The 139199-nt window shown below is 49.4% G+C and overlaps 8 protein-coding genes across 24 annotated transcripts in view; all 8 read right to left on the bottom strand.

The window, feature by feature from the left end:
• LOC308042171 (hexokinase HKDC1-like) overlaps nt 1-10270 on the bottom strand; it is a gene marked incomplete at both ends in the record, with an annotated part of 19888 nt that extends 9618 nt beyond the window's left edge. Inside the window, 6 exons of the mRNA XM_080347353.1 lie at nt 487-586; nt 1594-1689; nt 2453-2572; nt 2662-2807; nt 6332-6494; nt 10208-10270. Coding sequence (XP_080203479.1) covers nt 487-586; nt 1594-1689; nt 2453-2572; nt 2662-2807; nt 6332-6494; nt 10208-10270 — 688 coding nt within the window. The remainder of the gene's footprint in view (nt 1-486; nt 587-1593; nt 1690-2452; nt 2573-2661; nt 2808-6331; nt 6495-10207) is intronic.
• Nucleotides 10271-11090: 820 nt separating this feature from the next.
• On the bottom strand, nt 11091-32331 carry SUPV3L1 (Suv3 like RNA helicase). 5 transcript variants are annotated; one of them, XR_013922379.1, is made up of 16 exons: nt 32081-32331; nt 27566-27643; nt 27189-27296; nt 25545-25659; nt 24565-24733; nt 23414-23525; nt 23062-23139; nt 21869-21960; nt 21018-21198; nt 20538-20631; nt 19668-19887; nt 19234-19314; nt 17624-17800; nt 16192-16340; nt 14681-15821; nt 11091-11170 (listed from the first exon to the last, which is right to left on the bottom strand). XR_013922379.1 is itself a non-coding variant. In XM_080348106.1 (15 exons), the coding sequence occupies exons 1-15, from the start codon at nt 32319-32321 to the stop codon at nt 15332-15334; spliced, it is 2385 nt and encodes a 794-aa protein (XP_080204232.1). In that variant the 5' UTR covers nt 32322-32331; the 3' UTR covers nt 14663-15331. The 5 variants fall into 5 exon arrangements, 1 of the variants encoding a protein (XP_080204232.1); XR_013922381.1 differs by lacking the exon at nt 32081-32331 and adding an exon at nt 30019-30261 and having other exon boundaries at nt 11092-11170; XR_013922380.1 differs by lacking the exon at nt 32081-32331 and adding an exon at nt 30862-30965 and having other exon boundaries at nt 11094-11170.
• A 192-nt stretch (nt 32332-32523) lies between these two features.
• VPS26A (VPS26 retromer complex component A) lies at nt 32524-45010 on the bottom strand. Of its 10 annotated transcripts, XR_013922374.1 has the most exons (11): nt 42665-42736; nt 42150-42299; nt 40318-40393; nt 37784-37940; nt 37167-37331; nt 36596-36702; nt 35573-35641; nt 34913-35055; nt 33978-34102; nt 33835-33881; nt 32525-33487 (listed from the first exon to the last, which is right to left on the bottom strand). XR_013922374.1 is itself a non-coding variant. In XM_080348037.1 (10 exons), exons 1-9 carry the CDS (start codon nt 42728-42730, stop codon nt 33989-33991), a joined length of 1047 nt encoding a protein of 348 aa, XP_080204163.1. In that variant the 5' UTR covers nt 42731-42736; the 3' UTR covers nt 32524-33881; nt 33978-33988. The 10 variants fall into 10 exon arrangements, 6 of the variants coding, with proteins under 6 accessions (XP_080204163.1, XP_080204161.1, XP_080204166.1 ...); XM_080348037.1 differs by having other exon boundaries at nt 32524-33881; XR_013922372.1 differs by having other exon boundaries at nt 32525-33144; nt 33266-34102.
• A 465-nt stretch (nt 45011-45475) lies between these two features.
• Nucleotides 45476-50590, bottom strand: SRGN (serglycin). The gene is made up of 5 exons (XM_080347759.1): nt 50518-50590; nt 48378-48540; nt 47965-48092; nt 46010-46157; nt 45476-45840 (listed from the first exon to the last, which is right to left on the bottom strand). Exons 3-5 carry the CDS (start codon nt 48053-48055, stop codon nt 45627-45629), a joined length of 453 nt encoding a protein of 150 aa, XP_080203885.1. The 5' UTR covers nt 48056-48092; nt 48378-48540; nt 50518-50590; the 3' UTR covers nt 45476-45626.
• Nucleotides 50591-57550: 6960 nt separating this feature from the next.
• KIFBP (kinesin family binding protein) lies at nt 57551-70433 on the bottom strand. Of its 2 annotated transcripts, none has more exons than XM_080348283.1 (7): nt 70079-70433; nt 67290-67388; nt 63902-63981; nt 63619-63802; nt 62455-62539; nt 59775-59884; nt 57551-59073 (listed from the first exon to the last, which is right to left on the bottom strand). In XM_080348283.1, the coding sequence occupies exons 1-7, from the start codon at nt 70427-70429 to the stop codon at nt 58195-58197; spliced, it is 1788 nt and encodes a 595-aa protein (XP_080204409.1). In that variant the 5' UTR covers nt 70430-70433; the 3' UTR covers nt 57551-58194. The 2 variants fall into 2 exon arrangements, with proteins under 2 accessions (XP_080204409.1, XP_080204410.1); XM_080348284.1 differs by lacking the exon at nt 70079-70433 and adding an exon at nt 67872-68130.
• Nucleotides 70434-70941: 508 nt separating this feature from the next.
• Nucleotides 70942-82518, bottom strand: LOC308042191 (nucleolar RNA helicase 2-like). The gene is made up of 15 exons (XM_080347383.1): nt 82126-82518; nt 81799-82011; nt 80483-80558; nt 79330-79508; nt 78471-78588; nt 77852-78037; nt 76746-76891; nt 76375-76524; nt 75131-75292; nt 74487-74606; nt 73968-74041; nt 72797-72956; nt 71855-71989; nt 71696-71740; nt 70942-71201 (listed from the first exon to the last, which is right to left on the bottom strand). The coding sequence occupies exons 1-15, from the start codon at nt 82501-82503 to the stop codon at nt 71007-71009; spliced, it is 2337 nt and encodes a 778-aa protein (XP_080203509.1). The 5' UTR covers nt 82504-82518; the 3' UTR covers nt 70942-71006.
• A 209-nt stretch (nt 82519-82727) lies between these two features.
• LOC308042192 (nucleolar RNA helicase 2-like) lies at nt 82728-96516 on the bottom strand. Of its 3 annotated transcripts, XR_013922326.1 has the most exons (16): nt 96385-96516; nt 95028-95294; nt 93671-93746; nt 92775-92953; nt 91225-91342; nt 90178-90363; nt 89495-89640; nt 88792-88941; nt 88143-88304; nt 87286-87405; nt 86469-86542; nt 86131-86290; nt 85689-85823; nt 84700-85048; nt 84026-84070; nt 83195-83263 (listed from the first exon to the last, which is right to left on the bottom strand). XR_013922326.1 is itself a non-coding variant. In XM_080347384.1 (15 exons), exons 1-15 carry the CDS (start codon nt 96487-96489, stop codon nt 83054-83056), a joined length of 2133 nt encoding a protein of 710 aa, XP_080203510.1. In that variant the 5' UTR covers nt 96490-96516; the 3' UTR covers nt 82728-83053. The 3 variants fall into 3 exon arrangements, 2 of the variants coding, with proteins under 2 accessions (XP_080203510.1, XP_080203511.1); XM_080347384.1 differs by lacking the exon at nt 84700-85048 and having other exon boundaries at nt 82728-83263; XM_080347385.1 differs by lacking the exons at nt 83195-83263; nt 84026-84070 and having other exon boundaries at nt 84914-85589.
• A 1518-nt stretch (nt 96517-98034) lies between these two features.
• Nucleotides 98035-101370, bottom strand: STOX1 (storkhead box 1; the record flags this gene model as incomplete). The annotated part of the gene is given in 6 exon segments (XM_080347702.1): nt 98035-98074; nt 99175-99358; nt 99806-99933; nt 100393-100603; nt 100606-100681; nt 101176-101370. Coding segments are annotated over 6 exon segments (834 nt in total).
• Between the last annotated feature and the right edge of the window lie 37829 nt (nt 101371-139199).

Raw genomic sequence — 139199 nt, 5'->3', positions numbered from 1 at the left:
CTGGTATCAAGCCACCAGAACTTGTTAAATAATTATTTCACAGCAAGTGAAAGCATTAGGAGTTGATCTAAGGCTCGACTTGTTTAAAAAACATTTTTTCCTTTTTCAAATATGCTTTTACACGCCTTGAAAAAGCCACCACGGTGCACAAAGCAGAGACACTGTGGAAAGTGACCCTAACTACCAGACGTGAGGGGAATTCAGCCTTCTCTGGACAAACACACGGTAATTTGCTATAGAGTCAGCAGAAAAGTTTAGTATGCTGGTCACAACTGAGCGCAGACAAATGGGGACTGTGGCATTTGACGGCAATGTGATCAGCATGAAAACAGCTGCTGCACAGCAGGCAGTCAGGCTTGAAAATCTCACCATTGTTTTTTCCACTTTCTTCTTGCTCTCTCCGGTATCCAACACCCCTTCTAGTCCGGAGTTGTCAGGATCAAACAAATGACGGGGAAAAAATACTTAGCGAACAGAGAAAATTACCAACTATGAGTCCAACTTCGCAGCGCGGGTCGTCATATCCACAGGTCATCATGGTGCCCACGGTGTCGTTGACCAGCGCTAAGACATCCACGTCTATGTCCTGGCAGCATAAAGGGGGGTGATTAAAAGGAGAAGGCTCAGGAGGTCTCCGCGGCAGACGGGCAGGGCTGTGCTCCCAAGGCTGCTTCAGGAAAGCCCTCCGGCTGAAACACGCGCTACTTACTCTGTAGCTCTGTTCCCAAACCCTGTAAAGTAACCAACACCTCTGGATCCTCGAGGGCCCGGATAGCCAGGACCTCTTGGTTTGCCCCAATCCACCCTCATTTGCTAGAAAAGCAGCGCATTATCGGTTTGACTTTTGTGATACGCCAGCACCCAGGTATCTTTTTGATGCCCTGCATCTGGTAGCTCGCTCATGCTGGGACACCATCTTGCCCCTGAGCAGATCCCACCAAACGGGGCAGAAAATACACATATATAACTGCAACTATTGAACACCATGCTGCGCACCAACGTCACGCCCCAGTACAGAGCCCTGCGATCGGAGCGGAGCCGTTTGCCTGTCACGCTGAGGTAACTTGATAAAGGATAATCAAAGTTACCAAAGGATTCTTGTAAGTCAGATGCCAGCACTAGCGGGGGCAGGCTTCACCCAGGATCCTCAGGTCCTTTGCTCCTGTTAACTACAGCGAGACTGACGTAGAGAAACAAGCGAACCAAAAATCAAGGCTGGATTTTTACCATGTGCAAAAGCAGAGGAATTTCCTCTTTACTACAAAGATGTCAGGACATGGAAAGATGCTTCGTACTGCTTAGATGGTGTTACCAATAGCAACGCACAGGAAAAGCGAGGCTTTCCAAAACATTAAAACAATGCTACTCAAAGATACACACTAGTTCAAGGGCAGATTTGATCACGTCTTCCCGCTGACCTTAGTTTCCATCAATGGCTCCATCCCGCAGAGCGAAGCGGAGGGGCAGCCCTGGGAGGGCTCAGTGTGAGGTGACGTTTGACAGCTCCCAAAACAACCCACGCTCCGAGAGCTGATCTCCCACGGGGACAACCTGAGGCCCCTCAGGTCCACCTCTGGCAGGTACAAAACTTGCCTTATGCTTCTGGAGGGCCTCGCGCAGAGAGGTGACCACGTCCGTGTCCTGAACGCCTCGGACCTTGAAGTGTTTCGTCCAGCCAAGAAGGACTCCCTGCAAATAACAGCCCAGTGACCCAAGAGCTCCGGGTTTAGCACACAAACCTGCCGCAGAGTCGGCCCGGACCGAGGCCTGGGGACAAGCCTGCTGTGTTTCTCCATGCACTATCAATACAATGTGGGCCAAAACAAGCCAGAGCAGAACATCTCACCGTGGGGGGGCTGTCAGCGCGAACACGACCGAACGGTGCAGTGGATTAAGTCACAATCCTGCAAATGCGTACCCCTGTGCTTTGTTTAAACCACGCGTGGCTTTACTGATGCTCATCAGAAATAGCGTTAAGCATAAAGCATTTGCAGGGCTGAGACCCAAAGCACAGATCCCTGGAAATAACTAAGAGGCCACAAAACAATTGCAACCAGCCCTTTGCTTCCCATGTGGCCTCTCAGCTCAGCTACAGGTCTTCCCTATTTAGAATCAACTGTAAAAAAGAAATTGAATGAGAGCGATTAAAAAAGAAACATGCTTGAGGTTTACAGTCTGACGGTCTTCGTACAAGGGCACACAGTTACTGTGGAATTAGGCACTGATTAAGTAAAAGAACAGCTTTAGCTTAAATATCATGTTGCCTTGAAATCAGCAACGAGTGTTTGAATGATAGTGAAGCCCAATTAAATGCCAGTGGTCATCCATGCCTTCTTCAGAGAGCTACGTAAACACGACCCCACACAAACCCAGAGTAACACCTCCATGCCATAGCTTCTCCAGGTTCTGCAAGGAGCTATGCTTGCCAATAATACTTCTTTTTGCATCTTACCTCATCTAATTTGGTCTGTTTGCATGGAAAAGAAAATGTAAAACCAAGAGGCAACTTCTTATGCTTCAGGTTGTTGGTCTCCATGAAGTCTAACAGACAGTGAGCGACATAATCAAAGAGCTGCAGGAGAAAGGAGAGGACAGTCAGGCTGCACCCAGCGGGCACAAGCCCCAGCACAGCACCACCACAGGGGGTCCCACAGGCCCTACCTCGGCTCTGCTCCCCTCGATGACCTCCTTGGGCGGCGGGTAAAACTTGCTCTCCAGCTGGCTGCTCTGCTTCCCGTCAAACACCTTCACCTGGTGGGCACGGAACTGCGAGCCACCCAGGTCAGCGGCCAGGAACTCACCCTTCTCTGCAACACAAGAGGGCAGCTGCCACCGGGATGGCCGAGAGGCACGGCCCGGGTGCCACGCTGAACATCACGGCCCGGGTGCCACGCCAAGGTCACGGCCCGGGTGCCACACTGAACATCACGGCCCGGGTGCCACGCCAAGGTCACGGCCCGGGTGCCACGCTGAACATCACGGCCCGGGTGCCACGCTGAACATCACGGCCCGGGTGCCACGCCGAACATCACGGCCCGGATGCCACGCCGAACATCACGGCCCGGGTGCCACGCCGAACATCACGGCCCGGGTGCCACGCCAAGGTCACGGCCCGGGTGCCACGCCGAACATCACGGCCCAGGTGCCACACTGAACATCACGGCCCGGGTGCCACGCCGAACATCACGGCCCGGGTGCCACGCCGAACATCACGGCCCGGGTGCCACGCCAAGGTCATGGCCCGGGTGCCACGCTGAACATCACGGCCCAGGTGCCACGCCAAGGTCATGGCCCGGGTACCACGCTGAACACCACGGCCCGGGTGCCACGCCGAACATCATGGCCCGGGCCCTACTGCAGACGCCAGTTTCCAAGCGAGGCAAGACTAATCTGCCATTCAAAGCCAACCAACACGAGTGCTTCAAATGCCTTTAGGTGCTTCTGTAAAAGTACAGCGTGTTTCAAACAGACAGACCCAATCTGAAATCACTGTATATCTGCAATCACAAACTACCAACCACTGTCTCATTGTCCAGGAGGTGGAGGGAACATAGAGCATTTATTAACAAGTTACTGAAACTTGATAACTCATTAAACGGTTCACAAATTTTTGTGCAATTGTAGCACACGAGGTCCATCTCTCTGAAACACCCCGTACCCTGTGTCTCTGCCAGCACCACTCTCAGCTCGACCACGTTCTCTTCCAGCAGGGGATCTCAGACGGAACCACAGGTCGGTCTCGCTGCTACAACAAAGCAATGACCCATTCATCCCAGGCGCAGGAGAGGGTCCTGCCCTGCGGGAACACACAGCGGCGTGTGTGCAGCCTCGCGTGGTCTTTGTTCCACGGTCCAAACACCCGACCAGGCTTTATCAAATCTGGCCCAGAAAGGGAAGGAAGCAGGAAACTCTACCTGTAATACCACCGTCTGGTATCACAAAGGTGAGGAGGCAAACGGGGTTACTCAGTAAACCGTGACATTAGTCACACCATTAATCTCTAAATGATTAAAAAACTGATGATGCTCCACACAGGTCATTTCAGGCAGCAACGCTGAGGGCACTGAAATGTCTGACAGTTCATTGCTACTGCAGATGGGGAATCCAGCCAAGTTTAAGGTGTTTAAACCAGCTGGAAGTTCTGTCTGGAAACAAAATAAGCAAAAAGGATTTTGCAAGAGAGTAAAAATAGAAAAATCAACGCGGTAGCTAAACAAAGGCAGCGTGTCAGCACGGCCCGCCCGCAGCGCGTCCTTGGCGCGGGGGCCGCAGGGGCCCCGCGGTGTCCGCAGCGCTGAGGACACGCCGTGCAACCCCCGGTCCCCTGACCTCATGAGTCCCCGTCACTCCAGGACAGGCCGGGGTCATGTAAGACCTCAGAACTGGCCAGTGACCGGCACCGAGACAGCAACGGCTAAGCTACCATTTCTGTTTCTTGGATGAATACAGCAGCAGAAGGAAGGGCGCCCGGCTCCAGCCAGGTGGTTTGAGGGGCTTGTATGTGACTTCTGTCAGACACCCCCCATTTCAAGGGATGTCCAAATGTTCCCTTTGTGCCACTAAAGCCATTATGTCTCATTTAATTGCAGGAAAATTACCTTCGGGGAATTAAAGTCCTGTGGAAATGAGGTACAAAAGCAAACACTTCTCTGAAGTTTTCTGCATGAACAGCTGTTATGCACGGAGCTCTGACCTAGGCCAGACACAGTGTCCAGTACAAATTCAGAGACTTGGGTAAACCTGGGAAAAACACCATTTTCTGTCAGCCTGCAGTGCCAGGGCCCAGGAGAGCTGTTTGGATGGGCACCCCTCTCCAAACCAGAGAGGCTCTGAGATCCCGCCTCACCCCACACCCTCCCAGGGGACACCATCGCACCCTCCCCCTCTCTGTTCAAATCCCAGGGGCACCGGTGAAGGAGCGAGGGTCCCACTCGGCAGCAAACGGGCTGTCCCCTGGCAGACCCCTCAAACGGGCTGTCCCCTGGCAGACCCCTCAAACGGGCTGTCCCCCGGCAGACCCCTCAAACGGGCTGTCCCCTGGCAGACCCCTCAAACGGGCTGTCCCCTGGCAGACCCCCTCAAACGGGCTGTCCCCTGGCAGACCCCTCAAACGGGCTGTCCCCTGGCAGACCCCCTCAAACGGGCTGTCCCCGGGCAGACCCCTCAAACGGGCTGTCCCCCGGCAGACCCCTCAAATGGGCTGTCCCCTGGCAGACCCCTCAAATGGGCTGTCCCCTGGCAGACCCCTCAGACGGGCTGTCCCCTGGCAGACCCCTCAGACGGGCTGTCCCCTGGCAGACCCCTCAGACGGGCTGTCCCCCGGCAGACCCCTCAGACGGGCTGTCCCCCGGCAGACCCCTCAGACGGGCTGTCCCCTGGCAGACCCCCTCAAACGGGCTGTCCCCTGGCAGACCCCTCAGACGGGCTGTCCCCTGGCAGACCCCTCAGACGGGCTGTCCCCTGGCAGACCCCTCAGACGGGCTGTCCCCCGGCAGACCCCTCAGACGGGCTGTCCCTCGGCAGATCCCTCAAACGGGCTGTCCCTCGGCAGATCCCTCAAACGGGCTGTCCCCTGGCAGACCCCTCGGAAGCGGATTTTCCCAGCGCAGAGGGCAAGGAAGGGCAGGTAGGGATCACTTTTAGGGGCAACAGAGAGAGCAGCACAGAGTTTGCTGTCAGAAGCCAGGAGAGGATCACGGCTTTGAGAACACGGTGCTGCTGACGCTTCACGGCATCCTGCCTTCCCCGTAGCTCTGTGGGGCGCAGGATTGCGAAGCACAGAAGGTTCCATCTGAACACAAGGAAAAACTTTATTTGAGGGTGACAGAGCACTGGATCGGGCTGCCCAGAGTGTCTCCTTCTCTGGAGACATTCAAAACCTGCCGGGACACCTTGCTGTGCCGCCTGCTCGGGGTGCACTTGCTGCAGCAGGTGGGCTGGACCGGCTGCCCTCCCGCCCCGCGGCGCTGTGACCGCTGCGCTCCCAGCGCGCTGCACCGCGCTGCAGGGGCTGCCCTTGCCGCGTCCAGCCTCGGCTCCTGCCGCAAGGCCGGCACTAAGCACAGGCACGTTTGCTGTCTTCTGAGCATCTTCTAAGTCCTTTCCTCAAGCAAGCGGCATCAGGTCAGAAACCACCCAGTGCAGGGGGAGAAAACGCTCTGCCAGCACCCCCGAAGCTGTGGCCTCAACACACACCTGCCTTCCCAACGTGAGACAGGTAGCGACCCGAAGGCACTGCCTGCCCTGTCTCCTTGCTGTGCTGTCCTCGAGTGCCCACAACAACCGCCACCTTCCCAGAGCAGCACCGCTGCAGCGGAGCAGGGGAACTCACCCGAGCCGTCGGGAAGCGAGCGCACAAACGTCGGCAGCATTTTCACGGTTGCCGTGGGGTTCGTGTCCCTCCCCAGGCCCCTCACCATCTCGGCCTGGAAGCGAGTCATCACATCCAGCAGGACGTCGTCGGAGAGACGCAGGTGATACAGGTACCTGTCAACCTGGGGAGAGGAAACGTGTCACCCGGAGCACACAGGCTGCTCCGCGCTCAGCACGGCTCTGGCGCTGCTCTAGCGCGGCTCTGGTGCTGCAGGACCCTCCTGTGCGCACTGGGCGCTTCCTGCGAGCAGAGAAGACGCGAGAGCTCCCCAGCCACTTGCACTGGTTTTCCAACCACAAGGGTGCAGTTTGGAAATGGAGGAGCTGGAAAACCTTCAGTGTCAGCAGCACCCCTCACTATGCTGGGCGAGAATCACCCTGCTCACTCCCACCCACCCGACAGACATGAGGCCAAACAGATCCCAGGGACACACAAGAATTACTTTCACGCTCGTAACAAGCTGACAGTGAGCACAGCACCACCTGAGCAAACCGCACCCCTCTGACTCTGCCAGTGGGTTTTCGACCTCAGCACCTGAATCGCCACTGCAAGCAAGCTCCAGGACATCACCAGAACACTTACAAAGAACTTTGTTTTGAAAGCGTTTAATGCAGCTTTGGTGAATACTGTCAAAAAGTAAGCCATCTCTCCCGATGGCTCAAGAACTTGCCAATATACATAAGCCTGCGGGACTTGCTTGAGACCCCGACACGCTGTTTCTACACCATCCTGTCCTGAACATGTAATGAACTAGAACTGCAAAGTATCTCGACCTGGTGAGAATTTGACCTCCCGAGCCAGGTCCAGAAAACGCCATCTCAGCACTGAAGCCACCTCAGCACCGCTGCGCCCCGCGGACAGCGAGCCCTGCGCGGCGCCCCTCTGCCCGACCGCCCGCTGCCCTCCTCTGGTTTCAGGACTACATCTGAACACAGTTCTGGGTGCAGCCAACATCCTTTCTTAAGGACCTATAACAACTCGCAGCATACAATCAAAATAAAAGCCAGTTGAATTTAAAGGGAATCAAAACCATCTATGAAGTAGGAGACACATTCAGATAAACTGATAGAGAAGACAACCAGTGTTTCCGTACTGCTTTGCTAGGGGAAAATTTAAGGTTCTCTTCTTCAGGATGAGACTCTGCTTGGACTGACTTTTATTTACCTGCAGGGCTGGATACGCGGCTGCAAGGTGGCCTAGGAACTATGTATCTGCGCACAGTGAAGGATTAACACATCAGCACCCGAACGCTCTTCTGCTGGGGAGCCAGACCTGGGTGCTGTACGAACAAACGTGCTCCGAGCAGCCAGACGTCCCTTGGGAGGCAACCCCGGTTAACATCCCGCTCCCACACGCGGGGCAGGACCGGGCGGTGGGCTGGGGAGAGAGGCGGGACAGCTTCACCAGCGCAAACACTCGGCTCTTGCACCTTGGGCTCCATTATTACGCTGCTTTATCTGTTCAGGGCGTTTCGTCACTCCCATTTACATAGGAAGGTCTGGAGGGCTCAGGAACGCGCACAAAACAAGTCCCACCAGCAGCAAGGCAGGATTTAAAAGGTAGTGTTGTGTAAAAAGAGAAGAACGCAGCTTGTAGATAAACTGGCCTCTTCTGTAATTTGCACTGTTCACCTCTGTCAATGAGGCACAAAGTAATTACCTATCCACAGTCCAATTTTAAACTGATGGTCAGCAATGACCCACCTGAAAAAGTCAGGACCCTGAAGGTAACTCCAGCACTTACGTGACAGCAGAACATACACAGAGGGGAAAGCCGTACACTACGAGACACGGCTGGCAGGGAGCAGCAGCTGCCTCGGGACACAGCTGTGCCTTGAACAGGACGTTATTTAGGCCTGTCTTTGCAGCCCTGGTTTGCACAAGCTCTGGATTTCCTCCAAGGCTCTTCTGAGCCCACATCACTTATCAGGACCCGCCGCCTTGGCCCGGGCACCAGCACTGCTGCATTGGGCACACAAAACATCCAATGGCTGGAGACACGGCACTTGGGCACCGCCACACAGACCCAAACAGCCTTGTGACAGAAGTCCCTGTGGAGAAAAACCCTCAACAGTAATAAAAATGACCGTGCCGGTCTGCAGAGAACGTGCCCTAGAGCTTCCTGCTCCCCTAGAAACTGCATTCCCCACGGTTTTTACCCCTGACCACAGCAGCAGACAGTCCTCTTGGAGGAACTAGCTAAGGCAGAGTCCAGGAAAGGCTGCTGACTCTGATTTACAACCAGATTAAGGACCTGCTCACATTCCATGTGCTTGTAAACACAGGGATGGCCAGGCCAGGCACCAGCAAACTCAGGCTGGCTGCTCCCCCTCCCAAGGACAGCCCTTGTTTCTCACTGTCTTGCCTCAGCCATGGGAACAGCACTGCTTTCGGGCAGGGAGGCTCTTGTTATTGCCACCAGGGAGCAAATAAACCCGGGGAGGTCAAGGTGGGAAGACATTCTTTCTTTCTAATTAGGGAAAAATCACCTCTGCTCCAAACATCCTCCCCCGGGCTTCTTCAAAGACGTCTCTGAAGAGGTTTTCTTGCCGTCAGCAGGGGCTAGTTTGCGTCTAGCAGAAAGACTTCCCTTTTTAAATGGCTTTGCCAGAACCCCTCCGGCACCCCCCACTTCAGGGGAGCCCCCCAGATGTCCCTCTGCAGAGCCCGTTCCACCCGAGCATTGCTCCACAAGGCCACAAGCACGAATAAATAGCGCTGTGGAGATGAAAGAGCTCAGATCAGATCCTCACACAAGGAAAGGGCATTGGGGCCCTCTTCTGATCATGTTAAACCCTGGGGAATAAAGGGACTGTGACTGAGAGACAGAGCTGGAGGCACCTGACTGCTGAGAGCCCGGGACCTCCCCTGGAAAGCTGCTCTCCAGGCAGAACTAGTGGAAGAAGCCCCACTGAGAACACTGTGTTCAAGCAAGGGCACAGGGAGGACAAGCCCGTGTTGCCTGCTGACGGGCGGTACGGGCGGACCGTGGCTCCCCGCACGGCCACGCGTCCGCGGGCAGCCCCGCCGCTGGCGGAAAACAGGACAGAGCCCGGGCAGCGGCCACCGCGCAGCACCAGAGACGCCAGGGGAACAGAGCACCCGCGGGGGACGCGTCCGCAAAGCAGGGGACCTCTGCCCCACGAAGCTTACAGGTCCCACGCGGTCCCATGATGGAGAGCCAAAAACTCACCGCAGCATTGCCATAGCTGAGCATTGGGGAAGAGCAACCACTAGCCAGCTCACTCCCAGAACTGATGGCTTCAGGTCTGGGCCATCTTGAGCTTTTCTGACTGTGATTAAAGGTCACATCTATAAACATCAGTGATCAGCCAGGTTTGGGCAAGCAGAGGAGGCACAGGCACTTCTCCCACACCAGCACTAGTTGCAGCTGTTTCTTGAGTCCCAGGAGAACTGGCCCGCGTTGTCCAGGAGCTCTCCCCGTCCCTGCCACAGGGTGACTCGGATTCCTACTCAGCTTTAGAAATCCCATCCTGCCCACTGCACTCGCAGAGTGATCCAGCAAGAGGTTCCATCCTGCCCTCTGGACTGCACCGCACCCTGCTGGGTAACGTTTAAGCACCACTTTTCCTTACTGAAGATCATTTGCTCCATTACTGAAAGAAAACTTCTAACCGCGCGAGGAAAAGCACTAACTCGACCTATTTTCACACTCATCAGACAATTCAGGGTCCAAGTACTTCTCACCCCATCTGGCGGTAGGGGTCGAGTCGATAGCGCCATTATCTAGTCTGCATTCAGTACTGCAGACCCCACAGTACCAGAGTAACACAGTTCTCAAAACAGGAATCAGCTAACGGCGTATCTCACATACCTTTTTGATTTGATCCTCTTTCAGCTTTGTGAAATGGAAAGCTAGCAAGTGCACGGCAAACATCTTCCTGAAGCGGATGGATGAGCCAGTAGCGACAGAGCTGCTGCGAGTAACTCCAAAGCCACAGGTCTCCTCTGACAAAGCTGGAGCTGGAGGAACTCCTCGCCCTCGGGGAAATGCCTCAGCAGGTAGTGGAGCTCCTGGGAAATTGAGTCCATCCGAGTGATCGGTTCAATGATTAAACTCCTGCTCTTTGTATCAGCCCCATCACCCGGCGTCCCTCCCCTGCCGCACACTTCGCTGTGCCAGGGCGGGCACCTGGAGAGCTGCCAAGTCGGAGGGGAGAAGCGCGGGTTTTATCCTGCCCCTCGGGACCGTCCCCCTCGGCCGTGCAGCGGCTGCGCCCGCGCGGCTCAGCCCCGGGGGCCCGCGGCTCCGCACGGCGCCCAGCGAGGGGCCGCGGGAGGCAGAGGGGTCCAGGTCCCTTCCTGCGCGCCGCGCTCCCACTTGGAGACAAGCCCTTCCGCACGAATTAACGCCGCTCCGGCTCCACACGGCGCGCCCTTATCCGCGGCTTCTTTCCAATTAAGCCTTGGCCGCGCAGAGGAACAGACGCAGACCCCTGCCCCCACTGGAACACCTCGCACGCGGTTTCCAGAGAGGGTTTGTATTGTAGAGATTGTTCTTCGCGCTCCTGAAGACAAAGTTTCAGGCAACGCAGACCCTCGGTGCTGCAAACCGAGGAGGGGACAGACCCACGCGGCCGCCAGCAGTGCTGGTATAGACAGGCTCACCTGGTAACCGACCTGAACCGGCGGCAGAGTGCCCGCAGCAAGAGCAGCTTCCCCAGCCATCGGAGCCGAATGACACCCTGAACCATCGCTGTCAAAAGCGCATTCTGAACGCACAGGTCTCTCCAGGATTTTGTCAGTGTATGAAGCGATAGGGACTATGGAAACACCACTGGAAGAAAACCACATGAAGAGTTTATACAGAAGAGCATTCTCATGGGGTAGTTAGAGGCTTATTGTCAAACTACACCTACACTCGGGTGTGCTTCCCCACTGCACTTCAGCTGGAACTGAGCAAACTGACCGCACTGCCAGAAAACTGCCACCCAAAACTCTGCAGAACAAGATTACAGTTAGAAGTTATTTGGATAAATTAGAAAAACAGGTCCGGGGCAGGGGGAGAAGAGGGAGATGGGAGAAGGGGTGACCAGCAAAGAGAGCAAACACAAAGAAATACTGAGCAGCAGTAGGAAATGATCCACACAGACCCGAGTGCGGCAGAAGCGGACAGTGAGCAGAAACGGATCTCAGGCTGTACCAGCTCAAAGCCTGAAGCGGATCCGATCTCACGCTATCGTAAAAAAGCATGCTCACAGGTTACGTCTTCTTCAGTCTCCGATCACGAGGAGGGATTAAAAGGGCTGAAGGAGGGGAAGGGAACTGCCTCTGCAGAGGAAATCATACAGACCCTCTGCTGGGAACGCTTGAGGACTTCTCCCCCTTGTTTCTTTCCTCCTGCCTGCGCCAGGGCTGAGCTCTGGGCACCGGGGGATCCTGCCAGCGCTGTTCATTCCCACTGTTCTAGAACAAGAGTAGGGCAGACAGAGTGGCGGAACAATCCGTAAATAGGGCTTGTTCTAAAATTAGGCCTTTGATCTTCAAGAGAAAGGGAGGAAAGAAAGAAAGAAGAAAAAAAGCGGTGCTCCCAGCCAGAAAGCACGGTTCACTTCTCCTGCATTCATCTTTTAATAACCGCTGGCTCGCTAAGTCAGACACTGACTCCAGAGGGACTGTCTCTTTCCTCATTGTGCACTCATGCCATCGAGTCACAACCCCTCTGGCCAGCAAAACTGAAAACGTCATCTTTCAAGCTCCATCCCACTTTGATCCAGAGCTCATTGTGTCTGTAATACACTAGATTTACTTTTCATTCTCTCTTTTCTTTCTTTCTCTAACAGATACCACTGGAAAAGGGTCTCAAAGATCTAACCGTCCCTAAGCTGGCAGCAGGCTCTGTTAAATACCTGACATGGCAGAACGCCGGCGTCACTTGTTTGCTCATCCCTGGAGCATCCCTGGCCAGGCGAGCGGTTGTGCAAGACAAGACAAGACATCAGCTCATGTCCGCTCAGACAGCAGCTCAGTGCACTACAGGACCCGATGCCCAAATACGCTGCAGCCATTTTGTACATATTCTGGCCAGTACGGGGGAAAGAATCCAGGACCAAGTGAACAGATCAGCTCCAACTGCCTGCAGCAACGCTGGATTTCCTCCCTGTCAGCGCTGCACCCAAAAAAGTTGGTCCCAAACCCCCCCTCCCGCTCGCCAGGGCAAACAAGGCTGCAGTCACAGCACCGCTCTCTCCGCCCTCCTCTCCCGCAGTTCTCCAAACGCTCTCACGGCACGGCGGGTCCTGCCGCGGCTGCTGCCCACCCGGCCCGTCCGCCCCCGCAGCCAAAGGTCTGCGGGGAAAAGGAGCTCACAGCTGCAATGGGGAAATCCAGATAAACGTCTATGAGTACATCGGCCAAACGTGTACCGTTTATCTCCAGAAAGTAATTAACGACCATTTTATTGCTGGAGAAATGCCTCTGTCTTCCGTGAAGGAGACAGTGGACAAGGCTGCAGCTGAGTCGTCACAAAAAGTCCCCCTTTGTCACAGCTTACGCTTCCAAACCCAACCCTGAGAGCGTGATTCCCCCCACGAGCAGCAGCTTTGCTTCCCACTGTATTCCCACAGGGCCATCAAAGCTCAGAGCAGAAAGGGGCCCCGCGCTCGCACCGTGTGCCCGTCCTGCCGGTGAGGCAGGACAGCCAGGGGTGACCGGACAGCACCCCAGGACAGGCACCACTGCTGAGACGGAGGCGGCACACGCAGGGAACCGCACAGCGGCTTGAGAAGGCTTTGACCAAGCCACGCTGTCATCCTCCATTTAACGCACAATAAACGTTTCAAAAGTAAATCACAAAATCCAAACTTGCAAACTTCCAAAAATCTGTAACTTGAATGGCTGACGTTAATCTGGAAATCTGAACACTCGAAATAAGAGTTCTGCAAATGTGGCTCCCAGCTCAGCTGAACGACGTTGTTGATGCAGCTCAGTAAGTTTCGGCACAGTCCCATGAAGAAGAGCGAGGGGCCACTCGGTCCCCCCCGGGCCTGCTGCATATCCAAACCGTGCAGCGCCCGCGGCTTCGCAGCGCAGCAGCCCCGGCCGCACCACGCGGCACCGGCCGGGCAGCCGCTCTAAGGGCAGCCAGCGACAGCCACACCATCGGCTCGCAGGAAAACTTCCATAAGTCAGCCTGGAAACGCCTGAATAAACTTCAGAGCTCTTTAAACAGTTACTATGGAGTCACCATGGAAACAAGCAAGGAGTTAAGCCAAGCACTAATCCCAGCAAAATACGAAAAAGAATGCTTATGGTCATTTACCTCCCTTGCTGCGAAGCTGCTGCCAGGCACAAGGCTGGCTTACAGCTCGCACTCCAGCCACTCTTCCTTGCTCAAAAATATACACTAGTAAGCGGCTTAGTATACAATTAAAGGAGACATTTATCAAAACAGACCAGAAGCAAAATACAGTAGCAAGATGGGTCCCTGCAGCCCAGCCCCACACGCAGGGGACATCCAAGACGTTCCCATGGCCATTGCCACACACACATGTGACGCCTCTTGGGGGAGGAAGGAAAGATGAGGACCTAAACACCTTCCCTGCCCACCAGTCCGACACTGACATCGGCAGATCATGTGCACTAGAAACACTGACACACCGCTTGCTTTTCAGTAAGTAACGGGGAAATACACTGAGAACAGCTGTTAAAAACTGTGGTCAGACTGCTGGGAACTTGCTTGTGAAGAGCAGCTTAGAGGATTGATAGTAGGAGGAAGCAAAGGGGATACACAGCAAACTTTCAACCTGCAGAGATACGTGATCGATCGTTTTAGAAAGTCAGGTATTCGATACACTGAAATTCAACCTGTTTTTTTACAAGAATGCAGCATTAACACCAGCAGGACCAACACCGCAAACACGGGCTGCTGCAGCACTTCCTCCTCAGGCAGGCCCAGCAACAAAAGTCCTTTTCCTGACCACTTAGTTCCAACAATTAAACCTTCCTCCAGGTGGTAAGTACCCGATTCTTCCCGTTTCTGCCAACCACAGTAAGACAGGTATGTAGAAATGCTGCTGGCACAACTATCAACCTGCAAGCTGTTACCGAAACTGTAAGCTGTTAGGTGAGCTTAAGTAAAACATTTTGTGTGTCCTCTCAAATTCAGATACCACGAACAAACGGGCACGTCAAGCAAAAAGTGTTTAGGCAGTGCAACAAAACATAGTAATTTATTTAAAACTGAATGAGAAAAGTCAAAGAGAAACAGACATCTGAATTTTCCAAAAGCAAATAAATTAAACCTATGCCTCTAACTTCTCCTTCACCCCAAAAATCATAATCCTACTTTATGTTTTCCTCCTGCCCAAACGTTGCCTGAATCGGCGTGAGGAGATCTTTGATGAGGAAGAACACGACGAGAGAGCAAGGGCAGAGTCCTTGTCTCAGTAACCACCCCGCAGACTGAACTGGAACTCTCTCAAACTCCCGTCGCCAGAATTCCATTATTCCCCAGTGCATTAACACAAACGCTTTTCACCTCCTTCCACTTTCACAGCGCACAAGGGTCAGAGGCACATGACTCCCATCACCATTCCGACCCAACTTCCTGCCAGGCTGTTCATTACTGGTTCATTATCTGGTAAACTCTGCCCTTTGGGAAGCGGTGCAATGAGTAGCTAATTCGTTACTAGTGACACATCTGACGTTTATTGACGATGTGAGCATATCTGGCAAGAAGACATCCAGTTCATATTTTCACATTGCAGGAGATCACACGCGCTGAACGCCAGGACCGAAAGTGCACAGCTGGCTGGCAAAAGCAAACCTACGGCCTCCGAGCTCTGAGGAGTCCATTTCTCCCAGCGCTTCACGTAACCGGTCACACGAGAAGGAAAAACATCAGGAGCTGCAGCGGTGTAAACATGAAATGCCAAAGAAGTTATTAAAATAGGATTTTATTTTATGAATAAAAACTAAACAGAACTAGGACATGGTTCTACTTTTTCTTTTTCCGCGTCTCCTTTGAGCTATCATCTCTTTTTGAACCAAGGCCGTATCTACCATTCCTGTGCTGATCCTGCCACTCGCTCTCCAGCTGTCTCAGCATTTCCTGTGTCAGAAGTCCTTCCCGCAGCAACCTGTTGGCAAGAGACCCGCGTCCATGGCTTTTCAGGTCGTCCTGCTTTGCAGCGGACCGATAGGTTCTCAAGCTCCTTCCTCTTCTTTCTGCCGGGCCCTCGGTGGCGACGGAGAGCGCCTCGGCGGGCGCTGCGGCGCGGCGCTCCGGACCCGCCCTGCCGTCCCTCCCAGGCCTCGAAAGAGGAAAGTCTTCCGACATAACCTCGGCTGTGCCAGCAGCAGCTCCGGTTTGGGAGGCTCGGATCAGCTTCGTGATGTTGGACACGCCAACTTGTATAATGTCGTCCAGTTTTTTCTGGATATCCCTCACCTGGGCAGCGTCAGGGAACATATCCATGAAGCGGTAACTGGAGAGAAGCAAAACAACACACAGTTAAACCTTTTCACTGAAGGACTGCTAACTGGGACAGAAACTGAATACCTACTATGTAAAGAACAAAGCAATCGCTCTGCGCTGTGTGGGACGGCCGCTGTGCTCCAGCGGCACCCCGGCTGCTCCAGTGCAGGACCCCTGTCTCCAGCCCTGCCAGTCACAACCTGCTCACTGCACAACCGGCTCCCACAACACAGCCACGCTCGCACTCCAAGATCCTCTGACGCCGGAAGGCGCCCCTGCCGCACCGCACACACACGGGCTCGAGGGCACCGCTCTTCTAGCACAGCTACTCGTAAATATTAGGAAGAAATAGAAATGATTTTCCAGCACAAAGAAAATACCTTAGCCAGAGATAGAGGTCGAAAACGTCATGGACAGCCTCGAGGTGCACGAGCTCTTTGATGTTCTTCGGAGCAGCTAGCGGCCACTTGGTGTGCCGACAGAGCCAGGAGAACGTCAGGGGCTCGTTCCTGCTGAACTGCCTCGCGAACTGGAAAACAAACAGGTGCAGGGAAGCCGCAGGCAGCCAGGAGAGAAAGGGCCCCAGAGTCCAGCCCCCCTGAGTCTGCACACACAGAACACTCCAGAACACGTCCGCTTTGTCTTACACAGCCGAATGCCACACATTCTGCTACTGAATTACCCAGCACAGGGGACTCCTCTCCCGTCCTGGGCCTCATTAAGACAATTTGTCCATGAGCCATGCACACAGTTAAGCAACAGAAGTATGGAGCTACCCAGAAAACACAGAGGAACACGATTTAATCCAGCGGAACAGATGGGCCACGTCTTTTTCAATCCTCCTGCTCCCGTTCTGTTCATTACCTTGTTTCAGACTCCCCAGGGTTGAGAAAATGCTGAAGTGTGTTCCCTGACTCGGGAAACACGCTGTTCACAGCCCAAACAGATCAGTCTGCACTAGAAATCAGCCCCTCTGAAACCCAGACACCTCAGCTATGCTATGAGCCCATAAACGAGCCAAATAAGACTGAAACCTAAAATTCAGGAGCACTGACGCCTTGGAACAACTGCTTCCTAACGGGCTGATGCCAGAAGGCGTTTTTTTTGCCAAGGAACAGGGTTTAAACTCACACGTGCATTCCCCACGCTGGGCCCCCCATATCGTCAGCACTGGGGATCTGAACGCTCAGCATTGCCTTAATCAGGCACTTTTTTCCCCACCTCTTCAAATCAATCGCTCGATTTTTAAAGAACATTGTTAGCCACTTTTGACAAGCACAAGTCTGATACCTGTGACGGGAGGGAGCGCACAACATCAGCTCCACGTTTTACACTGTTTAATTAACAACGTTTGCTGCAGTCTCTGAAAGGGGACAAAGGCGATACTGCCTGACAAAGTCACAGTCCCAAACACAATTATCAATCCTGAAAAACTGAAATCAGCTGACTACAAATTCCTCAAAGCAATCACTCCGGGAGCACAGTGGGAAACAGCTCACCCGGGCCTGCAAAGCGATAGGATGCAGTTCTGAGGGCAATTACAGCACTGTGTGTCGGGGGGTTTAACTCTATGTAACTATATAACATCAGCAACCACAATTAAAGCCACGTTCACTTCTTTTGCTGACAAGTGAACCCCTCGATGCAGCAGCACCTATTTCATACTACAACCTGTGAACGCTTTCAGAATGCTCTCAAACGATGTGATGACAAAGTCCACAATAAATCCAGCAGCTAGAAACAGTCTCGATGCTGAAGAGCTGCTCGCTCCCATACAAATACCACACCTTTCTGTAGGAAATAATAACTGACCTTCAGCAACGTGGTGCACACGAAAGGCTCTTTTCTGTTCAGGGGTGCAGTGCAGAAGACATATCGTGACCGCAAGTTTAGTGGAATGTGCTGAATCATATCTGCTAGAAACTTAAAGTCATCAATATTGCAGACAAAGTAAAGCCCGTCGACTTGCGAGAGACTCACAAAAATATCCTGTGGAAACAAAACCAAAGGAAGCGGGTGTTATTACCAGAAAGGGTTGTTAAACCTCGCATTACCAAACCAAAACATGATTGAGTGTTTCAAAGGCTCGTTATACTGAAAGAACGGTTTAAAATACCAGATTTGACCACAACAATAAACAAGAGGACAGGGGAGTTCCCTCTGCTCTTTTAACTGGATTTTCATTCAATTCTCTAACACAGGATCAGAGGAGAAGACGTAACACACTATGCTTTAATTAAGCATTTTCAATTAGTCTCCCAAGCAACTAATAAAGCGTTCTAGAAATGCATATTTTAGTTACAAAGAACACCACCACACAAATCAGTTACTACTATGTTCAGGACTTGTTCCACGTTTGTCACTAAACATAACCCAAAAAGCTAAGTTTACAGCACAAAATCCAATAAGTGAGGTATTTTTAGCCCACTGTTAGGAACAGGTCTATTTTCGGAAGAAAGAAATCACAAGATAAATACGATATTGCAACAGAGGAGTTCACAGGACACCTGAAACGCATCCAAGGTTTGGTGAAGCGGGAGATGCCGCTGCACATCGCAGGGGGAATCTGTATTGGCCCCCAAATTATTTCTCCAGCACAAACCTTTGAAAGGCTTTTTTAAAAAGCTCTTTAAAAAAACACTGAGCTTCTTAACTAAATACGTGACTGAACACTTCAGAGATCTATAATAAAATGTTTGGCTTGGCTTGTTTCTTTTTTGATCTTAGTACTTCTGTGCCAGCCGGAAACCCTCACCAGTGAGACTGTGTGATGTGCTGCGACCCCCAGGACCCCCTGCCACCTCCAGGGCAGGAATCACAGACTTCAATACATAGCAGCACACCAGCGTAGAACAACAATATGAACTGGAATCCATCAGAGCGTCTAAGAATGTCTCAGTGTACTAAAACTCACTATTCTTCATAGTAAATACAGCATTGGAAGCTTAATTTCTACTTTAAAAGGTTTAGGCACTTCCAAAAATTCTCCTGTCCACCTACCGCTGAGTGACCGTTTTACCAGAGTCCAGAGAACGAGAAACAACCAGGTGGTTCTCGGACGCACAGAAATCGGACACGACCGGCCCAGTCTCCTGGCAATTTTCACATACATTTATCCCAATTCCAATCTAATACTTTCAGCCTCAGACAGAAAAGTCTGCATTTATAACACAGGACAGATTCTTTAACACATGTAAACACATTTACACACTTCAACAGCTTTCAAGTTTATTATAACATAGACAAGTTAAGCATTCCAAATGTATTTGCAGTCGCTGCTGTGGTAGATAGAATAATTTGACTGATAGAAGATACACTCAAGGCTGTCTCTCAGATTCCCAAAATGCACGTGCATACAAGAGCAGTGACTACAAGCAATGCTTAACTTTAGAAGCAGAAGGTAATATTTTGATTGTTCTTACAATGAGATTGGACAGAGTAGCATCGGGGAGATGATACGCAAACATTTCTATCTGCTCGGGAGTAGGATGGAGCCCAGCTGCCTGAAGGAAATAAAGAAAAATCCACTCATTCTCAATACTGTTCTTAAGTTAGTGCATCGGAAACAAACTCTAGAACGACAAAATGGAAGAGATCAAAGCACCCCACAGAGCCCAGCGTATTTAGCACACTTACGTGGAACCTCAGAACATTCGCGGTTGAGCTTTTAATTCTTAAAAGACCATCTTCAACATAAATTGCAAGCCTACACATGGGACATATATTCAAAGTCACTCCAGTATGACCCAACACATTTTTATTACTAACTTGTAAGCAGACAGGAGGAAAAGCGGTTTGGGATGAGAACAGTGACGTCTCCAGAGCAGCGGGCGCAGGCTGGGCCCGCGGCGCTCACCTTCACGGGGGGCACGGGCTCCCCCAGGATCTCCTTCAGCTGCGCGAGGTCCTCGCGGTGCATCGTGGTGACCTCCCCTTGCTTGAAGGACGAGCCGTAGCGCCCGGCCCTGCCTGCGATCTGCAGGGCCTGAGATGTGGTGATGGAGTCGATTTCCTTTTCTCCCTTCTCATTGACAGTCGGCTTCACTATCGAGTTAAAAATTATCCTTTTTATACACCTGAAATATTGAACAAAAACAAAGAGGAATCCTTGTTTTGCAAATTATTTCCAACGTTCAACCTACTGCAGAGGAATTGAAGCCTTGGGTTTTTTTGAGCTTTTTTCCACTCTGTAAATTAGGAGGGCACAGACACCACTTACGGACACACTCAGAGCGGCAGTATGAGACTAGTGCTTAGTTGCAGGAGAATCATCATCCCTACACACATCAACCATGTCCTAAGAGCGGCCCAATCCCTTCACTGCCAGCTGCCTCAGTACTTTACAGCAATGTGACTGCACCACCTTCAGCAGCAAAATAAAATATACCCGAAACCGGACTGAACATGCTCCGCATTTCAGAAAGGCACCGGCAGCCCCGCACATCCGACTGAGCGAACCCGCAGGATCTCAGCGCTGCCCCGCTACCACACACAGTTAGGTCAAGAGAGCTACTTCGTTTCTAGAATCAGTTTTAAAATTAAAGCTTAGTTCTACACAATCAAATTATCCCTACGTCAGAATTAAAATGTATGTACTGCTATCTAGACACAGCAGATATCTGGCCAGATTAGCCAAACTGGGGAGAAAAAAGTGAGGAAATTAATGTAGGTATCACACCTGCAGAAAAAACAGAAATCATATCATAATCTGCTTTGAAGTACTTACAAATTGAGTCCCATTCCAATTGCATCTGTGGCAACTAAAATTTTGCACGGATCATTAGGATCATTGAATTTCTTTGCCTGTTCGAGTTTTGTTCCTGAAACAGAATGACAAAACCACTTCACATGGCAAGATCTTTTTACAGAGCAACGCATTAATATCCATAATAGGCTAAAAAACAAAACCAAAAAAGATGGTATTTGACTGGTGTTCGGCTGCTGTTGGGAGAAGGGGGTAGAGGGATTTAAATCATTCCCAGAGCTGCGGATAGACCTCATTTAATTACATCTGTCTGGAGGTCAATATTAAGTACATAATAAAGGTCTAATCCCAAGATTAAAACACCAGTCAGTGGAAGTTGATTACTTTCTCTAATTATATAGAACACAAAGCCAGGAAAACTTGTACTGCTTCATTCCAGAAGTTTTTCTGAGAATGCAGAAAGCAGCAGAACGTTCCCTTAAAGAGGAGGAGGAGGCTCACCCGGGGGCAGACTGCCGTATATGACAGCGCATTCCAGCCCTCTGGCTTCAATCTGCCGGCTGACGGAATAGATGTCGTTCTTACTGAAACAGACGACGCAGTCCCCGGGACGGAGGTTGTCCAGCGATTCCAGGGCATAATCCAGCACACTGAGGGGAGTGAGTCTCTTGTAGTTCCGGACCTAGAATGAAAGGAATTATCATACAGGCTTTTCAAGAGACAGAAGAACTACACACTTTTACATATAAACTAGATTCGAGAAAAGAGGTGTGCAGGCTATGCAGCAATAGCGTTTCTATCAAGAAATGAGAGTCTGTTTTCACTTGGCCACCTGAATCCTGTCCCACCACACATGGATACATAAAGCTACAGCTAATTCACTGGGGAATCATGCAGGCTGGACTTTAGGACCAAATTTTAGGCTAAATAAGAATTATCACAGTAAGGTCGGGTCATGGAGATCTTTCTTCTGCAGGTGTTGGCTCTTTTAACACCTTTCCCCACCATATGGAGAACAACTACCAACAGCTGCAGCACGCTGAGCAAACCCAAGGGCACTGCGCCCTTCGGGCAGAACAGCACTGTGCAGAGAGAGAGCACAGAACTGAGCAGAGAGCTCCTGAGCAACTGCACCATTCCCCAATGAACCAGCAGAGCAACAGCACTACTGAAACAAACTAAACAACCCACAAACTTCGCAACGTCTCCTCTGGTTGACACAAATTAATTCACCAGGAATTCCTCCCAGAATAACTTTAGTCAGTGATCCCCAAAAGACCCTGAACATTTCCCTGTTTCCACCAAGGAGGACCTGATCTTCTGCCCACAGCTTTTGGAATTAAAAAGCTTACTTCAACTTCCTCCCCCGTAGTGTACATGAGCTCTGTCACCAAGTCAATCGCAGCAGGCTCTCCACAAACGTGGATTTCTTCCGCACAGAGTCCTGAACAAGATGAAATGAAATAAAGTACAACAAGTTGCCTAATGAAAGACAATAGCAGCTTTGGCTGACATTCAGTTACCTAAAAAACATAATCTCATTTTCTTTGCTGAAGACACCAGCGAGGACTGTATTCCACCTCCTTCAGCACCCCAGAGCAGCACCCAAAGCCTCTCCCACAACACAACGCTTCCTCAGCTGCTCTTCATCTCCTATCAGCGAGTGATGCTTGGAAACCCAGGAGAACGACAACCAGAGCAGCCAGTGCCTTGCTGCATCCTCTCAGCTGAAACAAGAGGTGTCCTCAACCACTGACCAAACGGAGCAAAGCTTTGGGTATGGATTCTTTACTGCTTATGTCCCACCAGCTCTCAAACCACAGCACTGAGGAGCTTTGTTTCCTGCATGACCTTCTGAAGGTATTTAATACATCTCTAAGACAATCGGAATAGGAAAGATGAAAAAGCAAGAGGCAAGGGAAGTGTAATAAATCACCCTGTTAAATTCAGTCTCAAAAGCCGTGAAGGAAAGAGCAGGGGGAGTCAGATTCCAAACTGCTGGTTAAAATCCGAGGAAAAATGAATTTGAAAAATTCCCCTTGAAAAATTCGAAAGTTATCAAAAAAAGCATTCTTGTACTAACTTAACAGATCAATGTGGCTCTATAAATGAGCCATCTGAAATTAAAACTACAACATATTCAATGTTCACCAAACATTGAACAGTACTTCTTCATAATGAACTCTCTGAAAAACGATGTTGTTTTAATTGAAAAAACAAAACACTTCTAGAAAATGTAAATGTAAATGTAAAAGGACAGTACGGTGTAATGCACAAAGACTGTACTATCTACAGGAGCAAAACTAAGAGAGGCATCTATGTAACTTAGAGAATAAGTTTTTTAAAAAACATTAATGAAGTAAAACACGAGAGGCAACTCGCTGCCATACAGACAGGTCCTTTGAGGCAGAGTACCTCTCTCCCTTGCTTGTATTTTGCACCACATCTTGTACCCACCTATGAATATGCTGACTGCTAAGCTTTAATTTAATGTGCCATTTACAGTGATATTAAACTAGATCCTTGTCAGCACCAACGAGCTTACCTAGGAGGGCTCTTGTCCAAGCCCACCCTCTGGCAGGATCTCTGATCATCTGAATCTCATCAATCACAGCAACTTCATCTTAAAACAAAGAAGAAGAATGTGATGCACCAAGTAAGAGCGTCTAGAACAGCAACACAACTCACAGGCCTTCCAGAAAAGGCTGTTCAAAGCAAATCAATTATCTACCACCAAAAAGCCATTCTGAGATGATCCAGATTTTATTAACTGCTCTACCATAGTTCAGAAATTTTTCATTTAAGACTGAGAAGGAATAGTTCAGCTACTTCAGAGTCTAAACAATAAAACCTATAAAGATACTACAGATACGACGGAAACAATTGCGTATACGTACAAGGCGTATTAGTGCTGCACATTTCAATGGTACAGGCGATATGGGGAGCAGGTCTGGCATCTTCATTGGCATACACACGCTCTTCTCCTGTCACCAGGTCACACGGCACATTCTAAAGGAATGCACAAAATTTATGTTAAGTTTCTTTAAAGCAAAGAATCCACTTTCCAAGCGGGAAAAAATAAGTTTCTCAAAGTAACTTCTAAGACAATATAATGGAAACTATCCAGAAAATAACAACTCAGCCTTTTGAGACTTGTGCCCTGTATTTAAGCCCCTTCCACACCCGAGCGCTGGGCACGACCTCTGAGCTACAGGCGGGAAAAACGTGCAGCAATTCTTCTAAATAAGAACATCGCTACATGGTGTCCACATTCACTACACAGTAAAAACGTTACGGATATCTCCCAGGACAAGCCGACCTTTCTTATGTGTTGCTTTGATAAACCAATAATAGGAATTACAAATTCTAAATCACAGACTTATCAAACAAAGAGAAGTCATTAGGCAAACACCACTGCACATACACACTATGCTGCATTCACATGTGATGTGTTACTGTAATGCGGTTCTACTCAATCGTGGTTCTCTGCAGCTGGAAACATGCTGGTGAGGAGCCTTCAGAAACGCTGGAAGCATTAAAAAAGTACTAATGAAAGCTTCCTACAGGGGCCTGACGGCAGCAGCACCCTCCAACTCGACACACCTGGAGCTGCGGAACTCTTCAGCAGACAGGTGAGCGAAGTATATTTAGACACTGAAGCAGAAGGTTGAGGAGTTAAGCAAGGGTAATTTCTTGCATACAAGCTAAAATAAAGGTCATGGGCAAAAGAAGCCACAATTTCAACCCTCGTACAACCGGGCTAAACCCAGGGAGGGAAAATGACCGCAGGAAAATCATGGCAGATCACAGGGATGACGGCACAGCATCTGCTTTGGGGAAAATGATGCCCCATTTGGGGAAACGATGTTCCCCTGTGCACGCCTCAAGCAGGAGCACACAGCTGGTGTGCACAGGGGCGCACGCTGGCGGAAAGGCACCCACTGAAGCCCATGGCTTCAGGGACTACCTTAGGCTAGTACATTACAGACATGCACTCATGAGACTGTTCCAGTACTAAGGATGCAGGTAAGTAAAACAACATACTGACAGCATCGTTACTCTTTTGGAAGATCTCATGAGCCAGAAGTTTTAGTGGACCGCAGTATATTCCAGATTTTGCTGACAAAAATCTCTGAATAGCATGGTGAGTTTTTCCACTGTTTGTAGGACCAGCATGGAATATTATTTTTCTCTGAATAGCCCTGGCATCTGGATACCTAAAATACACAAAAAAATAGATCTGTTGAACATTTATCTTGTGTTCTGGACACTGATTCAAGGGAAAGTACAAATTATATTAGACGTTTAGGTATTAGACGACCTTTTAATGTGTGTTGAAAACAGAGAGATTAAGTTCTTAAATAGAGACAGTATAAAGAAGTGAATATGTCTTACACATTCGCCTTGTAAATCATACAATGCTTGAAAAGATTTAGAGTGGAATTCATTGTGTTCAAAATAATTCTCATGCAGTCTCTCTCCTCTGGTATATTAACATTTTAATGTTCTGGCACGCTGCCTCCCAAACAGATACAGCCAGAAGACAGCAGTACCAACTCAGAGACTTCATAGAACCTTATTTCCTTCTAATTGATTGCAATATATCTTGTAACACAGAATCACAGAACGGTTTGGGCTGGAAGGGCCCTCCCCAGCCCCCCAGTGCCCCCCCTGCCATGACAGGGACATCTGCACCAGCTCAGGGTGCTCAGCGCCCCATCCAGCCCGGCCTGGGGTGTCTCAGGATGGTTCATCCCCCGTCTCTCTGGGTACCTGCCCAGGCTCTCACCACCCGCTGGGGAAAAACTTCTTCCTTATATCTAGCCTGAATCTACTCTCTTTTAATTTAAAACCATTAGCACTTGTCCTATTGCTACAGGCCCTACTTAAAAGTCTGTCCTATTCCTGACACAAATTGTTGTAAAGACAGAAATGGAACTGAAAATACAGTGCAATTACACGTCATGACGCTTAAGTCCACAGACAATGAAATACCGTGACACTCAGAAAACACTTAGACACACTGACCAGTTGGGCGGCAACCTCAAGTCACTGATCTTGCGCAGATCATCCATGCAGTCCAGCATCGGAAAGATCTGCTTTGCATGCCTCAGGAAAAACGGAAAGAGGTCATCCACGTGGCCTAGAACACAAACCCATTTAAGAAAGTTTTAACCTTAAAATAAAAGAAAAGCTACTTCCACCACACACTCGCGTAATTTTTCAGCCTCTTGCTCTCAACGAAGTTCAATAATGATCTCACTGGCAGAAAGGCAAACATGAGTACATGGACACACTGAGCAACGCGATGCCAACACAACAGCATGAAAAAAGATCTCATTTCAGTATATTCACTCTGGCTACTCCCCACGTCTAGAGAACTTCTCCATAAAACAAAAAGCTGGATAAGAAATAGCTTCTCTGTCCCGAGAAGATCTCAGCCTTTTCTTCCTAAATACATGTGCTGGTTTGAAATAAAATATAAAACCTTCTAAAATGCTTTTATGAGTAAACAGGAAAAAAGAGAGCAGTTTGTAGCCTCCCTAAGCTACTGAGACTTGGGATGCTGGTTCAACCGTGGCTCTCCGATCCCAGGGTGAGCAGGCGAGAGCAGACAGACCAGCTCAGAAGAGACAGGCTGGCTCACACCCGTGAACGCTTGCAGAGGACACAGGTGGCCTCACAGGTCTCATTTCAGATCACACTCCGACTGTCCAACCTCACAGAATGTCAAAGAACCACGTGGATCTAGAAAACTGTTACTATCACACACATACAACAATAAGAAAAAACCCAAACACACCTAACATGGGTTTTGTTTGTTTGTGGGTTTTTCTGTTGGTTTTTAATTGGGAATTAGTATTGGATGAATCAAATTATTGTGATGAATTGAAAGAACTTAAAACTGTGGTATTTTCAATTATCATCTTTGGACACGCAAAACTCAACTACAAAACTTCAGAACTGCCACAACAAACAACCCTTTACACGCCTAGGTATGTGAGTTAGAAGGCATATGTAAACGATGCTCATATATAAGTAAACAAGGGGTGGATGTGAGGAAATCATGCAGAAGATTTTATGCGTAATTAATATAAAAAGACACTTCAAATTTCCTAAGACGGTAAACATTTAAAATCTACACATTTACATTTTATCGCAAAACTAATGGCCATTGTAACCTTTAAATTACCATCACTAAGAACACACACTGTGGAGAACGCTGTTTCTGCTGCTACCAGCTGGCATCACCTCTTAGTCATTACAACACCCCCCTGTGGGTGGCACAGGGACAGAGGACAGAGGACAGTCCCAGGACACACAGCCACCCGCCAGCAGAAAGCTCCCAAAGTGCCCCCTAGTGACTACTGAATTAAGAGGAATAAATGGAACACGACTGTTTCCATTTCAGCAGTGAACAGTCGCAACAGGTTGTGAACAGAAGCAACAGGTTGCTTCTTGCTAAGACCTCCACCTCTTTTGTTTCCACTTCAGGAGATTCAAGGACAGACACTCCACAGGACGGGCACAAATGTTTCTGATGGGGAACCAGTGATTTTTAACCTCTTTTGCAACAGCACGGGGGTCCACAAGTACGTAGGCAAGCATACAGGTCAAAAAACCACAAGAAAAACATGCACATTTTATTTTACAAGCACTCCAGATACTTGCCTGCACCACAGCATATATCATTGAGAATAATATGCAAATCAGCACTCACAGAACTGGATTCCATGATATACTTCCTAAAGCTTATAAACGCTTGGTGAAACAGGCGAGCTGGGAAGAAAGAAAAAGGACAAAGTGAACGTGAGTGGGATCACAAAACCGTATTTGTAAACAGCCGACAGGACACAGAAGCAGTCCATTAAAAACCTATACCTCAATATGAGCTGCTACAAGCAAATATAAAGCTATTTGGACAGAGTGACAAAGACAACCTAAACAAGCGGTGCTGTGAGACCCACAGAAGATCAGATCTGCCTAATACCACATCTGAATAAAAACAGATTTACCATTTAAAAAAAAATCTTACAACGTACTCTTACCATCTAATCCATTTTCCGCTCCTAGTCTTTGGATTTCTTTTCTTTTGTAGAACTTATTTAAGTTTTTTAGAACTTCACCTGTAGAAAAAGAGGAACAGATTTTTTAGTTGGCTCCAAGTTAAATCTCATTCTGCTGACCCAAAGACCACGGCTTCCAGCCTCCTGACTCCAGACAGGGAATCTCTGCCGTGCTGAACGACTCAAATGATTTATCCCTAATTAAACACAATCAAGACCAAGCCCAGTGCAGAAAAGGAGAGTCCGGAACTGCAGAGTAACCGCCAGGAAGGTGGGGTCAGAATGTGAGACACGCTCGCCCTGGTACTGGGCAGAAAAGCCTCAAGGTGGGAGCCTGCAGCCAACGCCTTACGGAACAAACTACGGCTTACGGGTGTTCCTCTTATGAGAAAGTTATTAACAAACCCTTTCCCTCCCCTAAAAGGCAGGGTCAGAGTTTCAACAAAACTGTATTTATTAGTGTATACTTTGTATGCAGTTCATTGAATTTTAGCTAAAATCACAATGGCAAAATTGTGTTCCCTCTCCATCTCTAGTAGATCAGAAATTCAGAAAAATGTAGCAAATATCATGATCACCTGTTCATAAACTTATGTTACTCTTACTGCAGGCAAAGCCAGCAGCACGCAGCAGTGCCTATATCCACGCCCCATGCACGCTTACAGTAGGCTATTAACAGATTGACTTAGTTTGACATTTTCCCAAAGGTAACTAAGCAAGATTGTCAGCAGGCTTACATTTACTACACAGGCATCCATATTCTCATCAGAAAATGTTTAAGGGTCCAGAAATCAAAGACAGGTTCGAAAACACTGCAGCAAAAGAAAGCGTGGGGCTAAATTATCTTCAGAGCTACCGTAAGAAGTTGTAACAGCTGTAACATCAGCCACGCAGCTCAGCTCACAGCCTACTGGCCTTACTGCAAGAGGAAAAGGTCAACGCCAGAACAGTTGTCACTACGCAAGGCAACGTGACATTGGGACCATCGCAGCCGTCAACGTCCAAGGTCGCGATCCTAAGCACAAGCACTTAACAATAAGGGAAGGCAAGGCAGAACAAAGCTGGGATTGTGGTCCGACTAGGCAGGCCCACGCAAGCTCAGTCTAACTGCATGCAGTACTGTTTCTAGCAAGAGCCAGCCATCAGGGCACATAATCAGACCACCTGTGTCCTGCCTCTATCATTCCCCATTCTACCATTCATTCTGTTTTAATATTTCCTTCTCTTCACCATTTCCTCACCCTACACGAGTATTTCAGCTCTTACACCTCAATTACTCTGACTTCTCCGAGGCATTTTTAAGGTTCTGTGTAAAAACACAGCCTGACTCTGTGGCTAAGTTCAGAAACACGCAGTTAGCCTGCACGTATCAGACCCATTTAGACGTTTCAGCCCTGTTTGCAGGGGGACTTTCAACTCTGCCTCACGTGAGATGACAACAGCCCACTTCAGAACACCCGTGTCTACCCCTGGGGAAGCTGAACCGCTTCACTTTAAAATTCCTCCAGAACCATTAGACTTCTATTGTCCAGTTCAAATGACCTTGTGCATCTAATCCACTTGCTCAGGCACCTCCTGCTTCTGATGCGTTAATGGCTGACAATATCTCATCTCTCTTAGCGTACATTTCTCACCGGTGAGCACAGCCCCATGGTCTGACAACTGAAGCCACAGAACTGACATTCAATATGACAACTGAGCACTACGGCTACAAATCAAGAACCACAGCAAGGACCCCGTGAACACACAGGGCACAAAGTGCTGCTCTGTACAGCAGAACATTGTTCACAGTTATTTAAAAATGGATAATGGATCGTCTCGATACCAGAAGCTCCACACTCAAACCAAACCTCACTTGTGCTGCCCACTGACCTGGCAACCGGCTCAGTACAGAGCATTGCGAAGCCAGGTTTTATTCTGTCGCTCTGTACCAATAGCAAACCACGTGCATTTACAGCATCCCTATATATACAGCATCCCCGCACTGTTCCTTGTACTCCTCTCTCTAGATGCTACATGCACGAGCAGACCTCTTGTTCCCTCTCACCCTCCTATCTATGCTTAACATCATCATTTCATTTTCCCCCTACATAACTGCTCCTTCAGTATTTCACTATTACGTGTTCATGTGTTACCTAGCCACTCAACGAATGGCTTGTTCGACAAGGCAATCACACAAGGGGTTAGCAAACACCTACCTAGATTTTAAACCTTTCCATCAGACAGCAATTTCGTGTTCTAACGTTTCCCATAACACTGCGCATTTGGGCCTTTCACAACGAAGACAATATCAACACACAAATACATCAGAAACATTACTAATGCAAAAGCAATGAAAGGCTACAGAAAGACAGAATCTTCATAAGACAAGCTCAAAAGCTCCGAACTGTAACCTACGTGATACAGCAGAACGGAAAGCATTTGTCACCACTCACAAGGATCCGCTTCCCATGGCGTTACACAAAACCGGTGCAGCCACCATCGAATTCCACTGCGGGCCATCAAGAGGCAGGTTTGATATCAACGCTTTGCAAAATCGGCTTTGCAAAAGTCAGCGTCTGAACAGGCTTCGGCTAAACTGACAGTGTTTGACCAGCACGAAAACCGTGGTCACTGCCTCACCTCGGCAGGCAACGAGCCAAAGAGGTGTTTCACAGCAGAAGGGTACACACTGAAGGTTTCTTCCCAATCTGTAACCAGAAAGCCTATACATTTATCTTTACCCGCTTGAATCAATGGCATATCGACAGCAGAATCTGGCAAAGTATCTTCGTTCAACACACCAAAACACCAGATGCATAATACTCTGCGTGGTCAGAATCTGAGAGGAAAAAGCAGAGGAAGACTATTTATTTAATAAAAAAGAATGGATGATGTTTGCTAAGGAAAGTCTCGTTCGGTTTCCTTTCTAAGATTACTGATGGGTTTCGAAATAGAGAATTGCCGACAGCACCACAGGCCAACAAGCCAGATCAGCACCATGCGGGCCCCGGCTGCTGCTCCTGGGCAGGCTCACATGGGAGAACCTCAGGCGGTTTGTATTTAATTCTCACCTGTGGGGACGTAAACGATTGTAGCCAATCTGTTCTCAATGAGTTAGCAGAGAATAAAGACAATCTATGCTTATTTTCCCCAGAGCATTCTAGTTATACCTCTGAAAAACTCCAACAGAACCGCTTATCTAATACATGAGACAACAAGTAACATTCGATTAAGATGCCACCATTAACATTTATTCGCACCTGATGAATGCGCTACTAACACAAGCCAACACTCACAGACTAGTCCGAAACCACACAGATTCTGTCGCGTTACAGCTGTTCAGGATCTCGGCTCCTCGCTAGGCTTGCAGCTGTGAGAGCCATGTATTCTCTTCCCAAGAGCTCTGAACAAATCAACATCGTTTTCCCATGCTGCCTATACCTGGAGTTAATACAAATAACGTGCCATCAGAACACATTTACAGCCTGAACACTCTGGGGTCACCAAACATCAAAAGCATCAATAACTGGTTTCTAGAATCTCCAGTCTTTAAGGGCAGCGTGCTGGCACAGCTCGATAAAATAAGACCTTTCCTGAGCAGAAGACTGAACATGGATGAAGAATTAACAGGATGGACGGTTTATAATTAAAGGAAACACTGAAAAAGCAGTTACAACTCCGTGGCTGTTACGAGACAATCACAGGTAAAGATATCAAAAAACAGAAGTCTAGTGCATCTAAAAGTCAACAAAAGAATTTCTTCTGTTTCCACTTAGGTGTCAAAAACAATGCATCGTGTAAAGTGACACAATATACACCTAGAAAACAGATAAAAGAGTAACATAAAACATTGAGAAAGATGTTATTTCACTTCAAGAGCGAAGTACAAGCTCCTGTTCCGCTTCTGACGCACCCAGCGGCTCTGGGGACGCCCAGGGCGCTGAGGCGGGTGGCTCTGGACACAGCCTTCCCAGCTGATACACAGAAACTACACTCAACATTCACGTGCTCACACTTTAAGATGTGCAAGCCCAGGAATACACAAGCAGACCTGCGCTGTTCTAACTGCAAGTTAAGCTGAAGCTTCTAACAGCGATGGCAACGGCTGCTTTGCCTGTGTGACCCGGCACCGCCAGGCGCAGGCGACGGCCGCTCTCCGCCTGCAGCGCTCACACGGCGGAGCGGCGCGGCCGCCCAGCTCGGACACCGCTCCGCCTTCGGAACAGCACAGCGGTCCAGCCCAGCGGGGCCCGGCGCCTCCATCCGGGCCGCGCCGAGACGGGGGGAGGAGGAGCGGAGCCAACAGGTTTGCGCTCCGCACCGGGCCCGGCTGGCGGGCTCCGGGGAAGCCCCCGCCGCGGGCCGCGCCACCGCGCCCGGCAGCAACACCCCGGCCGGAGCGGCGGCGCCGCGGGGAGGCCCGGGAGGGCCCAGCGGCCGCAGCGGCTCCCGGCGCCGGCGGCAGGAGGCGGGCCGGGCCGCGCAGCCCCTTCCTTCCCGTCCCGCCGCACTCACCCTTGTCGAGGGGCCGCGTGAGCTCGGCGCCCACGTCCTCGCCGGCCGCGTCGCCGACGGGCTTCAGCGGCACGGGCACGAAGAGCGAGGTGTCGGGGCCGCGGGAGCCGCCGTCCCCCCGGGCCGCGGAGGAGGCGGCGGCGGAGCCCGCGGGGCGCACGCGGCCGGCGGCCCCGCCACGGCGGAGCGCGAGCCCGGCGCGCGCCGGGAGCCGCAGCAGCGGCCACGCGCACCGCCTCATGGGCAGCGAAGGGCAGCGGCGGCGGCGCGGGGCGCTCGCGTCATCGCGCGGCGACGGCCCGACGTCACAGGGGCGGCGTGCGCGACCGGAAGCGGCGCGCGCGACCGGAAGCGGCGCCACAGGGCGGCAGCGGCGACGGAGGCCCCGCCCGGCGCGCTCGGTGGCGGGAGCGGGGGCGGAGCAGCGGAGGGAGCAAAGGCAAAGACGAGGCGGAGCAGAGTGAGAACACAGCTGTTTAATAAGTCAGGGAGCAGCTCAGCGTGCTGCCCGGCTGTTACACATGGTTGCACAGTCTGAGGCTGGTTAAATACAATCAAGTTTCCAGGTCTCCCGGATCATTTCCAGATCACAACATGCAAGCGACCATGAAAATATTTGGCTTTTTACTTTAAGATTCTGAACAGGCACTTACATGAAGGCGTTAAAGACATCGGCGTTAGAGTATCCCAGCGCTAAGTACACAGTCTGTGTCTGCTTTACCAAAGCGCCACAGTAATAAACAGTTCTTACAGAAGTGTAACTGTTATTTACGTACTCACAACCCGCTCGCAGCGGTTCGAAGGCCGAGGGAGCTGGGAGCGCCGGCCGCAGGCAGCGCGGCTCCCGCACGCTGCTGCTTCAGACACGGGACGCGCGTGAGGTGACGAACACGGCCGACCTGCGCTGGCAGACACGCCGCTAACGGCCTGAGGCGGGCCCGGCTTCAAAGTCCTTCCCAAAACACCACCAAGGGCTCGCTGCGCTCCTAGCCGGCCCAGAGGGCAGGAGGAGCGTGTCCATGGAGGACATGTTGCCTCTCCCGTCGGGACAGTGAGCAGACAGACTGTGAAGACAGTGGACGCGTGAAGCCAAGAGGAACCACGTAGTTTCATGTATTTGCAAAATAATCAATGTTACCAGCATTTATTTCATCAATAAGAGATAATTACGTTCAAATACTTTACCCAGTGAAGGCGAAACTGTGACAACGTCGCTACAGTCACTAGTTCCTGCGCAACGAGCCTCCAGAAGCCACGAGTGACCCCCCCGGGCAGTGAGGGCAAAGATGCTTCCTAACGTTCTTTGCTACAGACAGACCCAAAGCTTCTGAGAAACCTCGGTAAGGTGTCTGGAGGCTCCACAGTTACCATAGTCACAGTGCATACACACGCAGATTCAGCTAAACCCTGTCCAACATAATTAGAAATCTTAGGACAAATTTGCCGTAAACCTCGATTTTTAGTGTGATTTAGTCAATTGTGTCTTACTGTGGTTTCAAAGCAAAACAAATAAGCAACGTTGTAAAGAAACATGCAATAAACAACATGAGAGAAGGGAAATGCTTTAGTCTACACTGGATAGGTGATCAGCAAAAATCAAATACATCAGCCTACCATGCATGGAAACAACTAGATTTAAGCTTATGCATATTCAAGTGCATATAACATTATCAAATAAATGTGCAGTATAAAATAGTAGCTTAAGAAAGTTCCAGTGTTTGAGAAAGCACTTTATTTTAAATGTATATACATACTTGAATGTTTAACTGAAGAACGCTTTAGTAGTACGGTAAATGCAGCACTGCAAGATGAAGGAAGACAGTTGTAATGAGAAGTTTGGCCTTTTCCCACAGGCTGCCACCACCTTCAACCTGCTGAAGCATCGCAAAGTCTTCACCTTACACCAGTTCACATTTCAGGTTGCTCAGCAGATGCTTGTGATTCTGGAGATTCAAATCGCTGGTGAAAGTTTGTTCGCTGTTTCCTCAGCTTCTCAGGAGCTTTTCTCCATAAAATTATTTCCTATTTGAGGAAGCAAACATTTTTGAAACCACCATTTACAATTAAACCAGTAGTATCAAGAACCATTATCGTAAGTTCCTAATAGGCAAAGACACTTGAAAAAACATCCCATTACTTTCCATATGTACTACACTGTTCTTTAAGTAACAGAAAGACTCAAGTAACTGGGTTTACATGTTTAGCCACTGCCTGAATGCTTACCTCTATCAGTCCTGAGCGGTCACCTCTTCCTTAACAATCCTACTCCCCACTTTAATGCTATTAAAGCATCCAAGAAATTTTTCTTCCTCCTTTTCTCAAAATCCAAAGCCCATGTATGGTCCACCTTACTTTTGTTTGCCATATTTAATTAGATTAGCTTGTCCATTCTTTACAACAAAAATCCTGCCCTAATCCGCATAGTGCCACTCCAGTGACCCTCCTCGCTCTTCCTTTCCTCAGCACATCCTCAGCTCCTGTTACATTTTCAGTCAAATGTCTCAGCACTTATTACAATTTTGCAGTTTTGAACCTGGGCCGGGAGGAGAATCCACCTGCAGTGCTTCAAGCCAGCAAGCAAGCAAACGCACCCGTGGCCCACCTGAGCCACAGTGCTGTGTTTGGAGGCTGCTCTGGGGCAATGAGCATCCCATCCTTGCTACAGCAGCATCGGCCACCCCCTCGGCTCCTTTTTGCAAGGTAACATTTTCAATGCGCTCAGCAGCAGAAGTGCTTAAACCATACATGAAGCACAGGTGGCTTCTCACACGCTGGATATTCAAAGCAGCATGTACAACAGCCCAGGTACTTCTGCAACAAGACTGACCATACCTGCTGTTTGAAGTATCGTCTGTCTTCTTCATCCACAAGCACTAAATTTAAGAAGTACCTCACTGAAAATTTTTTGTTCACATCCCTCATTGTTGGAGTTGGGTCATACCCTGCTAGGAACAGTCTTATAGGGATTGATTCACCTTAAAAAAAGAAAGTTTCAATTAGTTCCTTTAAAACTGGATGTCATTAGTTCAGTTTCAGAAGACAAGCAAAATACAGGCAGCTTCCCCAAACACTCACTGTGCTCCTCCCTTGGTTAAAAACCAAGCCCTGAGCACAGAGGCACATGTGAAGTGAAAGCGGGACATTTCCTCAGGAGCAGCACGGTAGCCACGCAGGACAACAGGACCGGTATCCTGAACTGTCCAGAGCTGGTCTGCACCGGGAGGCAGGTTTGAACCACAACAATAAAAACATCGGTCACAGAATTTCCAACGGTAAATAAGAGTAAGAATTATTAGGATCCCAAACAATATGCTCTAAGTCAATAAAAACGTCTGCTTTGAATAAGAAAACCCACTATCACGTCAGCAACCTAAAAAGAAGTGTGGTTTCTGCAAGAAAAAACTATACAAGTCATCTCTTCTCCTCCTGATTTTTTTAAAATAGAGTTTTAGCTCCAAATTCTTAGCCTTTAAAACAAGTACGGTTATTCACCTTTAACTGGTGCGCCATCCATTATTTCATACTTTGCAATGGTTTCAGTCTCTGTTGTGGTACTGGGTCCTGGTGAAACAAGTTTCCACTGTGAGAACACACGCTTTAACTATTTACAAAGCTTTATCACAGCAATTTTTACTCAGCAGCATTTAAATTACACAACACCACAACTTTTGCCTGTGTCTTGCAGATAAGTTACACACAGCTAAAGCAAGCAAATCCCTCTCCCTCTTACCCTCTCCTTCCCACACGGACACAGCAGAGGCAGCAGCCAGTGCCTCAAAGGAGCCCTGTGCACGGAGGCTTTAAAAAAGGGCCAAGCACGCAGGGTAGGACTGTGGAATGGTTCTTTCTGCTGGGCCATGGTCCTGAAGGGTTATCACTCAGCACAAGAGCCACCTTTCTCCAGCGCCCACAATGGAGAAACCAGGGTACCTACTTCAGCCACAAAAGCCACCAATAAAGCTAAGCTTTCTGCCCCCTCCTCTGCTGCTATGGGGGCTCTCCGCTCTCCACCCCAGCCGCCGGGAAATGTCACGAGCCACAGCCTCTTCCTGCCTTCCTACTTCCAGGGTGCACAAGCTGATCTGCAATGATCAAACTGTTTCTGCTTCAGTTTCAGGCTGACAGAAAATGACACGTTACTAGAACATGAGAGAAACGTGCTAATCTTTACCAGGCCCACTTCACCAGCTAATCTCTGCAGAAGCATTTGACACCTTTTCTGTTGTTCATTATCTATCAAGGCTGATTGAGCTGCTGCGTATTCATGCTGGAGTTCACATTTGTGAAGCCAGCCTGACAGTCACAACCCCAGAACAGTGCTACAGCCTGACAACACTGACTACTAAGTATAATTACCAATGCACAAAATGCAAATGGTAGTCAAGCACCAGTGAGAAAGAAGCACACGGAGCACCAGTTTAGCCAAAGCTGCAACTATTGACTTCACTCTCCAGGCCTGGATAAGGCTCGACCAGCACACAAGTTGCCATTTCTCTTGGACTCTGTTTGTCTTACCAATTCCAGTAATCTCCTTTTTGATCAGCTGCAACTCCATGTGCTGAATTTTTATTCTCACTAAGAGGAAATAAATTTTTCCAACAATCACATCCTTTAAGTGATACCTTTAAAAGAACAGAATGGGGGTTTTCATTAAAGAACAAACACAACTTTTACACCTTCTTGAATGCAAGTTATACAGGCAGTTACCTTATCTGCCTGTTAATTACTTAGAGCTTACTTCCCCTGTGAGCTGAGCTAAGCCAGAGCAGTGCAGTCAGTACCTTTCCATCACTGCAGGATGAGTGAGGGAACTATTACACCAGAGTTACACTGAAAAAGCATAAATGCAGCAATCAAGTCTGAAATATTTGCTAGTGACCTTCCTATTAGTAGGGAGAACAGACAAATGGTCCTCAAAAAAGGCCACTGTGCAATTAATAACTAAACAGCCCAGCACAATAATCATTGAAAATGTTGCTTTACATTTTAAGTCTCAAGATGCAAGGTTGTTCATCAAATATTGCATACTTTACCTTTTTATCCTGAGATATTTACTGGAATGTGTTTTGTTCTAAGTGACACTTACTTTGACTTATTGTATTCAAACTCTATATGAAGACAGTCTTCAATGCCCACTTCCATTTTAATGGAGTTGTTTACATCTGGATATGTAGCAAGCTGGTGAACAATCAGATCGTATTCTTTCACCAAGTCTGACAGCCGTCTCACTATTGTCACTTTTAGAAAATACCTGTGAAGAAAGCCACCAAGTTAGCCATAATTATTCAGAACTGTATAAGTAAAAGCCCTTATGTTCTGAAGTACAGGTATTTTTTGACAGACGAGAGTACATTCTCTTAAAACTAAGGAGGAAAGAATAAGACACCAAAATACAAGACAAAACACACATAAGTAGAAATGTGGGAGTATTTTGTTTGGTTTGTTTTTATCTTTTTTTAAAGGAGAGACATGGACTGTCTTCACTGAATTGAACTGAAAGAATGTCGTCTATACAAAAACACCGAGCAATCCCAAACAAAGCAGAAGGGCTACATTGTACCACGATCTCAACAGCCCAGTCAAGGCACACTAGCTACTGGCTGCTCCAAGTCTGGTCTGAAATCCAGAAGGAGGAAGGGGCAGCATAAGGGCTAAATGATGCATTTTCTGCAGGGGAGGAGAGAAGGACTGAGAGTTACCAACCTCAGTCTGACGTTGGCACCAATGTAGGATTCATATGGCTTCTCGACCTGCATGAATTCAAAGTCATAGCGTCTGCTTTGCGTCAGTTCTCCAGGCAAGGCCAGTTCCTTCACTAAGTTGACAAATTCATGGGTATTGCTTTTGTCATTGAAGAGTTCTAAAGTTGAGGAAGTTAAAGGAAAACGTGTCAGTGTTGTTTTGTTAAAGAGATGGTCTCTAATTTGGCAGGAGCAGGTGGACAGGACAACAGAAGCAATTAATTTGACCCGAGTCACACATACTTAAACAAAAGCTTGAACCAGCTTTTCAAAGTCGCCCTGAGTTTCAGCAGCCTACAGCAAGCATTCCTGAAGAGCTAACTGCAGCAAACACAAGGTGCATTTGAAGCTTCACTATCATGGCATCTTTTCTAATGACATCTACCTAACTGTAACTACTTTTTGCCTTGCGTTCTATGTAATTAGCATTGCCCAATTTTGGCTTCCAGCACTCATTGCTGAAGGGACAAAACCTAAGCAATATCAAGACTGGCTCATTTATGAGAAGCCACTGATCTCAAGTAGCCTCCCACAGGTTAACAACACCTACCAAATGGTTTATTACTACTGCTAGTCTACAATCAAATGGTTTATTACTACTGCTAGTCTACAATCAAATGGTTTATTATGACTGCTGGTCTAAGTCATTCATTTGAAAAGAAGTTCTTAATACACAAGCATAAACGCATCGGTTTCACAGCAATAACTGGTCCCCAGACCAGTATCATTATTATTCATCCCTAGATCTCTGTCATACAATTGTCACCAATATAGAACTTAAGACAAAAAAATCCAAACACTTTAGAATATAGAGTCAAGCTTCTCTACAATGCACAACTGAAAATACCAGCTAAGAACATTAGCAGCAGTTGGTTTTACAGACTGAAGCCCTCCAGAAGAGAATAAACCAACACATGAACTCCACAGTTCATCACTGCCAATTTGACAGAAACTGACATTTTCATTAGTAACTGCTAATTTTCTGATATGACTACCAATTATCAAATGTGTACTTTGCTTGCTATAATGAGTGTTGATATAATGCAGAGTTTATTTACTGCTGCATATGCAATACTTTTCGTGCCAATCACGAGGCCGCACTCTGAAGAGTCAGTGTTAAACACGCCCGTGACGCGCAGCTGGAGCCGTCTCCAGCAGCGCAGACCGCGCGCCTCACCAACGTGCTGTTTGTATCACTGTATTGAAACTTAAAAGGAGTCAAGAAAAACTTGACAAGTACAAAAAGCAGTAGCTCAGGCCACTTCTGCACAACCCTGAGGACTGCTGAACCACAGCACAACGGGAGCCCCAGAAACACAACATTCAGCAAACAGAGAATAAAACTTATGCATCACAGTAGATAAAGAACAGCCTGCACAGCTATTAGGTGACAACAAACTAAACGGAGCTGACAAGCGTGAGCTCTGTTTCCTCCCTGCCTCTAAATGCCTCATTCCCAGTACACTGCTGCTTTATTCTGAAGTTTGCTTTTACAGCCTCTGTTGATCAAAAGCTTTGTCAGAACACAGTCACACCTGATACGTGACAGTTCAGACACAGGTACCAGAACACACCGACTGATCAGAAATAGGAAATTCGTAAAGCAGCAAAGTCAGTTGTATGAGGCTGAAACCTGAAGGATTCCTCCCGAGAGGGACAGTAATGCAAGCAGCCCCCTAACAGAGAAGGAAGGAATTTTAGCAGCAGCCTCGGGGTGCAGAGATTACCTCCACCGGCAGAGGAGGTTAGAGGTGATCAAGATTCTTCATCCTTCCAATGTAACTAAATTTGGATACAGTTGTAAGAAAACATTCTTAATGTCAATGCCACATTACCTTACTAAAAAGCACAAAGATCCTCTGAAGTTTCAACACTGTTAACAGTATAAAACCATGTTTTATAAAATAATTCTCCGGTTGATTTTTCTAAGTGTTTTCCTATAGGCTGCCCCATGATTTTTCTATAGTTCTTCTCTTTCAATGCCAGAATTAAAGACATGAATAAAGAAGTCTGGCATAGTAGGTACATCTGGTATTTTGGCTTGGAACCTTAAATACAAGGTAGAAAGAGGTAGAAAAAAATAATCAAGTGCTTTGATTTGCTTTTTACATCAGAGTCATTCATCATTTATAATCAGAGGGGAGACAGCGTTTAAGTTAAAAACGAATAGTGTGAAATACAGGAAGCAGAAACCACGTGCACCATGGCCACAACTGCAGTGGTTCTTAGTGATCCTCTTAACCAGCCTGGGGCAGATGGAATACTCACCATCCCAGTTCCCCCTCACATGTACATATCTTCCCTCCCAGGGACTTCCTGACCAGCACAAATCAGTACATCGCTTGCATTAAAATAAGGAGGATATAATCTTCCTTTGCCACTTGCCATCCACTAACCCAATCAGGCAGCAATGTTTGAGGAAAACCACTGACAGTCACCAGTGCCGAGTTCCACAAACCACACACACCTAGCACCCCCTTCATAGTGTAAACTCACCAATTTGTCCTACAAATTCAATTCTAATTCCTTGGTGCTCTAGTCTTTTCCCAGGCTGCTTAAAGGAGATGTCCACCTACCAAGGAAAACAAAACAACCACCACAGTTAACATTTTTCAACACTCTAATACACAAACTTAGTAAAAGGCAAAACATTACTACATGCCTACAAAAACTGAGACCTCTCCTCAACAGCACTACCTGAGCTTGGATGCAACCAAATTAAACAAGTGATTATGAAATTAAACCATTACCAAGGCCCCACTAAAGCACTTAAGAAAAATTGAATCATCCTTGAGACTGAATGTAATAACTAAGCTTGAAACTTTCAAATCCCAAAATTAAGAATCCAAGGCAGAGCTTAAAGAAAGTTCACACAAGCCAGTAGTGACCCTCTTGCCACCTTTGAAGGCACAGAGCTTCAAAGCACCTTCTGGCAGGCACATCTGGAGCCCGAGAGAGAACTTCCAAGAGGCGTGTTCCTCTCAAGTCAGCTCAACTTCAGTCCCTCAGCAGACAGCCAAGGGTGGGTGTTGGACAGGTCAGTGCAAAACAACAGATAATGAAACCTGCCAACAACATCATCATTTGTGAATTTGATTCTCACAAAAAGACCTCGCCTCACAAGAAAAGACTCCATAAGGTTACTTTCTATGGCAGCCTGTATATATTAAGCATATATAATTTCTTCTTACAAGGTAGTGATGACCAGAGAAACTCCTGTACCTTAAAATCCAGTACATCATTGATACCCTAGCAGAAAGCAAATCACTTGAATAATCTATCTTTGTGAAGAAAATGAGGAGGGAGGTAGAGGGAGGTTGTCCAATAAACTTCTGGTCTTCCAGACCTCCTCATCCCACTGTGCTTGTGTTGGCCGAATCGCATCAGGCCCCCCCAGGGGCTCCCTGATACAGCAGGAACTGCTCAGGCCAGTGAACGCACAACAGCTGGTTCCCTCCGCTTCCTGAGTTTCAGGCCCATCTTGTGAGAGTTTCACATCCCTGAAAGGAGCTTTCTAGAAAACCAAGACTGTAGCATAGAAAGATATCTTAAGCGCAGGAAGATGCTCGGTGACAAGAGGTCAGTCAAGATCCAAGTAGCTATTCAGAAACCAATCTCAGAACCCCATACCGGGATCACATTTCTTTAGAGAAAAAGTGAACCATAACAGAAATACTCCAGTGAGTAAGAATGGCTCCAGTAAAACTAGAATGATGGCGAGGAGTCAGGTACAATACTGAAAGCAGACAAATCCATCTGCCAATCTCAACTCCTTTTTTTTCCAACAAGGAAAACTCTTGTTGACTCAGCAGCCAGCTGAACTTACATATTGCTCCTCTGATGCCATCCCAGACACCACTTCAGGGCATGAAATGCTAGGCTTAGCTTCAGGGTATGCAAAACAGGTTGGCAGCACCAGCCAAAAATTACTGTTACACGTGTCAGGTTATGGATTTCAGAGTTCAAGGGGAAGCAGGGGAAAGTTTGGAATAGTTTTCTCATCAGAAGCAATAACGTGATTCCACACAGTTGCACAAAAAGCTTATGCATAAATACAGAATGACCAGAAACGAACAAACAGCTGCTGTTCAAAACATTCCGTTTTATCAGGCATGACTGTAGTTAAAAAGACCATTTACAGGAAAATACTGTTTCCTCTTTGAATCAAATCACAAGCTGAAATTGCAGCTCTCACTTACATCAGTTTTTCATTTAACTTCCTATAGTCACTGGCTGCTTGTATCAGTTTTTCATTTAACTTCATATATGCACTGGCATTCCAGAATCAGTACAGTAATTAACAGTCACTTAAAAAAATATATATATACCTTTCCTGAAACCGATTCTCCGTCATAGAAGAGAAAATGCTTTTCTACTTTACCATCTTCTGTTTTGATTTCTGCTGGTTTTCGTGTTTCAGCATCATTAAGAATAACATCAATCTCACAAACAGGACCAAACAGGCCTCCAAGAAAACTCTGGAATAACAAGAATTGGATAAGTTACTACACAGTGGACAGTCCATTTTAAATGTGATATTTACTTGCTGCTGTACACTATACATCTATACACTAGGGAGAAACATCTGTGCTGCCATGAAGTTACAAAGCGATTATGTATTGGAGACTTAAAAAAACAGCGGCAAAAGCCAGTTGTTCATCTAGCATTCCACACCCCATAGTTGTCTGAGCAAACGAAGAGAACGCCAGCAGGTTCACCAGGCAGAGGTTCTACACATAACGTACATTCGCTACCCAGCTCTGCCAGCAGACAGTGTCACAGGTTTACCTGTAACACTGCTCCAGGCACCAACCCATTCTGAGCATTAAATGTTTGTCCTCACCTTACAAGAGCATTCCTGAGGCACCAACTTGTGACCAGAACTAAACAAGAAACTCGGAGAGACCATCCTTTGACCTTGCACAAACGTTTCTTATGAGAAGCTGCAAAACACATTAGCTGCTCTATGGAAAACTCAACAAGATTAGTACTAAAGCCCACATTTTCTCCTAAGAATTAGGCACTAACCTGCTTTGATGTACTACAGCAGACAACGCTTCACTAATTCAGTGTGATTTGGATTCTTTTGGGAGAAATTGCACTATGCTCTCAAACAAGAGCATCCACTTCAACTAGATGAATTTGGTATACATTAAATAGTCATTCTCACTTCACTGATTCAATCTCAAAAATGAGCATGAACATATTTCAAGTCATTCTGGGGACCTGAAGTTTGAAAGTGTAGAAGGAAGTTTGATCTGAATGCTATTGCTTTGCCATAGGAGCATGAAGTGACTTTTCGCTTACCCTTACATGTCAAGCAAAGACGTGGACAAGCCTGAGCTATAAAGCAGCAATTCACACAAGATTAAACTGACTTTGTACCTGTTCGGATAGCAAGTGGCCCTAATTCAGCCCACAAAGATGTGTGTAACCGTAAGCAAGACCTAGTCAGATCGCGTTTGCATTCTCACAGGAAAGCAGAAGCAGATGACCAACAAGGGGGTCAGATTAACACCGAACTCTCTTCCAATCTCTGCCAAGCACACACTCACATTAACTGCTGAAACAAGATTTTATTTTTTAATGACTACAGGGTAGACAGAACCATTCTTGATTTTTTGCTCCTGGGGAAGAGGGACAGAGAAAGAAAAGTGTTTCAACAATTACAAATCTTTAGACTATTCCAAACTGTTGCACAAGTTACTTTTGTGCGTGCCTGTATTCTTCCCTTAGAAACTGTACTCTTTTCTCCAGATTAGCCTTATACTCCCTGCTCCCACCTAAGCAAGGAAGCACTTTACCTTTACAAGGTGCTCACACAGTACCTTTCAAATTGTTTTAAATGATAGTACAGCTTCATAGTCAGACCTAACATTGGTAACACATCACCTCTCAAGATACTATGTATGAGCATTTCAACTGTAGCCCTTACAAATTAGCCATGATCTTATCCAGAGAGGACAAGAACATATGGAATAAAGGAATCAACAGCTGGTATCTCCTCCAGTTACTATCGAAGATACTGCTGTGAGGAAACTATGCAAAACAAGAAGTATTTTAAGAAGCCATGGTATGGCTTATTATGTTACAGCTTAAGAAAATGAAGACAGAGAACTAAGGTTTTCAGAAGCTAGCTGAATGCTTGGCTACGCTTTTGATTTCATGCAAAAGGCAGACGCTGAAAATTTTGCTACATCAGGACCAAAATCGCCCTGCATTCAGTCCTTACATGTTATAGAAGCACTAAAGGGCTTGCAGGACTCCCAGCAGCTGATCCACGGTGCAGAAATCCCAGCCTCAGGTTCACACGGAGCCCTAAAAAGCTTTCGCATGTCTCACAGCCACAGAGACACGTTAAGGAACGCTTCAGAAACCCAAGCGCACTGATCTAGCCGATTCTTTAAAAGACGTGGTTTTTCAGATACAGACATCACAGCACACCGAGTTCTTTGCCCAAGCCGACCCCGCTCAGCACAAAGCAGCCGCTATTTCACCAGCCCCGAGGGTTCCCCACCAACCGCTGTCATGTTAGGCGCTCCCTCACAGGACTGCTGAGGGGTTACTGATGTTCCCAGGACTATCCCTTGCACTTTCCCCAAGCCTCTCCAACAGCAGCGGTGTCGGAAAAATGGAAGCCGAGTTCCACGACTGAACCCCGTACTGGCGGGGGCGCGGCCGCACGGAGGAGGAGCAGGGGAACGTCCCGTGTCTCGACCCGTAAAGCACACGAGATACCCCAAACCTGTGTTGTTCGCCACCCCGGCCCTGCCGCTTGGCCGGCCCGCCCCGCCCAGCAGCGGCTCCCGCGGGGCCGCCGCCTCCCTCCGCGGGCAACCCCACCCGCCGCGGCCGCCGCCAGGCCCGGGCGGCGGGGGGGACGGCGCGGCCGCGTGACGCAGGCCGGGGAGGGGTCGGCCGTCCGACGGGGGCACCGGGCACTCCGCGGCCGGGTCGGGAGCGCGGGGAGGGACAGCCGGCGGCGCTGGAGGGCAAACCGCGCCCGGCGGGGCGGCTCTCCCCACGCGCCGCCCGGAGCCACAGGTGGGGAGGGAGGGAGGCACAGAAAGAGCGGCCGCCCGGCGGGCCGCCCGCGCGCAGCGGCGGTTGGCGGGTACCGGCCCGCGGTAACGGCCGCCCCGCGCGCGCACTCACCATGGTGCGAGCCCCGCCGACTGCCGCCCCGGCCCGCGCCCCTGTCATGTGACCTTACAGCCCGCCACGCCACGCCCCCCCCGCCGCACGTGACCGCTCCCCGCCGCCCGCCCTCTCCATCCCCTCCGAGGGCCGGGCGGGGTCGCGGTTCGCGCGGCGCATGCGCGGTGCGGCGGGAGGCGCCGCCTAGCGGCGGGAGCGCGCGGGCAGCCCCTGACAGGAAATAACGGTCGTCTCTGGGCGCGGGGCGGCATTTGCGCTTCCCGGGGCCGCGGCCGCGGCGCGGTGCGAGGCAGCCTCTGCGAGCGGCTTCTACGCCATCAGCTGAGGTTTCTTAATGCGCGGGCGCGTCCCGCCACACAAAGGTTTTTAATTTATTACCGCTGGAGCACAATGTCCACACAGATCAGGCAGGGCCCCCAAAACCTGTTTCCCCCTGAGTGGGAAGGCTGCCTCACTCACAGAAATCAAAGGGTGAGTTCAGACCACATTAAGATTTTTTGTGAAAGTAAGATCTTAAGGCAAAGTTTTTATTGATGTGGAGTTGATATAAAACCGCTTTGTGGCCATCACGGTGGGCCAGGCCGCGGGGAGGAGGTGCGGGAGGCGAGGGAGCCGCTGCCGTCACGAGGAGGCCGCCGTCTCCGGCCCTACAGCAGCAAATCCTCCTCCGTGAGCTTCTGCTTCAGCTCGCTGCCCCGCAGGCCCGCCAGGAAGACGGGCAGCTTCGCCTCAGAGAAGCTGTCGCCATTGCCCAGCCCTGACCCAGAAGCTGGCTCTGCTTCCACCGCAACGTCAGACCCCGAGCCAGACTCCTCGTCCGAGAGCGGGAATATGTCGCCCAGCTCCTGGTATCTCTTCATCCTGAAATGCAGAGTGGCAGCTAGTTTATTCCAGATTTACTATTTTATTGTCTCTTAAGGGAACGCACCAAAGCTTCATGTTCCCACGGGTGAGACACAACTGTTGAGACAGGAATACGAGACATTTTGGGTGCTTACATGAATAACAAATGTGCAGCACATGAACTTACAGGGACGGGTCTGCCATGGGAGGAAGGATCCTGTTGGCTCCACCGTTGGGCATATAAAACCAGGGCCCTGACTCTTCGATGCAGTTAGCCGCCCAGGAGTCGGGTCGGCACCTCACTCTCTTGTACCTTGCCTTCTGCATCGGAGCACCTGATGAAATCAGCCATGCATTATTTACCAGGACCAGGACATTATTCACCAAGACCTATTAACTTCACGAGCACCCAGCAAAGCTTAAAGGAGTGGAAGACAGTCATTTGTTTGACCTTGATTGCTCAACTACCAAAAAGTAAGTTAACTCTGCAAACATTTTTTAAATAGCTGCTGATATCCCTAAGTAGCATCCCTGCTATCAGGGGTGTCAGGTGCACTTCACACACAGCACTGGGAATTCCAGGGGAATTAGAAACCCTGAGGGAAACCACCACCTCAGGGCAATGTCGCAGCCGAGCTCATCCCCGGCTCGCGGCACAGCGCGTCTCTGGTGAACCCATGGGCTCGGCTACCTGCAGCTCTCCCCAAAGCTGGAACAAGTATCTCAAGCTCCCCTGGGGACAAGCCACTCCAGCGGAGAGCTGGCTCCTGCGCCCCCCTTCTCTCTGCTAGCTCCAGTGCAGGTCAGGGCTGACCTCACTTTGGCTTTGCCCAGCTCACGTCAGCCCCTCAGGCTTGACGAGATGAGTTTTGCTGGGGAGGCTGGAAACTCAAGGCGTGCCAAGAGCCACCTGCCGCCTGAGCAGATTCGGGGATTACGTAGGTTCTAGGAGCGCATCACCAGAGGAGAGGCCGTTCAGGCATCTCCTAGGCACGTCTCAGAGTTACGTAAACCCACAGTTTCAGTTCCGGAGCCCCCCAGATGCCTGATGAGGGTTGTCACTGAAAAGCAAGTCTTCAAAAAACACCAAAAGGAGAAAATAATGATTGCAAAGTAATGATAAAAATAGTGATGTTTCATCCTTCCTTTTGGTCTCATGTAATTAATTTGTTCTGAAGCCTCCTGGCACGTTCTCCCCCTGTTGGCACTTCATCTATTTTTTCTTGGTTTCTTGGGAATATCTTTGTGTAATTACACTTCTGTATTGCCCTGTATATTTCCATAATGCACTAGATGGCTTTCAGCTACCTCCTACACTCTTCTGTAAGAGAAAAAAGATCTTGCATGTATCATTTCCTGCTTCTTCTGCAGCATATTCCTTTTTCGTACTTATTTTCTTCTTAGCATATTATTAAGAAGTTTTTAATAATAATAATGGCAACAAAATAAACAACTGCAGCTGAATAATTTACAAATAAACAGTGTATAAAAAGCAGGCCATAATCCCTCAAAGATCAACCTCCAAGTGGTAGATACATAACGAAAGCCTGTCGCTGTCATAGCCTTGGTTTGGGGACAAATTATACTCTACATGCTTGAATAACACTTCTCTCTCACGAGAAACAAATCCTCAGGGTACATGTCATCATGAATCAACATTTCCTTTTACTTGTTTTAGTGCTATGTGTTGCAATATTGTACCAAATAAACCGTTTAATTTCGTCATATTTAGAACTAGTTTCCTTTCCTGCCTCCCCAAGAAAGTAGACTGTAGTAGTTATGACATGGGAACTGTTACATACTCTGTAACAACGTAACTGAATAACAGTATGTAACCGGACCCCTATGAAAGAAACAGTTCAAAAATATATATTGAAATATATCTATTGAAAATACACCCACATACAGCAACTTATTTTATGAAGTCTTTTTCTCATAGTAGCTGGGAAAGGGACGCAGGAATGCTCCACTAGCAAAAAGCACTTTTTCTTACCATTCCCCCTCCAGAAAGTGAAATGTTAGCAAAACAGATCTTGTTACCCTTAGAAGAAGGTCAGTTTGAAAAAGTTAGAGGCTGCCTACTTGTCCTACACTGCATAGCCCAGAAAGAGGATTACTGAGAGAACAACCGCCCCGTTTTACCTTGTGCTGTGTATCCCACAAAGAGGATTAAACAAATAGCCAGGAAAATCCTCCCATTACATCTGATAAGGAGCTGCATTTTGGCCGGCATCCCCCAGCTCGCCACCAGCTTTCACCACGGCTTCACACTTCAGAAATACAACGGGATGAGGAGATCGACTTTTAGAAAAGGTTTCCAAAACCTCAAACCCAACCCATAACCTGCGTCACGACTTCCTGATTGACGGGAGTGAGACATCTACAGAAAAACCCAGCACTCTGCCCTCCCAGGCTTCATCACTCCAAAAAAAATAACCCCTGCTGCCTTCATCTCCAGTTTTGCTGGAGGAGAAAAGCAAACCTGGGACCAGCAGCTTGACCGAAAGTGTGCTTTGTGAGCAGCTTCTGGTCCAGGCCCTCATCCCGTCCAGTACCTGCCTGATGCTCAGAGGGCTCCAGGGCATTTGCTGTTTCCTCCAGAGAGAAAAAGCGACACTTTGTGTCTCCCGGCTTTCAGACAACGGGGTTTCCGCATTGGCAGCAGCAGTTTTCCCTGTCTCCAGCCTGGGTCGGTCCATCAGGAGGGTTGGAAGCCACCTGTTTGAATTCAGTGCACGTTTCACTGACTGGGAAATAATCTTTTTCCACAAAAGTAAATTATCTGAGGAGTCTCATGTCCCCAGCCTCCGCCCCCCACCTCTTTTTTTAAGGGAGGATCTTGGATGTTCACAGTAGAAGTAAAAGAAAAATTAAAAAGTTAGAGAGTAGATCGTGGTAGAAACGAGTCCTCTCCCTTCTGAAGGGGCAGAGAGCAGATCTGCTTGGCCCGGACAGCTGATCGGCTCATTGCTGCACAGTGCAGGCAGCCTGGGGAGCGCGGCAAAGGGTCTGGGCAGCATGTGGCTCCGCAAGGAGCCTGGCTGGGGAAGCCATGAAAGCCCTTATATAGATCTATGGAAGCTGCCTTTCAGCTATCTCATACTTTTTACTTGGGACTAAACCAGGCTTGAGTTCGCTTAAGAATAAATTACATGCAAGAATATTATTTAAGAGGCGGGGGTTTTTCTTAGTCATACTATTAGCTGGTGCACCAGCATGTGGGCCTAACGTGCTGCCAGCACCTTCAATGATGCTGCAGCTGATAGCGTAAGTGGTCTGTGGTAGATCTATTTTTACATGGTGGAAAGTCCACGGAAGCCCCTGGCGGGGATCGGCGCTGAGCAGTGACTTTCCACAGGGCACGCTGCTCCACCAAAACCCCACAAGTGGCAGAGGAGACCCCTGCAGCAGCTCCCCTCTCTGGGCTGAGGTTTACTGCTGGGCCAAGGGGTCAAACCACGCCTTCAGCATTGATGCAATTTATTATGAGCTACCACACGGGGGGTGTTTTTTTCCGGCATGGGAAAAATAGGGGTCTCAGAAAAGGCAGGCACCGAAGGACTCACACGCAGTGGTTATTCCCACTAGTCTCTTTTCTACTTTATATTTTTAGCATGAACTCTTTTTTGTTTTTTTTATGGCGGTGCTCAGCATCGCCAGGAAGCCAGACATGCATGTGGGGAGGTGATCAGCCTCTGCGCGCTGACGGCTGCGGAAGCCGTTCCTGCAATAACACCTCTGAGTTTCCGCTGGTCACAGGTACACACCGACCCCTTCCACGCCCCTCCAGCGTGTGCAAACCACCCCCACGTGAGAAAGCGTCCTTCCGATGGCTATTTCTGCCCTTCCCACCAGCCCGGTGCTTTTTCTACCCCAGCCCTGGCAGCCCCGCAGGATGCAGCTGGAGCGGTGCCCACAGCTGTGGGGGCCAGGGATCCTGCAGGAGCTGCAAAGCCTCCGTATCTGAAGGGGGATCTTGCCGAGCCAAGTTATCTGTCTGGTACCATCAGCCGATGGTGGAACTTGTAGTGCTGGCAGTTTTGCCACACAGTTTTGTTGTTTTCTTCTGTGTCAGCGCGGCACCTCAGGAAACGAGATTCTACAACTGGTAACCATGGGAAGACCGAAGCAAATTTTGCACTCTCCTGTCTCACATACACCTGCCTAACGGGGTCAGAAGCCCTCAGAAGTGTCAGCCTGTGCCCATCTCCTCCTGTCCTGCACTCCACCAGGGCCCGCACCCCGCCGTGCTTTGCAAGCAAGGAGTTTTCCGCCTTCCTAGGAGTGTGGAAGTGATCCCAGAGACGTAGATCTGAAACCATCTGGGAAGCGCAAGTCTTAAGAGGAAAGCATGCCCTTCTGTGGAGTGCCATGGGGTGCCTGAGGAGTGCTGTGCAATTAGTTACCTCTCTGTAAGCTACTCAGTGCATAAAATGCAAATAATCAGCACACATTAAAAAAATCTCATCTTGAGCTAGAGGCCCAAAGTTGCACAAAGTTATTGTGCTTTTAAAAACAAAACAAAACAAAGCACAACAACAAAACAAACAAACAAAACAAACCAGAAAACAGCGTACAAGCTATACCATATTGGAACGCTAACCTTGATACACGCCATTGTGTGACTTCCAGAGTTTAAGAGGGGGGTTTTGGGGGAAATATTTTGAATCACAGAGGAGAGGACAGTCACTGTACCTAGGTCAGCTGCCTCAAGATTAACTTCCAGAAACTGCAAGGAAGGTTCATAGGATGATATTTCTCTTGCATAGATCCTGTGCATATAGATTGGAAGATTAAATGCTCCAACAGAATAAACCTATAAAAAGAAGAAAATAAATGAGGAGCAGTTATTTGAGAATGTGGCTTGATCCTGGAGCATTTTTTACAACTAGTGCACTGAAGCGCTGCCATTATTTTCAAATCACATGCAAAGCAGATTAAGAGCTTTGGATTTTTCTAAGGCATTAATTTGGGGAGCGGGGGGCAAGCAGCAGGAGGGGGCTGCTTTAGCACCGCGCACCCAGCCCGTCGGCTGGACACCCATGACTCTTCAGTATGTGCCTGAGGAATCGATGAGTAACATCTAAGCCCCCTCAAAATCTAAAGTGATGAACTGCTCTGTAGTCATAACTCTACAAGCTGTTTTATCTCCCAAGGGGCTTCAGGAGTAATGAGTAATTTAGTAGCATCACTAAATCACCCCTGCACTCCTGAAATGCTCCTCCCCAGCGGAGCAGCAGAGCCAGGGGCCAGCTGGAGCAGACGGGGTCCCGGAGCGCTGCCTGCAATGCAGCGCAATGGGCCCTGCCTGCAATGCTCAGCTCTCCATTTGCTCCGCTGGGATGTATGTATTTGTACAGGGCACTGCTCTGGAGAGCAGCCAGAAAAGGCTAAATCTGTTGTGAGCAGAGCTGGGAAGGGGGGTCAAGGGAGAACGATGGCAACAGTTGAAAAAGAAACAGAGGTCAGATGATGAATGAAGGGGAAGGGGAGAGTGGCTGAACAGCAGCTGGATTGAACACAAGTAGCAATTTTTGGTTCCTATTTTGTCCTTTGGGAAGGCAGAACAGGTTTCTTCCCCAGCACTCACTACCAAGGTGGAACAAGATCCACTGGACCGGGGCATCCAACAGGCTCTCAAGCCTGTTGATCCATCTCAGACACACCCCACAAGCTCCCCTGTTAAACACCCCAAAATCACCCCCGTCAGCAGCGAGCTTCCCCCGGGCGGGCCGCCCAGCGAGGTCTAAGGATGCTTTCTGCCATGACCATGACCAACCAACCAACTTTTGGGGACTGAAAGCAAGAATATATCCTGCCTCAAAATAGCACAGAGCAGCCAACCCAGGGAGGGAGGTTTGGGTCGATCTGGGGGGATTTCTAAATCCAGCCCAGAGCAAAGATTAATTCATAATCAGGATCACACCTGAGCTCAGTGCCTGGCCCCCGTGTTTGCCCAGGGACCTGAAGTCATGGCACAGGCAGCAGGGCAGTACATGGCGTCCCTCGACCTCCTGTGCCGCCGCCTCTTGCTTCCGAGGCCAGTGTCAGGACCTGGTTCGTGAAGATAAGATTCAGATCTCGCAATAAATCATTAACGCTTGTGTGCATCACACAAAATCAGACATTCGCTGCCATCTGCTTCGCACAGAAGAGCAACTACTTGTTTTTCCCATGATGAAGGTTAACAAGTACACGGGGAGAGATCTTTGCTGGAAGGCCACAGCTGTGCTGAGATCAAACACCAGCACCGACTGACGGGAAGCTGCCAACGGCCTTTCCCCATCAGCAATCTCACTCTGCCAAGTGTTAACCGAGCAACAGATCTGTCCTTCGGGGGCAAAAAGCAGCTTTCCTTCGTGCTTTCTGCTTCCACGCACTGAAGCCTGGCGCAGCAGAGGTCTTAGCTGGTAAATTCAGGACTATAGTTTAAAAGCAACAACTCATTAAGACATGACACAGCAGCTGAGCTCTGGTTTCTGATTAGGGAGGCAGCTTCAGTAGCCGTCCTCCCTGCTTTAAAAACCTCATAGCAGAGTAGCCCTGTGGTGGAAGCATCAGCTCTTGTTGGGAGCAGGGCCTGTAGAGCAGAGCGAGGCAGAATGGGGTCCTCTTCACGCACCTGCTCATTGGGAAAACACCCCTAAAAATTAACTAGGGAGAAAGAAACCAGGGGATGATGATGTTTTAAAGCAAAGCCTGGTGCCCTGTTCCTGCACTGCTTGTCCAGGAGTGTCTTTTCATTGCAAACCAGTTGGCATTGCTGCACACATAGCTGGTTTGACTTCTGTTACCCGAGTATTAGACACAGCTATTTTTCCATGAGACGGTTTCTCCAGCACAGGATGAATGAGCTGCTCAGCAGCTTTACGATGCTTTTTATCTGCCCTAAATGCATCCTGAGCAGCTCCCCTTGTCTCCACTCCCTGCATGAGTGCAAACCTATTGCTACGCACAAGCACCACAAATGTCACATAAAACTTCACGCCACGTGCAGGGAGAAAGGGCATCAATACATTTGGCAAGATGAAAAGGAATGGGCAGCACAGATGCTCCCATGGAGATCTCCCCATGAACCAGATCTGCTTCTCCCATCTCATGTGTAAAGTCATAGGTTTGCAGTCTTCACGGAGCTGTTGGGGAAAGAGGTGGGCATTTTTAGCTAGTTTTAAGTGTGTTTGCTTTAGTAGAAATATCCTTTTGTTCTGAAATGTGACGCTCAGAAGACAGAACTAAGGAAAGGCACGCGGAGCAGGCCTGCCGGGCTCCCCGCGGCCCCCCACGCCTCGTGAAGGGTCTGCTCCGCGCCCCGGGGCGGACGCGCTGTGGCACGGAGCAGCACGCTCCGAACTGCCCTTCCTTGGGTTCAGAGGCAGCCTGCGGTGCTGAGCACAGGAGATTTCATGATGAGAGCATCCCTTTAGAAAATACAATTTGCATTAATTGGGAAAAGGAGTATTTTTTGCCTTTTCCTACTTCAAAATGCTGGGCTCTGTAATCACTCTGTTTTTTCATCTCTTTTAGAGCAGAAGAGGCCTCAGATGGGTCAGTCAGCAGGGAAGGCCAAATCCTGGGGCAAGATTCATCTCATCTCATGTTTCCAGCAAAGAGTGCAGGGAGGTAAGAGTCAAAAGAGTCTTCACAAAGTATTCACAAGACTTTCTGCCTTTACAGGGGGCTGCTTTGAAACTTCTCTGGGGTGTGCTGAACCCGCTGGCCACCTGGAGATGGGCTCCAGGAGAGCAGGAGGAATTTCGTGGCCAACACTGGGTAGCCTGAGAGCCGAGCGGGGAGCTGCTTGCCCTTGCTCCCCTCTGAGGCAGTTGGGATAGAGGAAATCATCTGGTTAATTTTCATTTTTGTCCCATGCATTTCACCCGCAGGTCTCAGAGCAGCTGAGGCCAGCACTTGTTCTCTGAGGGCATTCAGTGACTAACACCAACCCACTCCAACACATGGAGCAATCTTTCCTTCAATCACTCATCCAATTCCTCATTGTTTCACCAGAAAATGACATAAAAAACCCCAAACAGTGACATCCTTTTATCCTTGTTTGATGTCAACTAGTAAGTCTCTTTCACAGTGAAGACAAGCATGCAAATAGACTTTAAGTATTTTGTGTGTAGCAGATACCAAAACCTCAAGCACTAAACATTTAAAACGTTGCTAAAAACACCGGGATTATTAAAGGTTGTGATGTTAAGGCACCACATTACCAGTCTCTTCTCCCTCAATAAACACTCGATACCACAGACACTTTTCATTCTGAAGGGAAGCAAAATGTTTGCAAAACACGTTGTGTTTAGCATCTCCTCTGCCTGACGGTCACTCTGGCGCACCATCCAGATATTCAGCTGTGAAGATACAATCATACAATGAGTTTGGAAAAACGGCAGTCAGGCAAACAGCCCTCACCAGGAAACCGCTGACTGCTTGCATGTCCAGCCCTGACGGGGAAGAGCCAAAACCCACCAGCCACACGGCAAAAGCGAAAACTACAAGCAGGCACTTTGGAAAGAGTTCCAGGGAAGTACACAAAAGCAGTTTTCAACCCAAATTTAAAATCTGCGTTAGTCATTTGCACCAAATTCTGATGTAGCCAAAGATGTTGCAATTTAAGAGGAAAGAAAGTTGACAAACGCTTCTCACCACAAATTTACACACTTGATTTTAACATAACAGTCTTTAGTTCTGTAACTTCAAGACTACAGAAGGGTTGGCCTTGTGAGCTGCCAGTCTAACCTGGTCCTCCTTCACGGGACTATTTCTGGGCATTTGGTAATGAAAAGTTCCACAGAAAACATCGAGGTAACACTGACTAGCTCTGTCTTTTAAAAGAAACACGAGTAAAAGCTCATCTTCGCCCTCTCAGTGCCGAGCGAAAGTAAAACGCCCAACAAAACTGAAATGTACAAAGCCACGCGTTAACAAGATCAGTCTCGTTTCTCATTGTCTGATGCTGAGCTTAATCAGGCTCCTGCAGTATTTCCGGACGTGGAAGCGCAGCAGCAATCACACCCAGTGTGAGCGCTGCACTGATGCACTTGAGGCATCTTCATCTTGCAGATAGAGGGGGAAACCCTCCTCCTCACCAGGACCACACGAGCCCGTGCCGAGGCAGGACCCACACTCCCAGGAGAGCGGCTGTTGGGTGGGCAAACAGAGCAAACCCGCCCCGGCACCTTTTGCTTTTGCCACACTGAGGCAGCAACCGCCGCTGGCTGCTGCCCTTGCGACACCGGGGACCTGTTCTCTTGCTGCGAAGGGGAAGTCAGGGCTCACTCCTGCCCACTTCCCCTGCTCCCCAGGCATTTCAGCTGGCACAAGACATGGCTGTCACCTCCGGCCGCTCTCCTCTGCTCCAGTCCCCTCAAGAGAGAAAAAGAGCTTCCTTTGATGGGCTTGTAGGGAGACAGAGAACAAGACACTGGTTTCTGTCTCTTCTGAAATATTTAAGCACAGCACAGCCTTCCCCATCGACCCATTTGTAACACATACCATGTCTCTAGCCAGCATGAGAATTAAGAGCATTTCAGTTAAAACAATACTGTCTTTTTCATCAAACAAAATTACTTCTTGTGGATATTATGTGTCATTTGAAGAAGTACACTGAGGTTATAGCCTCTTAGTTCGGAGATCTCATGCTCGATACAAATTCGGCACAAACATGGACTTGTAGACCTTGCTGCTCTGTGCTGGCCAGGGAGAAAGAAACTAGTACAACAACAGCAGGTTTCAGTTGCAAGATTTTTTTGCCATACAAAAGGAACAGAAATGCAGGTTAAATGGAGTTCACAGGAACCTAATCTTTAATTAATCTTTGAAATAAATGCCTGACCTCACACATACTTTCCAGTTAAAACTCAACATTCCTGAAGGGAGCTTTGCTGCCTAATCCAACAAGCTCCCCACCTCTCTTTTTTTTAACTAAATACACAATCTTACTTAAGTTCATTCTCTAAAACTGTTGAACAAACAGCAATTATTTAAAAGGTTTCCTTAAAAAGACACCATAGAAGAACCACAACGTAGCGTGTTGTGCTGAGCATCTAGCACAACACAGTCTCCACTAATAAAACATACTTAGCTGCTGGTAGCCCTGAGCATTTACTGTAAGAGATGAAGACTCGGCATTGTTTCCGTAACTCCATATACATTTATATGAAATGTATGTACATTATACTGCACAGTTTTCAGGAACAGTTACAAAGCTGAAGCGTTCTGGGCTATCTTCAGAGGAGAGAGGTCTCCAAACCACAGACCCAACCACATGGCTGTGTCAAAAGAGCTCCGGTTCCGCTTAATTCTTGGACCTCTTAAGTATGGCCTCATTCCTCCTTGTCTGCTGAGCTCTCCCCAGGATTTGGGTGACTTTGGGGTGTTCCTCTGTGCACAACTTGCTAGTTAAAAGGGACATGCAGCCCCATGCTTCATTTGGCTTTGCCTACCCTGCAGGTAACGTGTAACACTTGCTTCAGACCAGTGTGTGAAGGGTATGACGGGGTTATTCTATTTGAAAAGAAGAAAGTCATTTTATAAGCTGGGTTAGCCCACAGTCTGTCCTTCCCTAAAGTACAAGTGCAGTTGGATAAGCCAACCCTTGCTTTAAAAAATTTGCTCCAAGGCCCTCATGTGTGGAATAACAAAGCAGGGGTGGGGGGTTATGTATCACCTTCTTCTACTCAAATACGAAGCTAAAAGTTAATAGAAAACAATTCACTGTCAAATTATGAGTTTGTGGTAAAAGTGCATGCTAGCTTTAGTTGCAATCATAGATAAAAACAATGCACAGTTACAGCGCGCTGAGAACCGTTTCACTGAGAAACTATGGGCTGCCCTATCTTCAGGCTACGGGAAAAACCGAGCGGAAGATCAAACAGCAAAAAAGAAACTCCTGGAGGCTGACTAGACAATTATTTAGCGAAACAGAAACAGCACACACACGTGCACACGCTGTCTGCCTTGTTCTGTACGAACACAGGCAGCTGGTCTAGCGTTGAGCTTCGCTGCCTCTCGTTTCCAGCACGCCTCAGTCGGCCTGTTTGTTTGTGGTTAGAGTCTTCTGCAGCCAGGTCTGCAAACCAGAGAGTTTACCACGTTTTAAGATGTACACGCTTGCTTGCGCATTGTTTCCCCTCATGCTCTCCCAGTTAACGTCATTTTCCCCCCCTCATTTTCTGGAATAACCCGGTTCTTTGACTACTCTCCTTCAGTGCCCTCTACACGGCCGGGAACATCTTCCCGTGAACCTGACAGTGACAAGACTGCTGTCGCACATGGCGGCACTTGTCACTTTGTCACCTTGTCACTCCACTTTCCCCATGCTCCCCAGCATCTCTGACTGTACCTCTTAGCATTTGGTTGGACAATGTCCTCAGCCTGCGTTTTATCTGAAACGGGTCCTGGTTCATAATCTTGCTGTGGACAACAGAAATACAAAGGCAATCTCTGTGTACATTCTGGGTCAGAAATGCAGCCTGGTCTTCCATGAAGAGTAAATAGGTGGCTAAATTAGAAGAAAATTAAGGAAACATGTTGTATAAGACCAGGAACACTGCCAGGCCAGCAGGTCCTTAATAAGAATCAGGTCAGCTGCAAAAGAGAAGTCAGCATCCCAAGGTATCTCCTCCCACCACAAGCATTAAAGTTTGCTGCTTTCTTGCTCTTGATCTTGGCACTGGAGCCGCTCGAGTGTTTTTACTGAAGACACTCCTGTGGAAACACTTTCACAACTATTTATTTTGGCCAAAGTTGTAACATATACCGTATCTTAGTAAGACACAAGGAAACAGAATTCTAAGGACTCTGAAAAAGCACGTAGCCAAGCTAGTCCATTTATTGAGCCTCTATCAACTAGGTTCTGATTAATAGGAACAAAGAAAACACTGAGAAACATACAAAATAAATATGGAAAATAACAAAGTTTCCTTCATACGGATAACATCTTCTGGGGACAAAGGTCAGAAGAGGTAAAATATTTTATAGCTGGGAGAACGTGCCTCAGGTTTCTTAGAAAAATTTTCCTAGAGAAACAGTTTCTCTTGAAACAATTTTCATACAGCACTACATTTAGAAACCGAACCATGTGCCAAAGGAGAAGAATATAAGGGAGGTTTATATTTACATACAGGACAAATGCTAATGAGCGTTAGCTGGACATTCACTTCATTTTACATTTAAACTTTATACCATTAGTGTGTGTGAGATACTGAACTGGAGGGCTCTGAGGTTTTCAGAAGGTTACGTGGTGCGGGCCCTGGGCTGAAGCGCCCTGCTGCGGGTCCTCGTGCCACCGTCGCTGCGGACGCCGTCCCACAGCTCCGGACTGACGGGCACCACTGTAACCGCGCACGTTCCCGCAAGGGGAGCGTTTCATATGAACGGACACAGCTTTGCTCTTAGCCTCTCCATTCGTGTTGGAAGAAGGCCCACCATCTCCTTACTGAGTTCTAGTTCCGTTTCAACGGCACGGACAGCATCTGGGTACTTCTCACAGTAGTCTACCAGAAATGTGTAATATTCCAATGACGTCTGCATGTTTTCCAGTTGCTTTTTACTATCTGAAGTAATGAGCTTACCATATAGCCGTGCAATATGAAATTTAGCCACCATTGCAGGGCGAAGAACATCTTCCTCGAGCACTTCAGGAAACACCTTATCTGGGTTCCTCAAGGAATCCAAGAAGAGTTCATAATATTTGATGGCTAACTGAGCCAGAGAATTGATTTTTTTGATTGTGTGGGAGTCTAGCTCCTCCAGCCTGTTACCAATAGCCACCTTTAAATCCATCATCTCGTAATAGGTGTCAGCTAGCTCAAACTGGAGCTGCCGACTGATCAACAGATAGTACTGTGGATTCAAGTCTGCATAGATAGGCTCCAGCATGTCTATTCTACGCTTGTGCATTTTGCAGCGTCTCTCATAGTCTTCTTCAAAGAAAGCAAGCACTTTAAACAAAGCACTGTGATCCTGAACAATTTCAATGTGGTCAGTAACGTAACCATCAACCTGAAAGAACTCTTTTGCTTCCTGAACATAGTTCTGGCCAACCAGGAAGATTTCTCTGGCTTCTTGGAAATCTAGAGGATATACACTGCTCACTTTCTCTTCCATGGCTAGGACAGAGTCACATATATCACTCGTCCCAAAAAGAACAGCTTTCTTCCTGCCCTTCTCTTTCTCATCCTCTTCTTTCTTCCTTTGGGCTTTAAGCTCCAATTGCCTGTCTGGATCCAGCTCTCCTATGTTATCCTGAAATGACAAAGCACGCTAATTAAAAATGCACGTGGCTTACATGACTGACTTACACCAATCATTTTATGTATAAGTTACCTTTGAAATACAATCTAGTTAGCAACCAGACAGCAGACACGTTGCCATATTAGACCTTATATTCACAAACAAGTCATGTAAATGACAGTCTCAGTTCTGTAAAAGCCTAAGACTAAGATAATTTAGTCTCTCTACCCTGTGTGACAATATAGCCGAGACAATAAATGTAACACCCAAAGGCTCTGCTTCTGCAAAGGATTTCAGCAAATTATGAGTTTTAAACATTTAAATGAATAATTAAATGAATGAAATGATTGCTTGAACTAATCAAAGGCTTGAATGAATGAGAACACAAAACCGTGGCATATTAAAATGCTATTACTAGCAGTTAAATGAGGGGTAATCTGCCAAATGAAGGCACGGGCAGTGACGCACAGCGGGGAGGCTGCGGAGCCGCCGCACGAGCAGCGCACTGATCACGCTGCAGAGCTGCTCTCTCTGCCGGGGTCCAGGGGCTGCACTGAAGCCCAAGCAGGCCACAACACACCTGCCGCATCGCAAGCATTTACTGTGTTCTTCATCAGGCAATTGTTTACCGTTTGCTACCAACTATGAATTGCAAACATCAAAATATACTGTGCTTTTAATGAATGACAGCTGCAGAACAGGTCTTCTGTTACCTCAAGTAATTTGCGAGCGCTTTGCAGGAGATTCAGGCAATACTTAATCCAGCACCTTGCAATTTCAGCTCTCCTCTGTCGAAGGTCCTGTTGGTCTTGTTCTGTTTCATCTGTTGAATGGACACAAACACATAAAAACCATAAGAAAACTCAAGCATTCAAGCAAGAGCCTCACGTTTTACACGCAAAGAATACATTACTCGTATTTCAATTCTCGTTGGTTTTGGGTAGAAATATGTTCTTCATAATAATTCTGTAAACTGTCATTCTGGTAGAAAAACACATAGATTAATATGGATTCATCATGCATTAATTCTTCCAAAAAAATAGATGATAATGTATGTTTAAGAAGACCTCTGATCTTGAAGGCATTTTACTTGAAAAGACTGTCATGTCTCTTTGTAACAAGAGAAGGAACTCAGCACAGCTTGTTCTCTGTGATCCAGCTGGGTCCTGGTTTTGTTGCAAACAGCCCCGTTCTCCATCCGTGACCTTTCCTTTCGGCCGAGTTCTGAATCACCGCACCTTCCGGAACTCGGCTGCCGTGCTCCAGGCAGCGCTCGCCCCGGGGCCGGTGACGGCAGCGGGGCTGCGCAGACAGGCCCGGGCTCCTGGTAAATCCCACGCCTCCCGTAAGCGAGAGGGCGTGTGTGCGAGGGGGGGGCGGCCAGGACAGGTGACTAAAATTGACCAAGTATCCCATCCCGCACACGTCACACACCCTGTGACGTGGGAGATCGCGGGGGTCTGGCTCTCTTGGCCCGTGCCCAGCACCTGAAGAGGACCCTGCCTGTTGTGCCTGTGATCCTTGGCCTGGTTCCAGCTCCTGTTTACTGCACGGTCCAGCCCGGGACTTCTGGGTGCCCACTCTGCAGCTGCGCCACCCGGGAAATACAGGATTGGCTTTATTTTGTATTATTTTTCCCCATTTATTAGTAGCATTAGTAAAGCATTTTTAATTTTTTTCCAAGTTTCAAGTGTCTCTCCCTTTTCCTCTGATCACCCTTCCAGTGGGGAGGGTGCGGGGTTACCAGAGAGCATCTGCCACGGTTTATCGTCCCCCGCAGTAAACCCGTCCTTGTTTCTGAGCATGATTAGGGCATTTGTAGTGCAATGGGCCCCAACTTGCTACCAAAAAAGGGAGGAAAAGTAGGGGAAACTGCCTTTGGTTAATCTACCTGCTATGAAAATAAGATTCATTAGCTCTATGACTTCTGTATTGTTCTCCCCGCAGTCTCCTCCCTGTTACAGGAAGGGAAAACACGATGTTTACTCTGCTAAAACAAACACAAATATCCCTACTCCCAATTGGTGTAACAAGTCATCAACATAGAAGTTAGTTGACTTGGCCAAAAATCACAAAAGAAATCTATAAAGTACAATTAAAAACAGGACTTTTATCTGCCACGTCCAGTCTTGCACCCGAATTCACAGCCGTAACTGACTGTATGTTTCTAACACACCTACTGAAAACATCACATCATTTCTTGGCTCAAGTACTGAGCGGTCAGGTAGCTACGAAAGCCCATCAACACTGGTTCGGACCTCCTGAATATTTCATAATACATTGTTTTTAAACAGCCTGGCAGGTTTGCATAGACTTGACAGCCCTGTTTCCCTGAAAGTCAAAAGCTTTAGGACATCATCCTCGAAGTACTTAAACAGTAAGAAAGGCAACTACGTAGAGTTCTTTATTTTCTGAGCTAAGTGAAATATAAAAGCAGTTTAATTAATGTACTGTCACTGAACTTCAATTAAATAAAACTCAGTTGCGTCTATTCAGGTTATACTTTAACCTGAAATAACATCATCAATGGACTAAAGAGTCTCAGTTCTAAACGTCTCAAACCATTAAAAGTTAACCAACATATTCACTGTTTGAAGTCAGAGTTACGAACTCCCACAGGGGCGACCCTGAGTACCTGCTCACCCTCCAAAACTAAAGCCCCATTGATTTAAAACTTCCGCTTGCCCAAGACACAGAATTTAAAAGGCTGTGCTGTAAATAAGCAAAGACTAAGCCTAAACCAGAGGTTTTATTTTGAGTGCTGACACGTATCACGTAACCACAGGCCCTTCAAATTGTGGTCCGTTCTCTCAAAGTTTCTTTTATTGATCTTCACTCTGAACAGCAAAGTTGTCCCTTCGCGTCGATACCCAAAACGACAAGGGGAGCTACAACTCCAAAACCTGCCCTTAATGAGGCTGCAGCACCCAGCAGCAAACGGCAGCAGAAGCACCTTCTGGATTTGTGGGTTTTAAGATCTGCAGTTTCCACCCCTCTTTTAAAACTACTCCCAGGAAGCATCTGGTTCTGTTTACTGAATCATTGCCCTCTGATCACTGAGAGGCAAAAGTAAGCTGTGTTTTACGCACATGTACAAGAACACAGGGTGAGCAGATCCACTGCCACCATTGAAATGGATATTGTTTTAAATGTCACTTCTATTCTGGTATGCGTTCTGAAACACCAGTGACAAGCACTTGAGATTTCTCACAAGGTTTACTCATAGCCAGTCTTAAACTACAGTACCAGCTCTTCAGAAAGGTTCTACTTTATCATTAATTAAAAAGATTTTAGAAAATTGATACTGGGATAAGTTTTGCATGTATTGCTAGACTTCACCTTCAACATTATGTAACAATGATGCTTAATTCAGTAACTTCTGCACGAACTTACTGTCTTCAGCAGATGGCGCCTGCTCAGCTTGGCTAAAGATGACGCTGGCCGCTGCCAAACAGTGTCGGGACTCCATGAAGCATTGCTGAAACAGAAACAGCAGCGCTCAGCGCGGCCACCGCAGCCCGAGCGCCGCCTCAGCTCGGCCGAGCCCCTCGCCGTCGGGACGGCAGAGCTGAGCCTCCGCAGCGCGTTCCTCTGCGCACCGGGAGAAGAGACACTGTTTTTCTACATCTACTACTGAATACCACGTTTTCCAGCCAGCCGTCTTCTCTCCAGCACAGCCCCGATAGCAAGCCGTGCTTTTAGCATTAGATACACACACTGCGGACATTTTCACAGTTCTGATCTGTGCTGCTATCGCTTCCTTGCGGTAAAGGAAGCGATGTCTTGTGGTAAAGATCGTGTCACGGGGTGTTAGCTGGAACGAGCTGGACATGCAAGTCGACATTATGTCAGGTTTCCGTTCCTTTACTCATATTTGGCAATGCATTGTTTAATGATTAGTGCTAACAATGCATCAAAAAGACATGGAAATTACAAGTTACCACTGAAAGTAACATTAACTGGCTTCGGTATGGCAGAAGTCTTGTAAGCATCAGAAAAAAGCATGTGAAAAGTCTGGAATATGGAAATACCTAAATAAGCCCAAAGCATTTCGACACAAATGTGTAGAATCAAACAGCTACCATCTTACATATTCGCTCTAACGTCCACATGGGCTCAAACAAGTCTTAAGTATGTGCTAAAGTACAAAATTTATAGGAAACACACAATGTGCAGTATCAGATGCTTTTGGTTTTAAACTCTTCATTGTAGGAGAACAATATAGCTGTAAGAAACAATTAAAAATGAAGTTATTACAACCTTCAAGTTTTACATGTAAGCATCACATCACACAGCTGCTGACACTTACAAACCACAGCGGTTTTACGTCTGCACCCCTGCCCGTGTCCCCATTGCCGTCACAGCACACGGGAAAGCCACCGTGGCCTCTTGGGAAAAACACACAGTTCTGTGTCAGAACACAACTCGTGGCTTTACAGGACCACGTTTTCAGCTCGACATGGAGCCCTGTCTCAAACAGCTGTTGTTTGAACAATTGTCTGTCTTGACTGCCACATTTCTGGTACAGTTACAGCAGGAAAACATGAGGCATGTTACCTTAGAGAGATAGTACTGGGACAGAGTAGCAGCGTTGAGTGCCCACTCCACTGGGTAGTAGCCACAATACTCAAGTTGTCTTTTAAGAGTGGTATGGCAATACTGAGCAGCCTTCTCAATCATCTCCAGGTGTTGGTAGACTTGTGCCAGATAATATAGGGTATGTGTATAGGCTTTTTCAAATCTGGAAAATACAACAGTCTCTTTAGACTCCCCCAGTCCCTCAATACACCTTCATACATGCAAAAAACAATAATCATCTAGGTATGAACTACACGCTCACCTTTTGGATCTTTCTTGGTCTGTGAGTTTTTCTTCTTCTGCCATGAAATGTTCACTGGGATCCAGGGGAGGATTTCCGTCCTGCCAGAGTACACGACACAGTCAGTGGACTAGCTCCTCTGTCTCTGGAACACAGCGCTCCCTCTTCTGGCCGCAGATGGATTGGCGTTTTTCAATCCCAAACTGAACAGTTTTACATAATGCATCTACACCTATCTCAGTGCTACGAATCAATTCCACGAAACTCAGGAGACTTAAAGGAAGAAAGCCCTAATTCTGCACGGAATTACAAGGTTTGCAGCTTGCAGAAGACTTCTGCTTACATACTTTAAAGCAATGTGTGCTGTGTGCGCCAGGAATATCCAGCCTGGATTCTCCAGGACTACAACTGGGTGTCTTAGTTTTGTACAATAACGTCATGGTTTTTAAAGCATCCATTTAATACCAAGCATGCCTTCAAGTGTGGAACATTCATTTGCCCAGCTGCACTCATCAGTGGGAAGAAAACACGCTGCAGGAAGTACTGCAAAGAACGGTCTGTGCAGAGGATGCTCCGCAGACCTGCCGTAAAGACTTAACGCGGTGAAATGCGACTCCCTTCATCCACCAGCTAAGACTATTCCTTCAAATACATGAATAAGACAACAGGCAATGTCTTTGGAGGTTGAAGCAGCTAAACCTTGATATAAGGTATGACCTACGTGCAAGTTATTAATCATGTGAACTACTTCATTTAGAAGGTTTTTCTTTTTAAAATACAAGTTCTGTCAGAATCCTTATACAGACAACTATACACTGTACAGCACTGTCGGGTGCAACCTTGCCTTAAAGCAACTGCCAATCAAGGTAGAGTCAGCATAACTGGCAAGCCCAACAGCTTAACATTGCCTATGGTAAAGTTTTATTAGCCTGTGCTTATCTAATTTCCTTTGTAACTGTGAATAACTTCAGATGCCAGTTCCAAAACGCTTCCCACAAAGGTGCCTTTTGTCCATTACACGGTGCGTCTGGAAGGGTGCTCGAAAGGCAACACAGCCCAGTTTCCTATGCAACCTCCTTAGCCCTTTCCTAGCCCCGTTTATTTCGTAGCCCAAGAGAAAGTAAGACAACAAATAAAAGGCAGCCCAGAGAAACAGTTTTCATAAGATAACGTGGACTCAGGCAGCAAGAGAAGCAAGGGTAAAGAATGCATTCACGTTAAAGGGAAGTAAATGTACTCTATGTTTGTACTTCTCATTAAAAAATTATCAAAGGATTTGTTTGTTTGCTTTTAATGGAAATATTTTACTCATCTTCAGAGATGAACAAATGAGTCTAAACCAGATAGTGACAAACACATGAAAGTGTCTTTGACCTACTAGGGAGGTGTAGATATTTTTAATGATCTTTTAATCTGTAGGGTTTTCTGTTTATACTTCATTAATGTTTAAGATGTGAATTTATTACCCTCCATCTTGTTCTCTTTAGATACAAAGCCTTCCAATCTCACAAAGGCTACCAGACCTGCTCACAAGATTTGCAGCGCGTTCTGGCAAGACTAGAGCTATTCCTGCAAAGAAAAGAGTTTAAATGACACGGTAAGCAAGACCCTTGTCTCCTTCCTATAGCTACAGATATATGCGCTGATGGCAAGCCTTACGCCTTTAATTATTCTCAGGAAGAGCTTTGCTACTCTCTTGTGCCAGGTAGCCTTCATTAGCCCCAGTTCCTGCTAGACCCAATTAGAAAACAACTAAATGTACCAGTTCAGGAAAATGCCTTGATCTTCAAGAGTTTATCAAAGATCCCCAGACAGGAAGGGCTTTTATAGCCTAAAAATGAGCAATTGTTAAGAAAAGTATATTCACATTTTTATAATTTGTGAACAATGCACCTTGGCACGGTTGTACAAATCCTAAAGATCAAACGCCGCTGCAAGGAACTCGGGTCCCCGTTGTAAGCCATAAAGCAGCGAGACAAGCTCCCTCAGCCCTGGGGTACTTTAATTCTTTGCATATTAGGTCAAATTCAGTTCAGTCTTTTCAGAGAAATGTGACACAAATTCAATGAAGTTATCACAAAAACACCCTTTTCTGTAGTTCCTTTAAGGATAGCTACTTTTGACTATACAGTGCCTTGAAATGTAAGTGGCAAAAAAATTGTGACAGGTGATCTGATGTGGGCTTGTTGACAGTCACATATATATCCCCTGAGCTGGCGGTAAAGCCCAGTAGGAGTATTCACTGGCCGTGACCCAACCACACGTGCAGATAACTCACAAAAATTAACCGCTCCAGAAAAGCCCACAGTAAAAAGGTGAAGCAGTTGGCAGCATTGTTTAACCCCCTGAAATATATATGGCAGCGCTGGTTCAATTTCATAATCAGTGGAGTGAGTGGCAGAATCTTTTAGAGGCGATGCAGAAGTCAAGGATATGATGCCCGGCTGGGTATACGTATCTAAGTTGAACACGGGGAATCAACCAGAGACAGGGTCTGTAGAGATCCGGTATCTCTAGTGAGACCAACCAATCCCGAGGGCAGAAAATAAGCAGACAGGCTTCTCAGCAGCAGTTTTGTTTTGTGGATCCATTACTTGCCTCTCCCGTCACTGCAGACCAGCACAGTTACAAAGGCGGCAATACAGCAGTAACCAACAAAGATTAACCCATTCTAACATTTCCAGGAGAATCATCTATGCTATAAGCCAAGTCCACGTAAAACCTGAACCACAATTTGATTAAGTTCTGTCCAGCCTTTATAGCCGTCCTGAAACACAGATGCTGCTCCTTTAAGGCCACAAATGTTTTTAGCTCACTTGAGCACTGTCCCTGAGGCAAGTCAGTGGACAAACAGCTTTGCAAAGAGCTTAAAAATAGCACAAGGGGTCTTTGTTGGTGCACAGCAGGATCTAGACGCAAAACGTTGTTTAACATGCATGAGAGGCTCAGCTGTTTTAAGGTTGTCCTCTTGGATATGGAACCAACCCACTCGCGTCCATGAAATATCGTGCACGGTCAGAGCAAACCATACAAATGGTACAGTTTTGTTTCCTTTTCCCACCAAAAGCAATGCTTTGACATTTTACAGCCTTTCCAATATAAGATTAAGAATAGTCTTAATTAAAAGCCAAATTCTAGCTGGCCTCAACTTTGGATTATTGACTCCAAGAGTTTTCAAAAGGGCCAGTATTTTAGAGCAAAATGACCTGAATAAGTCTATTTTGAAAGTAAAAGTGATCCTCAAGTTTGCCTCTTTCGTTAATGGCACAAATTGTTATCACTTTTCAAAAGTATCGCAGCAGCCAATTTAAAGTGCAGAAACTCAGTTCCATTGTATGTTTTTCAAAGACTACTAGACACGTAAGTGGCAGTGAAAGCCAGACCTGCGCGGTGCTAGTGAACACAGTACCTCCTTCATGTACTGGTTATACAAGGCTTCTGCGGATTCCAAGTACGTCTGCGCAGTCTTAATCTCATCCCTTTCCGACCACAGGATACCTAGGTTGTTCTAAAGGCAAAAGGAAAAAGATTAGTTATTTTCCCATTTTGTTCCATTTACATTACACATTTTCTCCAAACAATTTATCAGTCTTCGTCTTTATATATACAATGTTTCCCCACGGTATGTTCTGTGTCTGATTCATGCAGCTTTTATATAATATAAAATATCATCAAAACAGACAAGGAATTAGACATTTTTCATCGTGACTGTAGAAAAAATTGACAGGAAAGAGATATTCTAGGAAGGAACATTTGTATATTTTCAATAACAGAAGGAGATTAAAAGAACCGTTAAGATACAAAAGCTACAGATTAATGCCTTCAAATTTAAATTACAGCAATGTAACATTACTGTATATGTGAACCCATCTTTTACAAAAATATCTCTAACTTTATTAATCAGATGAAGGCATTAGTAAAGATCTAGGTCTGATGTGCTAACTTAATTCCCAGGCAGCGTTACAAAATCCAACAGGACCACGAAAAAAACCTTCAAAGGAGTTAGAACGTGTAGCTGCATGTCAGCCCGGCATCCTCTTCAAATCCATTCCCTTTTGTCATTTCTATATGAAAGCATCACGCAGCATGACGTCTATGAACAGAAACACTTTGCTCGTGGCCAACCAGTGGAATGGAACAAAATTAATTAGACAGAAACTCTGATACACATCCTTATGCAGCAGCTCAGAAATGAGAAGCAGGGCTCCAGAAACAGGAAAAATAGACGCTCCTCCTTTCAAAACAGGTGTCAGCGCCATGACAACGTACTCTGTACATCCTGGAACGTGGAAAAGTACCGCTGCCGTTGACAATTACTGCTTTTATATCAGAAACGTTTGTTTAATTAAACAGGCGAGTCTTTTGGAGCCCTGGGGATGGAAAGCTGAGGCAGCTCGCTGCCCATCCCTGCTCAGCACCTGCCTGCTGTCGGACCGCAGCACTTGGCAGGCGTAGCACAGAAACTTCGTCCTGCGCTGTCCCAACAGCCCCAAACCAGGAGGATCCGCACACACGTTTGTCCGGCAGGGAGAAGTGCTGCCTCCCCACACAGCACTTCACAGGCACCGTGGATCCCCGTCCCTCGGCCGCAAAAGCAGCAGCTCCCCAGGAACACACACTGGGACGGTGTTATGTTGTCTTCACCGGCTGCTCAAGCAATCTCTGCTACGAGTAACAGATTTGTCATGGTGTGCCCAAAGCATCACACGAAGGACAAGCAGACGTAACCTCATGAATCCCAGACGTCTGTTTAACTAGCGCCTTTCCACATAAACACGGAATTCCTTGACAGTTTTGCAGTGTCTGACAAGAAGTACTACTGAGCCTTTTCTAATTAGAGCAGCCATTTTTGACAGAGACATCTAAATAACTGTGCTATTTCAAGTCTAGAGTTAGAAATGTAACCGTACAACAGCTGCCACGATGGAGAGGTTGAGCAGAGGCCCTTCTGTGAATCTTCATATGATAAGAACTGATTTTGTTTACAGTATTACTTTCTTCAGAATAAAGAGGTGAATATTATCACTTTTCGACACTGCAAAACTACGTTTTCTCTTCTGGAATAAAACATAATAGATTAAGAAATAACAGGCAAGGCTGAAAAGCAAACAAATACATGATGGCTTTTAAGAACGATTTACCTTTTCAGGATCCTGCAACAAACAAAAGCATCTCCCAACTTTGACAACAAACGACCATTAAGGAATCACAAATAAGCTCTGCACACAGCGAGGTTTAGACTGGATATTAGGAAAAAAATTTCCCGGAAAGGGCTGTGAGGCATTGGAACAGGCTGCCCAGGGCAGTGCTGGAGTCACCAGCCCTGCAGGGGTTTAAAAGGCATTTAGACAAGGTTCTTAGGCACAGGTTTAGTGCTAGAGTTGGTTATGGCTGGACTGGATGATCCCGAGTGTCTCTTCCAACTGAAATGATTCTGTGATTCTATGTTGACTGTCAAATCTACAGATCAGGAATATCTGTTCTTGCCAGCACTGTTAGTGCTCAGCTCGAAGAGCTTCTACTGCTGGTCTCTCGCTCAGTCCTTACAAGTGCTGTCCCGGCCCATCCTGAGGAGCGGAGCGCGCCGCTTGGCCAGCCCGCAGTTCCTATTCGGGGAGCACAGCGTGGACGCTCCGCAGGCGCAGAGGCAGCGGGCAGCTGGGCAGAGCAGCGCCCCTGCCCCGCCCGCGGCGGGAGCGCTGCTCCGAGCGCGGCCACGCACCCGGGGACCACGGGCACAATCTCCCTTATCTTCAGCCCATCGCAGACGCCCCACAGCACAGCCCACGGACACCGCTTGGCCCGTGGGCACCGCACACGGACACGGCCCACGGGCACCGCACAGCCCGACCCACGGACGCCGCACGGCCCGACCCACGGGAGCCGCACGGCCCGACCCACGGGAGCCGCACGGCCCGACCCACGGACGCCGCACGGCCCGACCCACGGACACAGCACGGCCCGACCCACGGACGCCGCACGGCCCGACCCACGGACGCCGCACGGCCCGACCCACGGACACAGCACGGCCCGACCCACGGACACAGCACGGCCCGACCCACGGACGCCGCACGGCCCGACCCACGGGCGCCGCACGGCCCGACCCACGGGCGCCGCACGGCCCGACCCACGGGCGCCGCCCCGCTCCGCCCGCCGCCGGGTCGGCCCGCACCGCCCGCCCCCGGGGCCTCGGCGCACCTGGGCCTGTATGTAGAGGGAGACGCAGTCCGGGGACAGGCGGTGCGGCTCCAGGAGCTGCGTGCAGCGCTGCAGGTGCTCCTCGCCGGCCGACAGCTCCTCCGTGTCCGTGTGGTTGACGCCCAGCTCGTACTCCAGCACGGCCCGCCGCACGGCCAGCAGCCGCGCCTCGCCGCCCTCCTCGGCGGCGCTCAGCAGCTGCTTCACCTCCTGCAGCAGCGCCCGGGCGCTGTACTTGGAGCGGTAGGGCTCGGTCTCCGGGTCCTTGCGCGACTCCACGGCCGAGAGCGTGCGGGCGGCGCGGAACTTCTCCCGCACCGCGGCCCACCCGCCGCCAGCCGCCGCCGCCATCTTGTCTCCGCCGCGCGTCACGCGCCCCGACGCGCCGCCAGCCAATCAACGCCGAGCTGCGGCGGCGGCGGCCCCGCCCCTTCCTCCCGCCCGGCGCCATGGCGACCGCAGCGCCGCCCCCGCCCCCTCCTTCCCGGAACCTGTGACGGGGCTCAGCAAACGGCACCGAGAAACGAGAACCAGCAGATGGCGACAGGCACGCAGGAGCACCCCCACAGCCACCCGTGGGACGCTCTGGAGGAAGGCGTGAGGGGCTGGAGCTCCGTTTTGCTGAAAAGAGCATTTTTCCAACGCACGGGCTGCGGCACAGACAAGGCGCAGTAACCGTGTCTGAAGAGTTGTTTCTTCACAGCTCTGAGCTTCCAGAGAGACTCCCGCCCCCTCAGACACAAGCGGCAGCAGCCGCTTTGCTGGGCAAAATGGAAAATCTTCCAAAAACCCGTCATTTCAGCAAACATGGTTTTTTGCCATCCTCAAAGACAGGCTGCTTTATCAAGGAATAAAGACAGAGGGAAGTGCCCAACAGGCTTTTACTTTTGGATAAAAATCAGCTCAGTCCTGTATCTGTTCCCAGAGGTTAATCAAGGGACTTGTTAAAATCGCGTCCCCAGTTTCCGTTCTTAAACCAGTTGTTCCTCTTGAAGCCGCCGTTACTTTGCCTCCCATTTCCAAACCTGGAGAACCCTCGTGCCGCCTCCTGGGGTGACTCTTCCAGCTCCGGCAGCTCCTCTGCCACCGAGAGCTGCCAGCGCCTGGTGTCCTTCCACTGCTCCTGCAGAGAAAGAGCCACGTGAAGACACTACACGCCTGCAGGTGTGTTCAAGGCTCCCCATATCATTTTAAAACACCGAATGCAAAGGCACTGCCGGACAAATCCCACCCGTGCACAAACAGGTGAGCAGATCCCCCCTTGGGGGACAACTCACAGTCCTGTGAAAAAGGAGAAATGATCACAAAGGGACAAGAGAGAGCGAAGCCAACAGAAAACTGGTTAACCCTCAGCTGTATTAGAGACATCAAAATCCAGAGTGGCAAAGTACCTTAATAAAATCAGGTAAGATAATGAGAACCGAAATGAGAAAGAGGCATGACAGGGTATTTCCAACAACTGTGCTGTGCTCTTTCTAATGACTGTTGTCTATGCAACATCCTTAGTAAAACACAAACCGTATCCTCCCAAACCACCCTTTAGTCAATGCTATACATGGCACCCGACAAATTTAAGATCACCAGGTTCCAAAGACAATTCTGGCTACAAAAACATACCTGTATGTTACTCAGTTCATCAACAGGGATATCAAAGCACACCCCCTATAAGCAAAAAAACAAAGAGACATTTGCTTTCCAGAGGTATATCCAATAACAGAGATACAACTGCAGTCACACACACACTCCCTCTCCTCCCCCAAGGCTGGGCCATCTTACCATCTTCCCCTTGAGGAAACGCATTGCAGATATTTTGCCATCCACTTCCTCACCAAGCTGCTCCTTTAGTCCTCGCCAGGCGTAGCTCATGCTACGCATTTCTATGGAGCACTTCAACACCATGGTCACAAAACCCTGCAGGAAACAAACAGAACAATGTTTATGAGACTAAACCTGGCTGAACAGCCTGTAACTCACTAACTAACAAACCATGCAATAACTTGTCCTTGTAATGTAGTATTTAATCCTAAGAAACCAGCTTTCCAAAGCAAAGCAACTAAAAGCCTCCTAGGAAGCTGAAGGTACCCATCTAACCCAGGACTGTCCCATGATATAAAGGCCAATAGCATTTATCTGTTTTAGCCAGAAACAGAGACACATTTATTCAGTACATAAAGTTAGTGCTGGACAAGGGGTAAAAAGCCCACCCAAACTGACACAAGAAGCACAGTGCAGTCAGGTGCTCTTTCCAAAACTGTGTTACCACCTAAGGAACTGAGCCAAGTCCTCCCTGAGTGCATTAGAGAAAGGAAGAACTTTTCTTTACCAAAATCTCTTTAAAATCAGTTAACCACAGGCTAGACTTATCTGTCATATGCAGAAATGCAAGATGTTTCCTGGGAAGGGAAAACTACAATAGCACAAACCAATCTATCAGCTTGTAAAATGTATTAGTTAAACTCTCTTAGAGCATCGAAGTCTTGTGTCAGTTAGATCTCTGGACTCTCATTGCAAGAAAATGTACAAACTGATTTCATCTTTTTTGTTTCCTGCAGAGTGGCAGTAAGAGGTGATTTCGGTTGAGGAACGAGCCTCAAACCAGAAGCTGCGGATAACAGCTGCTCAGGAACCCTAAGGGAAGAGCCTGAGAAGATGCCACATGCGGCCTGGACCCAAGCACTTCGCACCCATCCCTGTTAACTCAGGTATGACATTACTTACCGCGGTTGAGTTGAGTAGGGAGCGCTGCTGTATGTAAGATGCCCCAGAAATATGGGCCAGAGCTGCAGCCAGGGCAGCAACTGCCCCTTTTTCGTCTATGAGCTCTTGAGCAGATTTTCTGAAGTAGTCTACTGCAGAAGGAGGAATGGCCTCCAGCAACCTACAACAGAGGTTTAAGAGATCAGCACAGGCCAGGGTGAACATGACTACGTTGAAAACATCAGATTTCAGACAGTTTTCAAGGTTAACAAGTTATCTCTGAAAGCCTTGGCTGTAACGCTCACGCTTCACTACCACTCCCTTAACGCAACGCTTGCGGGACGCTGGATAACCACCGCCTCTGTTGGTTAAGCCAAGCCTCTTGAAAGATGTGTTCAACATGGGGGATGCTCACAGGGCACGTTTGAGAGCACTGGGAAATACGTCAAGGGAAGGTTCTGAACTATCAGCCATACCCAAGAACTCACAAGAAGTGTTGCCAGCGCTACCGTGCTGCTGCTGGCCGGGGCAGCGCACTGCTCGCTCGCAGTGAAAGCTCATCACATTCACTGTTTCTGGGAAGGGCAGCGAGAACAAGCTGGGAAACAGCACAGCTATTTTCATGCTATTTTGGGTACCCCGCCATTCTTCAGTACGTGGTAAACCCAAAACCATGCCCATGATCTCCTTTACACTGCTCAGATCCTCGCTAATAATTTCTGTCAATGCAATTTCCACCAAGCAGGCAGCAAATATACACAAAGTGCATAGAATAAAAACCATAACCCTTGAAGAATAAAACAACACAAAGAAGTGCAGGATGGGGTTACGACACCCTCAGCTACTGCAGAGTAACTCAGTACACTGAGTCCTGCTCCTTACACATTGCTACTGTACCTTCTGAGCAGACAAAAGTCAGATTCCCTGCATGACAGTAATTCCCTGTTGTGCTATTGATTTCTGATGGCATAAACGAAGGTTATTTTTTGCAAGAGCTTTGAGAACATTATATTCTATGAAAGCACATAGAGGTTTATCAGTATCATCTTATGAAAACCAGTCGGTGTCTACAAGCCAAGCAAGCTTTTACAACATGCGCACAGATAGGTCCGATCCCCTAAAGCTTCACATTAACACTGTTGTTGTTGCTAAGAACTCTAGACCTCTTTTAAGAACGGGCAAATAAACTTACTTTTTGGCATCATTACTCGAAGCTTTAATTACATCTGTAGCAGAAGGAACACCTACACGCTTAAACGTAATCCCCTGAAACCAAGCAAACAAATTACAGTTAAAGGCATTTTCAACACTCTACAACTCAACCCCACCTGAGTCACGTTACTTGGGCCCCCAGTCACTTCTGTCTGGATATTAACAGACTTCACTCCAGTTACCTCTGAACCAAGAATAAAGCTTTTTTTAATTTCCCGCCTTTGTTACCGTGGAGCTATTTTATACAATTAAGATGCAGACGGGCTCCTTCACGCACTCCTGTCGCTGCCCGCCTGCTGGCAGCAGGAGTACTGCCAACACGGGGAAACTCATGAGACAGAACAGGTTTATACAGCAGTATTTATGAACAGTTACCAAATATCGCCATTTTAGGCCTATTGGACCACAGGACACGAGGCCCGTACTGGATCCATGCAGCCCATGGTTACAAAATGCCAAAGAGCTTTTCCATGACGCAGAGATCTGAGGCACAACTCACCGCCTTGTGCTCCACCTGCTTCAGGAGATCTTCCTCTCTTCTCTGAAACAAACAGATGCAGACCCCGGTCCGGCCGGCTCGACCCGTTCGGCCAGAACGGTGGATGTAGGAATCGACATCCTTTGGAAATTCAGATTAACATGAGAAAACCTTATGTCATTTAAATCATTGAAAGTCAGGGAAAACGCCAGCTAAATTCTACTCCGGAAGCCTAGAAAGTGATACATTCTGTTTCTATACCCAAATGTAAGTACACACAAACCAGTCAGGTTTGTGTATGCAACCCTGCCCAAGGTGCGTCAACATCGGTTGTTTACAATAAAACGCTCCACTGTAGTTACAAAAGAAGAAAAAGGCAGCAGGAGTATTTTAGGATTGTTACGGAACTCAACATAACAACATTCAGAAGGGATTCGGAAATCCTGAAACGATGTCAAAACCTTTCTGACAACAATCCCGAGTAACCAAAACCCGTCACTTTTGATTTAATCAAAGCTCAGAATTTAACTAGGGAACCCTAGGCCTGCATTTACAGAAGATCCGCTGGTGAATCAGAACACGAGGTCTGGTGAAACCACGGAACGCTCCACCGTTCTGTCACCAAAGGATAAAACTCACAATTCCGGTTTCTCGCAGTGACTTACCTTTGGCGGTGAACACTGTATAACAAGGTCAACCTCAGGAATATCCAAACCACGGGCAGCTACGTTTGTTGCAATGAGAACTTCAAACACACCAGTTCTAAAGCCTTTCAACGTGACTTCTCTCTGTTGCTGTGGGATGTCACCATGCAAGGACTGGGCATCCTGTCAGCGGAACAAACCATGAACGTGTCACTAACAGGGCAGCCTGGGCTGCAGTACCTGCACGTTTAATTACAAAGCCCAATACATCGCGTAGAGCAACAGAAAATACCTACACAGCCGATACCAAAGGAAGATACAGAATCCTGCTTTGTGGTTTGATCTTTCTCTGGGACAATACTACTCCTAAGGAGCAGTTTTACCATAACATTACTACTTGTAGCATACCAACAGCAGACTGTGCAGTTTCAGCCTGCCATGCCAACAAGGGCCCACTTCAGCTTTCACCTCCGCCGGAACAAATGGGAACAACCTCACTTAAGCAGTGTTGTCAGGAGCAAGCAGGAGGCTGTGGGACGCCAGCCCATGCCCACAGAAGCTCCAGGTTTTCAGGGCATTCCCAAACTCTCCAGGTGACCTGAACAACCTCCACTTTCAATGAGACAAGACAGAGCAAGTGTACGACAAGGAGAAAGAGTCACAAGCTCACGGTTCAAATGAGCAACATGCAAACAAACAAAAATTGCTGCTCCAAGATTTTACTGTGAATAGGATATTTATCAAATACTGGGCAAACCATGTATTCCTATTACTGCTCTTTCACTATAAACAGGATTTTCTCTGAAAAAATCCAGCACCTTTTCCCACTCCCAAAAAAGGGTGCTCGTTCAAGCAAGCACAGAAAACGTGCTCAGCAGACCACCTGAGGCCTATTAAATGACTCTGCAAGTACAACAGCACATTCTGTTCTACCATATCGGTTGGATTTTCCTGAATCCAAAGAGCACACTAACATAAGTAATGTGTGCACTAGAATAGCTCCTGCTTATTACCCTTATTACTATCTCCTGTTTATTCAGCATAAGCTGTGTATTTTCCATTGATCTGGTCCTGTATGACTTTAAAGCCAAAGGAATAAATTCATTATCACAGCCAAGAAGGCATTTTAATCGCAAAGCTTTATGTTTAGAAACAGCTTTCATAAGTATTAAAACTGCCCAGAGAAACAACTTCATCCAGACGGTTGCAACCCTGTATTTATTTCAGGGCATTCAACCCCCGACCCTCCACTCAGGCCCCAGTACCTGTTTGAGAGAAGCATTCATAGCGAGCTCGTTTGCCTCCTTTTTGGTCTCGCAAAAGACGATGGTCCGGCCGCGGCTGCCGCTGTAGACTTGGATGATATCCCCGAGGACGCCGGCTCTCTGAGAGGAGCGACACTGTATCGCCAGGTGCTGTTTGGGGCAGGAACACAGGGACGGTTTGTTAAATCCAAGCCATGCGAAGGACAGACAAAATGAATTTAGACAGATTTATTTTTTAAGCTTGCAAACTATATGAAAGCTTTGCTTAAAAAATGTGTCTACCACGTGCAAAGTCATTCCACACTCCTGTTTGTCACATCAACGCAGAACCCATCTCACGCAGGGCGCTGCTCTGCAGCACAATCACTCACTTCCACAGTCGTGGCGGTCCTTTGCGTCTTCTTTCCAATCAGGTCGATCTGTTCGTATTCGTCTTTCATGTATTTTTTGGCCACATCATACACCCACCGTGGGCACGTCGCAGAGAACAGCAGCGTCTGGGGGTTGTTCTCAGAGCCTGGAAGTGAAGGGCACTGACTTCAGTCATCACAACAGACTATGAACTTGACAACCGACAGAAAAGCAGCAGAGTTGCTCTCAAATGGAGAGGTTTTGATGCGCAGTAGAAGTCAGCAACAAGAAGAAAACTTAGGAGCGATGAAAACATTTTAAATACCCTTTAGACACCAAAGGCAAAATTACAGTAATCTTGAATGTACCAAATTGAATCTCATCCTGACTAAGAAATACAAGACACACTTCTAGGTCATCTGCTAAAAAATGGTCTGGACGGTGCCTGAAGTGCTCCCACAGTAACAGCCGAGGGAAGCAACAGCGGCTGCACCGCGCAGTGCTCAAACCCGACCCGCGAGGCTCCCAGATCTGTCACAGCACACGTGGGGTCACAGCTGCGAAGGAACTGCCAGCAACCAGCTTTTCGCGGCTTCCAGGGCCGGGAGCGATAACCTTGCGCTCAGAAATCTTTCATATTTCTACTTCTGGTAATTCATCAAATCACTTTCAAAACTTTGGGTGTTAGTATAACCTTACAAGGAATTTCACACTATTAACCTCCTTTATCTCCATTCCTGCTACCCGGCGGCTTTGCTGAATGCCCGCTACATCAGAAAAGCACAAATATTCCCTAGCTGTCAACTCCGTGCGATGCCAAGTGTACAGACGGGCCTGAACACCAATCCTGTGCTGTTACCTCTTGCAGGATGGGGAGCACCAGAGCTTACGGAGTGGGGTCTGTTGGCTTTTTGCCTTCTTCCTCCTGCCCTCCTTGCAGAAATGCCACTCCAGCCCTGCAGACATCTGTCACCTCGTCTTTAACCTCTTACACTTCCACCTTCTCTGAGGCCCAACAGCAGCCTTGCACAAAGGACTGAAGCTGGGGGTGCACCCGCAGCTCTCAAATCACTATAACTGTGTTTTCTGCACTGTGCCCTATTCCTATCTTGATGTCAGAATTTACCTTTTTTATAAGCAAATCCTAAGATTTCTTCCACTTGTTCAGCAAAGCCCATGTCTAACATGTGATCGACTTCATCCAGAACAACATGCTTCACGCTGGAAAGCTCCAGCTTGCTGTTCTGAATATGGTCTTTGATGCGCCCAGGAGTTCCCACTAGAATGTCGATGCCACTTTTAAGGAGATCAACTGGAAGACAAAAAAGCCAAGGACAGTGTCAGAACGCCAAGAGACAACAAGGTAAAAAAGTAACAGTAAACAGCAACACCTGTAACGTTAGAACAAACTACTGCCCTTCGCTTTGATCTCTGAATAAAGCACCACATCCAGCCCAAGTAACAAACGAGTAAGTTCAGTGACGGTCCAAGTTGCTCTGTCAGGAATATCAGCTAAACCACAAGCAAAGTCACAGTAAAATACACCTATTGCCATTAAACAATGAGGAACGAAAAGGTCGAGTCACTTTGCAGACCTACAACCACTCTTTTAAGTAAACATTTATTGGAACTAAACCAATCCCACCCGGGCTGTGTACTTCCTCTGGAAGCAACGCCATGGCTCCTGACCCAACCGAACCAAGCCAGCTGTACTCATGGGATGTCATTCCTTCGCATCTACTTACGCTGTTCTCTATACGGAGTTCCTCCATAAAAACACGCCACGGACAGCTTCCTGGTGAGATGCTTGAAGTCTTTGGCTACCTGTGTGGCCAGTTCCCTGGTCGGAACCAGAACCAGCACCTGGAGGGAGTGAAGAGAGACCAAAATGCAGCTGTGCTCAGAGAAGTGTTTCCTCCTCATCAAACGGCCAGCAGGGGAAACAAAGCAAAGGATTTTATTAAAAGATAACCAAGAGGGAGGACAGCAACATTTTTTTCTCAAGTAAATGCCAGCTAAAATAGACACTTCAGTAACATTACCAAGGACAGTGAAGTTAAACAATAAGGGACAGGAACAGTCACTAAACAATTTGGAGTGATAAGATCTTCAGACACATTGCAGGATGCGTTCCAGCCATGCACTTCACCTGCCTGCCCTCCTCCACTATCTATCCTCTCCCATCCATTTTATTTTACGAAGGAAACGATAAAACTAAGAGCTGAATTCTTCTCTAGAAATCTTCCAGACAATTACATTTTACAACCTACGTTGCCTTTGAAGTTAATAAAATAGAAGGATGAAGCAGGCAAAAAATCTGCAGACTACAACAGTTTTCAGCCTAATGATAAATACGCACACTGCATTTGTGTGGGAATAGGGTATCTTTGATATTTCTACTTCCAGTAATTCATCAAATCACTTTCAAAACATTTGGCATTACTATAACGTTGCAAGGAATTTCACACTATTAACCTGGGCATGGGATGTCTGATCAACATGGGAGAAAGAAGGCCCCAAAACGGCCCCAAACTGATTACAAAATCACTTTCGGCATCCGCCCTGTCCCAAGGTTTTGGCGTTAACCCTCAGGCAGTAACTTACTTTTGGTGAACGGCCTCTTCTTGCATCTTGCGAGACACTCTGAAGCTTTTCAACCAGCGGGAGAGCGAAAGAAAAGGTTTTCCCAGTTCCTGTTCGAGCCTGAGCAATGACGTCTTTGCCGTCATATATGGGCTGAAAAGTCTTCACTTGCACAGGGAACAAGTATTTCACACCTCGAGCTGTAAAATAATCCAAAGAGGTTTCATTGAAAGGTGCTGATCCTGCTGCAAGCTGAGCAATTAGAAGCAACTAAAGCACATATTTTATAGGCATCAGGTCAAATCCTGTACACAACAGGAGATGCAACTTAGGAAAACACATCTCTCTGTTCTTACTCCTACTTTACATCACAAGGTATTTTCCCCAAAACAAACAGCTCAGTGTCCACAATGACAATGCGACATTTGGCACGAGGCAACAGGAGATGAAGGAAAAAGCAAATAAAAACAAAAACAGAAACATGTATTTTTCTGACGCAGCCCACGCCTGCGCGGCAGCTTGGTTCTGAGGGTCGGGGCACGTGTTCCAAAACATTCTGAAACCTCAGAGATTTCACACACTGGAAGTGAAACAATCCATCCAAAAGAAAACTTCTGGGCAAGGAAAATGCAAAGGAACGAGGAGAATTTTGTCTGAGAAGCAAAAATCTGCTCAGCTTCCCAACAGAGAGGACCAGAACTCCACGGGGATTACTGCAACAACGCTGCTTGAGGAGAGACACTAAAATGCCCAAAGTACGAGAAAAATCCCAGACAATCTGTTCACAGGAGCCAAACAGTCTGTACACAAAACACCAGAACACTTATTAAAGCAGTGATGCTGTAGACAGCAGAGATGGGAGTGAAGATAAATAGTGAGCAGAACGATGCTGACGAGAAGAGAACCCTGTGTCCAGAACGCACACCGAGGAACAACCACGCCACGGAAGAACAGACGCGCCTTACGGCACCTGAACTGCAACCAAACAGAAGCTTTGTTCCTACTAACAGCAGATTCTTTGAACCTACAGTGACTGCTCGTGTGCGCATTCCCACCACACAACAAATACAGGATGATTTAGGACCATTTACCCTTTGCTTCTGCCTCTGCTTATACAGGTACAGTGCAATTCTGGACAAACATTTACAGAAGTTATTTTACCACATTAACTAACCTTTGAGAAGGTTGATGGTGTTTTGGGAGAGAGGAAAATTGGAGAAGGCGCCTTCTTTTGCTTCTTCTGTCAGCTCCTAACAGGACAAAAAACAAAACAAAACACCTGGTCAGCCCTAAGAGGTCAGCAAGTAGCGCACCCCCCTCGGGCACACAGCAACAGCTGCGCGCTCGCTTTACCACCGTCATTGTATCAGCTACCTCCTTTCTGCCTAAAGAGAAAAAAACTCTTGTGATGCAGGAACTTCACAAACAAAAAATCATCACAGCGTGAAGTGGGAAACTCAAATCCAGCCACCCTGGACCAGGAGACACGACGCTGACCGGGCTGCGCAGCCCGCGTGACGGCGCCCGCACTGCTAACTGCTCTTACACCACTCTGAGCAAGGGCTTTCTGCCAAACGTCTTCCTGCTCGTTACCTGCCGCAACCTGTTCAAGGCACTGGTGTATCGCCCCTAGTTCGGATGTACCCGCAAACCTCTTAAGACCCCCGGCAAACAAAATGGAAGAAGTGCCCGGTCCGTGTGATCTCCCCGCATCGGGCACGGATGCTTGGCAAGTCAGGGAAGGGAAACTGCTTGTTCTTAATGGGAGTCCACTGAAATCGTTAGAAAACTGTTTTTCAAAGGAAAATGTATTTGGTGTCACAATTCCCTGTGTGAAGCAGGAATTTCCCTCTAAATCGCACCTACTCGTACCGCACAGGAGCGGCTTCTTGGCTCTGCACACCAGGAGATGCTTAAAGCTCACAATGTAACTTCTGCTTCTAAGATCCAAGAGATCACACCACCACGGCCACTGTGCAAAGCGCACGCTCCTGATTCACGTTCCCATCTCAAACACAGAGAGAAAAGCAGCTGCAGCAGGCCCGAGCCAGGCAAAGAACGGGGAGAGCCCCGGCCGCGGGGACTAGTAACCGTGACCCTCCCCTACGGGACCGCTCCGCAGGGCCCGCCGGCAGCGGCAGCGCCACGGCACAGCGGCCGCGCTCCTGGGACAGCGCCGGGCGGGCCCTCCCGAGGCCGAGGCCGCGGGCGCCGCCTCCAGCGCCGGGCAAGCTGCTGCCAACGCGCCGCGCCCGCCGCGGGGCAGAGCGGAGCCGGGACGCGCCGGCCCCGCGCGGTGCCGTGCTGCCGTGCTGCGCGGGTGGCGCACACCCGCGGCTCGGGCAGGAACGGGCCGGGCAGCAGCTGCTCAGCAGCCGCAGATGTAAAGGAACCGGCGGCAGCCGCCGCCCGCGCCTCCAGCAGCACGTGTGACTGCACACGCTCGGCGCCAGGGGGGCTGTAACGAGGCAAACCGCGGGGCGCTCCCACCTCGGCGTGGCCGTCCTGCCGTCCCGGGGCGGCGGAGGCTGTCACCGCGCGCCCGGCGCCGCCGCCCTCCTCCTCGCCTTGCTTCGTCTTCTTGGGCCGGGGGGGCTCAAGCTCGCCCAGCCCGCTCTCCTCGGGCGGGGCCTGCTCGCCCTCGGCCTGACCGCGCCGCTTCAGCTTCTCCCGCCGCTTCGGCTTCTTGTCCTGGGCCGCGTCCTGCCGAGAGGGGAGCGGATGTACCGGAGCGACCGCACCGGCGCCAACGCGCGGCCCCGCGCGCGGCCCGCGCAAGATGGCCGCCCCGCACGTGCGCGCCGCCCCCGCTCCCACCTTGACCTTCCTCCGGCGGCCGCGCCGCACGGACTCGGCCCCGGCCGGCGCCTGCGGCTCGGCGGGGCTGGCGGCGGGGCCGGCGGCGGGCATGGCGGCGGGCGGCTCCCCGGAGAGCTGCGCGGCGGCGGCGGCGCTGCTGCTGCTGCTGCTGCTGCTGCCCGAGTCCCAGCGGCGGCTCCGGACGTGGCGCCCCGCCCCGGCGCGCAGGAAGTGAGGCGCGGCGTGCGGCGGGCGGCCCGGGCCGCGGGGCAGCGCCGCCGCCAGCAGCAGCGCGCCCGGCGCGGACAGCCAGCAGCGCTGCCGGCCGCCGAGCGGGGCCGCCGCCCGGGCCGCGGGGAGGCCGAGCCGCGCTGCCCGGCTGCACGCGCCGCCCATGCAGCCGCTGCGCCGCCGGGCCCGCCCCGGTGCCGGTCTGGTCCGCCCCCGGTCCCGGTCGGGTCCGCCCCTTCCGCCCGGCCCGGCCCTTCCGCCGGCGTCCCCCGGCACACGGGCCCGCGGGGTCCCGCTCGTCCGCCCCGGCTGAACGCCGCTGCTAAAAGCGCCTCCGCTGCTCGCCTCGGCCCAGCACGCGCTGTCAGAACCTTCCGACACGGGGCGTGAACTCGTAAAATAGTATTTTATTTCTTTGGAAAATGTACAGGCTGGGCCGGGGTGAGGAGCTGCACAGCGCACAGCCGGCAGGCGACAGGCGTGCTCTAGAGCAAGATGTAGGCAGTGACAGCTGAAATTGCCATAGGAGAAAGGAAGGAAAAACCAAAGTTCTCTTTTTCCTGCGTTTAAGTGAACAGGATCTTGATTATGACCAAAGTAGTACTGAGAAAAAAATAAAGTGAACGACGGCTTTTTCAAGGTGGTACAAACACACAGGAACAGCCTATTTTAATCAATATATAAAATACTGCAGTCCCGCTCTGGGTTGCTGAAGTTAACGGTCAAAGGCTCTGTCAAAGCTCCGTTTCTGGCCCCTGCCTCTGAATCTGTTTCTCCCGCCCGAGCTCCCGCGCCGCCCGTTCCTGGAGCTCGAGAAGCTCCGGCCGCTGCCGCCGCCGCCTCCTCCTCCTCGCTGCGACTCCACCAACTCGGGTAATTCGGTCGCCACGCACAAACGCCACTGTTTTGAATCTTCCCATCTCGCCTATTCAAATAAAGTCAGACACAGCAAGTTAAATTCTAGGAATGCACACACAGGGTATTCCATAATTACTAAATTTGCTCAGTCAAAAAGGAAAAATCGTGAGCTAAACAGGGGATTCAAGTTTCTAACATAAGTGCTCAATACTGGTTTCAAAATTTTAAGCGTAAGCCGCAGCTGAGAAACCCACCTTAAGTGCTTTACAAAGCAGCAGCCTCAGTCATCTCCTTCCCCACGTTTCATTAATTAAGACTAGCACTATAATTATTACTGATCACAAACAGAATTTGTTGTAGGGCTGAACGAACACCAGGGCACGAGGGCACGGAGACGAGCCCAGGGAGAAGCACCCGGAGGCTGGATGCCTCAGGAATTCTGGCCTGGGGACACCAATTCTGCCAAGCAAAACCCTGGAATTCTCTTCCGTGGAGAGAACTCCGAGCGAAGGGACGCGGGTCGGGGAAGGGAAAAAAGGGGTTGTGTAGTGTAACAGCACTCATGGCCTACACGGATTAACCCAGCGGCGGTGAGAAGGGCTGGACTGTTCACAGCCCCGCTCTTCTCAGACAGGGGTCTCAAGATACAGTTCTGGAGACAGGAATACTGCAGGAGAGGAACGCTGTGTGCTTGTTCTGTTCAGTTTCTCCCAAGCCATCTCTTTTGGGATGGAAAAGGCAGGATACAGGGGATGCCGTGTTTTCTGCCTTGCCCTCTCCAGCCAGTTTTATCTACGGGGCGCTGCAACCAGGCACTGCAACGACGTACCTCTATGTCCTTGCGGTCTGCTGCAGGGATATCGAAACACACTCCCTGGAGAGAGAGAACAACTGTAATGGGTACAAGTCTAGCAGCCGACGCAACTAAAAACAAACAAACACGTACAAATCTGTGTACTAAAACAGTTTCAAAGTGGTTTTTAAGAGACTTGAGATACTTGGAGATCTTTGAGCGTTGAGGGAGTTGCATCAATATTCCTCAGAACACCAATACTTGCACTCTCTCCCTTAACGTTTTCCTCAGATACACACACCGTTCTTTCCTCCGCATAGCCAGCACTTCCAATCCACATTGTCCTGCTCTTTAACAATATGTTTATAACCTTTTGCATCCTAAACTGTTGTCTATTGGCTTCTGCATTACTCATTTGGCAAATTCTTTCAAATTAGAAGTTTTAATCTATACTACACAATATATACATCCAGTAAACTGAACATTTAGGTTCAGCCTAAAAACCTGAAGTTAAACTACTTGAATGATTAAGTACAATACACATAATTCATACGTTGAAATGCTATTCTTTGTCCAAATGAGCAACCTGGATATTGAGAATTACAAATCTGATGTAGGGAACACCATCCATACACAGTGTTCTGCACATCAAGTACGGAACAATGCTGTGAACGGAGAGACAGAGGTGGGGACAATAAAAGCAAGCTCACCCATCAGTGCAATACCAGATCTCCTGCACGAAGGACGCATTAAGAAAATATTTCAGAGATGGAAATAACAAAAACAGTTCACTGACATGAAGAAGTGACCTTAAGTCACACAAAACCAGGGAATCACAAACTGGCCAGTTCCCTGTAACGCCAGCGAATGTGTTCATGGAAACTCCAGCGTGGATATGAACCACGAGTCCACGGCAACGTGGTGTGTGAAGCGCCAGGAAAGCAGAACGGCAGAGAAGGGATCGGAGAACGGGCTGCTGGCCCAGCGCACGTGCTGACAGCACAGGGTTCGGTCACCGAGCTCACAGCATCCCTGTGCTGTTTGATTCATCAGGGTGTGCTGAGAAACACGAAATACACCCAGAAAAAAAACAGATGAAGCAATTCAGTAATAATGCCCAACAAGTGGCAGAGGCAGGACATAAGCATTCCTTGTCCTCTGTCACAAATAGTCCTGGACAGACTATCCGATCACACGTTTTAATGTCTGTGAAAACGCATACGAGTTCTGAGACAGAAGAGCGAGGGGAATCACTTCTGTTTCAAATAACCACCTCTCAGAGAGGCTGTTCCAAGACTGACGTACCCAACCCAGAGAGTAACTTTCTCCTCTTTCCCTTTCAGGTTCCAGAAACAGGATGGACACGAACTACCAGAACTGACTCTCCTATGAAATCCTGTTCTACGTTGTGTCGTTACGGCACAGTAACCACGGTTCGTTCCTTTTACGTGTTCTGCCGTCCCTATAGCCATGCTGTGTACCGCATTGTACTGTCTCCTTAGCACGAGTGGAGCAGAGCTCTAAGCCTCCAAGATGCCCAAGACCTGCAAGAAGAGGCTGAGACCCACCCTTCCAGAAGTCACGTCCTCATCAGCAGTGCCTGGAACAGGGAGAAAAAGACCCAGTATCCCCTCTGGCAATTGCTGAGAAAAGGCCACAAGCAGAGAGCTCCGCAGAAAACACACACAAAGCAGCTTACCATTTTTCCCTTGAGGAAACACATTCTGTTCACCTTCCTGTCGACATCGTCGCCCAACAGTTCTCGCAGCCTTCGCCAGGCGTAGCTCATATTGTTTATTTCTTCAGAGCAGTGCAGTATCATTGTAACAAACCCCTACAAGTAAGAAACTCCAGTCAGTCAGAGGAATAAGCTTCAGCACATCTACACACGAGAAACCTCCTAATGTAGACTTCATACACTGAAGTTTTCAAGTGGGTACTGTTATCAGAGAGCAAGCATATTTGTAGCCAGTATATTCTTGCTTTGAACTAAATCAGTAGTTCCTAGTGGCTTAAGTACAGTTCCCATATAAAAATCCCAGGGAGACATGATTCTCTATTTAAACATCACAGAAGTGTGTTGCTTTTTATTTACATTTTTTAAAAAGACTTTTGGACACACGCAGAGCCCCCAGCCTTACCGCGTCCGAGTTCAGCAGGGAGCGCTGCTCAATGGAGGTGGCACCTGAAATATGGGCCAGGGCTGCAGCCAGCGCATTCACTGGCCCCTTCTCTTGTACCAGTAACCGAGCAGATTCCTTGAAATACTCAATAGCAGTTTCAGGAACAGAATCCAGACACCTAAGTAATAAAAGCAAAAGAAACAAACATTCTATATTAGTATTTACTGGGCACCGAAACAGAACAAAAGCGGCAGTGCAAGGCTTTAGTAGCGATCGGTTCTGAGAGGGGGCATCAAGTAATCCAAACATCCCCCCTGAACCAGGGAGACACACCAGGGCCTGAGCACCCAACGCACCTGATGGCATCCTTGCTGGAAGCCTTTATGATATCTGTTGCGGTAGGAACGCCAACACGCTTGAACGTAATGCCCTGGAAAGTAAAAAGCACAATACAGATGAAAGTTGCATACCACAAGTAATTCAGTTCTATTGTTTCATTTAAATCTATCCCTTTTCTTCTTCTTTTCACCTTTTAACTCCCAAGTTTTGCTGGTGAAAGTGACAAGGTCAGGCTTACAGGGAAACGGGTAACACTTAAAAGCCTTTATGTACCAGGTCAGTTTAAATGATCCAGTGACCTCAAACTGAAACAGAGACCATTTTGGTGGATTCCAACAGCGAAAAGGGCCTACAAATTCTAAATTATTCATTTTACTCTGATTTACTTGGATTTAAGTACGAGTTACGTTAAGTACGAGTACATTTCTAAATGTAAGTGAGTTTTATGTGCCAAGACTAAACCATCTCACCCCAACTGAATATTTAGTTGGTGAGAGAAATACTATATGGAGCAGTGCACAAAGTGCAAAATGGAAGTAACAGTTCTCGGTAAAGCAAACCACTGACGACAAGCCATGGTGAACACTGAACTGAAGTCCTGCGGGCTTTTTCTCATTTGCACAGGTCCGGTGTTACTGGAATTGGCTGAGAAAAGCGTGAGCACAAGAACCCACAGCACCGTCTCTGCTCCGCGGCACCCGACAGCGGACTCGAACTCTGCAGGTAACCTGAGCTCACGAGGTGCGTTACATGCTACGTTCTGCCACCGAACTGTTGAGCTGAACACGAGCACGACACGCTGCCCCGGGCGCTACACCAGAAGCTGCACTTTACCGCTTTCTGTTCCACGTATCTTAACTGATATTCCTCCTTTCGCTGGTAGAAACAGATGCAGATCCCGGTCCGTCCAGCTCGACCTGTGCGTCCAGAACGATGGATATAGGACTCCACATCCTTCAATACAAATACTCTTATAACTTATCTAATTTAGTGTAATTTAATCAATTCATTGCATTCAGATAACTTAGTAGAAGCTATTACAGTTAAGCCTGAATAATGCACAATATATGCATCAGAGAATTAAGTTAAAAACAGTTTCACTAAAATCAAACAAATGAGCTTTTCCATAACCCTCTAAAAATCCCTGTTCGAAAGCCAGGACCAGGAGCACAGATCAGCTAAGTCTCGTTCTGGCACCATGTTGAGCATGCGTACCCCCTACACCCTCCTGCACACCAACTTGAGCACGATTACTGACATGGTATAAAGGCAAATTCACTGAAAAATGATCTTGTTTCTTTTAAACCCTCTTGACTTCAGCCCCTGTCACTGTTGGGGTCCATCCTCACCTACGCCCCCCTTAGTGAACCGTTCCTGCGAGACACACAGCCGCTCTTTGCTTTCCGCTGCTCCCAGACCCGCAATCACCCTGCAAGGCCTTGAGGGGAGAGGCTTTAAGCAGCCCTGAAGGGGAGTGTTTTAAGGACCCCATCTTTAAACGTACCAGGGGCCGATGCATCTGAAAAGAATCCTCTAAGGAACTACTTCTGTGTATCAGGACCCTCCTTACCCTTAAATGCAACGCTGATATACTCAGTGTGGTGAACACCATCCCCTAAAGCCTTTACTGCTTGAAAACAAACCTATAAATTACGACAAGACACCCAACCAAGCCCCCAATCATCACGTACCTTTGGTGGTGAACTCTGCACAACCAGGTCAACCTCGGGGATGTCTAAGCCACGGGCAGCCACGTTGGTTGCCACCAGCACTTTGAATGCACCGTTTCTGAAACCTTTCAGCGTGATCTCTCTCTGCTTCTGAGGAATGTCACCGTGCAAGGACTGGCAATCCTGAAACACACTATTGTTACAGGACTGCACCAAAATCAAAGACAGCGCTCCACTACTACACTAATTAATGTCAGCATCGCAGCTCAGTAACTGCTGCTCCAGCACCACAGCCTCTTATCCTACTTGTTCTCTAAGTCTGCCTCCATTTTTTAACCCAAGACAGTCCTCTCTACAGAAAAAAAATTCACAACTGTTTCATTTGATGTCAATAACTCTTCTTTTAATAAAAAATCCCTTGTAGCTCAGTATTTGTTAGTGCAGCCTAGTCCTGAAGACCATAATGCTGTAAACTTTCAACCAGTTTGAGTCTTTCTTAAGGTCCTTTTTGGCAGTTTTTGAAGCTACCTGACCACCCACAAAAGCCGGTCCTAACAGCTTGCAAAGTCTCTCTTTAAAACCCATTCAGCATAGGTCTGATATCAAACACAGGGCTGATACACCTCGGACAGGTTCTGCTGCTGAACACGGCTGAGATACCGATATATACCTGTTTGATTGAAGCATTCAGAGCCAGTTCATTTGCCTCCTTTTTGGTCTCACAAAAGACGATGGTCCTCCCGTAGCTGCCACTGTAGACCTGAATGACGTCTCCGATCACCGCGGCTCTCTGAGACCAGTGACACTCTATTGCCAAATGCTATGGAAAGTAATTCCGGGGGTTAGCACACATAAAAACACAACATTCTTCTTTTTAGTACATTTGAAACTGTAAAATCCAGAAATACTAAAGAGTTATTCAGCTTCCTGATAGGCAAAATACACTAACTCACGTTCCAGAACGTGCAAAATCCATGTGGCTCTTGTATCCGCCACAATTAGTCTAACATTAAACAGAATAGTTACAGTAAGAGGAAAACCAAGATGACAGTCTACAAATCGCTTTTCAAAGCAAGTTAAAAAAACCCAGGAGACATTATATCATTTCTCGGGATAAAATCAGATACCCTTTTCCTCTGAAAACCAACAAAACCAACTGATAACTGAATCCTCACTCTACTCGAGATGCCTATGGATGCTGTGAGGAGACAGAGAGAGTTTGACCAGCTGTAGAGCGCCTTGTGCTTAAACAATAATTCTCAGACCTACTTTCAACATCATTCTGCTAATGTACGTTAGGATGGGATGACCGTGTGTAGCATAAAGGGAAGGGGAAGAGGCCTGGAAACGTCCCACACGAGACAGACACTCACTTCCACCGTCGTGGCAGCCTTTTGAGTCTTCTTCCCAATCAGGTCAACCTGCTCGTATCTGGACTTCATGTACTTCTTCGCCACGTCGTACACCCAGTGCGGGCAAGTTGCGGAGAACAGCAGCGTCTGCGGGTTGTCTTCAGAATCTTAAAACACAACAACGGTTCGCAAACTTCCCGTTTCATCTTACAGATGCATACAAGTTGATTACGTGAGTTATTAAAAGTATGGGGTCAAATATCAGTATTTAAAATAAATAAGGCAATTCCACTTTTTCAATTGATGCATGATCAACATCTGGGAAAAAAATACTCTAGAAAGCCCAAATATTTTCAAGATTAGGCAAAAAGTTACTGTGACCAAAAATCCAGTCTATTTTCAAGTGGGGAAAATGGTAAAAGGTTTCTAACTCCTTTTAACTGGAAGAAGTCCAAGTACAACTTATGGATGGGTGTCAAAGAAAGTTATTTACAGATCCCTAAGTAAGGGATTTTAGCCTTTGCAAAGGCCCTGTGAACGAGTCCTACCTTCACAACACCTTACGTACTGTGTTCACATTTACTACAACATTCAGTCATTTCTAAACAAAGCCACCTTGCTACTCACAGAAAAAATAGACCTGAATTGTAGCAGACTAAATTATTACTAATATTTCCTACTGTTTGTTTAAATATTGAGATTACCCTTCTTGTATGCAACTCGTAAAATGTCTTCCACTTGCTCAGCAAATCCCATGTCCAGCATCTGGTCAACTTCATCAAGTACCACATGCTTCACCTTGGTCAGGTCCAGCTTGCCGTTCTGAAGATGGTCTTTGATTCGACCAGGTGTCCCAACCAAGATGTCAATGCCGCTTCTCATGAGATCAACTGAGAACAGGGAAGAGCAGCAGAGGCGTTAGCAGTGACCTAGGGAGCATTCTATACATTAGAAACACATCATAGCTGAGTAATAGTGTAACATCAGCTTCTCAAACCGCCCATTAGTGCTCCTCTCACAAACGTGAGAACAAATGATGAACAGCAAGAGAAAACCTGGGAAAAACAAAGCCAAACAAAAACCGAAGCGGTAAGGTAGAAGTTCCACCGCTCCTCCTGCAGAACAGATTCCCCATCTCCCTCCCCTTTCCCCATGGTTTAAATAAAGTGGCAAACAAAGAGCTTCTTTTAACACATGTTGGAAGTAGTTAGCTCTGCCCAAACTGTCTGCCTGAATCGGAAACTGACTGAAATCACCTCCTTTATGAAGTTCTGCAGGAAAAAGAATTCATCCCTAATGTCTCAAGACACATTCCAATGAAAGAGTGTGTTCCCATTCCTGCTCTCATTTACCTTGTTTACAACCAGCAAGAATTATGCTGTTAGAATAAAGACATTATTCTCCACTTTACTGATTTTCTAGCTATCACATATCACACAAAAAAACCCACTCACAGCTCTAAGACTAAACATCTTCTATAGAAACATCAAAGCTTACAAGAATCTAAACCTAAACACTCTGTATACACACAATATAACCTCTTTCACTTTAATGACTATGAGTAGATGAGGAACACCAAGAACATAATTGAGCACAATTAATTGAACACAATTATTTCTCACAATAAGATTTATCTGGAGCTGCTGAATTCCCCATGAATACTCTCCAGTTCTTGAGTTGAAAGTGTGTGTTTGGACGGACCCAACTGCATTTCTCAAATAAGTCACTCAATCGACATTCGTGTCCCTTACTTTGTCCATTATATGGCGTTCCTCCATAGAAACAAGCTACCGTCAGCTTTCTTGTGATGTCCTTGAAGTCTTTGGCAACCTGGTTCGCCAGCTCTCTCGTTGGACAGAGAACTAGTACCTGGACAGAGGAAAGACAGACAGATTTCTCTCATGGCTTCTGCCAAGAAAGCACTAGTCTTCTAATCATCCGTTTAGGTCTGACCTTGTATGTAATTAAAAAAAAAAGGGGGGGTTTAAATAGTTATCTAAACAAAAACTAAATAAACGTACTGCTTAAGTCTCTTGTAACGCCATTAATCTCCTTCGGCACACAGTCACTGAGGACAGGCTACCTTCTTTTTAAAAGAGATGGGCAGGAGGTACTTAAATCTTATTTAACTTCAGCTCTTGAACAGACCAGCTACAGGTCTCCTACGCACACATGCGCTGTTTGAGCGCAAGACTAAAGGATTTTGGTAATAAGAGGTTTTTACACATGCTCGGTAACGCTTCAGTCCCACAAGAAGGTGAGAAAGGGCAATCAACTGTCTCAGCTCCCCGGGGACTCAGGGAAACGAGTTCAGCCTGCAAAGTTCAGCGTGGTTCTGGAGCCTGCGCTGATATCCTCGCAGAAACAACCACGAGACCACCCTCTCCTTCGATACACAGGCTCTGCACACGTGAGGGATGAGCTGCTGGCCAGGACTTCAACTAAGGAACTCTAAATCCTCACCCCTGACTTCTTCCAACATTGAAACACATTACAAGAAGGAGTGTACTGTGGTAGAGCAAGGCCTGCAGGACTTTATTTTAAGACTTGTGTCTCCTTCAAAGAAAGCTTTCCCTCCTCTGCAAGACTGGGCCCAACCCAGAGCCAGCAGTCAGTCTGACGGCCAACGAGATGGGCAGATGCAAATAAAACAGCCAGTACTAGTTTTGGAATGAGCTTCAGGTGAAAGGCTGAAATAAAGTGATAACAAAATAATAATTCCACTATTAATGGGGATATGAGGATACAAGAAGCTTCGGCCTATGTAGTTTTGGACAGCATCACAAGAATTTGGTGAAAACAAACACAGACCGCTCGTAACAAATCTGCATTCTCTGGAGCAGAAGCTTCAATATCTGATGGTGGTCCTTGTGAAAACTAAGTCTTTTTTTAAGACCTCCCACTTTTTACACGTTTAAACAAATGTGTTTAAGTAGCTTTTACCGATCAAAAGAAGTCACTAACCTGTTACTAATCTGGGAGAAAAACAAGCATCCAGTAACCACTAGACCTCAACAGGTAAAGTTAAATAGGAACACGGTGAACGCTTGTAGTTTCAGTCTCCCCGTATGCAGAAAAAGGAACTGACAAGTGGATAGAACTGCTGCGCTCTTTACTGTTCGTCAGAGCTGTGAGGCAGCACAGGGCGCAGGCAAAGCCCAGGAGCAGAGCTTTCCAACAATCTCTAGTGGGGTTCACTTTATTCCTGCGCAAACCCGAAGAACTTTTCCACCAGGTTAAAAATCTGAATCGCTCAGCTGTACGACAAAGCAAAACCGGTGCTCTAACTAAGCACAGTTACCTTTGGTGCACGGCCTCTTCTTCTTTCCTGTGTGTCTGCCTGAAGCTTTTCAATTAAGGGAATAGCAAAAGAGAATGTCTTCCCCGTTCCAGTTCGAGCTTGAGCAATGACATCTTTGCCAGCAAACACTGGGTCGAAGGTCTTCACTTGCACGGGAAACAGGTACGTGACTCCTCGAGCTGTGACAATTTCAACAGACTTCCTTAATTCGATCGTTTCACAAGCGTTCTTGCACACTCTTCAGAGAAAGTTATCCCAAGCAAAACCTCCATCCACTCTGAAGTCACTCGGGGTTGTATCACCATCTCCTCGGAGTTATTTAATCTCAGAGGTCGTCTCTAAAGCTGCCCTCAGACCGCCCGTTTTGATCTCCCACGTCACACCACCAGACACAGTGCTGGCTGGGACAGATGATGCTACTGGTCTTCAGTTAAAGCCTTTAAGTACCGTGGCTTTATTTATGTAATGCTCCCCACATATCTATGAAAATCTCTTGCTTTCAGATAAAACACTACATCAAAAACACTTCTATTGTTCTCTTAACTCATACTAAGTCACACACATACTAACATCAAACACGCTAAATGTAACTGGTTTTCTTTTAGTCATGCTGAAAAAACCTTTAATTGAAAAATTCTCACGCCTTTTCTTTTGAGCTTATGTCATTTAAAATTCTACTTGTAAAGGCTGCAGTGGGCAATACTGCAAACAGAAAAGTCTGTGTTCAGAGCTTTATTCAGAGGAGGCGGTCAATACATGCTTTCTCTATAGCACCTGTGCTTGCACAGCCACACGCAGAGCGCATCTCAAAGCTCACTGGTTGAATACGTCAAGGATAAAACACACACAACAGAGACAATTTAATTTCTGTGGTCGTAGCATGTTAAGAAATTTACCTTGAAGAAGCTGAACGGTCCCTTTGGAAATAGGAAAATTGGACAAAGCACCCTCTTTCTGCTCTTCAGTCATCTCCTGATAGGTAAACAACAAATCAGATGATGTTCCATGGGAATATATATGACCATCAGAGGCACTAGTGTCATTCCCAAGGGTCAAACTTCCAGTGACAGCACGGCAGCTGCAGCTAAAGAGCCTTCTTTGTTTTACTACAGCCACTATCGTATTTCAAAGTTCGACAAAAGTGATCTGTAATTTAAGACTGTTTCATATCTAATGGCATAACCCTAGAAATGCAAAACAGCTAAATTAGAACTCTTGAAAACTCTTAATTAAATTTTGACATCCTCTTTTAAATAATTACCAATAGCCTAACAGATCACGTTGTAATATGCAAGAATTGGGATGATATCTACCCCGTTTCCTGCTTCCCAATTAATACAGCACAGGGATTTACAGCTACAGAAACTGATTCCCAAAAGAGTAACATTATGGAGTAGAGCATCAAATGCTCCTACTCAGTAAGGCATCGCTTCCACATGTTGTAACAGCACAGCGGTTAGAACGCTACGGGTGAGGAAGGAACGCAAACCCAGACACCAGGGGAGCCCTGGGTGCTTTGCGAAGCGTCAGCTGCAGTGAGGAACAAAACCAAGCAACAGTGGAACACACAGGTATAAAGACTTTTCAGAACAAATCCTAAATAGAACAAGATATGTTTCCCTTCAAAAAAAATGTTCATGTCAAGCAATATTAAAGGAACCTAAATAAAACAGAATAGGCAGAAAAAATAAAAACATTCTTACCAAAAGACTGAAAACTACTTACAGAACTGTTACAACATGGTATTATATTAAGGACCATCTTATTGCATTAATTACTATCTAATGATACATAAAAACATACTAATACGTAACTTTTCTTTTTCCACTAGCTAAAACCAAATAATTCTTATTTCACTAGAGAAGTAGTCAATAATACCAAAAAGAAGTCAATTGAACTATATTTGTGGCAATCACAATCATATCTAATGATGCTGAATCATATTAAAGCACCGTCTCCCTGCAGCTTGTCCCCCTGCCAGCAGCTGCCACGGAGCCGGGCTGCTGAAGTGCGGAACCCACGGTGCACCCACCTACAACTTCAGGACTTTCCAAACCTGAAATTTGTGCAAACAATCAAGGGAAGGGGCACTTCAAGTACGTTGAAACCCTGGAAATTTCCAGCAGCCTTTCCACTGATTGGGAGGAAAAAAAAAGAAAAAGGAAAAATAACCTGCTCTAAATACAACTTTGTTGCAATACAGGAGTTGAAAGCTAAGCACATCACCATAACTAACCCAACCATCAGTATTACCTGCTCTGGCTCACTGTCACCGTCACCACTTGACGTTTCACTAGAATTACTGGGCTGTTTTTTGTGAGTGGATTTCATGTTTAAGGAAGATAATCTTGTGTTCTCTGGGCTTTCTTCTCTTACGTGACCGTTTTGTTTTACTGCACTCTTGGATTTCTTGAGTTTTGGGGGAACAACGTCCTCCTCCGACTGCTCACTTTCATCCGTCTCAGCCTTTCTCCTCCGAGACTTGTCATGCCGTTTAGATTTCTTCTCTTTTTTCTCCTTCTGGTAAGGCACAGAGCAACACAGCCAATAAATGAAAACACATGCACGTCATCCAAGTGACACGAAACAGAGAAGACGTTGCAAAACATAGAATCATAGAATGGCTTTGGTGGGAAGGGCCCTCCCCAGCTCCCCCAGTGCCCCCTGCCATGGGCAGGGACATCTGCACCAGCTCAGGGTGCTCAGCGCCCCGTCCAGCCCGGCCTGGGGTGTCTCGGGATGGTTCACCCCCCACCTCTCTGGGTACCTGCCCAGGCTCTCACCACCCGCAGGGAAAAGAAACAATTCCTCCTCACATCTGGCCTGACTCTCCCTCCTTTAGTTTAAAACCATCGCCCCTTGTCCTGCTAAAGTCTGTCCCCATCTCTCTTACAGGCCACTTCAAAGTACAGAAAGGCTGCAACAAGGTGTCCCCGGAGCTTCTCTTGTCCCCTGAACAGCCCAGCACTCTCAGCCTGCCCCCAGCAGAGCTGCTCCAGCCTCGGGCCACCCCCGGGGCTGCTCTGGCCCCTCTCCAGCAGCTCCACGTGTGTCCTGTGGGCTCCGGAGCTGGAGCGGCACCGCAGGGAGTCTCACCAGAGCAGGGGGCAGAACCGCCTCCCTGGACCAGCTGCTCGCGCTGCCGGTGACGCTGCCCAGTTCGAAACCCGCGCTGCGGATGCCAACGGCGGGACGGGCAGAAACCCGGCCGAGCCCTCCCCGCCGCGGCGCAGCTGCCGCCGGGAGGCGTTTCCCGACCCCCAGTCGCCCGGGCCTTCGTTTTCGGGACGCGTCCTCCCTCCAGCGCGCCCCGAGAGCGCTCCTGGGGCCGCCCCCGCCCCGCCCGCACACGAGGCGGACGCGAGGCCCGGGCGCCGCAGGCCGCGCCCGCCGCCCTCCCGGGAGGCCCCGCCGCGCACGTGGCCGGCCCGGCACCGCCCCGCGGCCGCAGCCCCGGCCCGGCGCACGGCACCGGCACATGGCACCGGCACCGGCGGCGCCACGCGAGGCGGGACCCGCCGGACACGGCCCCGGCGCGCAGGCGGCGAGGAGCGGCCAGGCCGCACCCGGCCGCGGGAGGCCCCGGAGCTCTCCCCCCCGGCCCGGGTACCTTGCGCCGCCGCCGGCTGCTCTCCAGGGCGGACTCGCTCTCCATGGGGCACTCGGGATCCGACTCGGCCCCGCTGCTGGCGCTGAACCGGGTGGCTTCGGGCATCTCCGCTGGCCGCTCCGCGCCACGCCGCCGCCGGTCACCGTGTGACAGACACAGAGCCCGCCCACTGCCCCGCGCCGCGGGGCGGGAGCACAGCCCTCAATCACCGCCCGGTAGCCAATAGCCTGCCCGCTCACGGTGCGACGGACACGGATCCCGCCCACTGCCGGAACACCTCCCTCCAGCACCGCCCGACAGCCAATAGGCTGCCGGCTCTGCCGCCAGACTACAACGCCCAGCATGCCCCGCGGCTCCTCCTGGACGCCGGGTCCCAGCGTGCCCCGCGGAGCGCGTGGCGGGCCCCGCGCCTCGGCCGTGAGGCGGCGGCCATGGCGGGCGGGGGCCGGGCTCCGGGCGGGCGGGCGGGGCAGCCGCGACTCGCTCCCCGTCCGCCGCTCTGCGCCGCACCCCCGCGGCGGGTGTGAGCCCCTGCGAAGGGCGGTTGGGGCGGCTGGAAAGCTGCGGGCGGCGCGAGGAGGGAGAGCGAGAGAAACCTGAGGGGAAGGCCGCGGTACCGGCGCCGGCCTGCGGCGGGGGGGAGGGGAGCGGAGGTGGGGAGCGGAGCGCCGCGGTGGGGGGGAGCAGCGCCGCCAGCACAAATGCGGTTTCTACCACTTCACCACTCTCCCTCAAAAAGCAAAATGCCCAGCAGGTTTAGAACTACAGCTCCCGCCATCTGTCTCCGTGACCGCTGGAGGCGCGTTTCGACAGTGAAAGAGCCTGACTTAGACGGTAACAGTGCGACCAAGCGCCTCTGGAGGGTTTAAAAGCGCCACAGCCGCCGTCACGAAGCAGACATAGTGCACTTTTAGCTACAGGGAGAAATCAGGATTAATGAGTCAAAACTGCTCCTCTGAACTAAGAGCTGAGAAGTGCCCCTGCTGGCTGCCGGGATGGTGTTTCCTGAAGGGAAGGCAGGGGCTGGTCCTGAGCTGGTGCGGTTCTCCCAAAGCAATGCCCCGGCCTTACCTGACTGCGTTTGCAATTGCATCCTGATTGCCGGCTATAGGCACACCAGGTAGATTCAGGAGGACAGCTGAGACCTCAGGACACAGGGGAGAGCCTCAGGATTCAAGGGATTTTTGTAGCAACAAGGTGCGTGCCAATCCAGTTCATTTGCTTGCTTTTCTGACGGGAGATGGAGCATTAAAGCCATTTCTGTGGCACGAGTAGCAAATGCTTTCAGGAATGATAATGTGAAACAGTCCTGTGCAACCTATAGAGTTCACCTTGAAAAAGACACATACCCTTTCCAGGTTAATGATGTGATCTGAATGAAGTATATCAGTTCTTTTTATTATCACAGGGATGGGAAAACTAATTAAAGAAATATACATCAGCTCTCCAAATACTATGGACAAAAGTTTTAGCTAACAGCTTTGATTTAGAGACAGCCTCACATGCGGAGTGATCACATTTACAGTATGTTTACGTTGTTACAAAGTTCATGTAAAAAGTAATCAAATATTCATGACCAGAGTTAGCTGAAGAATTTTGTCGTGATCGTCCTTCCACTTTGTCCTCCTCTTTGCATTAGTATTTATGCTTTCAGAATTTGGCAGGATGCTTCATTTTCTTTTCAGTCCACCTAAAATAACAATTATTAGATGTCAGACTTCACATTCTAAAAAAAAAAACTGAGTTGGCTTAAGTTCCGGTGCCACGGATGGCACCAATAACAACCAGTCAAAACGACCCTTTGAGATACATTTTCCTAAAGAGCATCCAACAGATTTCAAGTGTTTGTGCCCAAGTAATACACTAGAAGTGTACTTGAAAGAGTATACAGCCAAAAGCTGCTGGAGGGGGAAGCAGGGGGGGAAATTAGCAGTATTTCCTTAAAAGTTGTAGTATGTGATTTGTCCTTCATATTTTAGCTTCCCAAGGTGCTAATACATACCTAAAGAGAACCCAGATGGTTTAATGACACTTAAATACCAGTCACTTAAGATCTTAAGAATGTGATGCTATTAAAAAAATCTATATGATTCTTTTTTTCCCCTCACAGCATTTTAACTTATGTTCTTACCAATTTAGTAAACAGTTTTGTAGGTCTGCTCCACATGCAACTGTGTTACAAATCGTTTCATACCAATATGTTTTCCATTAGAGGACTTTTCCAAGTATAGCTGCAGGGAAAATGTACCCTATGAAAGGAAGCAGACGCTTCTAGCACAAGCAATGTACACATTTCTCTGCTCTACTGTGAGCAAGTCAGATGGTATTTTGTACTTTAGATTTTTATTGAACACCTCTATAAAGTACTTTTCATTCTTTGTCTAAAACTGGGGAAACTATGGCAGTATTTATAATGTCATATGGTGAGATCAATGCAAGCTGAACCTGCCTGCTAACAGGAGTTCACCCATCACTGTGTTTCCCAGCATTTCTGCATCTGGCCATCTCCAGCTGCAGGGCTGAGCTCATCCTGCTTTCTTGCCTCCTGACAACAAATGCAAAATATAAACAGCAGCAGCTGTATAGCGGATTTAGGGGGAATATTCACATAAAAAGACATGGTAGAACTATACAGTTTGACTGTTTATGGAACATAATACTGAAGTTTTTAAAGGTAATAGGAATTCTGGTTTTGAGGAGGGGGGTTATAGTTTACAGTAACGTTTCTGCCTAAATCTGATTGTTAATTTGAAGATAAAACATCTAACATAGTTACACGTGTTTTCTTACCTGGGGGAGTCAATTCCACTCTCTCCCGTGACGCTGTGGTTTTCTGTCCCTCCCGAGTGCTCCTGTCCTGGTGTCACAGTACACGCGTTCTTCAAAACCAGATCTTTTTTCCCGGAGGCTCTCGTTTCCCTGGCCCGTGAGCCCAAAGCGCAGCGCCACCGCTTCCCCGCCTCGCGGGGGGGTTCTGCGAAATGGCAGCATCGGAGTCAACCTCCCCAGCGCGGCAGAAGCTTCTACAGCATGTTCAGTGAGGCCAGTTCCTTCTTCCTCTCTTATCAGAGACTTACCCGAGGAACCCGACTGCACAAACAGCTTTCTTCTGTGAAATCTGATTTTGCTTGTTCTTTTAAGCCACCTGTTGATTCTGCAAAACTAGCACTTTCCTTATATTCGTGCTCTGCAGAGTCATGTTTACTTACAGTTGCGCTGTACTGTGCAGCATAAGTATTAAACTTATAGTTTTTTAGAGATGTAGCTGTCTCCAGCTTTTGCACAGCTTTACTCCAGCCTCTTGTATCCGAAAAAGCATGGTCAGGTAGCAGGTGATATTGTTCATTGCCTTCAAAGTTACCATGCAGATGTAATGACCTACAGGTGTCACCATCATGATGTAATGAGCTACAGGTGTCACCATCCTGTGCTTTCTGGTGCAGAAGATAGCAGTTATCAGTAAATCCTTCCCTTTCTGGCTTCATTGGTCCCAGATGGCCGGCACAGTCATGTTTAAATATTAGTTCACTATTTTTGTCGATCTTTTGTCTGCGTTTCACACCACTTTTTAAACTCAGGTTAACATTGCCTGTATCATTTGAAAGAGGGACATTTTGAAATTCATTTGCTGTGTGATCTAGTAACTCACACACGGGGTCAGCTTTGCACCTGCAATCCTCATCGTTCAGATGTGATGGACATTTTGTGTCTTCTTCACACACACCATTATCTCCAGTGTGGGAGCGAGGGGACCCCAGGAGTTGTTTCGGCTATTCTTCTGTAGATGTTTTCTTCAGCAATATGACTCTCCAGAAAGAATTTACATTTATTATCTATTTGCAAAGTGTTGCCTTGCGGATAACTAACGTTTTCACTTACGCTGTCTGTCTTTGGTTGGAGGGAAGACCTCTCGGCAGGAGCAGCTCGTGTTGCTTTGCTTTGTCAGCCTGTGTTTCAGTAGCCAGCTGTTCAGCTTTCTAGTCAAAGGTTTTTGAGGGGTCCAAGGACTGTGGCCTTTGTAAAGCCCTTTCTTGCTTTTGCATCCTGGCCTTCAGCTGACTGTTAATAGCAACTTTGTACCCTTTTGCATAAAAGTTACCTCTCCATGACAGACCCTGGAAAAGGTTCTTAATTTGTTTTTTATATATGACCTGGGATTCCACTGCTACATCCAATGGCTGTTGGTTTCTGAGAGGCAGTAAAAGGTTCTCTTCCAGTTCTTGTTTTGGGATGTTCGCTCATGTGTGTGAGATTTCCTGTTGCTTCTGCTAATCTTTCTGTCTTTGATTTGGTTTTCCTGGTGTGTTCTGCTGGTTTACTTTGTGTCTTTTGAACACAATCCTGTGGAAGGTGGTTTTGCCTGACTATTGACGTCTCAGCCAAGGTGCTCTTACTGACACATCTTTTCTGCTCCTCAAACTTCTGTATTAATATTGTGTGTTTAAGCAAAACAGGTGCATAAGTATAGATAGATATTCTAGATAATAAGTGTTGATATGTAAGTGTAAACAGGTATTCTGTATAAGTTTAAGCAGATATGTACATGTGAGTACATATGCAAGTGTGTAGATGTCTAAGTAGATATATATTACAGTGGAAATAGATGATATATATGAAACAAATATATTCCCTAAATACATATATATGTGTAAAAAGTGACATAAGAGTCAATGTCAGTGATGTGTAAGGTTTTTAAAATGCAAAGAAATCCTGTTTATAGAAAGGATTAAAAAACTCATCGTCACCTGGAAATGTCTCTGGCGGGTGCACTCGAGGGAGTTCATCCCGTACCCGCGGCGGCCGGGGGAGCTGCGGGGCTGCTGCGGTCCGTGTGCGAGCCAAGCGCTTCATCCCGTACCCGCGGCGGCCGGGGGAGCTGCTGGAGCTGCTGCGGTCCGTGTGCGAGCCAAGCGCTTCATCCCGTACCCGCGGCGGCCGGGGGAGCTGCGGGGCTGCTGCGGTCCGTGTGCGAGCCAAGCGCTTCATCCCGTACCCGCGGCGGCCGGGGGAGCTGCTGGAGCTGCTGCGGTCCGTGTGCGAGCCAAGCGCTTCATCCCGTACCCGCGGCGGCCGGGGGAGCTGCTGGAGCTGCTGCGGTCCGTGTGCGAGCCAAGCGCTTCATCCCGTACCCGCGGCAGCCGGAGGCGCTGCTGGGGCTGCTGCGGTCCGTGTGCGAGCCAAGCGCTTCATCCCGTACCCGCGGCGGCCGGGGGAGCTGCTGGGGCTGCTGCGGTCCGTGTGCGAGCCAAGCGCTTCATCCCGTACCCGCGGCAGCCGGGGGCGCTGCTGGGGCTGCTGAGTGACCGTGCGGTGATGGGTTTACTGCTCACAGGCCACTGCATGAGCCCAGTTTAGTTTCATGTAATCTAACTTAAGTAAAAGCGTACTGAATAGAATTAATCACCTGACTTATAAGGCTGTGTGTCTTCTTTTTTGTTTTAAATACACTCTCTGCTTCCTGTCGCTGGGAAAGCCGTGCGCTGCGGAGTTCTGCTCATATTTACCAAAAGCAGCTGCAGGTTACACTGAACATCTGTGAGATCAGGTGTGGTTTGTACTTCGCAGGGAAATAAACGGAAAAGAGGAAAAGAAATAGAACGAGAATTAATAGAAATAATAGATAGAAGTAGATGGGGTCGAATAGAAATAGAACAGAACGGAGCGTCGTGCCGGATACGCGAATCTCCTCGGGGCTTGGGCGGGGAGAATGCAAAGTGAGATTCGAAGCCTACCAATCAGATCGCGAGAGGTAACAGGAGGGGCGGGGCGCATGGGATCGATGGGCGGGGCGAGGATGGGGCGGAGAAATGCAAATCAGAGGCGTGGCTACGCAAATAGAGCACTAGGGAGCTCGAACGGGCCGCCGGGAGGTTCCGCCGAGGGGGGTTCTGTGGGTGGGGTGGTTCTCCAGAACGAATTCTCTGTTGCGGGTTGTCCCGGGTGATTCGTTTACTGTGGCTGTTCCCGGGTGGCCCCCCTGGTGCAGGTCGCCCCCGCACACGGCCCGGCACACACTCCGGCACACGCCGTTCAGCTCCCGCTCCGCGCTGCCCGGTGCCCCCCGTGCGCCGCCCGCCGGCTGTCGCTGGTGCTGCCGCCCGGTGGCCGCAGCGCGGTACTGCAGCCCGGCGCGGGGCGTGCGGCATCGGGCTCAAACCGGAGCTCAAGCCCTGCGCTTGCGGGGCTGCCTGGTAGAGCTGGGCTTCGGTTTGGAGGGGGCTTAATGCACGTGTTAAATTCCAGAGAAAACTTTGTCTAGTCCGTTAATTGAAACGGTTTTAGTGGCGTGCATTACATGCTAATACACAAAGCAGGGTTACAGTGTTCTATAACATGCATAGAAGGGCGTATATTTAAGACAATTCTAGATGTAAACAAACATTATGGTTCTTATTGGGATCTTTTGGCATCTAAACTCTTAAATGGTGCAAAACATGTGTGAAGCTCCTGCTACAACAGCTGCAGAGTGGTGAAGAACAAATGTGGGACAAATCACGTTTAGATGCTTCACTCCTGTCACTTTCAGTCAATAGAGGAGCCAAATAACATGCTTGTGATTTATAAATATTACTTTAATGTCCGTGGCTTTTGCGTGTTACACATCCCAGGGTCTCAACTGCTGTAGTTCATATAATATACAGTGAACAGGAGGCGCTGGGTGTCCCTAAAGCGCACCTCAAATCTGTAGGATACTCTTACCTGGAAACCTCATTTGATATTTACTCTTTTCTGAGTGTATTCAACTAGGTAGTAGTTTAGTTTTAATTTTTAATGCATCGTATTAAATTCATTTTAAAACACTTTTTTTATTCTAATCTGTGAAAGTATGCAATGTGACTCCGTATGTTTGAATTGTAATGATTCGCCAGGTGACACATAGTGGAAATAATCTTTATTATAACAGTGATGTTTTTCTCAAGGATTTTGCTAAGAAAAGTGAATTTCTCAAATAAAATGGGTAGAAGTCAGCCAATACCTTTTTCAAAGAATGTGAGTTTGTCTCTACCTCTATGACTAGTTGGAACAAACCCCGACACCTTTTATTTTGCAGCTTGGCCCAGGGTTGCAGGAAGATTCACACTACTTAAGCCAAATTGGTGAACAGTTTAACAGCCAAAGGATTTACAGAAAGGAGTTTTGTGGCTGTAAGCCTTAGGTTATACTGCTCATAGAGGGAGAGCCAAAGAAACAGGGATATAGGAAAGGAAAAGAGAAGGAAAGAAAGAGAACAAAAGGTCAGCCCGCGGCCTTTGTCTGTGGTGCCTGGGCTGGTGTTGGGATGTAAATCGCGATTCACCTTCTCCTGAGTGCCCCATCTGCTGCTGCTGGACACGATGTCCATACGGGATTGTTTTGGGTCTGACAATGACCCGTCACTGCGGGATGAGCTGTTGTTGCCATAATGTCTGAGACATAATTCTGTTGAGTCTCTGGCACGGGAGGCAGATGGTGCTTGTCTGAGAAGCCCCCAGTTTCAGTCACTACAAGTGTGTGTGGTTTGTTAACATGAACGTTCTCTCATCCTAAGGGGGACTGTCAACTGACAATCTTGGTGAGATGTGTTAGTTGAAAAATCGTGTCATCGGTGAAATCAAGTGCTTCCTCTTATGAAATCTGCGTATATAAGCAAATTGAAGGTATCTGTACAAAACAAAACAATATCCTTAAGAGACCCTCCTGTCTCGGTCATTCTGGCCGGGGTCTGAGTGGCTGGAACATGCGGGTGGGCAGGATCGGGGCAGTGAGCAGCAGGGACACACCACAGGTCCCTCGTCCTTTCTGCTCAGGGCAGCCCCACACTGTGATCACCTGCAGGGCTCAGAGTCCTGTGATTTGACAGCACAAATTCTTCTGCCATGCAACAGTTCCCACATCTGGTATCTTCTCAGCCAGGAACAAGATGGGTTTAGGGAGGGGGTTGCAGATGTAAAGCGTTACCCGCAGGGTGTGGAAAGAAGATCGCCCAGGGTCATGAACGGGTTGAAAACTGGGAGTCCCCGGTCCCGGCTGGTGTTGCTGAGTGCTCCAGTGAACTTTCCTTTCATAGTCAGGCCCACCTGGGAGCTGGTTGAATGCATGAACTGTCTTTAAAGAACACATGAATTTATCTGATTCTCCTCTGGATAGTTTTATGCTCCTCCCCGATAGCTTTATGCCACCAGATTTGTTGCATTAGTATGTTACTTCCATAATTCCCTGCAGACCCACCTCTAGAGCCTCTTGTCATGTTACTTACCTGACCCATCCAATGCCTATAAATCTCAGTGACAGTGTGCATCTTTGTACAGCACAAACATGCACGTGTGTGTATGCACATAAATGTATGTAATTTGGGTCAAATCTTTATTTGCTATATGTAGGTATGATAACACAACTTGCAGAAAAACACAGCCTGCCGATGAAAACAAGTTTCAGCTCTGCCCGTGGATGTTTTACCCGGATGAGTGTTGATTGTTCAGCGTTACCCACCGGCGTCCTTCAGAACTCACAACGGTATCGGGACTAGATTTGGTTTTTCATAATATGTTTGTAAAGTACACATTATACAGTAGTTTAAGCAACAAAATAATTTCAGTGAAGATTTTTGGAAGTAAATGAAGGTGTAACAGATATATTTTATAGCTGCCCAATTTGTAGTTAATATGGTCAGAAATGTGCGATTACATGCAGTTACGTTGTGTGTAGATGTGCAGTTGTATACCGTGCTGATACCTGCATCCTATTGTGGGTTTTTTCGTAAGAACTGATATGGGAAAATGAAACCAGGTGGTGTTTCTTCCACTTCCCCTCCCGTAGTGTTGCCCGTTTGCTTTTTGGAAACTGTTTCTGATAATACGGCAAGTTCTTATTGTTAGTTTGAATTCCCTGTAGATCACTGAAATGAAATGCACATACAGCTTCGTTTCAGCAGGTTTAATAAAAATGAACGAAAGATGTCAGGAGTCCCTGAGGGAAATTTATCACATGAACTACTTGCGAGACCATTTAAAACTATTTATTGTGTGCTAACTACACTTACTTTGTCCAATTAACAGCTAATTGCACGCTTTCCTAAAGCTATCTTTCTCTTAAGTTACGGCTATTTACAGAAATAATCCAAAGCGACACTGATCCAGTGTCCTTGAGTCAGAAAACCCGCACAAGGTGTGTGTTGTACTAAACATGACTACAAATATACAGGCACTTATTAATAAGGGTGACCTTCATATTTACTGATTTTTATGGGTGAATTACCCACACACAGTGACACAATGCATTAATTCTGTAATGCAGAATTGTTACTTTTAGTGCATTCCTTGCATTTCCAGCAGAGCTGTCTACTCTGTGCTGTCCTTGCTGCGGGTCGGTTGCTCTGCTGTGTGGCTCAGGAGACTCACTGAGTGAAATGTCCCATGTCAATTTTATGGACATTCTTTCTAGAAACTCTGTGGGGTTTTTATTAATGTGAGGGCCTAGAGGAATTAGTGTTGCATTGACGTATTGATAAAACACACTTGATTCCATAGCTGTATTTTTAGTTCATTCTCTCGTGCAGCTTTCTTATGAGCTGTTGGCATTTGAGCTGTGTGTCCTGTGTCTAATAGCAGATTTTGACCTGAGATGACAGTATAAGATTGGAATTTGCTTCAAATAAATGTATACATTTGCTTGTATCTGGCAGAGATGGTTGCATTTTATGAGTAGCTTCCTATCCTGATGTATGGAGTATGAACATTATGAGCTTGCTTTATTTCTTCAAGTTGTGTAAAGTGACAGTATGTACTGTGCAAAGATTAAATGGGTGTCTCATCTCAGAATAGTGTGTAAACTACTGAACAAGGCCCGTGAGCGTGTTCATGGTCTGTACAAGCTCTGACTCTGTGTCGGTGCGGGATCTGCTGCTCTCATTGCCCACGCCTGCACTGTCTGATTACGGTAAGTTTCTCCATTGATTACATGATTATGGCCAGATAAAGACCCTCCTGTTGGAGAATATCCAGGCTGTTTGGTCCGGTTCCCCAACTGCTAAGCCCACACAACTTCTTTTTTTGGTCTCCGTAGGCTTTAGGTGAGTGTCTCTGGTCTGTCATTGCTGGTTTTGTACTGATCTTCTTTCTGTCTCCGTTCACTGGAATTACATCCTCCATTCAGCTGCTGCAGGTCTGCACAGCTGCTCTTTTCAAAACAGCCAGTTCAAGTGTGTTCTATTCAAAGAAAGAAGTCTTTGAACACACTGAGTTTACAGCTCTGGCCCGAAAGGGCACAAGTTAATACAGGTGGATCAACATTATGTAAATGCCATAGAACACAATGTGGCTACTGTTGTTTATCTGCTACAATTTCTGTAGCATTTTTAGACAATTTTAGAAGTAAACTCGTGTAAGGAATCCAGGATCTCGTGCTTCCCTGCATATTGCTCCTTCTGCACATTGTCTTCGATTAATGCTGACCTGAGGTATTTATCTGCAGTACAACACGGTGTAGATACTAAATCAGGTCTGGAAGCCATCTCAGGAGATGGATTAGCTCATCATTACATCAAAAATAGAAGGAATGCTACTTCCTTGTTTCTTGTGCTTATGTAATAAGGCACATATGTTGTAGTAACAGAGTTCGTGACCCCTGTACTTCATATGCTTATAGCAGTGTAAAAATAAGTTATTAAAATTAAACTGGCTTTCAGGTTTTCTGTTTTAGTTACTTTTCCAGTTTGACTCTTTGTGTTTTTCTCTATCACTGGAGCCCAGCCCCACTCACTGTCCCGCGACCGGGGACTCAGACAAGGGGACACAGACGCGGGGGCGGCTGCACAGGGAGCTCAGCGGACTTGAGAACCGCTCAGCTGTGTGAGGATCAGACACGTACAAAGCAACTTTGGCTTTTAAATGACGAGGATGATGTGCTTTGCTTTGGAAGACATCAGATTTGGGATGTTAAGGAAGCTGTAACTGCCTTGGTGTTTCCTTCTCCCCGCAGTGGGATTTCTGGTTCTGTCTGTCGAGCTGTGCTCCTGTCCCGCACCAAGTGCTGATCGTGGGGCTCAGGGTGGGGGGGGCAGGGAGGGCGGGGGGGTCCGTGGACTTGAATAAGTTTTGTTTGGGGTTTTTTAAACGCCTCTGGTGACACGTTGTATAAAAACTGATTGCTGCAGTGCTAATGAATGAACAGGAGGATGAGCAACAGACTGCAGAAATGGTTTGGGTTTTGGTTTATTGAGAAATTATTATTTAACTCAAAAAGCAATAAGACCTTGCAGTGGTCTTCTAATACTTAGTGGTAGCTTTTTAATATACTGGTTTGGAACTTTAAGATTATATTTGATATTAAGTGGCTGTTCCATTGTGGAATATTGCAGGAGTAAACTGTTGCATCAGACTTTTGTAGATCCCACCTTCACTGGTCAAAGCACCGGCTGCCAATGTGTTTTCTGGTGTTGTCACTTCTTTCTGAACAAAGACGGCAGAGGCAGCAGCTCTACTGGTATCACCTGTTTTATTGAAACATGGATATTTACAGGAACTGTAACTTGAAAGCTCAGAAAGCTGTGGTCCGTGGTCTCTCTTTGTCATGTTTGTAAATTCTTCTGCAGATACTCTTATGCCAACGAGCACGGAACGTTTGTGAGTGTGAACTGCTGTGCAGTTGGAAGGAAGAAAGGTGTGTGAGCTAAAGCAGCAGGAAGGCTGCAGCCGTGTAAGCCGGGGGTGCAAGCGGCACGAAACGGGCTGCAGCGGCGGAGCCCTCGGTCCCGGGCCGTCCCGGGCAGGCGGCGGAGCCCTCGGTCCCTCGGTCCCTCGGCGGAGCGGGCGCTCCCGGCCCCGCTGCCGCTGCCCCGCCGGGGCCGGGGCCGGGGCCGGGCCGGGGGGCGGGGCCCGGTGGCGGACGCGGACGGGATTGGCTCCTGCGCGGGATGGGCGGGGCCACGCCGCGTAAGTGCGGGGGCGGAGGAGCGCGTGCCGCCGGTGCGGCGGCGGGAGGAGCGCGCGAGGAGCGGCGGGGCCGGCGGTGAGCGAGGGGCGGGCGGACACCGGGGAGACCGGCCGGGGCCGCCCCGGTCCCGGCTGAGGGGGGAGGCTGGAGGGGGATGGACGGGCTGGTTTGGGCAGGAGGAAGGCGAGGGGCAGGCAGCCGCAACAGCGCGGCCCCGGGCCGGGCCGAGCAAGGGGCGAGGGGGAAACACGCGGGCGGCTGTGAGGGAAGGGAGCCCCGGGCTGAGCGCTGCGCGGGGCTCGGGCGGGGCCGTGGGGCGGAGGGGGGAGCCCGTGGTGCCACAGGGCAGAGGGAGGAAGGCGAGCGGGAGGGGGCAGCGCCGGGTCGGGAGGGGCCGGGAACGGGGGGAGCGGCGGAGGAGCCTGAGGGCGGGAAAGGCTGAGGTGCCTCAGGGAGGGGGTGACATCGGGGAGGCTTTGGCGGGAAAGGCTGTGGGAGCTCAGGGAGGAGATGGCGTCGGGGAGGCTGCACGGGGCAATGCTGAGGGAGCTCAGGACGGGATGGCACTCAGGTCTGGTTTCAAAGGGAAATGCTGAGGTACCTTGAGGAATGGACGCTGGGCTGGGAGCTATGAACACATCAGATGGTTAAGAGAGTGTTCATGACAGGAATTTGTGCAGTGAAGTATTCCAGCAAAGAGCGGGAGAAGAGCCAAACTTAGATCAGGCCTCCTAGGACGCCTGCGGGTTTGGGGACAGGGATGACGAGGTTGTTAATCCGGTCCTAACTGTTTCTTTCTCTGTCCCTCTCTTGCAGCACCTGACTGAATGGAGGAGCAAGTGGACGGGAAGTTCCTGCGCCACACACAGATCACATTTATCGCTCTCACCCTCAGAGACCCGGAGATCCAAACCGTTCGCATCGTGCCTTGAAGCAGCCTGTGCTCATGCGCTTCTCCCAGGGAGAAGGCGGAATGGCAGTGACTGGCCACGTTAAGCCACAGGGTGCACACTGTGCAGCTGTCAAGCCCAGCTCTGCGTTAGCTCACACCTGCGGTTTTGCGTCGCACACGCACATTTGAGTTGTCGCTGGTTGTTGCAGCGTTTGGCTTTGGTGAGGACAGCGTATGTTTGTCAGCAGTTGGTGTAGGTGGGATCTGGAGGAGAAAGCGATATTTCCGTGCCAGAACTGGTTGGTGTTTGCATGGTATTGTGGTGGTTGTTCCCACAGGTGATCAGTGCTGGAGCATTATTGCAGGATGAGGGGATTTTGGAGGCTTGTCTGAGATGCACTAGAGGCAGCAGCTGAAAGCGAAAGGCTGAGATTTGGAGGGTTTGTCGGTGGGTTTTGGGCGGTTGTCAGCTGAAGAGTTGGCTGTTTGCAGGTGAGGTGTAGGGCAGAGGGTGAAGCTGACTTTGCCTGGGCGGCGCAACTGGCTGGGTGTGCAGAGCTGAGGAGAGCGGGCTGCTGCGGGTGACCCTAAAGCTGGAGAACCAGCCGGCAGCTCCAGCCGCTCCCGCTGCCGGGCAGGGCCATGCAGGCCAGTGCCCTGGGGCACAGCGACGTGACCCTCCGCAAGTACCAAGGAGCAGGTGAGGGCCGTGGGCATTTGTACTGAGCTGTGACATCTCTAACCCGTGACATTGGGGTCCAGCAAGTACCAAAGAACAGGTGAGGACCGTGGGCATTTGTACTGAGCTGTGACATCTCTAACCCGTGACATTGGGGTCCAGCAAGTACCAAAGAGCAGGTGAGGACCGTGGGCATTTGTACTGAGCTGTGACATCTCTAAGGCATGTGCAGGGGCCGGGGCCAAGGCAAGGTGGGCGCGCTGTGGGGTGTGGGAAGGTGTCAGCCCCCAGACTTGTCCCCCGTCTGACTGTAGTGCCCTTGGGCTGGTGTAGCTCAGTCCTTCGTGTGTTTCTCTTCAGGTGGAGCAGCGTGCAAAGGAAAAAGGAATCAGAGGAAGGTGGTGAGCCTGTGAGGGAGAGTGTAGCGAGTCTGGCGTGACTCACGGTAAGGTGCCGTGAGAGGCAGTAATTACAAACTCGGGTTTGCATTTATACTCGCTATGATGCTTGCTCAAGCATTTGCTGATTAGCTAAGTTAGACATTACGTAAGTGTCGCGGTTGAGACGGACAAGCGACATGGACCAAATTCTTTCAAGATGAAAGTAATAGATGCCATTTATTGCTACAAGTGCATTTTTATACAATTCTGCCAGTTCATGTGTCTTTTCACTATTGGTTACAAGTTACAGCACTAACATCTCATTGGTTAAACTTGTTATCATCCATGTTATTCTTCTATCCCCTTCTCTCTCACGGCTACATCTCTCCTCTCTCACGGGTACAACTCCATATCTTCGGATACTCCTTTACTCCCATCCTTCTCAAGGGTACATCTTAATATCTTCAAGGTTGATCTCTACCCCCGTATTTTCTGACAAGGATTCCACAATTCTCCCTTTTTGTATTTGTGCTAAACATGCTGCCCTCATTGTCTGCTGCAGGGACAATGCAGCAGAGAAATCATGCATGGCAACATTAGTAACACAACCACAACAATCATCAAAATGATCAGTCCTGTTTTCACTACTGATAACAACCATCCTAAAAACTCTCAACCACTAAGCAATTTATTTAACAAATCCCATCAAAATCTTCACACCCATGTCCTTGAGCTAATAACAAAAATCTGTCGTGGCTCTACTCTGCTATGTGGCGTGTCTTACAGAATCTACATCTAAGAAAAGTCCACTTAAAGCCTTTTCAGTTCTGTTAGTTTGCTTAACTAGCCAGCATCCTAATTTTCTAAAATATTTAAAGCTTTTAGCTGTGCCAACACCAGATTCTAAAACCCTTAACCTTGATCCCCAAAAATCTACATCATCATCACATTTTGACTCATATACACACAAAAAGTGTTTTTCTCGTCTTGCTCTTCTGTGATCTACTATCATAGATACATTGGGCGTTAAGAGAGTTAATAGTCCCAAAATACACAGTCCTCCAACAGCATTAGAAGGAATTCCTGATCAGGCTCTATCTCCACAGATCAAGAATACACCATACAGGAGGTTTTGGGGTCGCTGTTCCCACATTATCAATGACAACCCTTGGATTCTTCTGTGAGGCATTACACCATCGAGTTTCATTTCTATAGTCACCAATGGTAGCATTAACATTTTGCAGTTTTATCCATTCATGCTTTAGCATATTGTTCTGGCACTTTTCACAAACCAGCTGGATACAAGCATCCATGGGCACAGATCCCAGCAATTCCAGTTCCTGTGGTTCAATGCCTATTTCCAGGAGACAGTTAATCCAAAGTGCCATGTTAGTATTATTACAGTTTGTTGCAATGCCTCTGCATCGACCATTATTTTGAAACAATTGTGTGATGCTGCTATAGTCATCAAGGAGGATGCCAACCAAGCATGTGTGGAGCGGGTTTTCCGGAGATGCCATAGCCAGGCATATGGAATCCTGGTCAGTCATGTTGGCTAAAGTACTCCACATGTTAGTCTTTGTCTGTGCGGGCATCCAAAACACAGCAGCTGCAACAATCGTTGTCAGGAAGATAACACAGGTTTCACGTTTCGCGCCAGCAACCACTGCGGCCCTTGATCTGTAAAGACACAAGCAGAACCTCTCCCCCAGGTTATCAATTGATGTGGCCTTTTCCATTGACTAGTGATTTGACCATAACTAATGTAGGTTCTTTCTGATTTAGCATGATTTTGGGTCATACTTGCAAAGTATTTCATCACATACAATGCTTTTGACAATTGGTTTTGTGGTGTTTTCCCTACTTCTCCCCGCTTTTTGTTTTAAAAAAGAACAAAACCAAAACGAAAAAACACAGTTCAGAAGCAGATATGTGCATTGGACCTTGACTACATACTCAGAATCACAAATCAAATTTAGAGGTTCCTCCTTAAAAAGCTCTAAGTAATTTAAAGCTGTGCCAAGTTCTGCTAATTGGGTTGAACCTTCAAAAGTTTTTCCAGAATGATGTCAATTGTTATCTTCACACCAAACCACTACAGCTTTATAAGACTGCCCAGAACCATCGACAAAAACTTTGCAAGTATGTAGGATCAGACCAAATACAAGTATGGCCTATGGCCTGATGTTAAAGACTTGCAGGTTCTGCAGCAATTTACATTTTACATTTAGGCATGCCAAAAGCTGTGCTGGTAAGAAAACCAGCTAGTGCAATTTATAGAGACATAGATTACAAATAAAAAAATCAAAATTAAATTTCACAAATGGTACATATATGACAAAAGGATCATGGCCTATTGAAACTTAAATTAATTCCCTGCATTTTCTTGAGTAGAGTGACAATTGGTATATAACAGTCGGTATATCAGTTTGCTAGCAATCTCATCATACTGTCCCACAATAGCCACAGGTTGTTTCTATGTTGTAGCCATAAATAGACAAATCTGCAAGTCCAATCAAATACAGTCAACCTGTAAGGTTGTCATAAATTCATTCCTCAAAGTTTCCAACTCCATTTTGGCTGTCATATTTATTGGATATTGTTTTCCCTTACCAGATCGAAGTCCAGTTTCAGATCTATCAGTGTAGTGTTTGCTTTATCGAAACATTGGCTGTTAATACTAGTGGAAATACAGCATTTGAAATTTCCTTGGAGATTTCTCACTTGCAGCAAGCAGATCTGCGCCATCCAAGCAGCTTCTTGTAGGCCATGCAAATAAACAGAAGTCTCAGAAAACGTTATTTGAGCTTACAATTTACTTAACAAATCTTAACCTAAGAGAGGTATAGGAGTTTCTAACAACTATAAATAAAACTTCCCTCTCGCCCCCATCTGAGATGGCAAGACGTCCAGCCCAGCATGAAAACACATCAGTTCGAACACATCAAACCAACCTGGCTCCACTCCACACCCAAATCAGCACCAGTCTGACCCAGAGAAGAACTGAACACTGTGACCCCCCAAAGCTGGCCAGTGTGCAAAGACTGACTTCAGCAAGGAGGTAAAATTATGAGCTCTTTTCCCCAGATGTGCCAAAACCTAGGAAACAAGACAGAAGCAAAAATAAACAACACCAACAACGCCTGATTCAAAGCTGAAAAACAACACAGTGCCACAGCAAAAATGGATGACAATACTTCAGGGAAAAAAAAAGGACAGAGCGAGGGGAGTAAAGCCCCCTTTCTCCGCTTAGCAGCGGGAAAACAGGTTTCTCCATTTTTTTTTGTTCTCTTCTTCCTGCAGTTCAGATACAGCCAAGGTCACGCAGCTGGTACGAGGTGGGAGGCTCTGGCAAACTCCTCAGTCACAATGAGCTGCACACAGGCCTGGGATATTTTGCTGTTTTGTTTCCCATTTCATTCCAACCATAATACACTTTATATGCAATTTCAAGTAGCTCAGCAATAGTTACATTCCTTAGCTCCATCTACCTTTTACAATTTAGAGATGTCAAAAAACAGTATAAACCAGTATAATAAACGTAAATCCATTATTCTATTTTCCTAAATCTAAATCAGTTAATATTCTAGCAACTTTTAAATACCACCTCTTCCAAATTCACAGCTATCATAGCATTTTAACAATTTAAATGCTTTTCTAACAATATAAGCAATTACTCTAATGTGTAAGGATGCATCCTAAGGGGAGGCAAGGTGGAATTTTAGCAGTGGAACCGGTTCCCATTTTGTAATTATCTCTCCAAACAAGATTCTTTTGGTCCCAAATATGAATATGCAAACTAAAATACTGAGCTCAGATATGAAAACCATATACCCAGTTCAAATATGCAGATGGATCACAGTTACACCAGTTTAAGACAATATCTCAATTTTTTATATTGCACCTTTGGGCCGCTCACTGCTCAGCCAGGTGGAGGCACCTCTGGGTCTCCCTGACAAAACAGGTCAGTTGCGCTGAAACCCATCGGCACCCGCCGAGCCGGACCAGGCAAGGCCTTTTGTGTTTTGTTTTGTTTTGTGTCTCATCTGGTGCGCTACAGCTGTTATTCCAAAACCAGGATTCTGTACATGATGTGCATACGGAAAAACCAAATCCAGCACACCGAGAGGAGACACAGCCCGTCACAGAGTTGCGCAAGTCTGAATGCTGGAATAAAGCTAGCATGCTAGAGAAAAAAATAACAGCTACTACACACAAAATTTACCATCGCATTCACGCAGTAAAGAACTAAATTACTCATGATCTTCTGTATTATCACAGAACGCACATTTTGAGTCAATGAATTCTCATGATTTAACAGACTATGAACTTATCGTACCATATAACAAAGACCTACCAAAATTGCAACATGCTTAAACCGATACCCACAAAGAAAACAGGTTGATGAGGAAAGCATCTTGCAGACTTCAGCAAGTTTACTGTGACCTGTGTCTTATCAGTTAACTCTCTCTCAGCTTGTTGACGTTCAAATCCTTCCAGCTGTAAAACTGTCTGTAATGATCTAATGATCTCTTGTAGAGATTTATGTTGTCCTGCTCTTCTCACCTTAAAAACAACATTAATTGCAACAAAATTCTATTCTCCGGACACTTTTACCAATCATTTAACGTAAACAGCAGTGAACACTGATTTCAATATTTAACAAGATATTCCTTCCTTATAATTCTGAGTGCTTTCCTAAGTTTTAAAACACCTCCCAATACTGATTTTTCAGGAACACAACTGAAAACAATTATTCCTGACCCCATCTTGCAAGTAAAAACCTTGAGAAGGGGGAGGGAGGGAGGGGTGCTGCTTGCAGCATGACTGGGAAAAATAGGGAGAGAGTTTTACGGCGCACTTAAAACAACTAGTAAAACAATTAACTCACATTCCTAACAAGCTGCTTGATTTTTCAGAGAGGCAATACACAGAAATGCATAATATGTACTGTAAAACTCGCATATAGTAAACATGAGCATTCTCTACTGCTAATTTCAACACCAATGCTTCCTTAGCTTGTAAGTTTTCAACCTGCTCATTGATGGCCTCTTGGAGATGGTCAATAAATTGAATGTAATTCTCACTGGGACCCTGATTAATAGTTGCAAATGATTTGGCCACACTGCTGGTCCCAGGCACCCCCATCATAGCTTGATCTGCGAGGTCTGTTGACTGCCTCAGGATTTCAGAAAGTTATCGTGCCTGTATAGTGTCTCTTCCCGAAACGCACAGGGTCCCGTAGTTTAACTGTAATCGAAACTGGGGGTAGATCCCAGCTTTTTGGTAAGTTTGGTTTACAGTCTGGAACTCCATCCCCACCCTCACGAGCAGCGTGGGAGGGAGGCGGGGGCAGGTTGGGGGGACCCAAATCTGTAGGAATTACGTTATTTGGCTCGGTCTGGCTCACCACGGGGGGTCCTCCCCACCTAAATCTCCAGGCAAGGGGGGATAGGAAAAAAAATGTCCATGTTTTCCTCCCGCGACTGGCAGCGGCGGGGCAGAGGGGTGAACTGTGATCAGTGGCGGTGACGCAGACAGCGGAACCGCGGTTGCTGATGACAGAGGAGAGGCTCGAGCCGTGATTGATGACAGCGGAGCGGTCGGCCGAACGCGCTGCTCCGACTGGTGCTCCGACTGGTGCTCTGAGGGCCCCTCCCGAGACCATAACGCTGTTTTTTCATGTGAGTCTTTCATAGCTTTTATCTGATCTCGGGGCCACACATACGTACGCTCCTCCTTTATTCCTTTTAACTTTTCAATTAAGTGCCGTGAATCTTTATCCGTATCAGACAATATGGACTTGGGCAGTTTTGACGGCTCTTTAGCAACAGGGGGGGTCGGGGTAGTACTTAATCTTGCTTTTTCCTCCGAATCTGGCCCAGAAGAGCCAAGAAGACCATCCCCCTCGGCCGCCTCTGCCTGTTGCTGTTTTAACTCTTTCAGAGTATCTAATAATAAGCACCACGTCATTAACAGTTCAGTTACTTCCTTGGACCCTTGGGTAGCACTATCAAACAATTTATCTCCCAAGTCCATCCATTGTGACACACTAAATGCTGTCACAGGATTAACCTCTAAACCTTGTGCTTAAAGTCAGTTCCAGAAGGCTAACACCCTGCTTCTTCAGAAGCAGCTTCCATGTAGATAATATAGTACCCTCTTCTTTAGATGAGTTTCCCCCATGTTCCCGTAGCTCACCTCCTCCTTAGCGAGGTGTCTTTTCAATCGATCCGGATCTTCGGCAGCTCTCCTGGGCTGTTCTTATCAGCTGTACCGGGCTCCGTCTCCACAGCTCTTCGGCTGTTCACAGCTTTCCGCTGTCACCTTGTTAGGCGAGATCCTCTCCAGGCAGGATCACGTCAGGGTCACCACATGTCGCCGTTGAGACGAACAAGTGACATGGACCAAATTCTTTCAAGATGAAAGTAATAGATGCCATTTATTGCTACAAGTGCATTTTTATACAATTCTGCCAGTTCATGTGTCTTTTCACTATTGGTTACAAGTTACAGCACTAACATCTCATTGGTTAATTTTTCTATCATCCATGTTATTCCTCTATCCCCTTCTCTCTCACGGGCACATCTCTCCTCTCTCACGGGTACAACTCCATATCTCTGGATACTCCTTTACTCCCATCCTTCTCAAGGGTAAATCTTAATATCAAGGCTGATCTCTACTCTCATATTTTCTGACAAGGATTCCACAGACCCGCTGCAGTTTCCACATAGTGGCGTGCATTACATGCTAATACACAAAGCAGGGTTACAGTGTTCTATAACATGCATAGAGGGGCGTATATTTAAGACAATTCTAGATGTAAACAAACATTATGGTTCTTATTGGGATCTTTTGGCATCTAAACTCTTAAATGGTGCAAAACATGTGTGAAGCTTCTGCTGCAACAGCTGCAGAGTGGTGAAGAACGAATGTGGGACAAATCACGTTTAGATGCTTCACTCCTGTCACTTTCAGTCAATAGAGGAGCCAAATAACATGCTTGTGATTTATAAATATTATTTTAATGTTCATGGATTTTGCATGTTACACATCCTAGGGTCTCAACTGCTGTAGTTCATATAACATACAGTGAATGGGAGGTGCTGAGTGTCCCTAAAGCGCGCCTCAAATCTGTAGGATACTCTTAACTGGAAACCTCATTTGATATTTACTCTTTTCTGAGTGTATTCAACTAGGTAGTAGTTTAGTTTTAATTTTTGATGCATCGTATTAAATTTATTTTAAAACACTTTTTTTTTCTAATCTGTGAAAGTAGGCTTTAGGTGAGTGTCTCTGGTCTGTCATTGCTGGTTTTGTACTGATCTTCTTTCTGTCTCCGTTCACTGGAATTACATCCTCCATTCAGCTGCTGCAGGTCTGCACAGCCGCTCTTTTCAAAACAGCCAGTTCAAGTGTATTCTATTCAAAGAAAGAAGTCTTTGAACACACTGAGTTTACAGCTCTGGCCCGAAAGGGCACAAGTTAATACAGGTGGATCAACATTATGTAAATGCCATAGAACACAATGTGGCTACTGTTGTTTATCTGCTACAATTTCTGTAGCATTTTTAGACAATTTTAGAAGTAAACTCGTGTAAGGAATCCAGGATCTCGTGCTTCCCTGCATATTGCTCCTTCTGCACATTGTCTTCGATTAATGCTGACCTGAGGTATTTATCTGCAGTACAACACGGTGTAGATACTAAATCAGGTCTGGAAGCCATCTCAGGAGATGGATTAGCTCATCATTACATCAAAAATAGAAGGAATGCTACTTCCTTGTTTCTTGTGCTTATGTAATAAGGCACATATGTTGTAGTAACAGAGTTCGTGACCCCTGTACTTCATATGCTTATAGCAGTGTAAAAATAAGTTATTAAAATTAAACTGGCTTTCAGGTTTTCTGTTTTAGTTACTTTTCCAGTTTGACTCTTTGTGTTTTTCTCTATCACTGGAGCCCAGCCCCACTCACTGTCCCGCGACCGGGGACTCAGACAAGGGGACACAGACGCGGGGGCGGCTGCACAGGGAGCTCAGCGGACTTGAGAACCGCTCAGCTGTGTGAGGATCAGACACGTACAAAGCAACTTTGGCTTTTAAATGACGAGGATGATGTGCTTTGCTTTGGAAGACATCAGATTTGGGATGTTAAGGAAGCTGTAACTGCCTTGGTGTTTCCTTCTCCCCGCAGTGGGATTTCTGGTTCTGTCTGTCGAGCTGTGCTCCTGTCCCGCACCAAGTGCTGATCGTGGGGCTCAGGGTGGGGGGGGCAGGGAGGGCGGGGGGGTCCGTGGACTTGAATAAGTTTTGTTTGGGGTTTTTTAAACGCCTCTGTTGACACATTGTATAAAAACTGATTGCTGCAGTGCTAATGAATGAACAGGAGGATGAGCAACAGACTGCAGAAATGGTTTGGGCTTTGGTTTATTGAGAAATTATTATTTAACTCAAAAAGCAGTAAGATCTTGCAGTGGTCTTCTAATACTTAGTGGTAGCTTTTTAATATACTGGTTTGGAACTTTAAGATTATATTTGATATTAAGTGGCTGTTCCATTGTGGAATATTGCAGGAGTAAACTCTTGCATTTTGGCATTCCTGGCAGATCTGCAGCTTGATAAAGACCTCAGGCTGTTTGGTTTAATCAGACTTTTGTAGATCCCACCTTCACTGGTCAAAGCACCGGCTGCCAATGTGTTTTCTGGTGTTGTCACTTCTTTCTGAACAAAGACGGCAGAGGCAGCAGCTCTACTGGTATCACCTGTTTTATTGAAACATGGATATTTACAGGAACTGTAACTTGAAAGCTCAGAAAGCTGTGGTCCGTGGTCTCTCTTTGTCATGTTTGTAAATTCTTCTGCAGATACTCTTATGCCAACGAGCACGGAACGTTTGTGAGTGTGAACTGCTGTGCAGTTGGAAGGAAGAAAGGTGTGTGAGCTAAAGCAGCAGGAAGGCTGCAGCCGTGTAAGCCGGGGGTGCAAGCGGCACGAAACGGGCTGCAGCGGCGGAGCCCTCGGTCCCGGGCCGTCCCGGGCAGGCGGCGGAGCCCTCGGTCCCTCGGTCCCTCGGCGGGGCGGGCGCTCCCGGCCCCGCTGCCGCTGCCCCGCCGGGGCCGGGGCCGGGGCCGGGCCGGGGGGCGGGGCCCGGTGGCGGGCGCGGACAGGATTGGCTCCTGCGCGGGATGGGCGGGGCCACGCCGCGTAAGTGCGGGGGCGGAGGAGCGCGTGCCGCCGGTGCGGCGGCGGGAGGAGCGCGCGAGGAGCGGCGGGGCCGGCGGTGAGCGAGGGGCGGGCGGACACCGGGGAGACCGGCCGGGGCCGCCCCGGTCCCGGCTGAGGGGGGAGGCTGGAGGGGGAGGGACGGGCTGGTTTGGGCAGGAGGAAGGCGAGGGGCAGGCAGCCGCAACAGCGCGGCCCCGGGCCGGGCCGAGCAAGGGGCGAGGGGGAAACACGCGGGCGGCTGTGAGGGAAGGGAGCCCCGGGCTGAGCGCTGCGCGGGGCTCGGGCGGGGCCGTGGGGCGGAGGGGGGAGCCCGTGGTGCCACAGGGCAGAGGGAGGAAGGCGAGCGGGAGGGGGCAGCGCCGGGTCGGGAGGGGCCGGGAACGGGGGGAGCGGCGGAGGAGCCTGAGGGCGGGAAAGGCTGAGGTGCCTCAGGGAGGGGGTGACATCGGGGAGGCTTTGGCGGGAAAGGCTGAGGTGCCTCAGGGAGGGGGTGACATCGGGGGGGCTTTGGCGGGAAAGGCTGTGGGAGCTCAGGGAGGAGATGACGTCGGGGAGGCTACAGGGGGCAATGCTGAGGGAGCTCAGGACGGGATGGCACTCAGGTCTGGTTTCAAAGGGAAATGCTGAGGTACCTTGAGGAATGGACGCTGGGCTGGGAGCTATGAACACATCAGATGGTTAAGAGAGTGTTCATGACAGGAATTTGTGCAGTGAAGTATTCCAGCAAAGAGCGGGAGAAGAGCCAAACTTAGATCAGGCCTCCTAGGACGCCTGCGGGTTTGGGGACAGGGATGACGAGGTTGTTAATCCGGTCCTAACTGTTTCTTTCTCTGTCCCTCTCTTGCAGCACCTGACTGAATGGAGGAGCAAGTGGACGGGAAGTTCCTGTGCCACACACAGATCACATTCATCGCTCTCGCCCTCAGAGACCCGGAGATCCAAACCGTTCGCATCGTGCCTTGAAGCAGCCTGTGCTCATGCGCTTCTCCCAGGGAGAAGGCGGAATGGCAGTGACTGGCCACGTTAAGCCACAGGGTGCACACTGTGCAGCTGTCAAGCCCAGCTCTGCGTTAGCTCACACCTGCGGTTTTGCGCCGCACACGCACATTTGAGTTGTCGCTGGTTGTTGCAGCGTTTGGCTTTGGTGAGGACAGCGTATGTTTGTCAGCAGTTGGTGTAGGTGGGATCTGGAGGAGAAAGCGATATTTCCGTGCCAGAACTGGTTGGTGTTTGCATGGTATTGTGGTGGTTGTTCCCGCAGGCGATGAGTGCTGGAGCATTATTGCAGGATGAGGGGATTTTGGAGGCTTGTCTGTGAGATGCACTAGAGGCAGCAGCTGAAAGCGAAAGGCTGAGATTTGGAGGGTTTGTCGGTGGGTTTTGGACGGTTGTCAGCTGAAGAGTTGGCTGTTTGCAGGTGAGGTGTAGGGCAGAGGGTGAAGCTGACTTTGCCTGGGCGGCGCAACTGGCTGGGTGTGCAGAGCTGAGGAGAGCGGGCTGCTGCGGGTGACCCTAAAGCTGGAGAACCAGCCGGCAGCTCCAGCCGCTCCCGCTGCCGGGCAGGGCCGTGCAGGCCAGTGCCCTGGGGCACAGCGACATGACCCTCCACAAGTACCAAAGAGCAGGTGAGGGCCGTGGGCATTTGTACTGAGCTGTGACATCTCTAACCCGTGACACTGGGGTCCAGCAAGTACCAAAGAGCAGGTGAGGGCCGTGGGCATTTGTACTGAGCTGTGACATCTCTAACCCATGACATTGGGGTCCAGCAAGTACCAAAGAACAGGTGAGGACCGTGGGCATTTATACTGAGCTGTGACATCTCTAAGGCATGTGCAGGGGCCGGGGCCAAGGCAAGGTGGACGCGCTGTGGGGTGTGGGGAGGTGTCAGCCCCCAGACTTGTCCCCTATCTGACTGTAGTGCCCTTGGGCTGGTGTAGCTCAGTCCTCCGTGTGTTTCTCTTCAGGTGGAGCAGCGTGCAAAGGAAAAAGGAGGCAGAGGAAGGTGGTGAGCCTGTGAGGAAGAGTGTAGCGAGTCTGGCGTGGACTCACGGTAAGGTGCCGTGAGAGGTAGTAATTACAAACTCAGGTTTGCATTTATACTCGCTATGATGCTTGCTCAAGCATTTGCTGATTAGCTAAGTTAGACATTACATAAGCGAAGTATTTTGTGTTCCCACCAAAGTTACTGCCAATAACACATCTTCTGTCTATCATAATCTGTCCCTGCTGGTGTAGCTCAGTCCTCTGTGTGTTTCTCTTCAGGTGGAGCAGCGTGCAAAGGAAAAGCAAGGAAGAAGGCGAACCCATGAGGAACAGTGATGGATAAAGAGGGTTGGAGCGCACCTGCCAGGCAGGAGGGATCAGGGAGGAAGACACCGGTGGTGGAACCGCAGGTCAGGAGAGCTCAAGGAAGGAGAAAGGTGACTGTGGCCATATGGGTTTTTCTAGCTCACACACCAATGAAAACAGTTTGGATAATAAAAGAAATGTATGCAAAACTGATAAGTAAAGGCAGAGAATGTTTATATGCTATGTATGGGATAGACCTGAAGGTATATTTATTCCTACAACAAAGGAGAATTTGCAATGGTAATTAACTGAGGATGTGAATTTCCACATTGCATTGGCAACATACGCAGGGAACATAGCAGTTTATTACCCTCAACATAAACTGTGTGCTGAAATTGGTAATTTACCGTTGTGCAGCAAATGCTGCTGTCAGCAACGACCAGTAAGCGACAAGACTGTATTTACTGATGCCTCTGGTCGCTCACATAAAGTTGTAATTACATGGCTAAACTCAGATACCCAGTGCTGCAAACACAAGGTAGAAAAAGAGACCAAGGGTCAAACAAGTTCTTGAGCTGACAGCTGTTAGGATCGCTTTGAGGTGTTCTGTAACAAACCTTTGAATGTTGTCACTGCCTCATATTATGCAGCTGGCATACCTAACCACCTGGAAGCTTCTTTTCTTAAGGAAGAGGATAATCCTTTTTCGATGGCTGAATTGAGAATGCTATGATTTCTAATGATTCATAGACATCATAGGTATTATGCAATGCACACCCGCTCTCGCACGGCCCTTCCAGGACCACTTGCGGAAGGCAGTAGGAGGGCCGATGCACAAGCTGTGCCGCTCACTGTGCCTAAAGCCTTGGAGCAAGCTAAATGATCACATAAATTCTTTCACCAGACTGCAAAGGCGTTAAAACGACAATTTCAAATGACAGTGGATCAGGCCAGGAGCGTTCTTATGTCCTGCCCCGATTGCCAACAGTTGGCACCCGCGCCATCCACAGAGGGTGTTAATCCAGGAGGGGTTACTGCCAATGAAGTACGGCCAGCGGATGTAACGCATTGTTCTGAATTGGGTAAATACGTAGGTGTTTCTGTAGACGCTCATTCCAGATTTCTCGTTGCTGCTGCTCGCGCTGGTGAAAGAGCACGAGACGTCTGTAACATTGATTGGCATGTTTTGCTGTTTGAGGAGTTCCACGGTCTGTAAAACCAGAGGAAAGCGGAACGCACACTCGATTAGAGGAGCGATCCCCCAGCGCGCTGTAGTAAAAGTGCCTGCGTTTTAACACTTTCAAAACAGTGTTAGAGAGTCTGTTTGCCGACTTTTCGGTATCATTTCTGGCAACGAGGATGGGATAATCTGCCTGACCTCCCGTGGATCCCAGGATCTCTGGGACCTTGTGCCGGCACCGGGGAATTCCCGGAAGGGACCACAGCTCCTCGGACCAGCTCGGGACGCGGGTAAAACCCCATCAATGAGATCAGGCACTTTCGTTGTCTGGCTGGGTTGTGACGCTGCCTGCGCGAGACGTGGGCGACACCGGCGCGTGGGGTGCGCATTCGCGTCTGCGCATTTTGGTGAACTGGGTGACTTAAATGAAAAATTAAAGAGGAAAATGAGAAAACAATAAATAAAAGAGAAAAACAAGGGAACAGTAATTTGGTAAAGCTGCCTTTAGTGATTTTGCTGTTTTTGCCTTAGCAATTGTATGATTGTGTCTTCAGTGACCTGTTGTTGTTGTTACTTGTGTCTTGGGTGATTTTATAGTCCAGTACTTACGGTTCACCAATTGTCTGTTACTGTGATTGTGAAGTAGGTGGTGGTACAATTGACAGGAGGGATTTGGAAGAAATCCCCCCCGGGTTGTATTTCGTGACATTGGAAAAGGATCGTTTGACTCTCTGGGGAACAGCAACCGGGGGAATCTGATTAAATATTGTAATTAATGGTGCCCACTGCAAATAATATTTATATGCTGCACAGGTCTAGGTGGGTATACTTTGGGATGTGTAGTATAGTACTGCACTACATGTAATATATAATAAGATATATATTTTAAATCATATATTGCTTATTACATAATGTGTATTACACAATACATAATGTTACATATGCACTGTATTTATCCCCGTCAGATCCATTTGTTTTGAAAAAGGATAATCAGAAATGGAAACCAGTACAAGGTTTGTTGAAGAACAGCTATTGGTGTAGAATACACAGAGAACATGAGATCAGAATTGTCCCTCAGTCAGTCCAGGGTGGGATCCTGATATCCTTATATCGGGGGACAGGCTGCATTGGTGTGGACTGTGCATTTTATACGGGGTTAGACACGCTGTGCCTAAAGCTGTAAATACGCCAAAACCTTCTGAGATTAAACAGGATCGTGAGGAGTCTCCCACGGAGTTTTTACACCGTCTTAAACCGACAGCTCAGAAATATATTAATATAGATCCTGACTTGGAGAACAGAGAATGAGAATTCTTAGTTGACTGGGAGCTCATTATTCTGTGTTAAACACTATGCAGGGAATATTAAGTAGCGATTCTGTAACATTTATGGGTGCCATGAAAAGTGCGAAACACGGCCCTTTAACCCGCTGCTTAGAATGTTTGTATGTGGAGTCTGTACTTATTGATTGTGTACCATGTGTCTTCTCTTGTGCACAATGATGGTTGAAAAAAGCTTTAATGGTGCAATGGCTGTGCAGTTACACGCTGCTGTGGCTGCAGTTGTTAAACAAGAAGGGGAGATGTGGCAGGGTTGTGACATCAGGCCTGAGAAACTGCAGGAGTCACAGTGTGAGAACAAGCGCTGGTGGAACAACAAGCAGCAAAGACTGTGTGGGACATGAACCATCAGGGACAGAGGGACTGATAGGGGGTCGGTACATCAGGGACAGAGGGATTGATACGGGATCGGTACATCAGGGACAGAGGGATTGATACGGGATTGGTACATCAGGAACAGGGACTGATACGGGGTCGGTACATCAGGGACAGAGGGACTGATACGGGGTCGGTACATCAGGGACAGAGGGATTGGTACGGGATTGGTACATCAGGGACAGAGGGATTGATACGGAGTTGGTACATCAGGGACAGAGGGATTGATACGGGGTCGGTACATCAGGGACAGGGATTGATACGGGGTCGGTACATCAGGGACAGAGGTACATGATGTTTCAAATGCAAACCTGAGTTTGTATTAAATGTCTCTTTGCATCTTAAAGAGAGTCTGTGCCTCATCTGCTACACTCCTTTATCTGTTTCCCAAATTGCGATTTAAACACCATTGTAAAAATAAAGCTTTCCTCCCTTAATTTTTGTCACATATTGTAATTAGAATTAATAGAGATCTTGAAGCCCATGCTAGCTAAACTGGAGAAAAGACAGCAGCCATGTGTATGTTTAAATAAAGACTAAATCAAGTCTGCTAGCTCATTATCTTTAAGCGTTTCACTGTGATCACCTCCCTCCCAAGGTTTTGTGTCTGTTGTATCAGGGCCTGACACCCCCGGCCACAGCGGATGAATCACCACGGGCACAGCACCAGAACCCGCCTGTTCGTGTCCAGGATATCCACTGCAGCAGACACTGTTGGTAAAAGAGCACATCATGGAACTGAAAAACCATCTAATTGTGTCATTATGCACATTCACTGCTCTTTTTTCTGCTTTATACCCTTTGTAGCACACGAGCCTGATTTTCCTTCTCTAGGGCCTTTCCCCCGGTTCACCGCACCCGTGTGATCATTGCGCTGCACGTGGGCAAAATCAGCCGTGCCCTGTGCTTCTCTGTAAAATAGTAAGAACGCTGATATAGTCGTGCCAGGAACTGCCTTCACAGTGAATATTTGAAGGAGCCCACTGGTAAAGTATTGTTAATTGGTACTTGCATTATGGATTAGATGCAACAAAAATCCATACTTTCTTTTATCCTTTGCTGTACAGGAGGGGGTTGAACTTTTCTGTAGCAGATTCAGTCACCTGTTGTAAAGCAAGATGGTCGTCTCCTATGGGAACCAGGGTAGATTTATCCATACTCTATAAGCACCATCGATGAGCTATGTAGAGTGACAGCTTAAAAACAAACAAACCAACAAGAAGAAGATAATGATAAAAACAACAAAAGAGGCAAAAAGCCCCACACAAACCAACCCCAAAGCGCAGAGGCTCCTGAACGCCCCCTCTCAGTGCTGCGATGGCTGTTTTCAGGGAGCCAGCGAGGTGTCCCCAGAACCACAGACACAGGTGACCCGGTGGGTGGTGCCGGCAGAGAACAGTCTGTGTGACCCAGCCCATGAGCTGCCCGGGAAAGCCGGGGACAAGGGGCCGGGGCACCAGGAGGCTGGTTGCAGCTCACGGAACAGCCCGAGCCGGGACGGCCCTGGCCGTGCCTCCTGTCCCGCCGCCGCGGGCTGTCCCGGCGCTGGGCATTGTTGCGCAGGGTCGTTTGAGAACCGTTCCTGAAGGATGCGAAGCGCCCAGAACAGCAACACCTGCCCGGCTGCTGCTCAGCCATGGGGAAGGGCTGGAACGGACCCCATAACAGCCCCAGAGCTGCCGCAGCGGCGGAGCCGAGTTATTGCTGCAGACGAGACACGGGCACAGGCAGAGGCAATGTATTTTATTAGGCCAGAAGACATCTTGAGGAAAAATAATACTTTATAAACGTCGGGGTCTTATCTTTTATCAGCGTGTCCGCCGTGCCCGCGGCTCCGGGAAAGCGCGTTCAGGGACCCCGGCTGCCCGCGGGTCAGGAAACAGCGCCCGCGCTGCGGGCCCGGGGGGCGCTGCGGGACCGCGCTCGGTGCTGCCGCCTGGTGGCCACAGCTCGGTACTGCAGCTGGGGAGCGGCGCCCTGTGCCCGTGCCGGGGGGACGAGGGGGCGCTGCCGCTGCGGGCGGGGTCGTGCCGGTCAGAAAGCGGGGGGGGCAGCGGTCGGATGAGCCGCCGGGAAACAAAGAGGCCCCCGGCTCCCCCAGGGCAGCCCTGCTGCGAGGGGAACGGGCGAGGCGGCAGCAGGAGGCGGCGGCGCCTCCTCGGTCCCGGGCACAGGGGAGACAAACCTGCCGGCCGGAGCTCCTCAGGGCTCTCTCTGCTCACAGTGAATTTATGGGTAGGAGACCACCCGCCCCCCTTCCCAGTGCAAAGCAAATGAGCGCGGTTTGTTTCCTTTTAAACACGGCTGCTGGAAGCCGCGCGGCGAGCAGGGGGGGTGAGGATGCTGCTCCCAGCTGTGCGGTTGTACCGGCGAAGGGCAATGCAGGACGGAAAGGCTTTTTCTGGTGCGCGGACCCAGCCGCCCCTTGTCAGCGTGAGGGAGCGGAGTGCGGTTCATTGTTCCCTTTGACACGCGGCTGCTGGCGCGGGAGGGCTGGAGGGCTGGGAGGGCGGAGCGCTGGTTGGCTGCTAGGCACGTCAGTCGCCACTCTGTCCGCCTATCAGATGGCCAGAGGGGCGGGCGTTGAAGTCTCCGTACTGCGCATGCGCCAAAGAGCGAGCGCTGATAGGCGGCGAGAGAGGTGATTGACGTGTCCTAGGCAGCCAACCGGGACGCGGCAGGGGGCGGGCGTTGAATTTTCCGTACTGCGCATGCGCCAAAGAGCGAGCGCTGATAGGCGGCGAGAGAGGTGATTGACGTGTCCTAGGCAGCCAACCGGGACGCGGCAGGGGGCGGGTGCTGCGGTCTCCCTCCTGCGCATGCTCATAGCGCGCGCGCTGATAGGCGGCGAGAGAGGTGATTGACGTGTCCTAGGCAGCCAACCGCAACGCGGCAGGGGGCGGGTGCTGCGGGCTCCCTCCTGCGCATGCTCAAAGCGCGAGCGCTGATAGGCGGTGAGAGAGGTGATTGACGTGTCCTAGGCAGCCAACCGGGACGCGGCAGGGGGCGGGTGCTGCGGGCTCCCTCCTGCGCATGCTCAAGCCGCGGGCGCCTCGCGGCGTTGGCGGGGCGGCGGGGCGGCGGGGGGGGGGGGGGGGGGGGGGTAACCGGGAGCGAACGGGACCGGGGCGGCTGCGGAGCGCTCGCTGCGGCCGGCGGCCGGGCATCTGGAGGCAGGCGGCTCCGGGCCGCCCTTCGTGAGGCTCCCCGGAGGCGGCAGCCGGGGACCTCCCGCCGCGGGGGTCTCCGGGGCGCGGCGGGTGTCGGTGCCCGCGGAGCCCGGCGGGACGGCGGGAGAGCGCGAGGGGAGCGGAGCGGAGCGGCGAAAGAGGCGGCAGGTGAGTGCGGCCGCGGCGGGGGTGACCGGGGTGCCGTTCCGCTTCCCCCCCCCGCCGAGCTGGCGAAGCTGGTGGGAGGCGCGTGTGGGACCCTGCGGGCAGGTGCGCTGAAGGCTGGCGGTCTGGAGCCGCGTCTCCCTCCGGCGCGGCGCCCGTGCCCGGTCCGGCGGTCCCTCCGGGAGCGGCGCAGCCCCCGTTAGTCGGGGGGGACGTTGAAAAGCAGAGCTAAGGCGCGGTTGCAGGCTCGGTGGCGTGGCGAGCGGGGCGCCGCTTCGGCGGGAGCTCGGGGCGAGGCGCGGCGCGGCGGGTTCTGTGTCCCGGTGGCGCGGCTGTCGCGCCGCGGCTGTCTGTGCGCTTTTTTGTTTGGTGGCGTTTGTTTTTTGGGTTATTTTTTGGGGATTCCCGCGCCACGCGGCACGAGCGCTCGGCCGGGGCTGCCGCGGCGGGTCTCAGTGTCGCCGTCCTGTGGGCAAAGCGCGGTACTGCAGCCGGCCGCCCCAATGCGGTGCCGCGGCGCGCCTCAGTGCTGCCGCCCTGTGGCGAAACCCGGGTACTGCAGCGCACGGCCAGGGGGCAGAGACGCCGGTTGACCCGAAGCGCTCAGAAGTGCCAGGTAAGCGCCAGGTAAGAAACACAAGCAGTCCGAGGTGCCCGATAAGAAACAAACGTCAGAACCGGTAGGAGCTGCGGCTTCACAGCTCTTTCAGCGTTGATCGTATGACGCTGATTTTGATGCTAGTCATTCTTACTTGCCTTATGCTACAGTGTTCTCTTTGGTGCTGCTCTTGCGTAACAAATTAGTTTATATCTATAGTAAAAAATAATGTGTGCTACTTAATCCGCCTGGTAGTAATGTAATGATAGAAATGTTAAAGTGGAAAGAAGTGAAATTATTTAGGCGTGAGCAATAACTAAATTTCATTTCAGCTATTACTTGGTGAACTAGGCAGCGGTTATTCCCAATCTGAATCCTAGTTTAAAAAGCACATTGTTTGGAATTCCTTTTAAACGATAAAGGCGGAAAACTGATGTGGAGTCATTGGTAGCTACATTTGAACAACCTGTACACCCACAGTACTGCCCCACAGCACCATATAGCTCCTGTACTCTGCCCCATACATCCACAGCAGTGCCCCACAGCACCCCATAGTGACTCTGTTCTTCCCCATAGACACACAGTGCTGTCCCACAGCACCCCGTATCTTGTTCACTCTGCCCTATAGACCCACAGTGTAACCCCACAGCACCCCACAGTTCCTCTGCCCTACAGATCAACCGCACAGGGCTTCGCGAAAACCAACAGTGTCTGGCAGAGCCCGACAGGAGTGCAGGTGCTGTCACTTCAAGTGAGATTCCAGGTGATTTGATCGGGGTGGTGGGTGGGCCTGGGGTGATTGATCCCTCCCCTTCCCAGGGGATTGTAGGAAGGGGTGGGCGGGGCTCAGGGTATTTGAGCCCCAGTCCCCGGGGAGGGAGCTCATTCAGCTCCAGGACCGCTTGGGTGCCGGTTCTCTGCTGCTCTTTGGGCAGTCGGCAGCTTTTGAGCTGTTTCAGCTACGTGGGCAGACGTCTTAGGAGAAGCGGAGGTGTCCGTTTGAGGCAAGAGCTTCGGGCGCGGCAAAGGTTCAGTAGCAGCTGTAGTAGAAAGGTTGTTTGTCGTTATGTTTCATTGGCTGATTCAGTCCCGGGTGCTTTGCATTTTCCAGTAATTCCTGACTATGACGAAGATGGAGTGTTGTGTTTTGGTTTGCATTGCTGTATTAATAGCTGTTAATATAATCTCCTCTCCTAGAAGAGTGTTTTGTTTCCAGGACCTCTGCAGCGTGCAGCGGCCCCCGGTAGATCGTTCAAACGTACCTCCCGGAGCTCAGCCAAGGCGAGCAATGACTCGTAGACTGCTACCGATAAATATTATTCGGGTGCCTAATCGTAGGCATGTCCTTGCTTTCCTTATTGTAGGTGATGATGGAGAAAGTGAGAGCTGCAGGAAGATCCCCGTTAGCCCACGTGGCGTTTTCCTCTGTTGAAGATGGATCTGGTCCCTTGTCCCTCTAAAAGTTAAGTGGAGGCACGAGGGCTGGGAAGGGGCTGGGAACTGCAGGGAGGGTTTAAAGTTCTCAGGCAGAAAAGGGCAGTCCAGGAGCAGTCCCCTTTGGGCAGATGAACGGGGTCAGGGAACTTTACAGCGCCACGCCAGCGTGCGCCGGGCAGGGCAGCTCCAGCCCGCGTCTGTTGTCGCGTAGTTGGGGAAGCGCGCCTCGCGCCTGTCAGACGATCCTGGGCTACCGTTGCGCTCCAGGGGCACGAAAGCCATTTCAAGCGCCATCCCGGGGTCTGGCAAGCCGGTGCCGATCGGGGTAGCACCAATCGGGTGCTGGTTTTCTTGTATCGGCAGCCGAAAGGGTGCACGGTTCTTGCATCTTGAACGTTTCCGGTCAGTTGTGTTTTATGGTGTAGTTCTGGGCTGCGACAGCAGCTCTGCTCTCTACCCATCCAGTCTAAGGGACTGGCACTTCTTCCCAGCATCTTGAAGGTTTTAAGTCTTGCAGCAGCTTCTCTGTGCGTTTGCGCCAGAGCTGCCGTCTCATAAGGGGCCCTCACCAAGGAGGAGCAGTAGATGTGGTGCCCCCGCCCTGGGAGGTAGACCTGGGGGCCCCCGCCCTGGGAGGTAGACCTGGGGGCCCCCGCCCTGGGAGGTAGACCTGGGGGCCCCCGCCCTGGGAGGTAGACCTGGGGGCCCCCCCCTGCGAGGTAGACCTGGGGGCCCCTTGGGAGGGTTAATCCCAATCCTCGTTTTTTTTGGCAAGCCGGCCCTCGGCACCTCTCCGGTGGCCCCTGCGCAAGGAGCAGGCTCAGGCAGGGGTGAGCTACGGTGCTAACGGCCGCTGCTTCTTCTTTCCCGCTCCCAGAGGCCACGCTGAGGATGTGGCCGTTCGCTGCCCCCCCGGGGATGCCGTGGGCTGCGCCCGCCTCGGGCTGGCGAGGCTCGTCTCGCAGCGCAGAGGGCAAAGGGACGGGGGAGCGCGTCCCGTCCGTGGACGGGTGCTGGCGCGGCTGGAGCCGGAGAGGTTGGGGAGAGGTAAAGAGGAAGAAACGCGGGGCCGTGGGCCCGACGTCTGCTTCCTGCGGCGGGCAAGAGAGAGAGCCCCTCTCTGCGGAGGGCGAAGGGTCCCTCTGCGTGGCGTGCGGCGGGCCAGGCCGGCAACGCGCGCGGCAGGGTCCGTGCGCGTATCCTGGAGCGGGACGGCTGCGTGGCGAGCGAGCCGGCGAGGCTGCGTGTCCCCGAAGCCTCGTCCCGTGGGAGCCCTGACACCCCACCGTGTTCTCCTAGGCTGAGGACGGCCGAGCGCCCCGAGGGAGGAGAGGAGGAGACAGGAGCGTCTGAGCTGTTAGAAGCCTCCTGGCAGCCACGGAAAGCGAGAGCCGCTGTGAGTCCCTGGCCCTCGGGGCCTCGTCCCCGGCTTGTGTGTCCTGGTGCCTCCCTGCCCCTCCGTCTCCTTTTTCCCCACGCTTTCTCTGGCCCGTTGTGGCCCCCGCTGCTCTGCCGCCCCCGCTGCTCTCTTCCTCTCTGCGTCTGTACGTGCTGCTCTGTCCCCCGACCTTCCTGTCTTTCTCTTTCCTTCCTCCCTCCCTCCGCCTTGTCTCTCTGTGCCTTTCTCGTGCTCCGCGTTGCTGGCTTTCTTCATTCTGTACGGCGCTGTTCCCGTCCTCGTTCCTGTTCTGAGCCTTCGTGCTGCCCCCCGCCCCGTTTTTCTCTCGTTTTGTTGTTTTTTCCCTGCCCTCCGTCTCTCCGCGGGGCTCCTCGTTCCTCTCTTTCCTCCTCCAGCCCCCTGTGCTCCCCGCGGTCTCTCTGGCTCTGCCATCGGTTTTGCCCGTTGCTCTCCCTCTTGCTTCCCGTTGATAGGAGGAGCAAAAGTCTTTTAGAAAGCCCTCGGCATGAGGTAGCAAGACTAGGCCTAACGTAACAGAAACCTAACGGAGCAAAACTAGCTCTGTAGGGACTGGAGGTGGGGCAAAGCGGGATGTCCTTGGCTCGCAGGCTGGGAAGAGGGAACGTTCCACTGACTGGAGAAGGAGCTACTGGAGTAGCAGCACCAAATGGCAGTGGGCGTGCTCAAGAGATGAGGTCGAGAAGCCGACACCGGGGCGGGGGGGCACCGGGGACCACTGGAGACCCTTGACGGACACTCTGGCGTACCGACGATGGACTGCCAGCGGAGGGTGGCGTTATGGAAAGCGCTTCTGTTTAAGGCATTAACTAAGCGCTAGCAGCAAATGAATGTGCAATAGGTGTATGTCATAAATAGCAAGGAGCGTGAGTCACGTGCACGCTCGATGACAGGGGCGATCCTCTGAGCGTGCGGCGCGCTGTATTGAAATGGCCTGCCGTTTAACGCTTTCAGAGCAGCGTTAAAGAGTCTTTTTTGCCGACTTTTTGGTATCTCCCCGCGTCCCGTGGCTTCTCGCGGCGTCCCCGTGTCCCGCTCCCCGCCCGTGGCCCGTTCCTCTCTGTCCCGTTGGCCGTGCCGGGCTTTTTTGCCCAGTCTCCGCCCCGCCGCGCCGATTTGTTTCTTCCTCTGCCCTGTTCCTCGGTGCTCTTCCGGCCTCTTTTCCGCTGTCCCCCGCGCTGCTCTGTTCTCTGCCTTGTTTTTTCAGATGCCTGTCCCTGCGTTCTCTTCTCGCCTTTGCAGAGAAGCGGCCGGGGGGCAGAGCCGCTGTTTGTCTAGAAAACCACCTTAGTACTGGATACAGGGTACAGACAAGAGCAACTGGACGAGGGAAATGTAGCAGGGCATCTCTGGCCAATAGAGTTCTCCAAAGTGCCTGGAAAAGGGGGGGTATCGATGTTGGCCGGCACGAACAGGTCCCTTCTCAGGCTGGCCAGCAGCATTGCCGTGCCGGGGGGCAGCTGCCGGGCTGTGGGCCGGGGGCTGCGGCTGTTTGGGGCGCTGCCCCCGCTTTGTTTTCCTAGGGGAGCTCCCCCCGGTTTTGGGGGGTGGTGGTACGTGCACGTGTAAGTGACACGATGTTCCCAGCTGCTTTGTTCTCTGCCTTGTTTTTTCAGACGCCTGTCCCTGTTTTCTCGCTTTTGAAGAGAAGCTGCCAAGTTAACGTATGCTGCGCTGAAGTTATAGAAGATGTAGCCCCTCCTTAACCGGTTGACGTGCGGGAAAGGCTTTCTGACCGCCTGCACGGCGAGGGGACGTTTTTCGCCTTTCGGATCCTTCTGCAGGACAAGAGGGAGACGGAAGGTTAAGTAACACGTTGTTTAGAAGCTGAGAGCTTAGTTTGTATTTAACTAAGAATTCACAGATGCGTGGTCAGCGAGAAACTAAAGGGTTATAAGTAACCTCATGAAATGAAGTAAAGAACGCGGCTTAGCCTTGGTTTTTGACTACGCACTGGAACGGCAATAACTACAGCAGAAGCTGCGGCGGCTTTAACGCGCAAGGGGCGTGAGCGTTGCGAAGCCTCCTGTGTTGCAGAGTGTCCTGATTGCGGTGCTGAGTGTTGGATAGATTGGAGCTGCGCAGCGGAATTGTTTTGTTTTGGAGAGGGTGGGATCAAGTTGGAGCACAGCTTGTGAGGGCGGTATGTGGTGGGTAGGCTTTAGTATTATGCGTGGAGCGTTGCTGTAAGCGTTGCTAGTTCTTGCCTGTCTTTGTTCCAAGATGAGCCGCGTCGTTCTGCGTGACGCGTAACGGGAGGACGGCGTAGGAGCGTCATTGTGAAAAAGAGCCCGTTGGGGGGTATTTTAGCTGGCAGGAAAGAGACTGGGGAACCGCCCGCTGATAATGCGAGTAGAGCAGCCTCGATGAGATGTGATGAGCAGAGGCCGTTGTATAAAGTGGACAAGGAAGGAAAGGCTGCGGGCAAAGCGCGGCGCTGCAGCCGGCCGCCCCAGGGCGGTGCCGCGGCGCGCCTCAGTGCTGCCGCCCTGTGGCGCAACTCGGGTACTGCAGCGCACGGCCAGGGGGAAGAGCCGCTGTTGGACCCGCAGGGTTCGCAGTCAGGTCTCTGCGTGTCAGTGTCCGTCCCCGCGACGGGGGCCAGGTCCCCATTTGTGTGAAAACGACATCCCTCCCTCGATGGCTCCTTAGAAGGGTTAATCCCAATCCTGTTTTTTTTTTTTTGGCAGCGGCGGATCTGTGACCTCGCGGGAAGCCCAGGCTGCTGCGCAGAGCTCGTGGGGAGCGGGAGCTGCGGAGGCGGGGCCTCGACGAGCCAGAGCTGCGGCAGACGGACGGGGCGCGCTGCCCGGGGGCCGCGTCAGGCGGAGCCGAAGTGACCAGCGGCGGCAACGACCGGGAGCCGCTCGGAGCTGGAGCGGCCGTTGGCCGGGCTGTCCGCGGGGAGGTGAGCGCGGGGAGCCCGGCCTCTCTCTCCCGCGGGGGATCAAACCCGCGCCCGTCCGTGCCCTTCCCGGGGGCAGCGGCGAGGCGGGGTCCCCCGGCTCTCCCGGGGCGGCCCCGCTGCGAGGGGGCACGGGCGAGGCGGCAGCGCCTCCTCGGTGCCGGGGGGCAGAGGGGAGAGAGACCTGCCGGCCGGAGCTGCGGGGTGCGCGGCCCCTCGGGCAGGGTGCTCCCGGTCTCTTGGCCGCAGGCTGGGGGCGGCAGACGGGTTCAGGCGCTTTGACCTGCTTTTTTGCCGGCGTCACCTTCTGGGTGCCGTGAAGAAAATCCCGCGCGGTTGATTCCGCTCGCTGCGCAGGAGATTGCGCGTCTGGGGCCGTGGACCGAGGAAGAACGTTTGCGAGTTGGAGGACGCTACAAGATATTCCCCGTGGAAGCCGGAGAAGAGGCAAATTGGCTGCCAGTGGAGTTGTGTTCCGTGCAGTCTCCAGTTTAGGGCGTTCAGTTTGTCCTTCCAGAAAAGGAGCAGTCATTGGTAGGAGTGGGAGAGGCTTTTAAGTGCGTGGTCAGAATTGAAGCCAGATTGCACTCGACGTTGCTGCTGTGGGTCTTGGCTTTCACTGGTTTCCCCAGGGCTGCCTAGTGTGTGGGAGCGCGGAGTGGGCGTTTTCTCTTCCCCAGGGAGAGGCTGTGCTTCAAGAAGAATTTGTTTCCTCAGGGAAGTGCAAGTCCGTGTGCGTAAGACAGCCAAAAACCCCAGCCTGGTCAGGTTCTGAGTGTGCGTCTGTCAGACGGCTGCTTGACGTTGCCGAGTTCCCAGCTGTGCAGTTGTACCGGCGAAGGGCAATGCAAGACGGAAGGGTTTTTTGTGGTGCGGAAAGCCAGGGGAGCGCGGTTTCTTGTTCCCTTTGAGACGCGGCTGCTGGAAGCCGCACGGCGAGCAGGGGGGGGGGTGAGGATGCAGAGCGGGCCAATCAGATGGCTCGGGAGGGCTGGAGGGGCGGGGCGCTGATAGGCGGGGAGAATGGCAGTTGATGGTCGTAGGCAGCCAATCAGGATGGCGGGGGGGCGGGCGTTGAGGTGTCCGTCGTGCGCATGCCCAAATTGCGCAGTCCTCAGTCAGGTCCGGCGCTGAGGCGGGCACCTGGGCGCGGCCCGCGGGAAGGCGCATCCAATAGGAGGACGGCGCGGTGGGTGGGGTGGAAAGCAGCCAATCAGAGCGCGCCGATTCAATCCGCTTTGAACAGCTGCCTGCCTGGCTAAGGCGTCCACGGTGTCTCGGGGCGGGTAGCGGGAGTTAACGGGGAAACGGGGGTCGGGGCGAGGGAGGGGAGGCTGTGGAGCGCTCATTTTGGCCTCTCCGTCCCTTTTGCCTCTCTCCCCCTCTCTCTGGGTCACCTTGTCTTGCTCCCTGTCACTGTCTTTCTCGGATAAGCTGGCCTGCTCTTTGCCCTCCTTTTTTTGTGGAATCACAGGCTCATTCTGCTTGGAGAAGACACGTGCAATTTTAAATTTGGGTTTGAGCTCTAGGGTTTTTTTCCCCCATGAGTGTAAATGGATGGCACGTTGTCCTGTGGCTCAATCCCCGTTCTGTTCCGTGGAGTCTTCAATTTAGGATGTTCAGGTAAGAAAGGTTGTCCTTGCAAAAAAGGAGCAGTCATCGGTAGGACTGAGAGAGGCTTTTAAGTGCACGATCAGCATTGAAGCCAGATTGCACTCGACGTTGCTGCTGTGTGGGTCTTGGCCGTTTTTCGCTTTGAGAGGCGGCTGCTGGCGCGGGAGGGCTGGGAGGGCGGAGCGCTGGTTGGCTGCTAGGCACGTCAGTCGGCACTCTGTCCGCCTATCAGGTGGCCAGAGGGGCGGGCGTTGAAGTCTCCGTACTGCGCATGCGCCAAAGAGCGAGCGCTGATAGGCGGCGAGAGAGGTGATTGACGTGTCCTAGGCAGCCAACCGGGACGCGGCAGGGGGCGGGCGCTGCGGGCTCCCTCCTGCGCATGCTCATAGCGCGCGCGCTGATAGGCGGCGAGAGAGGTGATTGACGTGTCCTAGGCAGCCAACCGGGACGCGGCAGGGGGCGGGTGCTGCGGGCTCCCTCCTGCGCATGCTCAAAGCGCGAGCGCTGATAGGCGGTGAGAGAGGTGATTGACGTGTCCTAGGCAGCCAACCGGGACGCGGCAGGGGGCGGGTGCTGCGGGCTCCCTCCTGCGCATGCTCAAGCCGCGGGCGCCTGGCGGCGGGGGGGGGGGTAACCGGGAGCGAACGGGACCGGGGCGGCTGCGGAGCGCTCGCTGCGGCCGGCGGCCGGGCATCTGGAGGCAGGCGGCTCCGGGCCGCCCTTCGTGAGGCTCCCCGGAGGCGGCAGCCGGGGACCTCCCGCCGCGGGGGTCTCCGGGGCGCGGCGGGTGTCGGTGCCCGCGGAGCCCGGCGGGACGGCGGGAGAGCGCGAGGGGAGCGGAGCGGAGCGGCGAAAGAGGCGGCAGGTGAGTGCGGCCGCGGCGGGGGTGACCGGGGTGCCGTTCCGCTTCCCCCCCCCGCCGAGCTGGCGAAGCTGGTGGGAGGCGCGTGTGGGACCCTGCGGGCAGGTGCGCTGAAGGCTGGCGGTCTGGAGCCGCGTCTCCCTCCGGCGCGGCGCCCGTGCCCGGTCCGGCGGTCCCTCCGGGAGCGGCGCAGCCCCCGTTAGTCGGGGGGACGTTGAAAAGCAGAGCTAAGGCGCGGTTGCAGGCTCGGTGGCGTGGCGAGCGGGGCGCCGCTTCGGCGGGAGCTCGGGGCGAGGCGCGGCGCGGCGGGTTCTGTGTCCCGGTGGCGCGGCTGTCGCGCCGCGGCTGTCTGTGCGCTTTTTTGTTTGGTGGCGTTTGTTTTTTGGGTTATTTTTTGGGGATTCCCGCGCCACGCGGCACGAGCGCTCGGCCGGGGCTGCCGCGGCGGGTCTCAGTGTCGCCGTCCTGTGGGCAAAGCGCGGTACTGCAGCCGGCCGCCCCAATGCGGTGCCGCGGCGCGCCTCAGTGCTGCCGCCCTGTGGCGAAACCCGGGTACTGCAGCGCACGGCCAGGGGGCAGAGACGCCGGTTGACCCGAAGCGCTCAGAAGTGCCAGGTAAGTGCCAGGTAAGAAACACAAGCAGTCCGAGGTGCCCGATAAGAAACAAACGTCAGAACCGGTAGGAGCTGCGGCTTCACAGCTCTTTCAGCGTTGATCGTATGACGCTGATTTTGATGCTAGTCATTCTTACTTGCCTTATGCTACAGTGTTCTCTTTGGTGCTGCTCTTGCGTAACAAATTAGTTTATATCTATAGTAAAAAATAATGTGTGCTACTTAATCCGCCTGGTAGTAATGTAATGATAGAAATGTTAAAGTGGAAAGAAGTGAAATTATTTAGGCGTGAGCAATAACTAAATTTCATTTCAGCTATTACTTGGTGAACTAGGCAGCGGTTATTCCCAATCTGAATCCTAGTTTAAAAAGCACATTGTTTGGAATTCCTTTTAAACGATAAAGGCGGAAAACTGATGTGGAGTCATTGGTAGCTACATTTGAACAACCTGTACACCCACAGTACTGCCCCACAGCACCATATAGCTCCTGTACTCTGCCCCATACATCCACAGCAGTGCCCCACAGCACCCCATAGTGACTCTGTTCTTCCCCATAGACACACAGTGCTGTCCCACAGCACCCCGTATCTTGTTCACTCTGCCCTATAGACCCACAGTGTAACCCCACAGCACCCCACAGTTCCTCTGCCCTACAGATCAACCGCACAGGGCTTCGCGAAAACCAACAGTGTCTGGCAGAGCCCGACAGGAGTGCAGGTGCTGTCACTTCAAGTGAGATTCCAGGTGATTTGATCGGGGTGGTGGGTGGGCCTGGGGTGATTGATCCCTCCCCTTCCCAGGGGATTGTAGGAAGGGGTGGGCGGGGCTCAGGGTATTTGAGCCCCAGTCCCCGGGGAGGGAGCTCATTCAGCTCCAGGACCGCTTGGGTGCCGGTTCTCTGCTGCTCTTTGGGCAGTCGGCAGCTTTTGAGCTGTTTCAGCTACGTGGGCAGACGTCTTAGGAGAAGCGGAGGTGTCCGTTTGAGGCAAGAGCTTCGGGCGCGGCAAAGGTTCAGTAGCAGCTGTAGTAGAAAGGTTGTTTGTCGTTATGTTTCATTGGCTGATTCAGTCCCGGGTGCTTTGCATTTTCCAGTAATTCCTGACTATGACGAAGATGGAGTGTTGTGTTTTGGTTTGCATTGCTGTATTAATAGCTGTTAATATAATCTCCTCTCCTAGAAGAGTGTTTTGTTTCCAGGACCTCTGCAGCGTGCAGCGGCCCCCGGTAGATCGTTCAAACGTACCTCCCGGAGCTCAGCCAAGGCGAGCAATGACTCGTAGACTGCTACCGATAAATATTATTCGGGTGCCTAATCGTAGGCATGTCCTTGCTTTCCTTATTGTAGGTGATGATGGAGAAAGTGAGAGCTGCAGGAAGATCCCCGTTAGCCCACGTGGCGTTTTCCTCTGTTGAAGATGGATCTGGTCCCTTGTCCCTCTAAAAGTTAAGTGGAGGCACGAGGGCTGGGAAGGGGCTGGGAACTGCAGGGAGGGTTTAAAGTTCTCAGGCAGAAAAGGGCAGTCCAGGAGCAGTCCCCTTTGGGCAGATGAACGGGGTCAGGGAACTTTACAGCGCCACGCCAGCGTGCGCCGGGCAGGGCAGCTCCAGCCCGCGTCTGTTGTCGCGTAGTTGGGGAAGCGCGCCTCGCGCCTGTCAGACGATCCTGGGCTACCGTTGCGCTCCAGGGGCACGAAAGCCATTTCAAGCGCCATCCCGGGGTCTGGCAAGCCGGTGCCGATCGGGGTAGCACCAATCGGGTGC

The sequence above is a fragment of the Nesoenas mayeri genome (genome assembly GCF_963082525.1).
Source record: "Nesoenas mayeri genome assembly, chromosome: 7".
Taxonomy (NCBI): domain Eukaryota; kingdom Metazoa; phylum Chordata; class Aves; order Columbiformes; family Columbidae; genus Nesoenas; species Nesoenas mayeri.
Note: the sequence above shows the minus strand (reverse complement) of the source record. Positions and strands in the feature narration are given on the sequence as shown.

Bases quoted from the DNA above. Each gene is read 5' to 3' on its own strand.
- SUPV3L1 (XM_080348106.1), bottom strand. From the start codon at position 32,321: ATGAGGCGGTGCGCGTGGCCGCTGCTGCGGCTCCCGGCGCGCGCCGGG. The intron at 24,734-25,544 runs GTCAGTGTGTCT...TGTGTATTTTAG, and splicing joins TTGAGGTTGCCGCCCAACTG to GTATCCAGATGCCAGGGCTA. The intron at 17,801-19,233 runs GTAAGAACAATC...TTGTTTCCACAG, and splicing joins CTACTCTGTCCAATCTCATT to GATATTTTTGTGAGTCTCTC.
- LOC308042191 (XM_080347383.1), bottom strand. From the start codon at position 82,503: ATGGGCGGCGCGTGCAGCCGGGCAGCGCGGCTCGGCCTCCCCGCGGCC. The intron at 74,607-75,130 runs GTAAGTCACTGC...GAATTTCCAAAG, and splicing joins TACAGTGTTCACCGCCAAAG to GATGTCGATTCCTACATCCA. The intron at 71,990-72,796 runs GTAAGTAATGTC...TGTTTCCTGCAG, and splicing joins CCCTACTCAACTCAACCGCG to GGTTTTGTGACCATGGTGTT.
- LOC308042192 (XM_080347384.1), bottom strand. From the start codon at position 96,489: ATGCCCGAAGCCACCCGGTTCAGCGCCAGCAGCGGGGCCGAGTCGGAT. The intron at 89,641-90,177 runs GTAATCTCAATA...TTGTGTTTTAAG, and splicing joins ACGAGTTGCATACAAGAAGG to ATTCTGAAGACAACCCGCAG. The intron at 88,305-88,791 runs GTATATATCGGT...AGTGTGTTTCAG, and splicing joins TGAATGCTTCAATCAAACAG to GATTGCCAGTCCTTGCACGG.
- VPS26A (XM_080348037.1), bottom strand. From the start codon at position 42,730: ATGGTCTCTCCGAGTTTCTTGTTTAGTTCTGGTCACAAGTTGGTGCCT. The intron at 37,332-37,783 runs GTTGGTAACTCT...CTTTCTTCACAG, and splicing joins GGTGCCAACGTCAGACTGAG to GTATTTTCTAAAAGTGACAA. The intron at 35,642-36,595 runs GTAAGACAAACA...TTGTTTCACCAG, and splicing joins AAAGGAGATTACTGGAATTG to GACCCAGTACCACAACAGAG.
- KIFBP (XM_080348283.1), bottom strand. From the start codon at position 70,429: ATGGCGGCGGCGGCTGGCGGCGGGTGGGCCGCGGTGCGGGAGAAGTTC. The intron at 63,982-67,289 runs GTACTGTGTTCA...GTACTCTGGCAG, and splicing joins ATAACCAGTACATGAAGGAG to GACGGAAATCCTCCCCTGGA. The intron at 59,885-62,454 runs GTAAGTTCGTGC...TCCATTCAACAG, and splicing joins GGCGCCATCTGCTGAAGACA to ATGAAACAGAACAAGACCAA.
- SRGN (XM_080347759.1), bottom strand. From the start codon at position 48,055: ATGCCGGCCAAAATGCAGCTCCTTATCAGATGTAATGGGAGGATTTTC. The intron at 46,158-47,964 runs GTAAAACGGGGC...TGATTTCATCAG, and splicing joins TGTGGGATACACAGCACAAG to GTGCTCCGATGCAGAAGGCA. The intron at 45,841-46,009 runs GTAAGTTCATGT...TCTGCATTTCAG, and splicing joins CCCATGGCAGACCCGTCCCT to GATGAAGAGATACCAGGAGC.